Source organism: Zingiber officinale, chromosome 3B (genome assembly GCF_018446385.1).
Source record: "Zingiber officinale cultivar Zhangliang chromosome 3B, Zo_v1.1, whole genome shotgun sequence".
NCBI classification, from domain to species: domain Eukaryota; kingdom Viridiplantae; phylum Streptophyta; class Magnoliopsida; order Zingiberales; family Zingiberaceae; genus Zingiber; species Zingiber officinale.
This window is the reverse complement of record NC_055991.1, coordinates 114,708,554-114,838,245: the sequence shown is the minus strand read 5'-3', so window position 1 is coordinate 114,838,245 and position 129,692 is coordinate 114,708,554. Positions and strand designations below refer to the sequence as shown.

The 129,692-nt window shown below is 38.1% G+C and overlaps 5 protein-coding genes, 1 long non-coding RNA gene and 1 pseudogene across 8 annotated transcripts in view; 5 read left to right on the top strand and 2 right to left on the bottom strand.

Annotated features, from left to right (window-relative positions):
• Positions 1–22,577: 22,577 nt before the first annotated feature.
• LOC122055135 lies at positions 22,578–39,904 on the top strand. Its single transcript, XM_042616519.1, has 5 exons — positions 22,578–22,745; positions 37,346–37,504; positions 37,624–37,675; positions 37,863–38,589; positions 39,142–39,904. Exons 1-5 carry the CDS (start codon positions 22,578–22,580, stop codon positions 39,902–39,904), a joined length of 1,869 nt encoding a protein of 622 aa, XP_042472453.1.
• Positions 39,905–49,911: 10,007 nt separating this feature from the next.
• LOC121968535 (beta carbonic anhydrase 5, chloroplastic-like) lies at positions 49,912–54,421 on the top strand. Its single transcript, XM_042518862.1, has 9 exons — positions 49,912–50,136; positions 50,228–50,295; positions 51,584–51,727; positions 51,808–51,856; positions 52,105–52,218; positions 52,364–52,417; positions 52,520–52,602; positions 52,687–52,792; positions 53,917–54,421. The coding sequence occupies exons 1-9, from the start codon at positions 50,029–50,031 to the stop codon at positions 54,112–54,114; spliced, it is 924 nt and encodes a 307-aa protein (XP_042374796.1). The 5' UTR covers positions 49,912–50,028; the 3' UTR covers positions 54,115–54,421.
• Positions 54,422–59,254: 4,833 nt separating this feature from the next.
• Positions 59,255–75,678, top strand: LOC122055134 (annotated as a pseudogene).
• Positions 75,679–92,307: 16,629 nt separating this feature from the next.
• Positions 92,308–93,668, bottom strand: LOC121967335. The gene is made up of 2 exons (XM_042517489.1): positions 93,119–93,668; positions 92,308–92,549 (listed from the first exon to the last, which is right to left on the bottom strand). Exons 1-2 carry the CDS (start codon positions 93,651–93,653, stop codon positions 92,470–92,472), a joined length of 615 nt encoding a protein of 204 aa, XP_042373423.1. The 5' UTR covers positions 93,654–93,668; the 3' UTR covers positions 92,308–92,469.
• A 297-nt stretch (positions 93,669–93,965) lies between these two features.
• LOC121967336 (GDP-L-galactose phosphorylase 1-like) lies at positions 93,966–95,107 on the top strand. 2 transcript variants are annotated; one of them, XM_042517491.1, is made up of 3 exons: positions 93,966–94,393; positions 94,497–94,851; positions 95,090–95,107. In XM_042517491.1, exons 1-2 carry the CDS (start codon positions 94,145–94,147, stop codon positions 94,836–94,838), a joined length of 591 nt encoding a protein of 196 aa, XP_042373425.1. In that variant the 5' UTR covers positions 93,966–94,144; the 3' UTR covers positions 94,839–94,851; positions 95,090–95,107. The 2 variants fall into 2 exon arrangements, with proteins under 2 accessions (XP_042373425.1, XP_042373424.1); XM_042517490.1 differs by lacking the exon at positions 95,090–95,107 and having other exon boundaries at positions 94,497–94,855.
• A 968-nt stretch (positions 95,108–96,075) lies between these two features.
• LOC121967334 (ABSCISIC ACID-INSENSITIVE 5-like protein 5) lies at positions 96,076–100,334 on the bottom strand. Of its 2 annotated transcripts, none has more exons than XM_042517488.1 (5): positions 100,230–100,334; positions 99,013–100,130; positions 97,747–97,818; positions 97,136–97,165; positions 96,076–96,378 (listed from the first exon to the last, which is right to left on the bottom strand). In XM_042517488.1, exons 2-5 carry the CDS (start codon positions 100,060–100,062, stop codon positions 96,304–96,306), a joined length of 1,227 nt encoding a protein of 408 aa, XP_042373422.1. In that variant the 5' UTR covers positions 100,063–100,130; positions 100,230–100,334; the 3' UTR covers positions 96,076–96,303. The 2 variants fall into 2 exon arrangements, with proteins under 2 accessions (XP_042373422.1, XP_042373421.1); XM_042517487.1 differs by having other exon boundaries at positions 100,207–100,328.
• Positions 100,335–128,696: 28,362 nt separating this feature from the next.
• Positions 128,697–129,692, top strand: part of LOC121967333 — a 2,173-nt gene continuing 1,177 nt past the window's right edge. The window contains exon 1 of the long non-coding RNA XR_006107712.1: positions 128,697–129,692. This exon is cut by the window's right edge and continues 516 nt beyond it. This is a non-coding gene — a long non-coding RNA (uncharacterized LOC121967333).

The following is a 129,692-nucleotide window of genomic DNA, read 5'->3' as shown; positions in this document are numbered from 1 at the left end:
CAATCAAAGGATGCTGAATTTTTAGACTGGTCGCTGTGTGTTTTTCGATTTATCCCAATAATGAATAGAAAATTTCTATAAGACTGAATAGATTACCTTTAAAAATAATGAATGGAATTAACTTGAGATTATTATGAGAAAGGTTAAATTTCTCTTTATTTTATTTGTGTCTAAATCTAAAATGAATTTATGATGAATATTAAAATATAATATTTTAAAAAGAATAATTGCACATAGATACAGTTTATTAATATGTACAAGTTTTAGTAGCACTTAGAACCATAAACGCAATCCCAAATTATCAATATTTTAACTGGATACTTTTAATCTACTTTTGAATTGAAGCATGCAGACTTTTCTTCATTGAATATTCAAGTTGATTGCATAAACACAACCACTACATTTTATACATTTGACTAATTGACTTGTTACTTAAAGATTCATGTCCGAATCAAGTTTTAAATTCGTGTACGGATATACGGGTAGAAAAAAGCATTCTTCACGTAATTCTATTTGGTGACACTTTATATGACTTGATGAAAATTTCATTTTTACTTCGAAAATATTTATTATAACAGTTACAATTAATTACTATAATATATAAAATTAACAAATAACTATTATAATAGTATTATATTAAGTAAGAGCCTCTACAATAGGATATTTAGAGAAGATATTTTTTTAAATATTACTAATCTTAAATATTTTTTATTGGAAGGATATATTAGGGAGGAGATTTGAAATGGTGCCATAGAGTTATGTCCGATGATTTCACTCTTTATTTTTTTTAATAAAAAAAATTAAAAATATATTTAATAGTAGAATTTAGAATATCTAATAGTAGGATATTTAATAGGTGGATCTTATAAATATTTAGTTTATGGAATATTTAATTATGAGATTTAGGATATTTAAAAAGTAAGATATTTAATTAATGATATGAATAGGGACCATAAATATCTTAAAGGAATATTATATAAATGCTCTTAGACTAACAACTATAGCTTTATATATATATATATATATATATATATATATATATATATATATATATATATATATATATATATATATATATAATATTCTAATTAGACAAGGACACCATGTGTTAGTTCAATAAAATAATATTATATCAATTCTTCTAGCATTTTTACACCATTGACTCACTTTACTAGAAAATAAACTATTTCAAGTTGAAATACAAATTCATAAAACCACTAAAGTTACTGAGTAGAGAGAAAATATAAACTTTAACAAAGGATTTGAGGAAATTATCTATAGGAAATTTTATCCTTAGAAGACAACCCAAAACTTATTCCTTCTTAACTTATACCAAACAACACAATGAATCTACCTGAACACAGACTAAGCCATTCACAAGCCTCTCACAAACAATAAGAAGACAAACGAAGTCAAATATGACCTCTTGGTTTGACAATATCATAACCAAACGACGTAGTATTTCCACTTACCTACTAGAAGACCTGATAGATGTAGAAAGAAACTTAACAACTTTCTCAAATGAATAGTTTAATTCTCTAAATTCTAGGAGATTATACAATCAAGGAATATTATCCTTTACTACATCACTCTATTGTCATCATAGTACACAACCGCTTCATCTTCTAGATGGAAGAGAAGAAAGGCTGAATCTTATGACTGAAGAATCGACGAGAGCACTTCTACAATAAAGACATAATTATATACATTCAAGATTAATAGTATTTGGCCTTAGAAGCTTAACAAGAAAGAGCATAGGAGCCAAAGTCTTTCTAATACTATATGACACTAGATTATTAGATGATGAAAAAGCAGTCATAGGACTTATTAAAGTAGACATGAACAACAACTTAGGTATCACCTATTTCTGCCCAAACATCAATATGACCATTCTAGATTTTATTAAGCATATTAAAATCTTAGTCCAAGCCAAAGGCTACGGAAGCTTCCAAAGACACAATGTCCAAATTGACATTATTTTCTTGGGAAAAACTATGACTCAACTAAATAATAGTTTTAAGATACAAATTAATAACATCATTAAATCTCTTACAACCAAAGGAATTTATTTTCTAAAACCAAGAGATTTCTCGTCTGGAGCCCTAGCAGGACTAGACTGAAATATCAATCTTATAAATCAAGCACAAACACTTCAACCTACAGATTCAATTATCTATAAAGATAGGCATGACACCCCAATGGTTAGGTTTAATGACTATAAACTATCAACTTTACAAAATGAAGAAAATGAAATTTTTAGCTTAATGTGTATAGAAAAAACAGAGGATGAAACTTTCCTAGAAATTGAACAAACTAGACAAATGTTGCAACAACTAGGAAAGAAACACTTACAATTAGCTAACCACTCTTATATTCAAACAATGATATGAATTGCATGTTTCAACTGAAGGATCAAAAAGATACTATAGAGAGGAGGGGTGAATATCGTTCATTTTAAAAACCTTTTATTTTATCAAAGTAAGCAGTGGAATAGAAAAATAAAAATAATGTAAATGACTTGTTTCGTTACTTGGTTCGGAGCCTATATCGGTTCTTACTCCAAGACCCGTGATCCTTGATCGCACGGTTAGACAATTCACTATAATTCTTCTTCCCAAAATCTTCAGAAAGAATCAATTCGTACAATGAAAAGGAAGATAATAACACACTACTATCTTCTTGCAAATAATGTAAGCTTAAATAAAAATATACCGACAAAGAAATATATGTTGAAGCTAGTCGACACTTCTCGGTGTAACAGCTTGCATGTGAAGTTGAGGCACATAATGACAGAAGCACGAGCAAAGTAGAGCAGAGGATTTACACAGAAGAAGTTATTGTCATCGGCTCAGATCTTGAGGCTCTTATATAAGCTAGGTTCGGTCGATCGAAAAGTTGTTCGATCGAATGATCCTTTCGGTCGACCGAGCCCTTTATCGGTTGACGAAACATGTTTCCTTCTTTCTATTGATGTAATTTGCACTGATGATCTAACTTAGGTTTTGATAAATGACAAGGGGATTAAAGTTAAAGTGTTTTGTAGTCTAATTGCTTTACCAAGTGTGTAAGAGTTGATGGGTCTAGAGGACCTCACACCAGAATGAAATCCAGCTAGGTCTGTGGGACCTGATAGCTGGTGTGAAATCCAGATAGGTTCGCGGGGCCCAATATCTAGTGGAAAGTCCGGTTGGATCCGTGGGACCTAACAACGTAACTAGCGAAAATCCAATTGGGACTGCGGACTTGACAACTGACGAGAAGACTTGGTGGGTCAAAGGCAAGTCAAGCGACTGCAGTTGGTAAGTAGAGGTAAACAACTGGAAGAGAGATCCAATGAGGACATATTCCCGATTGAGGAAAACTGTAAGTGTCGATCCAGCTTAAATCCATTTGGGAAACCTAAGCTGAGACATTGACTAGATCCTGGTCTCAAGGAGACAGGATCAAATTACTACTCCTATTTTATTAATGTTGTGCTAACTCTTTTTTGTAAGATAAATATATTTTTATTTGTCTGAACTAACTCTTTCTTACAGGAATTCAAAGGCTGAAAAAAGGGAGTTCAGGCACCCGGAGTCCGAGCGCTCGGATCGGCTTCGATCAGCGAGTGCTTGGGCAGGCACCCAGGTGGTCTAGGCGTCAGGAATTGGTCCAGGCACTCGGACCAGAAAATTTATCCTGAAACTGAGTTGGAGCGTGTCAACTGGCCGGCCCCATGTCAATGATCTAGGCGTCCGGAGGGGGTGCGGGCGCCCGAAAATAGATAAACTTCGTAGATGAAGTTTTGACGAAAGATCGCCATGTCAGTAGTGGTCCAGGCTCCCGGAGGAATTCCAAGCGTCCGAAATGAGCCTATATAAGGGCCTTCGACTAGAAGCTTCATAATGTCATCTGCTATGACTTTCATTCCTACGCGATGCTCCAGAAAAGATCGTACGACGTTGTAAAGCTCCTTCGACAACCGAGGATCAAGATCTATTTTTTTTTTTGTTGTCGATAACATTTTCTTATAGTTCTTGTACTTAAATTTTGTAATCGTTCGAACTATTAGTGGATTTCCCAATGAAAATATTCGACGAGTGCGGGCCTTGAAGTATGAGTCATTGAAGTCTCTGAACCAAGTAAAAAATTACTTATATTAGCACCTGGTTTTTCTTTCTCCGTTTTCTTTATTCCGCTGCGTAACTTATTTTTAATCGAGATTTTTTTTATCGCTATTCATCCCCCCTCTAGCGACTTTACAATCCTACACCTTCTTTGCCGAGACTGAATCTTTGTGCAATTAATAATCATTTAATGATTGGTTGACTAATCAGCTTAATCGATCGACCGATCCATGTATTCCCTTTGTTGTAGAGATCATGATTTGACATTGTGCTTGCCATAATAGGTTTGGTTGACTGATAGATGGGTTCCATTAACTAATCCTCATGTATACCAAACTTGTTCTGCTCGACATAAACTCTGTGCTTAGTCAGCTATGTTTGGTCGACCGATCCTTGGGTTTGATCGATCGATCCTTCTGATTTTTGCAAAACAAAGTTAGCTACACAAGTATAAAAATACTCATGCAAAACAAAGTTAGCATAGTATAATAATGCATGAATAGAAATAGACAGTAAAACTTGTCTTAATCTCAACTTGGAAACCTCCCAGTTTTTTCAGTTGGATCAACGACCTAGGGTTTGTTCCTTCCTAGAACATGTCCTCCCCGTTGCTCCACTCCAATTGCTTACCTTAACCTACCTGCCAAACATCGGGTCCTCCAGACCTATTTAGACTTCAACTTAGCATCGAATTGGTTTACCAGGGCTTCCTCTCGATATCAGGTCCTCCAGACCTATCGACTCCAACTATCAGGTATCATGTCCTCGACCCACCTAGACTTTCTGCCTGACTTCCATTATCTACTAAGATTTTCCTGCCTAGTTGCGACTAGAACTTTCTCAATTGAGTAAATAGCTTTCATACTTAGTCAATTTGTTAGATCACAATAAGACTTAACTAGAACCTTTGACAACAACAAAACTCAAGTTTGATTCTGGTGCTCTCCTTTTTGATATTTAGCAACCAAGGTTCATAGTTAAGTTTAAAAAATATGCAAAAATAAGTAAATAAGCATTTTAATTCTCCCCTTGAGTTTAATAACTCTTCTTGAATTTACCATCTCTCCCTTTTTAACACACATAAAAAATAGGAGAAATATAAACAACAAGTTTAAAGCATTCATGGATTTAATTTTTGGAGTTAAATCACCTAGAAAAATTATGAAACCAAAGATTTCGAAGCATAAAATTTGAAAAACTCAAAGAAAATTGTGCCAAAAGATTTAGTTTGAAATTTTTTTCTCAAAATTTCTAATGAATAAGTTTTTGAAATAATAACTTTTGAAAAAATTTCTAAGGATAAATTATAATATTTGAAAATAGCTTGAAAGATATTTTGAAGAAAGCTAAGAATTTATAAAATAAGAATCGTTAACCAAAAACCAAGTTATGAAATAAGTCTAACAAAAAACATTTTTGAAAGATTTTTAAGAAGAAACTTTGAGTGATATAATTTTAACTTTTCAAAAATTCTTCCAAAAATTTAACAAAGGTTTCAAACATATGTTAGATTTTAAAAATTTTAAGTTTGAAGTAAGATAAATCTGAAAATGATAATTATATAAGAAAATAAATATTTGAAGTAAATAGAAGAAATTTTAAAACAACTTTTGAACATTTGAAAAACCATAAATTTTTAAAAGTTGTTAAAGAGGAAATATTTTGAACCAATAAGAAAATATGATTTTTTGAATTTTTCTAAGAAAAAGAGACTTAGACTTGAAATGGATTAAAAAATGATGTTTATGCTTCCCCTTAAATTGAAATTTTCCTATAAGTCCAATCATGTATGAAATGCATAAATTTTTGAAAACATCTAGGAAATAATCATTAAAGAAATGTCCAACCTTTGCACTTAGCTGACTACCACAAGATAGCAGCTGCTCACTCAGGTTAGTCAATTTAAGTGTTTGTCTCCAACTATTTTGTTACTAGCTAAATTACTCAAATTGATCAATGTATGTGCTTAAAGCTCAGATTTATGACGATGCACTGATATAAGTATCTGAAATCTTAGGCTAAGTCCTAAGCATCTCACACTAGTCTATGTATTATAATACTCAAGCAAGGTATCTTACTATACTTGTGAGATTCTGGCTGCTAAAACTATAAGAGCATGTAACTCTACGGTAAGTCCTAAACTACTCCATAAAGATAAAATATTTTTAAAACAATTTGAAAATAAATTTTTAAAAGGGCAATTTTGAAGACAAATTTTAAAAACTAATAAGTAATAATTTTACTAAAAAGTACATATTAAAAACTAGTTTATAAGACACATTCCTAATTATCTTCTTAAATTACTAAATTCATATTCAGGTAATGGTTTGGTGAATATGTCAGCTAAGTTAGATTTAGATTTAATCTAGCTAAGTTTAATTTTCCTTTTGTGACATGGTCTCTATCAAAGTGGTATTTGACTTCTATATTTTTAATTCTAGAGTGATGAACTAGATTTTTAATTAGATTTATAGAGCTTATGTTATCAACAAAAGTTTTAACATTTTTATATTCTAGATTAAAGTCTTTAAGGTATGAGACATCCATAACAATTGAGTCATACATTTGCTCATTGTTATGTATTCTGCTTCAGTATTAGATAAGGTAATATAATATTACTTTCTACTAAACCAGCTAACTAAAGATGGTCCTAGCAATTAATATCCTTCACTTGTACTCTTTCTATCCTTCACTTGTACTCTTTTTTTTTGCCAAAATACCCCTAAAATTATTTATAACAAAAATTCCATTTTAAATTATAAAAATTAAATAAAAAGATAAAATATGTGATATTTTATTTAAAAAATAAAATTGTAAAAAAACGTAAAAAATTAAACAACTTAAATTAATTTTAAAAATTTTAAAAACGTAAAAAAAAAACTCTATGCAATTGCAGATGAAATATAATGAAATTATAAAGAAATTTTATAAAGAAATTATAAAAAAAACTCTTGCATTAAATTAAGTATAAAGAAAATTGCTTCTTTATGGCTAACGTGTTTCACCAAATGCAGATCAAAAAACTCTATGCAATTGCAGATGAACAAGTGAGCATATGCAAATGCTATGGGGATGTATTTCATAATATTTGAGAAATCAAAAACCTAATGTGAAAATATTAAAGTACTTTAAAACATCACAAATCTGGTTTCATTTCAGAAATTAGAAACCAGATTCAGAATTTAGATTTGGCACATAACCTCACTACTGCACGTTGCCAAATGCCAATTATTAGGAAGGCATCCCACTAATTTCTGAAATGCATTATCTAATAAACTCACTAATTAGACAATGTGCTATGTTCTGAAACTGAATCATGGCTTCATCAGCACTTCATTAGAGTTCTTGTTATATTAACTCCTAGCTTGGCTAGCTGTAAACTCATAGTATCTTGAACTGCCACTAGAAACCTTTGTGAATCAAGTCCCTACATGTGCAGAATTAGTGGAAATGTACTAATCTCTTCTAATGGGTCTTAATGCAGTTAGTTGGATGACAAAAGTTTAGTGGGATGCATTAGCAGAATTATGTGCCAAATGCAGTTTCAGAAAAGGAATGCAGTTTCAGAAATCAAATATTTGTCAACAGGAATCAGATTATGTGCCAAATGCAGATATGCAGGAATTTTTCAGGCTTGAGTCAGATTATGTTCTGTTGCTGAATTTGTTTCTTAAGTTCAGATATGCAGGAATTTTTCAGGCTTGAGTCTGAATCTGCACTCTGTTTGAAGAAATGAATTGGTCAATGATATGGTCAATGAATGTATCCACAAGAACTAGCTGCTGGATTGCGCTACGAATTCTGTTTGCAGATTTTTAATTAGTAGATGTAAACTTAGCTGAAATCCTTATTTCCTTATTATCATCTGGTGTTCTGTTAAAAAAAGTGAAGGAAAAAGAATCATAGAATCTGTTGCTGAATTATGTGATCAAGGATGTTGTTGAAACCCTTCATGACTTAAACTGATATTTCCTTGAATTATCAGAATTCAAGTTCCAATTCTTTTTCTAACACAGATTCAGAAATCTTTGACTGAATTCATAGTTTACTGTTAGTTAATATATTTGTCAACTCTCTTAATTGACAGCACATGTATTCATTTAGATTTGTTTATGAACAATTACTTGTAACTAGCACATGGCACACAACCAAAGAGAGCTAACACATGAAGTGAAGATTCTTGTTCTTTTTTTAAGTAACAATTCCTGTTGATAGAGCTTTAGAATTCTAAAGATAGTTTCAACATAATGAACGACAATACAAAAATCAACTAAAGCTTTCATTATCTGTTTCATTGTTCACAACTGGAAGAACATCAACTATTGAGCCCTCTACATCAGTTCTAATTAATTCAACATCTACTCTATTTACATCACCTAAAATCGATTCCATATTAGAAAAATTATTATGAATAGAATGCATCATATCCATATCATCTTCATTGCCCATGTTGTATGTATCTCTTGGTGTGTGACGAATGGCACAATACCAATCCTCCTCCTTTGGATCACGAACATAATAAACCATTTGAGCTTGCGTAGCCAAAATAAAAGGTTCATGTTCCTCACATTTTCCTGTATGTATCAAGTGTGAAAAATTTAGCATTGAAAATCCAAATGGATCAATTTTGAAACCTGTAGCAATGTTAACCCAATCGCATTGAAAAAGAACAATTCGTCCACGACCACCATAATCAATTGAGATGATATCAGTTAGTCGACCATAATAGATTGACTCATGATCATCATTATCATGCATCGCCTGCACCATAACTCCGCTATTCTGTGCCTTTTTGTTTTTTTTTCAGATTCCACCGTGCGAAATGCAAACCCATTTATGTTGAACCCATAATAACTAAATGCTACTGGATTTGGACCACGCGAAAGCACCCTAAGATCTAAGTCATCGATTCGTTCATTTACTCGATCAACTTGTAAGGTACACATATAATTTTTTACAGTAAAAAAATTAACAAGTATATTTATTAAAAATTTATAATATCAAATAAATCACATATATTACTTACTCGTCTTGCAAACCATTCTGGAAATTGCATTCTAACCATGTCATCCAACTGAGAATTACTTGGGCGTTGGTCATATCTATGTCTTCTCTTCAGTTCATTTTTTATTTCACTGTTCAATATCAACATTAATATATAATTAGAAAAAATGATTGATCATAAAATAATAAAACATTATGCAAAAAAAATAAAAAATAGTAATACTTACTCATGATATGGTTGCAACACTGTACAATTAGAGAGAATATATCTATGAGCTTGAGTTAGAGTTTTGTCATCCAAGGTAACTACTTGAAGCCCTTTTGTTGGTCGCCCTATATGTGGAAACATCGGTAGTGTGGGAAACTCATCATTTGGTCTCTCTTTATGTCGTGTTCCAGGATTGTTTAATGAGATGTTACCATCTACATAACGAGAACAGAACACAACGCATTCATCTACTAAATATGCCTCTGCAATGTTGGCCTATGGTCGTGCTTTATTTCTAACAAAATTTTTAAGTTTCCCTAGATATCTTTCTATTGGGTACATCCATCGATAATGTACAGGCCCAGCAATTCTTGCTTCATACGCTAAATGTACCACCAAATGAACCATTATTATGAAAAAAGATGGTGGAAATATTCTCTCTAATTGACATAAAACCAAAATAACTCCTTCTTCAGCCTTCTGTAATTCTTCTTCTTGTAGGATCTTTGCACACACTGTTCTAAAATATTCACACAAAATAATAAGTGGAGCAGTTACCTTTTTTGACAACACGCGACGAAGAGCAATTGGAAGGAATTGTTCCATCATAATATGACAATCATGGCTTTTCAAGCCCATAATCCTACAATGTCCAACATCCACACACTTTGAGATATCAGATGACATACCATCAGGAACACGAATATCTTTTAATACAGAACAAAATATCTTTTTTTCATCTTTAGACATAGCGTAACATGCAGGTGGCAAATACTCTCTACCATCTGATTGTGCCCGAGGCCATAATTGTTTCATAATACCCTAATTCTTTAAATCTCTACGTGCTGCGTAATTATCTTTGCTCTTGTTGGCATCATCTAAAAGTGTTCCAACAATGTTGTCGCAAACATTTTTTTCAATATGCATAGGGTCCAAATTATGTCGGATCAAATTAAATTCCCAATATGGAAGGCTAAAAAATATACTTTGTTTTCTCCACATTTGTTCAATTGATCCTGTTTTTATTCTCACATTTGGTTTTGATGCATTACTCTTACCAAAAATCACATTCTTGTTTAAGGTCATTCGTAGAACATTAGATCCCGACAGTGGTGCCAAATCTAACTCACGTAGCTCTGGTTTGCCATAACTTGGCATTGTTCGCATTTCTGAATTTGGTGGTAGAAAACGACGATGCCCTCTGAATGACCACTTTTTGCCATGTTTTAGGTACACTGCATCTGTATTATCAGCACAAGTTGGGCATGCATTCTTGGCATATGTATTCCATCCAGACAAACAACCCAAACAAGGAAAATCACTAACTGTCCAAAGTAATGCAGCCCGCAGTTGAAACATTTTTTTGTCACAAGCATCAAATGTGGCAATTCCATTTTCCCATAAATCTTTCAATTCAGCCAATAGGGGGCGCAAATATACATCAATATCATTGCCAGGTGCTTTTGGACTTGGAATAAGGGTGGATAAAATAATAGAATAAGGCTTTATGCATTCCCAAGGCGGCAAATTATAAGGCATCAGGACAATAGGCCAAGTACTATGTGAAGTGCTTTGATTTTTAAATGGATTAAACCCATCAGCGGCGAGTCCCAAGCGTACGTTTCTAGGATCAGACGCAAATTCATAATGACGTTCATCAAATTCCTTCCATGCTCGAGAATCAGCTGGATGCCTTAGATTTCCATTTGAAACACGTTTTTTGAAATGCCACTGCATATTTTCAGACGTCTTAGATGACATGAATAACCGTTGCAATCTTGATTTCAATGGAAAATACCAAAAGACTTTGGCTGGAATTTTAACCTCGAGACGTTTTTTTCCACCTTTATACGATCTCCTTGATGATTTCTACAAATTTTTCCATCTTGGAAGGTTGCACACTTTCCAAGCCTGTTCATTCTCATTTCCCCCCCCAATAAATCATGCAATCATTTGGACAAGCATGTATTTTTTCATAATGAAGGCCTAAACTAGAAATTAATTTCTTTGCTTCATAAAACGACTTAGGCATTTGAGCTTCAGATGGAAGTACTCGACGAAGGAAGTCCAACAATGCTGTAAATGACTTATCACTCCATTTTCCATTCACTTTCAGTTGAAATAACTCAACAAGGAATGATAGTTTAGAAAACTCTGTGCATCCGGTATATAGCTGCTGTTTCCCTTCCTCAATTAGTCGATAGAAATCTTTAACATTAGACTCCATCGGTGTATGACTTGTTGATGCTCCAATGTAATTTTCATTACTTGTAGATCCTTTATGAATTCCAAATGCATCATGCAGCATTTCTTGTACCATCGGTTCATGGCTAGTTACTTCAGAAACTTGTTGCACTGAATAATGAAGTTCTTTGTTATCATGATCTTGTACAATTAATTTTTCTCTATGAAAATTCTAGATGCGATAATCTTGTAAGATACCATTTATCATCAGATGTTCGTGTACTGTCTCACGATCATGACTCAATGAATTTATGCATTTGCAACAAGGACATGGTCTCGTGACATATGGAGCCGCATCACCAAATGCATAACGTAAAAAATATAGGATTCCCACCCGATACTCAAGACTGCCATGTGGCGCAGCCATCCATTGCTTCTGCATAATTTGATGTTGTTCAATAATTTATAAAAGTTAAAACATTGAAGCAAGATTTATCAAAATTAAAGAAACTTCGTAGATAAAATTTCCAAGAATTCAACAAACATATATATATATATATATATATATATATATATATATATATATATATATATATACAATTCCTAAATATAAAAATGAAGTTTAGCATCATAGACACGTTGTAAGCAAACTACAATAATAAACTTGAAAAATAATACGGATAACTTGTAGAAAAAGACAAATCAAATTAAGGGGTTCGTTGGAAAAATTTACAAATCTACCGGCCAACACAAATTAAACGCTAATCGATTATAATTTTTATCACCATTAACATATAAAAACATTGTCACCATACGAAAACTAAACCAAGAAATTACCTCGAGAAACAAAATCAAAGGCGATTTATGATGTGGATGTCGAAGGATGATGCTAGGGTGCAATTAATCTGATGTGTCGCTATAATAGAGAGGATCGCTGGAACATAGATGGTCGATAGAAAAGAGAAGGTCGCTGGAACAAAGAGGCTCGCCGAAATAAAAAGGTTTGCCGGAATTGTGAAAATAATATGAGATGCGAGCATATTTTTTTATTAATCTCGTATCTACCCTTTAGGTGCGGTCATATGTAACCTTTAGAAGCGGTTCTAAACCGCTTCTAAAAGGAACCTATAGGGGTGGTTCTAATAACCGGTGATCCTGTCCGAACGCTGAATCGATGGACGCTGGGCACGTGGCGCTCTCCGAATCGATGTCGTGGATCTCTGACCAGCCGTATGGAGCTCCGGCGAACCTGCAAAGAAGTCGGGCCGGGAAGGGGTTTCCTGCGACGACCCTCCGACGCTCAAGTCAGGCAAGAGGAAACTATGAAGTGGTTTCTAATATCAGAGATCGCGTACCTCCGGCGAAGTATGAGGACCCTTATATAGAGCTGTGAGAAGGCTTATGCACACATACCGAGGCATATACGTGTCCTCTTACCATACCTCAGTATGAGCTTGCCTGACACCATACTGCTACAGTCCGAGCACTTTTCTGATGGGACAGTAGAACCTTCTGTCCTAGGACTCTATGCATGGCTTGGTCTTCGAACATGCTTGTTGTTAGAAGATGTTCCTTTGTCCTTTTGTCTTTTCTCTCCCCACGCCGAGCGCCCAGCCACTCGGCAGTCCCATCATGTCCTACTGGATGCAGGTACTGGTCCGCTCGGGATATTCCCGGTCATGTGCTCGGCTGAGACTGTTCCTTCACAGCATTGCTGCTTTTGGCCTCGGCCGAGAGGGCCACCCGCTCGGCCCGGCGACCTTGTTCACCAGGAGCGTCAGAAACCCGACTCCCCGCCGGGTTGTCTTTGATTCTGTTTTGACCCGTTCGGCCGGTTGACCCGATCCTTACCCGATCGGCCGAACCTCATATTGCCCTTGACTTTTGACCTCTACGTGTCATTGACTCCCCTCAAAGGGGTCCCCCGTCCTTACCGCCGGATCACTTGCCCCCCCCCCTTCAAGTCTAGTCGAGGGAGGTGATTAGTCCAACTGACTGGACTGTGGGTAACTCCGAGCGACACATCTATGAAATCATCTTCCGCTCGGCCCCAGTGGGGGTAGCCATGGCATCAGTCGACATTATTCCTCGGATCTTCTCAGAATTTGCGCCAAATCCCCTCCATTAAGGTCGCGCACGCGCGCTGCGCGCAATAAGGGCGCTCGTTAAATGCGACCTATGTCGCGGCGCCATGTAGCACCCCCGATGCCGTCAGCGTACGGCGGCGGCGTTACCTTCGATGGGACCGCCTTAGTTTAAAATTGACGGCCAGATGCGGGCTTCGGTTCCCGTGACCTGCAATCGACGGCTGAGGTCGCTCGGGCTTAACCCTATAAAGCCTTCGTCTTCTTCCACCACCACACCTTTGCTCTCGCATGCTCCGCAATTCTTCTCTAGTTTCCAGCACTCCGGCGACCCTGCTTTTCTATCTGCCAGCGATCTCCAGCGTCGTTCTTTCGATCCTCCATCTCTTTGTAAGGTTCTCCTTCCTTTCCTCTCCATTAACCTTGTGTTTTTTTGTCAAGTTCGGGTTCTTTGGTCGCTGTTTTGTCAGTCTTCCTCTTCAGTTCGTCGTTTGCCTTTTGTCTTTTGCCTGTTCCTCCGCTCGGAAAATGCCCAGTTCCTCTCAGCCCCAGGACCTAGCCCTCGGCCCTTGGTATACTACCCTGGAGTCGCGCTTCGATCGGCGCAACGCCGATATTCTGATGGAAAATTTTTATATCCCCTCTGATTTTGAAATCATCTTACCCTCCCCATCCGCTCGGCCACAAAAACCGCCGCGCGGAGCTTTCTGTGTTTTCCGCGACCAGTTCATAGCCGGTCTGCGCTTTCCAGTCCATCCCTTCATCGTAGAAGTTTGTAATTTTTTCGGCATTCCGCTCGGAAGCCTAGTCCCTAACACTTTCCGCCTCCTATGCGGCGTCGTTGTCTTGTTCAAAATCCACAGCATTCCCCTCCGACCGGAGGTCTTCTATTATTTTTATTACCCTAAGCAGTCCGAGCTGGGTACCTACATGTTCCAGGCTCGGCCCGGTTTAGTTTTCTTTAATAAATTGCCCTCTTCCAATAAACAGGCTTTTTCCGGACCCCGTTTTTATCCCCGTTAACTCGTCCATACGAGCTCCGAAAAATTTCCGAAAAATGTCCAAAAATTCCAGAAAATTTCCTTATTCATAATCGCCTATTTTCGGTATTTTACATTCTCCCCCACTAATAAAAATTTGGTCCCCAAATTTCGTTATCTACCATCAGCAAGTACTAACAACAGATATAGAGTATAATTGCTGAACGGTAAACTAAATCACATACCTCATGTGAAAAGGTGGGGATATCGAGCTCGGATCGTATCTTCGAGCTCCCAAGTAGCCTCCTCGTCTGAATGATGCTGCCATCCGACTTTAAACAGCCGGATAGTCTTGTTCCGCAACTGACGCTCTTTCCGGTCTAGAATCCATACCGGAACCTCCTCATAGGTGACGTCAGGCTGAAAGGAGAACTGAGATTATCTATCAACACATGTATCAGATCAGGTACGTATCTCCTCAGCGTAGATACGTGAAATACGACGTGAACGCCTGCCAAGGACGGCAATAGTGCCAACCGATAAGCTACTGCTCCAATCCTTTCCGAGATCTGGAAAGGTCCAATGTATCGCGGAGCTAGCTTACCTCTGAGGCCAATCTCTTCACCCCTTTCGTGGGTGAAACTCGTAGAAATACCTGGTCGCAAATGGAGAACTCTAAGGGTCTCCGACTCCGGTCAGCATAACACTTCTGGCAGTCTTATGCCTCTGACATCTTCTGTCTGATAATATGGACCACTTTGCCTCACGTTGAGCTCTATGAGGTCTCAACAACTGGGTCTCTCGGATTCTCGTCCTGATCGACGACTGAGCAACTATGGTAACAAGAATACCCTGCTCTGCTCCTCAATGTCTAACTCAGAGAAATCCTGAATCAAATCTGTGACCACAACTCGGTGGCAAGCTAAAATCCCTCTGGACCTCTAGCTAAGTGCATCGGTAACCACATTAGCTTTTCCCAGGTGATAGCTAATGGTACAATCATAATCCTTCAGTAACTCCATCTATCTCCTCGGTCGAAGATTAAGTTCCTTCTGAGTGAACAGATATTTGAGACTCCGATGGTCAGTGAGAATCTCAATGTAATATCATACAGGTACTGCCGCCAAATCTTCAGGGTAAAAATAATAACAGCCAACTCCAGATCAAGAACTGAGTGTTTTCTTCTCAGGCTCCCTCAACTATCGAGAAGCATATAAGAATACTCAACCGTGCTGCATCAGAACAGCACTCATACCCTGTAGAAACGCGTCGGTGTAGAGGACAAATCCGTCCTCTCCAAAAAGTAAAAACAAAAAATCGAAGCCGACACTAGTCTCCGCTTCAGCTCCTAGAAGCTGATCTTGAAATCCTCAGTCTAAATAAACTTCTCGCCTTTCATGGTCAGGCGTGTAAGTGACATAGCAATCCGTGAGAAACCCTCAACGTATCTCCGGAAATATCGGCCAAACAAAGGAGGTTGCGAGCTTCCTGTACAGATTCTGTCTAATCCCAACGGTAACAACCTCTATCTCCTGTGGAACCACGGTATACTCCTACTGGTGACCGTGTGTCTCAAACATCTCATAGGAGACAACTAAATCAGCACTACTGATAATCACATATAGATGTTCTCGTCGAATCATCTCTAGATCTATGCAAAGTAGTGTACGTGACTCACCTCGGATCCGTAATAGATCACAACATCGTCCACAAAGATAATGGACACCTATCCAAACATCCTCGACATACCAGGACCATCGAGTCCCTGAAAACATCTAAGGCACTGTAAGCCTATATGGCAAAAACCAATACACATAATGTCCGTATCACAGACATTCCTATTCATAAGATCTCCAATAATAAATCGAAAAATCTGATCATCAATAACATAAATCACCAAAGAATAAATCCTCCAGGGTGAGAGCAACGCTCCATCACAGGAAACACCACATATGTGGGAGCAACGCTCTACCACAAGAAATCCTCAATATGTGGGAGCAACACTCCACCACAAATAATCTGAAATATGTATCTGCAATAAATATAGGAGCAATGCTCCGCTACCAGCAATCCGTGATATGTGGGAGCAACGCTCCACCACAAAATAATATATAAGTACCCCAAGGCACCTAACTATCCAGCTAGAGGCTGTACAAGATCTCTCTACCACAATTCACTGTGGTTAGCCTAGGCTATAACAACCTAGTAACTAATCAAATCCATCATCAACTCTATCAGCATCCTAGTGGGTCATTCACTGATAGGAAAATTAATTGATGGGTTAATCCAACAAATGACATAATGCAGTCACTCCACATTCTGCATTCAGTATAAGTAGAATCATCATACAGCTACCAATGTATACACCTAGCACACATGCCCACACAACATATGTATGATCAACAAAATCCTCCAATTATTATACACCAAACATACTCACAACTCAGGTATATTCAGTATGATACCTCCAACAATACATACCGAACACGTGTGCAAAATCAATGTAGGTAAAATCAACAATACACCTCAAACAACCCTCACATGACATATCTTCACCTATGCCAAGAGTATAACCAACATATACTTCCAATAAAGCATACTAAACCCAGGTGCACTCACATATCAAACATAATCCAAAAAGATACCTCAGATACCACATCAAACACATATGTACATATCACAACTCAGATTAAATCGACAAAATGCCTCCATCAAAACACCACCGATGTACTTATACTACATCTCGGATTTAATCAACAAGCTATCTTCAATAATACCTCCGGATACATACTCCGAACTACATATCTATAATCCACAAGGAGCCTTCAAACCACATCAGAACATGGATACATATACTACTTGCAAATGGACAGTCTACCACAGGACTCCTACAACCCAAAACAATCATGATATACATGCAACATAGACATGCAAAATCAGCATACCAGCTCAATCAAAGAGACCAACCTTATGTTACCAACACTCATGGGTTACGGTATATCTAAACAAAATTCATGCATATGTATCAAGCATGAATACATCAATCAAAAGCAACCCAAAATAAAGCAGCCTAATCATCCAGTAACAACCCTGCTCTAGGTTCAAAGGAACTGGTATCGGACAAGAACGATATACACACCGTGGTATAACATTACCAGTCAATGTCATACACTACCAAGACTATATCCAATGGGAAAAATTTTATCATCATAAATTCAAATGTACTCTCCCAGTATACACTAGTAACGATTGTATCCCATAAGTGTTAAGCAATTAGCTCTACACTTCCTTACACCAGCGGGGTCACATATCCCAATGCACCCTCTAAGTTATCCCACCAGGTATATACAGTCCACGGTCAAAGTCTTCATAGAATATGATACATCGATCCTCTATAACCTATCCAAGCCGACAATGATATACGGCTGAATCCGTCCTTTCCACGTCAGTACAAAGCATGTACTCAAATGTGCTCTAGATACATAACTAAGCACAAACAACCTAAAGGTTCAAACCTCTAAGAATAGAGTATGACAATCCTCTACTGATCAACCAACAAAACCAAATCATTCATCTACTAACTAATCAAGAATACCTTAATCCTCCACAAGCAACTAAGGTATATTAAACCACGATCAAATAGTATACTACATTATCAAATAACTAAATCAGTTCATGGATCAATTCAACACTAATACATCATCTCAAACTAGAGAATGTCAATCCACATAATATCACATGAATAAATGTGTACGACCCAAAAGAAAAAGCTAGAATTCAATATCATCAAGACACCCTCATTTTTTTTTATCCTCAAAAATATCAGCCCACTAATATCAGATGAATAAGTCTCTACTCTCCATGAGGGTAAGTTAGCATTCAAAACATCAAATCATTATTTATCCACATAGTTCAATATCAGATGAAACAAATATCAATTTTATCATCCTGTTAACTATCCATAACCAACCAGATTTATTAAAATCTCATAGGCACATTTAACCCTAAACTCTCCAGAACTCAATTTTTAATCTGATCACCAACCATAATCATCAAACCTGTGAATATCATAAATGACACTCACTATGTCACCATCAATGACAACTCAAATATAAATCATCAAAATAGTTATCCACTAATAGATCATCAAAACAAATAACTAGTAATTGATCATCAAACAACCACATAACATTTACTCTCATAAATCATTAGAAATCAACATATCATAATATCTGATCTCACAATATCCCTCAACCTCAAACCATTCTCAACAATGATCAAACATGGTAACTCCCCAAATGAACAATTTTTCATCATATCGGGTACCCTAATATCCAAAAGATATGAGTATAAAACCTCCACTGGCTAAAACAACATAAATATGTAGGTATCATCCACTACCCAGCTAACAATAGCAGAGGCTGGTACGTGCCTCCTCCCACGAGTAGTAACAGAAACTAACACTACTGATGGTATGATAAGAAAATCACTAGAGATAATAATCCTTGATATCTATTAAGGTCAATCATGCTCAATGGATAACCCATCACATATAATATGTGCTACAACATCCAGACAAGTACTAAAGATAAAGTGCTAATACATGTCATAACTATCAAATTAAACATCATACCTATATGCCGTCTGGAGATGTTCCATCATGTCCATTCCCCAAAATTGACCTCGAATTCCGTACGAGAAAAACAAACACCGGAAATCCATATAAATCCAAAACGAAGTCCATAACATAATCGAAACGGACAAATCCGTGCAACCGAAAATAACGGCACTAATCTGTCTCACAACTAGGGCTAGTATAAAATGTCCAAAATACCAAGCGGTATCACACCTGCTCGATACCAATGAATTGGTATCGGATAAATCGAAAATCCAACACACGAAATCAAATAAATATCGCCAAACTTTGGCGCGATAAATAAACCGATATCGATTATTCAAAGTATCCATAATAAAACAAAGATCGTAAAATTAACACATAACAAGTATCGTATAACTTGGCTCTGATACCACTAAATTGTCACGCCCCAGAGGAGTCTCTGTCCGAAGAAATTTCGGCAGCATCTCCCCTGTACGGCGGACAATATGAAACTTTCTACATAACACATATACATCAGCCACAGGCGGCTGGAATGATAACAAAAATAAAAACAGACACCACGCAGTTTACAAAGATATTCAGCCTCTGGCTGTCACAACCACGCAGTTAAAAAAATAGTAATCAATAACAATAGGACTCTGACTCGAAATCCACCCTACTCCACTAATCTCGTAAAACTCAAATCCAACGAAACTCACCTCTTCTGCCGTCCAGGCAGGCACATAGTAGAATAAAAACCAAACCATCCAAAAGTCCATCAAACGGTAACAATCCGTACAATATCCATAAATGAAATCCAAAACAAGACTAAAACATAGTCTGATGGAAGGAAAACCAAAATAAAGCAAATAATCAACCTAGTAGAGAACTAGCTCTACGTGCAGATGGGGGGCCAGCGACTGGAACTGCTCCGGACAGCCTCAACATATCAACAATGGAGGCGGGGTGAGTCCAACACTCAGCAGTACAACTGATATGCATAATAAAACAAATAACAGACAACACTAATCATGCGTACAGTCTCCGAATATGAGGAGGATAAATGCAATGAAATGAAATCGAAGATAACTGTACTGACCGGATCAAAGTATAAAGGTAGCAGTCGTCGGGAGTGAGTCATAATCACGTATGCATGTCAATCAATGCATCCAAACAAATGCGACATATAAGTGCGGCAATCACAAGCAAATAAAATGCAATAAATGCATATATCAACCCCATACTCACAAATCAATGCTCTATGCAATGTGAGTAAGCGGGATCTTGTCGAGTACTCTGTCCTGTGACCCCAAATCATAAATGGGGAGCTCAATGCTCTCATCTCCGGTACACGATGACGGGAGGATATCTCTGGCTACCACTGAGTCTCGACCAGCGAGCCAAACAAAGTCCACCATCTGCCGGCTACCACCCTAAATGCCAACATGAGCAGACCAACGGAGCCAAACAGCAGAACCGCCACACACCAGCCATATATACAAATCCATGGGTGATGTGCGGTACATGTAACTGGCGATGAGCTCAACCAAAGTAGAGCCGACAATCGCACAGCATGCAATCATGATGCATGATACTAAACATGGCAATCTCATGAATAACATGGCATGATCCATATAAATAGATACAAAGTGTGTACCACAAGAAGACGTATCAAATAGAAGGTACACAAATCGAAGAGGGTATCAAATAAACCCTAGATCCAGAATATAACAGAGCATGTGGTTAGGTCACTACCTAAGGCATATGTGATCAGGTAGATAATATGCAGTGCAGAATAAATAAACAAACAACATGTACTAATCATGTAGTGACCAACCGAAATAAACAGGTAACACAATTACTGTTATATGTTAAACATATTATCATGCATATCAAAAGACATAAGTCAAAGTACCCGCCTCCAATAAAGTGATCCAAATCTGACTCCGTGATACTCGTCTCGCGTCAAAGTCCTGTGTTAAATCGCACAGTTTAGCTAATTTAATTATAAACAAATAGCTAAACTAATTTCTAATCCACTGACCAGTTAGGGTTAGTTTCATTAACCCCAACTACACCGTTATACAACTTATAAACCTAAATCAATAATTATTGCTAACACAACTAGCAATAATCTAACCCAAAGATCAAAACCATAATCCTTACCTCAAATCAACCGCTGCTGGAAGTCATAAAGTTGTTGCCCAATTAGGATTGTTTACAGCCAGCACAGATAAATTGCTGCTGGAACAAAACGAACAAACCAAAACAGTAATTAATCCATATTCTTAAACATATAGAATTTTCCAACCAAGCTACAACAAGGACAATCCATTTTCCTACATCTTACCTAGGTTGACACCCGTTGCAGAAGCCAGTAGATACCGAAGGAGTGGCTGTCCAACCACAGCACAACCCCACAGCAAGTTCTAATGCACCTCACGATCACAATTGCATCCTTGACTGCAAACCCATAGCATAAAACTTCACTTCACGGTTGAGATCACTGCTGGATATCAAAATGCGACAGGAAGGGTTGCTGCCAGAAATTAGAAACACCCCTCAAAGCACAAAAACCCCACCAATCCGTGACCTAGAGTGGCAGCAAGGAGAGGGTCGGCGTCGGCAGTGGTGGCGGCGCGAGGTGGCTAGGGCAGAGGCGATCGGCCAGTGCTCGGTATCTCCACGGCTAGGGCGACAGGGGGTCGGTGGTGGCTCTCGTCACCGGCAGCAAAGGCAAGGAAGTGGCGTCGCTGGAGTCGGGTGTCCCGGGCTGAGGCTAGGGCACTGGCTATCGGCGCTGCTCCATACGTCGCCGGCGGCTAGGGCACGGTTTGCGGCGGTGCTACTCGGGTCGGCGGCGCTGGAAAGGGGCAGAGGGAAAAAGGCTTCGGCCTCGGAGAAGAGGAGGAGGCGGCTGGTATCGGCGCAGAGGAGGTTAGGGCAAGGAAAGGCGCGAGCGGTTTCGGGGAGAAGAAGCAGAGGAAACGGCGTCGGGGGAGTTGGGGAAGAACTCGGGTGCGCGAGGGAGAAAGAAAACGGGACGGCGAAAAACAATAAAAAGAAAAAGGAAAAAGGAAAAAGAAATTAAAACTTTTCCTTATTAAAACAGGGTAGCCTAAACAGGCTTTTTCCGGACCCCGTTTTTATCCCCGTTAACTCGTCCATACGAGCTCCGAAAAATTTCCGAAAAATGTCCAAAAATTCCGGAAAATTTCCTTATTCATAATCGCCTATTTTCGGTATTTTACAGCGTTGATCCCTCTCGGCAATCTGGCCAACATCCATATGCAACAGGCTACTGGGGTAAGCGTGTTTTCTCAAGTCCTTTATGCGCTCTTTCCGATCGGCTACTAATGATTTTGTTAATTGCAGAGATGGGTAGAGGAGATCGCTGTCTCCAATCGTCTGGCGATGGTGGACGAGGAGCTAAAAAGATTAAGGAGTTCCGGCGGCTCACCTTCCCAGGGTCCATCATATGCTGAGCTGCAGAAAGAGCTCAAGAAGGCCGAAGACTTGTTGGCAGCTGAGCAGAAGAAGACGGCCGATCAGGCCCACACTTTGGCCGAGCTCAATCGACAGGTCAAGACGCTCGACCAAAAAATAAGCCTAGCCACCACTCGGAAAAACACTGCTATCTCCGATCTGGAGAAAAAGAACGTCGAGGCTCGGGGCCTGGAGCAAAAGGTTAAAGAGCTGATGGACCAGCTGGCCGACGAGAAGGTGGCCCATTCGGATGAGGTGACGAAACTAGAGACTGCTTTACAAGAACACCAGGCAACTGCCGATGCTTCCCGAGCGGCCCTCAAAGAATATCAGGAGGCCGAGCCAGGCCGGGTTGCCGCCTTGAGGCAGAATTACATCCGTTCGGCCGAATTTTCGGAGAAAGTTTATGAACGGATGTACACTGCCTTTGAACTTGCCATGGCTGCCACGACAAACTACCTGAAGTCCAAAGGGCAACTTTCCGATTCCGCCACCATCCCAGCTCAAGACCAGGCGACGCTCCTCAGCACCATCCCGAAGGATCTTTACGATTATCTAGAATAGAAGTTTATATGTAATTCGGCCACTCGGCCAAAAACTATCCCTTTTTGTAATTCGGCCGCTCGGCCTTAATTCCTTTGTTTTCCATGAAAAATTTATCTGCGTTGTGCGTCTTCGTTTTTACTTTACTTTGCATGCTTGTGGGTGATTGATCGGAGCCTATGACACACAACTTGGCCAACAAGGCCTCCCGAGCGGGCGTAGGTGACATTCGCCTTCACTACTTTCCCTCGCCGCGTATCTTCAAACGTCTTTCGATCCGGCCGGAGGGTTTATAGTCGCCGGCGCGACTCTCGATTTTTAACGTCGGAGCTCGACGGACTTCCGGCCGGAGGGTTTATAGTCACCGGCGCGACTCTCAATTTTTAACGTCGGAGCTCGACGGTCTTCCGGCCGGAGGGTTTATAGTCGCCGACGCGACTCTCGATTTTTAACGTCGGAGCTCGACGGTCTTCCGGCCGGAGGGTTTATAGTCGCCGGCGCGACTCTCGATTTTTAACGTCGGAGCTTGACGGTCTTCCGGCCGGAGGGTTTATAGCCGCTGGCACGACTCTCGATTTTTAACGTCGGAGCTCGACGGTCTTCCGATTCGGCTGACGATGCCTTATACTTGCGCTAATTTTCTGATTTTTTACTCCTGCATTTCAAGTATACAGCCGAACGAAAAGTATACAGAATACATTACATTGGCGTACCTTTCACCCCGCCCAATAAGGTTGGAGGTGGTTCGTGCTCCATGGTCGATCCAGTTGCCGTCCGTCTTCATCCTCCAGATAATAGGCACCCGAGCGGAGCTTTTCGATGACTTTGAAGGGGCCCGCCCAAGGAGCCTCCAGCTTGCCAACGTCCCCGACCGGCTTTACTTTCTTCCACACTAGGTCGCTGACCTGGAACGCTCTAGGGATCACTCGCCGGTTGTAGTTCTGCTTCATTCTCTGCCGGTACGTCATCAGTCGGACAGACGCCTTGGCTCGCTCTTCGTCGATCAAGTCCAGCTCCATGTTCCTCCGCTCGGCGTTGTCATCATCATAGTTCTGGATCCGGACGGACTCTATACCGACTTCAACTGGGATAACTGCTTCACCGCCGTACACCAAATGGAATGGCGTGACGCCCGTTCCCTCCTTTGGGGCCGTGCGGATAGCCCATAGAACACCCGGCAGCTCGTCCACCCAGCTTCCTCCCATATGGTCGAGTCGAGTCCGAAGAATGCGAAGAATCTCCCAGTTGGCTACTTCAGCTTGACCATTGCTCTGGGGATACGCCACGGAAGTAAAATGTTGTTCGATGCCATAACTTTTGCACCATTCTTTGAACTGCTTCCCGGCGAACTGTCATCCGTTATCAGATATGAGCCGGCGAGGAATGCCGAACCGACAGATTATATGCTGCAAGATAAACCTTTTGACCATCTGCTCGGTGATCTTGGCCAGTGGCTCGGCTTCCACCCATTTGGAAAAGTAGTCGACCGCCACTAGAAGAAACTTCCGCTGACCGGTCGCCATAGGGAACGGACCCACGATATCCATTCCCCACTGATCGAACGGGCAAGAGACAGTAGATGCTTTCATCTCCTCCATCGGTCGGTGGGAGACGTTGTGGTACTTCTGGCAGGAGAGGCACGATGCGATGGTCCGAGCGGCGTCAACTTGCAGTGTTGGCCAGAAATATCCGGCCAGCAGGATCTTCCTGGCCAGCGATCGTCTGCCCGGATGCCCTCCGCACGATCCTTGGTGCACTTCCTGGAGGATGTACTCCGCGTCTTCCGAGCTCAAACACTTTAAAAGTGGGCGGGAGAAAGCCTTCTTGAAAGTTGGTCTCCAACGAGTGTGAACCGACCGGCTCTCCTCCTCAATAGCCGGGCTTCCTTCCGATCGGAAGGTGTAGCACCCGAGCGAAGAAACTCCATGATGGCTATCCTCCAATCGCTCGGGAATGCGAGGCTTTCCATCCGGTCGATGTGCGCCACCAAGGATACTTGTTCAATTGGCTGCTGGATAACGACTGGTGATATTGAACTTGCGAGCTTGGCTAACTCATCTGCCGCCTGGTTCTCTGCTCGGGGTATTTTCTGGATAATAACTTCTCTGAAGTGGGTCTTGAGCTTTTTGAAGGCCTCAGCGTAGAGCTTGAGCCGAGCGTTGTTAATCTCAAAAGTGTCTGAGAGCTGTTGAGCGGCCAGCTGAGAGTCTGAATGGATTGTTACCCGACCGGCTCCCACATGCCGAGCTGCTTGCTAGCCGGCTATGAGGGCCTCATACTCCGCTTCATTATTGGTGGCTTTGTAGTCTAGCCGAACGGATAGGTGCATCCGTTCTTCTTGGGGAGAAAGTAATAGCACACCAATCCCGCTCTCGAGCCGAGTAGACGATCCATCCACAAATATTTTCCACAGAGCTTCGGGCTCGGGATTTTGCACTTCGGTAACAAAATCTGCTAAGGACTACGCCTTTATCGCCGATCGGGGTTGATACTGAATGTCAAATTCGCTTAATTTCGTTGTCCATTTGATGAGCCGTCCGGGCGCTTCTGGGTTCAGCAGCACTCTTCCCATTGGGCTATTTGTCCGGACGATGATTGTATGTGCTAGGAAATAAGGACGAAGTCTCCGAGCAGCGAGGACCAAAGCAAAAGCCAGCTTCTCGAGTCCAGTGTAGCGAGATTCAGCGTCTTTTAGAATATGGATCAAGAAGTACACGGGTTGTTCTTCACCGCTCGTCCTCACTAATGCCGAGCCCACTGCCCGCTCGGTTGAAGATAAATAAATACAAAGCGGCTCACCTGCAGCTGACTTAGCTAGCACGGGCAAGGAATTCAGGTAGGTCTTCAGCTCCTCAAACGCCCGGTCACATTCCTCGTCCCAATGAAACTTAGTAGCTTTGCGCAGGATCTTGAAAAAAGGGAGGCTCCGGTTGGCAGTCTTGGAGATGAATCTTGACAACGCAGTTATCCGATCGGTTAGGCGTTGTACTTCCCTTAGATTTCTCGGAGGCAGCATATCTTGCAATGCTTTTACTTTGCTGGGATTTTCCTCTATGCCCCGCTCGGTCACTATATGGCCCAAGAAACGCCCGCCTTTTGCTCCGAACAGACATTTCTGAGGATTCAGCTTGACTCCATACTTCCTCAGCGTTCGGAAGGTCTCCTCCATGTCCGCAAAAATATCAGTCGCTCGGACGGACTTGATGAGAATATCATCCACGTACACTTCTAAATTGCGTCTGATCTTCTCTTTGAATACTTTGTTCATCAAGCGCTGGTAAGTTGCTCCTGCGTTCTTCAATCCGAACGGCATTATATTGTAGCAGTAAGTGCCGTCGGCTGTGACGAAACTAACCTTTTCTTGATCTTCTCGGGCAAGCAGCACCTGGTGGTAGCCCTGATAGGCGTCTAGCATGCATATTAACTCGCACCCGGTTGTGGAGTCCACCAGTTGATCAATCCGGGGTAGAGGGTAGAAATCCTTCGGGCATGCTTTGTTGAGATCCCTGAAATTGATGCAAACCCTCCACTTGTTGCCCGGCTTGGAGACGAGCACCACATTTGCGAGCCAGCTCGGGAACTGAACCTCCCTTATATGGTCGGCCTCCAGGAGTTTCTCAACCTCCAATCGGATGATGACATTTTATTCGGCGCTGAAGTCCCTCTTCCTTTGCTTCACCGGCCGAGCGTCCGGTCGGACGTGAAGCTCGTGCTGTGCTATACTCGGCGAAATTCCCGGCAACTCATGCGTCGACCAAACGAAGACGTTGCAATTTCTCTGGAGACATTTGATCACCTCCTTTTTCTGACTTGCCTCCAGATCGGCCGCAATGAATGTGGTAGCCTCCGATCGGGTCGGGTGGATCTGCACCTCCTCTTTTTCTTCATAGACTAAAGAGGGTGGTTTTTCGGTTATGGCGTTCACCTCGATCCGTGGCGTCTTCCGCGCGGAATTAGCTTCAGCTCGGACCATTTTGATGTAGCATCGTCGAGCCGCCAGCTGGTCTCCTCGCACTTCTCCAACTTTATCTTCAACCGGGAACTTGATTTTCTGGTAGAAGGTGGAGACGACCGCTCGGAACTCACTGAGCGTTGGTCGCCCCAGGATAACATTGTATGTTGAGGGAGAGTCGACCACGATGAAGTTGGCGGTCCGCGTCCTTCTGAGCGGCTCTTCTCCCATTGAAATAGCCAGTCGGACTTGCCCGACCAGTAGAACTTCATTGCCCGTAAACCCGTAGAATGGGGTTGTCATGGGCAACAACTCGGCTCGATCGATTTGCAGTTGGTCGAAAGCCTTTTTGAATATGATGTTGACCGAACTGCCCGTATCAATGAAAATACGGTGAATAGTATAATTAGCTATTACCGCTTTGATAATGAGGGCGTCGTCATGTGGAACTTCGACTCCCTCAAGGTCCCTGGGCCCGAAGCTGATTTCGGGCCCGCTCGCCCGTTCTTGACTGCAGCCGACCGCATGGATCTGGAGCTGCCTTACACTCGCCTTCCTTGCTCTATTGGAGTCACCTCCGGTCGGCCTGCCAGCGATGATGTTGATTTCGCCGCGGGACGTGTTGCTTCTATTTTCTTCCTCCCGGGCGAACGACCTAGGCCGCTCCTTAGACATCCGGGGATTGTCCTCGTGCCTCTGAGGATGATGCCGCTCGGGAGACTATCGTTGTCGCCTGTCGCCGATCCGCCGATCGGCTTCAGAGTGTCACTGTCGCCTGTCGGATGATGGCGATCGATGATGGCTACTCCGAGGAGCGGGGTGGGCGATCAGGGGAAGGCTTCGGCAATCTCGTGTGTTATGCGTGTCGGTTCGGTGGAACGAACAAAACATAGAGGTCCATACCTTCTTCTTTGGTTTGGGCCGCTTGGCAGCTACCTCTTGGACGGTATGGGACCTCGCGTGGTGAGAGCGGATTGCCTCGGCACGCGGTCCTCTGGGCGGTTCCTGGCGAGTGACAAGCTTCCACTCGGCAGGGGCTAGCCACTCAGAAGAAACTTCTTTTCTTCGGGCCGCCTGGCCTTCCTCTACATTAATGTACTCATTGGCCCGGTGCAACATATGATCATAGTCTCGGAGCGGCTTTCGAATAAGTGAACGGAAGAAATCACCATCCACGAGGCCTTGCGTGAATGCATTCATCATTGTTTCTGAGGTGGCTGTTGGAATATTCATGTCCACCTGGTTGAATCGCTGGATGTAAGCTCGAAGTGACTCCCTAGGCTCTTGTTTGATGGCGAATAGACTAACACTAGTCTTCTGGTAACGCCGACTGCTTGCGAAATGGTGGAGAAAGGTGACGCGGAACTCTTTAAAGCTGGTGATAGATCCGTCCGGCAGCCTCCAGAACCATCGTTGCGTCGATCCCGAGAGGGTGGTAAGAAACACCCGGCATTTCACTCCATCTGTGTATTGATGTAGTGTAGCTGTATTGTCGAACTTACCTAGATGATCGTCCGGGTCGGTGGTTCCGTTGTATTCACCGATCGCCGGGGGCACATAGTGCTTTGGCAGAGGGTCCCGTAGGATGGCCTTTGAAAACTGCCGGTTAATCCGCTCGGGGGAGGCGTCCGTTCGGGGAGCCTTGCCTTTTCTGTTGTCTCGCTTGGGCGCCTCGTCGGATGAAGATCCTCGATCCCGGTTAACTGTTGTAACTTCAGGAGGCGTACGGAATAGGGCCTGGTGAAACGGAACCGTGGCAGGCGGTGCTTCCGCTCGGCCTCCTGATGCTGACGTCGCTTGTTGCTCCGGTCGCTCGGCTTGCGCTTTCTGCTTCTGTTGCTCCACGAGATTAGCTGCTCTTGTCTCGATTAGAGCGTCGAGTTCCTCCTGGGAGAGCATCACGGTGTGCGGTCATCCAGCTTCATCCATCTATTCCGTCCGGATGCAGGTAGATTCCCACAGACGGCGCCAATTGATCCTGTCCGAACGCTGAATCGATGGACGCTGGGCACGTGGCGCTCTCCGAATCGATGTCGTGGATCTCTGACCAGCCGTATGGAGCTCCGGTGAACCTGCAAAGAAGTCGGGCCGGGAAGGGGTTCCCGGCGACGACCCTCCGACGCTCAAGTCAGGCAAGAGGAAACTATTAAGTGGTTTCTAATATCAGAGATCGCGTACCTCCGGCGAAGTATGAGGCCCCTTATATAGAGCTGTGAGGAGGCTTATGCACACATACCGAGGCATATACGTGTCCTCTTACCATACCTCAGTATGGGCTTGCCAGAGGAGCTTGCCTGACACCATACTGCTACAGTCCGAGCACTTCTCTGATGGGATAGTAGAACCTTCTGTCATAGGACTCTGTGCATGGCTTGGTCTTCGAACATGCTTGTTGTCAGAAGATGTTCATTTATCCTTTTGTCTTTTCTCTCCCCACGCCGAGCGCCCAGCCGCTCGACAGTCCCATCACGTCCGACCGGACGCAGGTACTGGTCCGCTCGGGATATTCCCTGTCGTGTGCTCGGCTGAGACTGTTCCTTCATAGCATTGCTGCTTTTGGCCTCAGCCGAGAGGGCCACTCGCTCGGCCCGACGACCTTGTTCACCAGGAGCGTCGGAAACCAGACTCCCCGCCGGGTTGTCTTTGATTCTCTTCTGACCCGTTCGGCCGGTTGACCCGATCCTTACCCGATCGGCCGAACCTCATATTGCCCTTGACTTTTGACCTCTACGTGTTATTGACTCCCCTTAAAGGGGTCCCCCGTCCTTACCGCCGGATCAACCAGTTCTATATGTGTCCAATAGCAACGGTTTACCAACCGCATCAAAAAAAACTCAATTGAAGCGATTTTAAGAGCGATTAAACTTGACCGATTCTATTGGATATGCTTTTACAACCGCTTCATCAACCGCTGCTAATATTGCGGTCCTAATGTCCAATTTTTTTGTAGTGTTACAGCCAGCATAATATGAATCAAAATAGCCAACTAACTTAAAGTTTGATATTCTTAGGTACCACATTCCTACACTTACAACTACTTTTAGATATCTAAATATTCTTTTAACATTTGATAAGTGAGATTCTTTAGCGCATGTTCGATATCTAGTGCACATACTTACTACAAATAATATATCAAGTCTGCTTGTAGTTAAGTAAAGTAAGCTTCCTATCATGCTTCTATAATGCTTTAAGTCAACTAAATTACCATTTGGGTCACTATCTATGTTTATGGTACTTGCCATAGGTGTTTTTAGTTTTTTAGAGCTTTTCATACCAAATTTCCTAATTAGTTCTTTTGTATGTTTGTCTTAGTGAACATAGTTTCTTTCTTTAGTTTGTTTAGTTTATAGTCCTAAAAAGTAGTTTATGTTGGGGATCTTGTGGCTGGCTAGAAGAGGGGTTGAATAGTTGTTGTCCCCAATTGATCGCCTCCTACGTATTTGTTAGTTGCGCAGTGAAAATCTAATACTAAGTACAAATACGAAAGCTAAAGACTAAAGGAAAGGAATGCAAATCACTACACGTCGATTTACGTGGTTCAGAGATAAAGCTCCTACTCCACAGTTGTCCGTAAGATGGACGATCCCTATCTGTCGGTGGATTAGCCCCCGAAAACTCTAGCTAGCACAATCCTCCTTGTCGGTGGAGAAACCTCACCACAACTCGATCAAGAACACCTTTTTTGCAACGAGAGCTTAGAGACTCTAATTAAATTTTAATCAAGTCTAATTTCGTCAACCAAAGCCAGCCACCCCAAACTCCACTATATAGAGCTTGGGAAAACTGCCTTGCTGTTTTACCGTTACCAGTCGACTGGTGTTTTAGGAATATACTTTGGTGACAATTTTCTAATTTGGCCCTGATGATATCTAAAATATCAATTTAATCTATTATAAATTTGAACTTGTTGAACATGTGAGCATGCAAGATTTTTTATTTCTATTTTTAATTTATAATTTATAATTTTTATCTTGTCCAAATCCTCTAATCGATAAGACGTTGCTAAAGTTCCTTTTAACTTATTATTTTCTTTTAATAATTTTTTATTTTCTATTTCTAATTTGCAAGAACTTTTTGACAATATTTTTATAAATTTAAATAATTTATCTGGATGTAGAGATCGTACCTGACTTACCTTGTCGATCTCAGAATCTGATGCTCCCCCTATAGAGTTGATTTCTTCTGATGTTTCTCCCCCTTCATTGATGCTCTTGATGCTCGTCTATGATGAACTTTCATTGTCTTCAGGTTTCGGCTATAAGAAATATTCCGGTAATTTCCTCAGTCTCAAATTCTTCTGATGATGACTTAGTGTCCGTCGAGAAGTTGGATTCGATTTCTTTTGGTTCTTCGTAGAGTTTCAAGAACTTTTACCAAAGTTCTTTTGCACTCTTGTATTTGCCGATTCTATTGAGATCCTGGGTAGGCAGAATACTCAGAAGGTAGAACTCAGCCTTACCATTTGCCATAAAAGTGTTGTGCTGCTTCTCAGTCCATCGATGCTCCTCAAGTTCTTTTCCTTCTCCACTTTTAGGCATATCAAAATCATACTTAATCATTAGTAAAATATTGAAATTAGTTTTATAATATACCTCTATTTGATGTCTCTAAAACGTGAACTCCCTCTCGAATACTGATGGGTAGATGCTAGCTTTGGTCATTTCTTGAGCTTCGGTCAACGGTTAGTTCTTCTGAAGTGATTTGGCTCTAATATCAATTGTTGGTCCTTTGTAGCCAGCGAGAGAAGAGTGAATAGCTTTAAATAAAAAACAAATACCTTTCTTATATTTTACAACTTTATTAGAACAGACACTTGTATAGAAAAGAAACTAATTAAAAAGAAATGGCCACTAAAATGCACTTGTATAGACAAATACCTTTCTTGTATAGAGATTTTACTTGGTTTACAATCAGAAGATTGTTAATCCAAGACGTTAAAAAAGTCCACTAAAGTCTCCTTTAGGTGGAGAAGCATCTTATAGCAGTTAACACACTTAATTACAAAGCTAAACTGAAAATATATCATTTATAAATGTTCTGTTTAGCTTCTGGGATCAGGGCTATATTTATAGTCCTGATCGGGGTGCTTGGAAGAGTTCCAGGCATTTGGACGTGAATAGAATTTTATCCACATCGTACTGGATCACGATAGCACATATTTTGATAAGTTTCTGGTCTGGGCGCCCAAACAGGGCTGAACCGGCCTACGACCACGGGCTCACACCCGGGGTGCCTTCGCTGCCTCGAGTGATCCGGGCGCCCGGACCAGGGCAACTCGAAGTTGACTTCATATCCGGGTCTTCCGCTCCAGCTTTGCTTTGGGTGATTTCGGTCATCCGGAATAGGGCTCACTCGAACCCCTTTTCCGGCCTTCTCGAGTAGTCTTCCGCTCCGACTTCTCATCCATTGGAATCGCCATGCATTTCCTTCTCGTCCGTTAGTGTACTCTTTTGTATCATTTCGTCCCTCGGACGCACTGAGCCCGTCGATTCTCTCCCGTGCCGTCCTTCTCGCTAGCTACGTATTTCGCTCGGCTTCTTGTGCTTCTAACTTCCTACACACTTTGACATAGGGTATCAAAACATAACAGAACCTAGCTTGACTTGGCTGATTACATCAGAACTACCACAGGGTACTTACAATAACTCCTAAGATGAGACACTCATCTCTAATTAGAGCCCTACAATAAGATGTACATTGTAGCTATATCTCATCATGTACTAACTACCTAAACTAAATCCTAAATCCAATTAGGAAATTCCTAATTGATATGATCTACACTTATACATAGGATATCAAAACATAATAGAATCTAACTTGACATGATTAATCACATCAAAACTATCACAGGGTACTTATAATAACTCCTAAGTTGAGACGCTCATCTTTAATTAGAGCCCTACAATAAGATGTACATTGTAGCTAAATCTCATCATGTACTAATTAGCTAAACTAAATACTAAATCCAATTAGGAAATCCCTAATTGATATGATCATTAACCCTAACCATTAATTAACTTCAATTAATCTAATCATTGATCAAATTAGGGTTAACCCTATTAACCCTAACCATTCCACAACCTAATTAGATTAGGTTTATATATGAACCATCTCCCAAAACTCACTAAATTCATCCATTAATCAATCCAACACAAATTAATCAAATTTTATAATCAATTAACCCATCATTAAATCTATTGTATCAACTACTAAACATGATGAATCAATAGGATGATAATCTATTGTGCACGGACATTGGTGATCAGCTAGAGGCGGCAATAACCACTACATCGGGCTACGACAGTGGTTGCTAGACTCGATACAGTGGGGTCAAACTGGCCGATGACAGCACTCAACGTAGTGAGGTCAGCGACGTCGGGCGAGATCAGGCGACACAGACGCAAGAAGAAGATGATGAGTCTCGACGGTGACCATGACTTCATGGATCTGGCCTCATGCGAAGGGAGGTGGCCAACAATGGGGGAGAGACTTGAGAATTAGGGCACAAGTGAGGGGTGGCGTAGCGGCGGCCCGTGCTCGCAACAAGGAGCAAGTCCGCACAGGCACGCATCATAGATGTGTGGGGGAAGGGAGACAACTTTGCAATGGCTGGTGGCATTTCGCGACAACGATGACAAATAAATAGACTTTCTCTAAACCTGATAGAGAACACTTATTATTCAAAATGTCATACGAACTCTGTTTAAATCTCAAAAAAATTATAAAAATTCTTAAAAAATCTAATAAAGTTATTTTTCAAATAACATTTATTATTTAATTGTCGTATCTTACACTATTACCACATCTGCTACGTCTAGGCCACCAATAATCCAGTATCCAAAAAGTTCTATGAGAACTACGAATTATGGACATGGCCACCCACCAAGAATAGAAAGAACTCCATATACAAATAATAATCCCTTACTTCGAACTATAGGGAAAAGAATACTACCAAAAATTACTTATTTCAGGAAAAAATTAGTACTTCTAAATATAGCTGAGTGTGATGACCTTTAGATGTATGATACCTATCTAGAACAGTGGATTGTTTTTGTTAGGAGAGATTACCAAGCTAGACATGAACTTCATATAGAAACTGGAGAAGTCATGATGCGTATAGGAGAAAATTACTGAGGTCATGTAGCTAGAGCTGTATGGGAAGCTTACAAGGTAAAATTTCCAGAAGAAATAGTTCATATAGTAGCTCAAGGAAATAACATCTTAAACTTTTGTTATAACATCCATAGATTTTTAATAACAAGAGATGCTAATACAGGATTAGATATACAACAAAGGGAAGCAAGGAGAGGACTTAGAACATCTTCAACTATTTAGCTAGAACCGGATTAAACCTTTTTGTAATAATTTCCTAGCACTTACTGTAGTATTAAAAAATTATTGTAATCCGAAATTAGGCAAAAGGCTTTTTAGTAAATTACCAGGAGAGTTAGGTAAAGAAATTTACAAAGTCTGGATAGACTTAAAAATAACACCCCGATATGATAAAATGGGAGTTTAAATCCAACATATCATTTCCATACTTAAGGAAAAATGTACTTATATACAAATACAAAAATAACTTTAAAAACAACAATATAGTTTCTGTAGTTAAATATATACTCTGTAACTATATGGATTGAACGAACATAGGTACAAATAGAGAAAAAGCCCGACCAGACCAACCATTCAACCTAAACCCAAATTCAAGCCTACAAAGGGCTACTATTTAAAAAAAGAAAGGGAAAAAAGCCTTATTTAAACAAAGATAAACATGTTAGGAGGTTTAAACCAAAGAAAATATATGTCGATACTATAACTTATTTTGCTTGTAATGAACCAGGACATCTCTCTTTTGCATATCCGAATAGAAAAAACTTATATACAAGAGAGACTAAATTAGTCTCTTATACTAATTTGGACATAATAGAAATTCAAGATGATGTGTCTGAAACCTCCTCTATTTACTATATTATTTCTGTAGAGGATATAGAAGAAATAACTACTTCCTCTGATTATTAACTCGTCAACTCATTCCTAGACACCCCATATACACTGGCAGAAAAATACGAAATCCCTAGTGAGACATTCTAGCCAAAAATTGAGGACTTAACAAAACAATGGGAGGACTTGGACCTAGATAACATGAACCTTATGTTTACACAGTCCATACCACATATTACTTTACTAAAATTACCAGAATGTTCTCATGATTGGACCCTAAAAACAGGAATAAATAATATTCCTTGTTTCTTATGCAGGTTTTATCCAGTCATAGACAAAAGAGGAACCTGTAAGCTCTGCAGGAGACAAATTTGTAATATATGCTTACAACAAACGTTTAACATCCTTATACCTACTGCTCAATAAGTATGAGAGAGTACAAGAAATGTGCTTTTTGAAACAAGAGTCTCAATTTTAGAAACTTGACTCAATCTACTAGAAGCCTTGCTAGCTAATCTCTACCCCTATAGTTAACAATCGAGGCAAAGGAATTGTGATAAATGAACCAACATCGGATACTGAATTAGTTTTCATAAAAACTCCAGTATCTGCAACACTAGACGAACTACTAATATCAGAGTTATTTGTCTAGTCAATATACACTGATATAAATTTACACTACATGCTTTTCTTGACAGTGGAACAACTAATTGAATAAATGATGAAACCACTATATTCTCAATCATACCTTTAGAACTCATTAAAACAGTCGCTAACCCACTGGTTAATACCCAGTTTGATCGTTAACAATTATCCTGTCATAAGTTTGTTATCAATACTCACTTAAGGTTTTATACAAACTGTGGTAAATTTGCCCCCTCCCCCCTCTCACTACCCAAACTTTGGATTCAACCCCTTCTATAACCTAATCTCCACTTAATTTTGGGACTTAGTTTTTTCATTGCTTAGGATCAAGCATTGTTCCTTACAAAAGACTATGTTATTTTTCTCTCTACGTACACCTATCGTCTCTCCAATTATTTTTGACTACCCTTCTACCATCCGAAAGTATGGTGATACCCTTACAACCTAGAAGTCCACACCTATTTCCACCATCACTAATAAGGATATATCTTCAACATCTACCTCTATTACTAACAATGATACATGCCACTGTATAGATTAGACTTCTTGTAAAGGTTGTAAAGGTTCCTATTTATTAACACAGGAACTATCATGTGCATTAGCATTCAACGAACTACAGGAAAACTAACAGTACTTAGTTATACAAGCCTTTATAAAATGGAAACTTTTATAGAAGATCCTAGTAATTCAGACTTAGACCTTTCAGAAGATTTACTTTCTCCCATATATTTACTGCACTTAATAAAGACACAACCAGACCTAGATTCTTTGATATCTTGATTAGAAAAATTAGAAATCATAGGCGAGAATCCTACCAAATATTAGGAACGAGATAAGATTTATTGTAAATTAGTAATAATAAACCTAGACTTTACCATAAAAGCCCAAGACTTAAGATACACGAATTGGGAAGTAGAAGAATGCACAATGCACATCAAATAATTACTAACTCTGGGAGTAATCCAAAGATCTACTTATTGGCATAGAAGTCCAGCTTTCATAGTAAATAAAGGATTTGAACAAAAACACGGACAATCTAGAATGATTTTAAACTATAAAAGACTTAATGATAACTGTCAGAAACACGGATATAAGATATCTGACAAAAAATCAACTTCTAAACAAAATACAAAACACAAGATGGTACTAAAAAATTGATATGAAATCATGATTTTGACAAGTTAAGATGCATCATGATGTTGGTGCGGGAAGCATCCGACAATCGAATCCAAGTTTTGATAATGGCAAAGGATTCAAAGTTAAGTCTTGTTGTGATCTAACGTGCTTGATTGAGTGTTTCAGGAAAGTCCTAACTGTGGTTAGGCAGGTGAAAATCCTAAGGGGTGGTAACCTTAGGTCCTAGGGGGCGGTAACCCTAGGTGGAGGAAAACCCTAGGGGGTTGTAACTCTAGGTCATAGGGGGTGGTAACCCTATGCGGAAAGTCTTGACGGGTCGAGAGTTTCAGGCAAAAGTCCTAGGGGGTAACCCCAGAGAAAACTTAACCCACTGATGCTTGATGTAGTAAAGAAAGAGGTGACTAGACTTCTACGGGCAGGTATCATTTACCCTATTTCTGATAGTAAGTGGGTAAGTCCTATTCATGTGGTACCAAAGAAATCTGGAGTGACAGTTGTGGCTAATGAAGAGAATGAGTTGGTGCCTATCAGGGTGAAGAATTCATGGAGAGTTTGTATAGACTACAGGAAGCTGAACCAGGCAAGAAGGAAGGACCATTACCCTTTGCCTTTTATTGATCAGATGTTGGAGAGATTGGTGGGTAAGTCACATTATTGCTTCCTTGACGGTTACACAGGATATTTTCAGATTTGCATCGCACCAGAGGATCAGGAGAAGACTACTTTCACTTGTCCTTTCGGTACATTCGCTTATAGACGTATGCCATTTGGACTCTGCAACGCTCCAGGAACCTTTCAACGGTGCATGGTGAGTATTTTTGGAGATTTATTAGCGCATTGCATGGAGGTTTTTATGGATGATTTTTCTGTATAGGGTTCATCTTTTGATGCATGTCTAGGAAATTTGTCTAGGGTTTTAGATAGATGTATCGAGACAGACTTGGTACTTAATTTTGAAAAATGTCACTTTATGGTTGAGCATGGTATTGTTTTAGGACATATAGTCTCTAGGAGAGGAATTGAGGTAGATCCTGCTAAAATTAGTGCTATATCTTCTTTATCTTACCCCGCATGCGTGCGGGATGTTCGAGCTTTTCTTGGTCATGCAGGATTTTACAGGAGATTTATTAGAGACTTCAGCAAGATTGCTCTTCCACTGTCACAGCTTCTTCAGAAAGATGTGGAGTTTCAATTTGATCAGAGGTGCAAGGAAGCTTTTAAGAGATTGAAGGAGGCTTTGATTTCTGCACCTATCATCAGGCCACCGGATTGGACATTACCATTTGAGCTTATGTGTGATGCTTCGAATTTTGTCATTGGGGCAGTTTTGGCACAGAGAGTAGAAGGAGCACCACATGTGATCTGCTATGCATCGAAGACTTTGGATTCAGCTCAAGCCAATTACACCATGACAGAAAAGGAGCTTCTTTCTATTGTTTTTTCTTTGGATAAATTTCGTTCATATTTGCTTTGTTCTCACGTGGTTGTATTTTCTGATCATGCAGCTTTGAAGTTTCTCCTCAAGAAGCCTGATGCTAAGCCCAGATTGATTAGATGGATGCTTCTACTCCAGGAGTTTGATTTGGAGATTCGTGATAGGAGTGGGAAGGAGAACTTGGTTGCAGATCATTTGAGCAGAATTGAAGGGGAACTAGATCACACAGCTATTGATGATGATTTTAGAGATGAGCAGCTTTTTAGGGTGCATGGTGAGTCTCCATGGTATGCAGATTTGGTTAACTTCTTAGTAGGTAAAGTTTTTCCTGTACAATTTTCAAAAGCTCAAAAAGATAAATTGAAAAGTGATTCCAAATATTATGTATGGGATGATCCTTATTTGTGGAAATTTTGTGGTGATCAAATCATTAGAAGATGCATACCTAATTTGGAGTTTCAGTCTGTATTATCATTCTGTCATTCATCTGAGTTTGGTGGCCATTTTGGACCACAACGGACAGCTAGGAAAGTGTTAGAGTGTGGTTTTTATTGGCCTACCATATTTCGTGATGCCTATGTTTTTTGTAAATCATGTGATAGGTGTCAACGAACTGGGAACATAGGACCTAGGAATGAAATGTCTCAAAATTATATGTTATTTTGTGAGATTTTTGATGTATGGGGTATTGATTTCATGGGTCCATTTCCTGTCTCTTTTGGATTTTCATATATTTTATTGGCAGTTGATTATGTTTCCAAATGGGTGGAGGTTATTCCCATCAGGACTGACGATTCTTCAGTTGTTGTGAGTTTTGTCAGGTCATATATTTTCTGCAGGTTTGGAGTGCCTAGAGCAATCATCAGTGATAAAGGGACACATTTTTGCAACAGTCAGATGAAGGCTATGCTGAGTAGATATGGGGTTTCACATAGAATTTCTACTTCCTATCATCCTCAAACAAATGGACAAGCTGAGGTATCAAATAGAGAAGTGAAGGCAATTCTTGAGAAAACTGCGAGGCCTGATAGGAAAGATTGGAGCAAGAGATTGGAGGATGCTCTTTGGGCCTATAGGACTGCTTTTAAGACTCCTATAGGAATGTCTCCTTTCAGAATGGTTTATGGTAAAGCTTGTCATCTTCCAGTGGAGATTGAACATAAGGCATTTTGGGCCGTGAAAGCTTGCAATTTTGAGGTTGGCCTAGCAAGAGAAGAAAGGAAGTTACAACTTCAAGAACTTGAAGAAATTAGGTTGGAAGCTTATGAGAACGCACGGATCTATAAAGAGAAGACCAAAAACTTTCATGATAAGCACATTGTGGGTAAGGAATTTCATATTGGTGACAAGGTGCTTTTATATAGGTCACGGCTCAAATTTATTAAAGGTACATTGAGATCTCGTTGGGAAGGTCCATTTGTTGTTACTAATGTTTTCTCTTATGGAGTTATTGAGATTAAGGAGGAGTCTTCGGGCCGGATTTTCAAGGTGAATGGGCATCGACTTAAAGTTTTTTATGAAACCAATAACCAAATGGAAATGGAGATAGTGAAACACGTTGATGCCATCTACCCAGTTAAAGGGGAGTTTGTTCCAACTTAGCTTTTATTTTTTGCTTTCACACAATAATATTCTTTTGCTTTCACAACTTAGCTTTTAGTTCGTTCCTTATGGCATGTTTAGTTTCTTAATAAATTCTTTGGTTTACAAATAATAGTTTAGTGTAAGAAAATAAACTCTCTACTGTGAATAAAAATGGTACCCCCTTAGCAATTTTTCTATAACATATTAGAAGTAGAGAATGTGAGACAGATTTGAATATCTATTTTTGGGGCTTAATGTCAATTATGGATTTCTAATTTTCTCAAGGTTGCAACTTAAGAATGGACATTTGATTGGTAATTGAATTGATACTTTTTCATACCTAGTGAGGATGAACCTTAATTGAGTGATGCACTTGTGTTATTACACTCTAGCGCTTGCTTTGATTCTTTCAAAACCACAATCCAATAGATTAAATCATGTTTTTGGAGGTAAATCTATTTGTTTCTTTGTTCCACACAAATTCTTGCTATTCTTTCTTGTTATCATCATGTCAATTTATGCCTTTTCATTTGTGAATCTTTTAAATATGGATACATGGTTTGTCATATGATGAATATTTTGGCCAAGGAGGATTTAGTTAAAGTGTGGGGGAAGGAATTTTTGGATGATATTTGTGGATTATATTTTGTTTGCATGAAGAACATTGGAGTGGTTCAAGAATGGGAAGTGAAAGTGCTAAGTGATTGATTCTTTTGAAGGATTTCTTTTGGTTGGTAATAACATTATGTTCTGGTGTTCTGAAATGAATTGCATTTTTTTGAAATGAGAGAACTGTGCAGATTGAACATTGTATTGTGCAGGATATGAGAATGAAAAGCTTAGTATCAATGTTGTGCCGGAAATTGAAGTGACCTTTAAATAAAGGATAAGCTTAAAAGGAAATGCTACAAAATGCAGTAACAAATGGTATCTTAGATTTCTATTAATACGGAAATTGAAGATTGAACAAGCTTTGATAAGCTGTTCAGAAGTTGCAGAATTAGGAAAAGAAACAAATTCAGAATTGAAGATATTTGAAATAGTTCATTGGTTGTAGTAATTTCTGGAGATGCTGTACAAATTCAAGAAGCACTTGAAACTGTTTAAACGTTGAAGGCTACAATCTGTGAATGTAGTTTTGGAACTGGATGCAGCAGAGAGTGGATATTAGAATCTGCTGAAACAGTGTAGATCCAGATATAATGAAAATGATGTTTAAGTATCCAATGCGTATCAAAAGTTGGAAGTAGTATCAAACATCTGATAAAGTTCAAGGGGAACCTGGCAACATGAATAGACAAATGGTATTAAAGGATCAATGGCTGCAGAATGTAGAAATTTCATAACCTGGAAGTGCCCAGAATTTCAGAACCTAGAGTTGAGATTTGCAGCTGTATCTGTTTAGGTTATAAATTGAATAAATATGGTGGCCTTTTCAATCCGAGACGGAATGAAGTTTAAGTGTGGGGGAGAGCTTGAGCTTTAATTGAATTCGAGCAGTGGATTTGAATTATGGAATTGAGTAATGCTGGAAATGAAACAATCTGAAAATGGAATGTTCACTGTTTAGAAGCTCTGAAACAACAATGAGCTTGCTTAATCTGATCAAAATAGATTAAAATTCGAAAATAATTTGTAGAAAACCATTCCATCTCATGTATCTAGAAACCTCTTGCAGATTCTTGGGTTGACATTTCTTTAATTCAGAAAGCTCTGAAATCTGAAGAGAAGATGGAAAGGCAGAATCCAAGAAATGCAGAAATGTTAAGATTGAATTCAGGAAAAGGAAATTAAGTATCAGTTTTGTGCAAAGATTGTGTTGCAAATTCTGACCAGTAGTTATTAGGTTCAGAAGAAAGATTCAGAGAAGGGAAGTTGAGTTGCTCACTGTGCAGAATTGGCTAAGTTTCAAAGTTTGTTCTGAAATTCTTAGAACATTAGAGAAGTGGTACTTTAAACAGTAAAAACTGAAATTCAGATTTGATATTGCTGCGAACCTAAAAAAGCTTAAGTGAGCAATGAACATTTGACTCAGGAACTATGTAGGAATGATTAGGAATGAAAATGCATAAAAGCTGAGAATTGAATTGAAATGAAGCTGGTGTACTTTAACAGAGAATTGATGACATGGTTCTTGCTTACATTGAACTCCAACAGAATTGGTACAATTTTAGTCCAGGAAGAAAGGGAAGAGAAATAAAGAAGAATGGTCGGTATTCATTAGATAACATTCTTTGTATCCATGTCTTCCACTAGAACTTAAATCAAAACATTCTTTTTCATCTTTCCTTTTTCATACTTTTGCATTCTCTTTTCAATGATTAACCTTTATAAATGTGATTGTTTTCTATGATCATGGTAGAGAGTAGAAGATAAGCAAGCATATGGCAAGGTAAGAAGCACAAGTAGCATGAGCGCCCTCCACTATTGTGATTACATGTGAGATAGAATGAGGGCCACAAAAATTTTATCTTGTGAGATTTTTAGTGTGAAATCAATTTCAATTTACTCATGATAGATGGAAGTTATTATGTTGTTAACTAAGAGTAAAGTTGGAGTCCATGAATGCTTGAGATTTTGGAATGTGATAATCTTAGATGATTTACCTTCTTTATTTTCTAATCATGTTAAGGAATTCGCTTAGGGGGTGCCATTTAAGTAGGATTTTTTTAGTTTTCTTGATTTTCAAGGGACGTTCAAGAGTAAGTATGGGGGAATTTGATAACCATGATTTTACTATACTAATCTCATTCATATAATAGTGGTTTGATGTAGTTTTCAAATATAGAACCCATATTTACATCATATTTTATTCATTGTATCGAATTTGGACTTAATTGCAAATTATTTTATTATGGGTTAATTTGATGCTAATATTTGTTTATTATCTTGTAGGCATCAAAGGATCTTGGATTGGGATGAATCTGAACCAAACTTGGGCTCAAATCTTGGGTTTAAAGGAGCGATCAAGCTCTGGATTGATTTGGACCGTCCATTGAAGATTAGTTAGATCTGAGCCATCCATCAAGCATCTGGTTCATCCAACCTAAGGAGGGGTAGATCTGGACCATTGATGAAGATCCAGAGATTTTTATCTAGATCTAAGCTCATCCAACCGTTGATCAAGCCCGTATTTTTCTGGACCGTTGGATCAGATGAGGTGAGGTTTAAAAACATTGAGAAGCTACAGTAGCTCCTGGGCTCGATTTCGCGACGCAATCACTATTCCATCTCCTTCTCCGCGCGACGCCGCAGCTCCCATTTTCTTCTTCAGATCTAGACCTTGATTCCAACTACAACAGCGAACTCAGGACTCTACGGCAATTAGCAAGTGTTGAGCAACATCACAATCCAAGGGCGTTCTCTAGATTGCAATCATTCGCGTTCTGCATCACCCTCGGATCCAAGGGCGTTCTCAAGATCTGAGGTTTTCTGGTGTTCAAGGAGCTTTACTAGAGTTCTCCAGTAGTTCCTTCAATCGTTATTCTTTCATTTTCATTCGGAGTTCTTTAAATCGGATTGATCAGTCGATTCTAGCTCCGAGCACCACTTCCATACTCTGTTCTTCACGCGAAAGGATCTCCAGCCACAAGGGCGTTCTCTGCGGCTTGGAGGTTTTTAGCCACTAGCTGAAGATTTCAAAGGAAGCTGTTGCGAGCCACAAGGGCGTTCTCTGCGGCTTCTTCGCAAATCAACGACGAGAAGGAATTTTGGTCTTTGATATGGAGTTGAGAATGTTTTACAGTGTTTTCTTTCCCTAGATCTTAGATTCAGTTGTAGAATTTTATTGTTTCTGTTTGTTTCATTGAACACAACCCATTTCTAAATGTTGCAGTTCTAAGTTAGTTTAGAATTAAACTCTGTTTTTAGTTCTCTGTTAGAGTTTCGGTTGAAGTATCAATCTCCAGGATTAGATCTTAGATTTGAATTTAAGAATGGTTTCTTTCACTTAGATCTGAGTTTGTCCGAAATCTCAATTTACTTACAGTTCTTCTCACCGAACCACATTCAGATTTGAATATTATTTCATAGAATAACTGAGACTAACATGTTTGCTTCCAATTTTGCATTAGAATTTTTAGTTTGCCTAGTTTCATTAATAATTCAGGAGCTCCATTAGCTAGCTATGTTCTCATTGCAAACTAATTAATTATCACAAGTTCATTTCTTAATCTTTGACAGCAAAATCAATTATTAATTTGAATTCTGAATTTCATTTGGCAAGATCAGTTGCAATCAGTTTATTGAACTGATGAGGAGTAGTTTCGGTGAAATTAGGTCAAGGAAGTAATTCTAGGTGAAGCAATTTGAATTAGAACTAGAGTTGAGGATTGATTTGCTAAGATTAAATGTTTAATCTCTTAATATGATTTCTGATCCTGGAATTCAGTAGCAGTTAAAGTGAATGTTGTTGATCAAATTGAGACTAAGTGTTGTTGCCTTTTCATTTTCTTATTTGATGCTGTGAGGTTAAGAATACTTAGAGGGAGGTTGTGAAGAGAGTTTTGGATCGGTTTGAGTTAGTCTTTAGTTTCTTCTCATTTGTTAGAAGTTCAATTATTAAATCCGTTTCAATCTTCTTAGGACTGTTGAAGAGGTTTCCTTGCGTTAATTCTATTTTACATGGTTATTGATTGAATACACACTCATTAGTTGATCCTTGGAAAAATACGACTTGGGACTCCATACTATAGCGTTTGTCTTTATGTTTAATGAGTTCCACTCTTTATTAATTTGATGTGCCACGTGACATGCAAGAAGGCCATTATCAAGGTACCAAAAACACAAAGTACACCTCGGATGAACAGTGTCCGAGGCGCCTCCATGGGGCTTGGAGGCGCCTCGGGTGCAAAGCTGAAGCTGGCTGCGAAGCAAGCTTGGAGGCGCCTTGGAGGAATCTCAAGGCGCCTTGGACTGGTGGATGAAGGCGCCTTGGAAAGCACAGAAGGCGCCCTGAAGGGATAAGTCACGACCAGTTCAGGCTTGATCCACGCGGGCGACTCGGCTAGTTTAAGGTGCCTTGGATGGGCTTTAGGGTGCCTTGAACACTGTTTAAAAGGAGGTTTCGAGCAGTGACCTAAGCATCAATTGAGAAAAGCTTTCTTCTTCTGTGCTCTGCTCAAAAATTGTTCCTGAAGCGCTGCAGCGACCTTCCGACGACCCGGAGCTTCTGTTTACATTCTATTGTTGTCGGTATTATTGTTTCTCAATCTTGCACTTATTGTAATACTTGTAAAACCTTATCGAGCTTATAGTTGTTGCCCACGGAAAGCGATCAAGGATCGCGGGCCTTCGAGTAGGAGTCGTCACAGGCTCCGAACGAAGTAAATCTCTTGCGTGCTCTTTGTGTTTGTCTTTATTCCGCTACATTTGTTCTTAATCGTACGAAACCGTAAAACGTGAAAAAGCCACGAGCGCTATTCACCCCCCCCTCTAGCGCTTTCGATCCAACAATTGGTATCAGAGCGGGGTCGCTTCGAATAGGTGAAACCACCGTTCAAGCATTTTTTTCTTTTGGCTTTGTCGTCTGTTTAGGATAAAAATAAAACCTTACGCCTTTCATTTTTTCCCTCCAAAACTGCTTTCAAAAAATTCATTTTCATCTTTTTCACAATTGATAGGGATTAACGAAATATCGCCTTTAGCAAATTTTGAAATAATACTTTTTAATATTATTTTAATAATATTTTTTATTATTTTATTATTTGTCTTCTCAAAGTTTGTAAATTGTTATTTCTATCTTTATTCTGCATTACTAATCCAAGACTAAGTCTTGGAACAAGCTTTCTTGTTTCTTTGTGTGCAAGATTCATTTCTCAAATGGCCCATCAAGAAGGCTACAGCACTGCTCATCCCCCGCTCTTCACCGGAGAAAATTTCGGATACTGGAAGGGACGGATGGAAACTTTCCTCAAAATCCAGTTCGAGACGTGGATGATCGTCAAGACTGGATTACAACTACCAACCGACGGAGACGGCAAGCCCACACCCTGCGAAAACTGGGAACCAGCCCTAATCAAGAATGTGGAAGCCGACGCCAGAGCAACCTACACCCTCCAATGCGGCATATTGAAGGAGGAACTGAATCGCGTCGGCCCGTTCTCCAGCGCTAAGGAATTATGGGAGAAGCTGGCAGAGCTCCACGAAGGTATTTCAGATACAAGTAAGTATGATTTAGTAAATAAATTACTTGAATTAGATGAGCAGACCGATACTACTCCGGCCAAGGAAGGTATTGCATTGGGTGCAGGTACAAGCAAGGCTCTGAAGACAACCTGGGATGAATCCTCCTCAGAAGATTCCGACGACGAGCACGAGCAGACGGGTTTCCTCGCTCTACCAGTACTAGCATCTCTGGCAGAAACTGAGTCCGAGTACGAGGCAGATACTGAAAGTGAGTCGGAAGCCGAGTCCGAGCGAAGCCACGGATCCATATCCGTTTCTGAAGGGCCCGAACCCTCTGTAAGTATCCCTCGACTAAACAATCTAGTTAATTATTTGTTACGAAAATTAGCTAAATCAAATATCAAAGTAAAGTCATTTTTAAAGGAAATAACAGTCCTTAAAGAAGTGACTAATACCAAAACCTTACCTGACCCAGTTCAGACGGGAAATTCAACTCAAGTTCAAAAACTTGAGGAAGAAAATTCTAGTCTGAAAACTCAGGTTAAGGATTTGGAAAATACATTAGAACGGTTTTCTTTGAGTTCCAAGAACCTTGATCTAATCCTTGGGACACAAAGAGCCGTTTACAATAGAACTGGGCTAGGATATAAAACTAAAAAGAAATATAGATCTTATCTATCTTTAGACAGATCAAATTGTAAATCAGTCCAAGCATGAGTACCCAAGTCCAACCTGATCAATCAAGTTGGACTTGGTCAATATTAGGTCCCCAAAGATCAAATACATTACCTCGATAGTCCATATCAAGGCTATGATCCAAGGGGAGCTAGAAAAACTATCTTAATAAAAAGAACATAAATTCAAATTAAATTCAGACTAAATTCAAATTAAATCCAAATTAAATTAAATAAATTTAAATTAAATCCAAATTAAATTAAATAAATTCAAATTAAATCCAAATTAAATTAACTAAATTTAAATTAAATCCAAATTAATTTAAATAAATCCAAATTAAATCAAATAAATTCAAAATAAATTCAAACCAAATTCAAATTAAATCCAAATTAAATAAAATAAATTCAAATTAAAATAAATAAATTCAAAATAAATTTAAATAAATTCAAATTAAAACAAATAAAAATAAATTCAAATTAAATTCAAATAAACTCAAATTAAATTCAAATTAAATTATAATTCAAATTAAATTAAAGATTTAGATTAATTCAACCTTAAAAATCCAAGGGAATGCTTCAGAATAGCTGGTACCTCCAAAATTTAATTTACCCGACAAGGGTAATCAAGAATAGTCTACCTGGCAGGGTAATTAGGGTTAGAATAAAGGGATAGGTTTAACTTGACTCACGGTACTTTAAAAATTCTTTAAAAAATTCATTTCAAAAATATTTGAAAATACTTTAAAAATTCATTTTAAAAAATTCTTTAATTCATTTCAAAAATATTTGAAAATACTTTAAAAATTCATTTTAAAAAATCTTTAAAAATTCATTTAAAAAAATCTTTAAAAATTCATTTCAAAAATATTTGAAAATATTTTAAAAATTCATTTTAAAATTCTTTCTTAAAAAAAACTTACTTTAAAAATCATTTTAAAATTCTTTGAAAACTTACTTCAAAAATCATTTAAAAATTCTTTGAAAACTTACTTCAAAAATAATTTTTAAAAATGATTTCAAAATTATTTGAAAAATCATTTGAAAAATGATTTAAAAATCCTTTAGAAAATTATTTCAAAAATTATTTGTAAAATCATTTGAAAAATGATTTAAAAATCCTTTAGAAAATTATTTCAAAAATTATTTGTAAAATCATTTGAAAAATGATCATTTCAAAATCATTTGAAAAAACTCTTGAAAAATTAATTACAAAATTATTTCAAAACTACTTAAAAAATTATTTGAAATATCATAAAAAATTAATTTCAAAATCCTTTTCAAAAGTTATTAAATTCTTTGAAATTCTAAACTCAATTAATTTTTAAATCTTTAAAATAATTAAATGATCATTTATTTGAAATTCTAACTTATATTTCCAATATTTTAAATTAAAGTAAACTCCATCTCACACTCACTCATAAGTTGAACATGTTTTGTAGTCGGGGCGTAAATCTCAGGTCCCTGTGCAACTCACCCCACCTGCCACATGCTCGCTCAGGATGCTATGATTTACCTCCCTCGTGATGGCCTTAGGTCGGGTGCGGCGGGGGCGAGTGATTTCGCATTTTTACCACATAAGTTGAACATGTTTGATAACTTAAAATAGGTGAGATGGAAAATTAAGAAAATAACTATTTTTTAAGACTTACTCATGTTTGGACATTAGGGCTCTGATACCTTACTAAAATAAATTAGTTAATTTACAATCAATTTGACTCAACTCAATTATGATTCCGATCTAATCATAATCATAATCATAATCATAATCATAATTAATTATCATTAAATTAGGACTACTATCTAATTATAATTATATTATGAATTATTTCATGATCCACGTACAGGGGATCAGAGGATCCTCTCCTACTAGGGACAGATGTCCACGTGGAATACATAAAAGAGGGGTTGTTTGTTTATTAACAAACTGTTTATTTTCTAAAAAAATTAATTATGGTATATTTTGAAAATATCTTATGATACCATATTTGGACCGCATACTTTTCGCCCTCGATCATAACGAAAAGCATTCTATCCCATCAATTCCGATAATCTCGGTGTCATGACTCATGAGTTAAACCGCAAATCATTAAAAAATAATAATAATAATCAACGTGGCCACCGTATATAAACATATAAGCGGATGGTTAATCTACTGTTTGCTTAGTTCCATAAGATACATCTTGGCCGTTTATATTAAATAAACGATCTGGATTAAAACAATCGCACCGCGTGGGAGGGAGATTTGCCGGTAGCATAGTTTAACTCTATGGGTGCGTTTGGTTCAGAGTTATTCTTGATAACCTTGGTTATCCATCCAAGGTTATCAACAAAAACCTTGTTTGGTTTAGGTATTCGATGATTCCCGAGTAATGTTCCATGCCCGACACGTCAGCAAAAGGGTCATGCAGCCCGGAATCGCAAAACCTTAGAAAACGAAGGTTTTTCTTGATTCCGGGGTTAACGAATTTTTTTTACCAAAAATACCCTCCGATAAGAAAAAACATGAAAAAAAGAGAAAAAATATAAAAAAATGTAAAAAAATTAAAAAACGTTTAAAAAATTTTAAAATTTATTATTTTTTTTAAAATAAATAATTTAAAAAAATAAAAAAAATTAAAAATATAAATTTTAAAATTTTAAAAAATTTAAATATTTTTTAAATAAAAAATTTATAAAAATTTAAAAAATTTATAAAAATTTAAAAAATTTATAAAAATTTAAAAAATTTTAAAAAATTTAAAAAATTTAAAACATAAAAAAATTTAAAAATAAAATAAATAAAAAAAATTAAAATAAAAAATATAAATATAAATAATATAAAAAATATAAAAACATTAAAAAATAAAAAAAATACATAAAAAAGTAAAAAAAATATACAGAAAAAAGAAAAGTAAAAAAATATAAAATAAATAAATAAATAATAATAATAATAATATTATGTATAGTTGGTTTTGTAACTGAGGGTAATACAGTAAAATATTAAACTAAGGTATTTATTAAAATCTTCAAACAAACAAGTTTTTGTTGTATTACCTAGGTTGAACCAAACAACATCTAGTTATGTTTTATTCCCCATAACCTTGGTTATGTGATTACCTGGTAATCACATAACCAAGATTATACATGATAACTTGAACCAAACGCACCCTATGAGTTGAGCCGCACGAGTTTGAAATAAAGACATTGTCGGCGCCGATTGTTTCAAAAGCTACACTTTGAGTTCGTCTCTCGATTTCTTCGCCACCTTGGCGACGGTGCTTCTTCTGCCTTCTCTTTAAATTTGTTTTCTTCCGCCTCCTTGGCCGATTGCGATCGCCTCTGAACCCTAGGGCCGATCCTATCATGGTTTCGTTGATTCGCGCTTCCTTCGACTTTTCGGCCTTGGATCCTTTGTCTTGCGAGGCTTCCTTTCGGTTATCTGAATCCAGGAAGGGATCCCGGGCAGTAAAGGTGAGCCCTTTTGGCTCTTTTACTTGGTAATTCTTATGTTTGGTAGTTCATTTGTTGTTTTGTTTTGAAATTTGTGTGGATTTCTATTTAGATCAGTGGCTCGCACCTAACTTTGGGTCGACGGAGCAATGCACGCCTCAGAATTGTGGGTTCTGTCGAGTAAGTTCCCTTATTGTTCGACTATTTCAGGGATTTGAATAATGCGAGATAAATTTGGAGGGTTTTATTGAGGAATCAGGCTTTGGGTGATTACTTGGATTAAGTTTCAAATAGGCACTTGTCCCTTGTGTGGAAGTGTCGCTTTTTAGCAGATTTAGTCGTTTGTTTTTTTTATTTTTGCTTTTACCTATCTTTTTAGCGCACCTTAACCTTATGACTGAATCTTAGCGAGATTTTTTGTTAGGTCCTCTATGTTGCTTACGAAATCTGGTTCTTTTGGGGTTATAGATGATGGACATTTCTTAATTAGATCTCTACTGCAGAACTGGACACGAAAGTTTCCTTTCATCCAGCTCCTCATGGAAAAAATAATCTAATAAGACATTTATTAATATTGAATTTATTATATAGGAAGATGTATGTACGGGATACACAGATGGAATGCTTTTATTATGCATCTGAATCTAAATAGTAGAGGTGGTAATTAGATTGATGCCTGTTCTTGTTATGTTTTTTTGTGTAGATACCTTACACATTTTGATTATATGCCTTTTGAACTCAAAACACGTTGATTAAACTGGCTATCTTCTCTTGGACTTATTTTGTATTTCTGTTTATCTTGTCTATTAATTATTCAGTCTACATGTGTTCTTTGTTTGAATGTGTTCTATTTACTATGACCTGTTTATTCTTTGTTCTCTTTCATTGCAGATCATTTTAGACAATTTTTTTTTGAATTACACACTGAATCTGACTATGAGCACATGTGATTACATATTTTCTCCAAACATTTTTTTTTAAAACTATGATGGGCCATTTAAGGGTACATGGACTATAAGTACAATACTATTATCTATGTTTCCTGACTTTGAATATTGGATGCAATATCATGAAGTTGAACTATATATATGTTTTGAAAAAAAAGAAGATAGTCGATGATAAAAAATAAGATAATTTTAGGATGAAGTTTCAAACTCTGAAAAATACTGTAATCACCTAGGGAAAATTACAGTTGATAACTAATAGATAAGTGCTTAAATATTTATGTTTTCTATCACCATGCATGATCCACATATATATATATATATATAAGAGAGAGAGAGAGAGAAAAATTGGTCATGAGCGAGATGCATCTTCCACTCCTCAAGCACAAATACCTATACAGTAAAGCTACTTAACTATCGTTCACCTAGTTTGTTTTGTTAGTTGAATATATATGTGTTGCCTGATGCTTGCTCATTCATTTATTTTAATGAATCATTTGACATGTGCTCTCATCTTATTTCAGGGAAAAGCACACTTCCATTAGAAAAGCTTCTAAAGAATCTCTCAGATTTATTAGAGAACATAAGGGCAGTGAAAAACTTATTGGATCAGATCCATTTGAAGAATTGGAATTTAGATTCAAGAGTTTCAAACAGAAAAATTACACGTAATTGGAATTTTACTTGGACCTAGTTTTTCAAACTAATTATTTGGTTTGCACATCTAACAATATTATACAATGAACAGGGAGAACCTCATTCATTATCAAAAACTCTCTGAGCTGCAATCACCCAAGGTGCTCTGACAACCACGATTATCCTTAAATAACATTTTCGCTTCAGTTGAAGCATTTCACTTTATTTTGTTTTTACTTTCATCCTAGTTCCCACATGCATAGTTGGTGGAAATTTTCCTCTAGTATATGCTGCTTTGATCTTAGACCATCTTTCACAAACCATGGATTTTATTCATTGGACTCTTGTAATTCCTCTAGCAACTTCTAAAATTTTTTAGCGTAAGTTATCAACTTAGTTACCTGTGCAGTTCATGGTAATTGCTTGTGCGGACTCGAGAGTTTGCCCTTCAAACATATTGGGATTTCAACCTGGTGAAGCATTTACAGTCAGAAACGTGGCAAACTTAGTTCCTCCGTTTCAGGTGAATAATTCATATGATCTTCCATGTACATAAATTGTCTCTAGCTATATTTCAAATAGCTTTATCAACGATTTTGGGAATTCCTTAATCCATCATATTTTCCTAATCCATCATATTTTCCTAATCCATCATATTTTTCTTGCAGCATGGGGTTTCAGAAACTAGTGCAGCACTTGAGTTTGCTGTCAACTCTCTCAAGGCAAGTCAATTGATAAAGCAGGCTCACATTTCAAGTGAACTATATAGCATATTTGCACTGCTAGTGATTCATTTTGAGCTGAAAAATGTTTTGGTCCAGTAGGTTGCTAATATATTGGTCGTAGGCCACAGTCGTTGTGGAGGCATTCAGGCTCTTATGAAAATGAAAGAAGATGTCAATTCAAGGTAGTCATAATTTTAGGTACTCTTTGTTTTTGTATTATATTTCCTATTACAAATGAGACTCATTTTCCTATTCAATTTGTACAGAAGCTTTATCAATGAGTGGGTGTCCATTGGAAAAAGTGCAAGGCTAAGCACAAAAGCTGCTGCAGGAAATATGAGCTTTGAAGTCCAGTGCAGACATTGTGAGAAGGTTGTTATCCTACCCTCATCGATTATGGTTCACTTTGATCTATATATGGCTTTCTTAGCATGCAACTTTTATGATTTTATCTTCCTCTCCGTTAAGATTCACGATTCAAATAGGAAAAGAACACATTCTGATACCAAAAACTATTGGGATTTGTTACATTCTTTGGCTTCCCTATACGTACACTGTCATTCTTTCGTTGGGAGTACAAGTGTCTCTCATTCCATTCAATGAAGTTAAAGACAGTTCTAATATCATTTGGTCAAATCTACTGCCTCAAATTTCCATTGGTGCCATTTTATCTTAACACTTCCAGAATTGAATGTGTGCAGCATTGTGCTAGATCCATTTCAAAAAGGTCCCTGTCAGTCTATTTTCAATTACAGTTGAAATGAAAGTCGCTCCATAACTCAACCTTGCTCAATTTTGTTTTGGGCCAAACAATCTGCCTATTGATCAAGTTGAATTCAACATAAAAATAAGAACCAATGTCAGAGGGATTTCTTTGCCTCGGATTAAGACAAGATTCCTGGATTGGATAGGAAGTTTAATTGATGATCATTTTTATTTGGCCTTTGTGATTGAAATCTCCATTTAGATTTAAATCTAGCGATGATAGATATGGATTAATCTCCACTAGAAGTTTATGTGGTAGAATCTTCATCTAAATGGTAGATTAACATAAACACAGAAGACAAGCAATTTCACATAGTTTGGAATATGCCTTCTATAGACAAAATCCAAATCTGTATGATATATCAAAAATATACTAAAAATCAAACAAATTGTTATCCACAAGACCTCCCAATTTTCTTTAGATTCCTCTCCTAAAACCTTACTTCCCTAAGAAAACTTTCTTCTTTACAAGCCTTTTGGTTTCATAAAGCATCCAAATGCACTCCAGGGTATCTCCTATCATGCAAAGTTATTGGAATCATTAGAAAAAAAAAGAAGCCTATTGGCCAAAATATATGTTCGATTTAACTTGTACAAACATACATTTCTATATTTGAAAAACTGCATTTCTCTAGACTGCATTTTCTTGATATAAACACATGCAGTACAGGGTGTCATGTCTTAAAGCCAAGCTTTTAACTCAACTAACTTGTTCGATTTCTTAATTTCAGGAATCCATCAGTGGATCCCTGCTCAACTTGCTGACCTACCCATGGATCGAGCAGAGAGTTAGTGAAGGGATCCTCTCTCTTCATGGTGGCTACTATGACTTCAGCAACTGCACCTTTGAGAAATGGACTCTCGTGTACCGAGAAGGATTGGAGGGTGGCAGCAAATATGCCATAAAAAATCCCTCTTTCTGGTCCTAAACATAAATTGCAAGGTGAGGAATGAAGCTTTGGAGCCTCCTTAATATTGTCGATTATAGCTCCCTTTAGTTATACAAAGCCATAATGTATAGATAATAAAGCTATGTGGCTTCATCCACTGATACGTTTTAAAGTTTTTACAACTTAGGAAAAGTGCATTGCGTTGGTGAGGTTTGATATGCTTGGTGAGATGTTAATAAAGATGTGTCTATATAATAATATGACTGTAAATTTTGAAAAGTCTTGTTTGGTTTAGACTCTCTTTGTATATACAAATTAAATATTGCAATAATTCATGTGATTAAAATATGCTCATTCTTTCTCTCCTCCGGTGGAGTCGTTGGACACAATGCCAACGAACACTTCGAGGCGTTGCTTGCTTTCTTCCTCCACTGGCAGATCAAATGATTGTGTTTCGATCAGCTGTAGCACTTTCACTTATTGTCAAAGAAGACCCCAAATGCAAATGAAAAGGATGATCAAGCAACGGCAAAAGGGCCATTGTATAGGTGGTCATTGTTTCTGTTTTTTTTGTTTTTGATAATTTATATATTCAGTTTTTCGATCGATTAGTCGGGTATGACCGATTTAGTAGAAAGTTTTTATAGTCAGAATAAATTCGGAAAGCAACAAGTGTCTTGATACTCGCATCGTTGTGCCACATGCTTTGATTGCTTGCCGGATTTAGAGCCTCATTGTTGATCAATGCCACTTTCATCTTTTTACCCTTATTTTTTTCAACTCATTTCCTTTATTCATATCATTAGTAACCAATTTAATTAGTCTTTGGATGAAGCACATTGATATTGTCCAAGCTCAAAGTTATTTGTTTGATGTGATGATAAATGAACGGATGAGTTTTCTAAATAATGAGAGTTTGATTTTTATGTCGCACAAATAAATGCCTACTGTGCTCTCGAGTGACTCATGGTGGTTGACTGCTCCCATAGTCCATTTGCGTTTCTTGTATTTATCTGGTAGCCGATGAAAATTTTCCATAGGAGGGGTTGGTCACTTTCAGATGAATGAAGGGTAACAATACCTTAACACCAGCGCTCTTTATCAATTGATCAATGGGAAATTTTATAGGAATAGATTGATCATTTTTAGATAAATGAGGGATAAAAAATACTTGGACACACGAACTCTCTCTTTAGTAGCAATGAAAGTTTTCATTAGCAAAAAATTTAAGAAAATAGACAAGTCGATCAAAATTTGAATCGCAATAATAAGCATGAATATAATTACATAGGTCAGTCTTTTTAAAATGGGTATAAATTGTAGTTGGTATCTATCCTCAAAATTAGTTGGTAAAATTAAAACATGAATTATTTTAAAAAATAATATAATCTTCTTACTCTTATTGTAAATAGAGAATAGGGACACCTTGTCCGACCAAGAAGATTATTAAAAGGTCCTTAGGACTATGGTGCAGTAGAAAGATGTTAAGTTGTCATCTAAATATTCACGGTTCGATTCCTAGTTACGATGTATTTATAAGAATTTTTTCTCCAAATGACACTCACAAGTCGCAACCAAGGGATGCTGGCAGTGGCGTAGCTAGAATTTGCAATCAGGGAGGCGAATTCAAGCTGACCATGGCACGTTGCTGAGGTTGCGCCCAACATCGCCACCTCGGTGCAAGACCACGGCCATGGCAAGACCTCACTACAAGCCCGCTGCCAAAGTGAGACCTCACTGTTAGGCCGCCATCAAGCCGTCGCTAAGAGAGAAGAGGAAAGGGGAGAAGATCAATCAAACCGACAAGATGCATGTCGTGTTGGAGATCGAAGGGGAGTGGAGAGGAGCGTCCCAAAGATTATAGAGGAGGTCGATCAGATAGGAAGATTTTAGGATGCTGGGAAAAAAATTAAGAATAAAAACCTTAATTAGAAAGTCAATTGGTGATAGAAACTTAATTTAGTCGCTAAAATAGCGACAGAAACTTATTTTGTTGTTAAAATAGTGACAGAATTAAGTTTTCGTAGTTAATTAAAGTATAGAGATAAAATTGACAATGAAATTTAATTTAATTTTTTGTCGCTAAATTAGCAACTATAATTCATTTTGGTCTCTAATTAGTGACGGAAATTAAATTTAGTTGCTAATTGCGAGTTCTTTTAGTGAATTATATATTGAGTTGCAATTAATGATATGATTTAACTGGTCAAATTTTCAAACGTACGAAACTTAGTCGTATACCACTTCTACAAAATGGCTCGTAATGCTGCGTCTCTTCCAAGTCCAGGACCCTTTATCATGACTTCTACTCGTTGCATACCCTGATCAACTACAGTACGAATAGCATTTACTGTTGCTGCTTGAGCAGCATAGGGTGTCCCTCTTCTTAGGCCTTTGAATCTAGAAGTACCAGCGGAGGCCCAAGAAATCACTCGACCTTGTAGATCTGTAATAGTTACAATAGTATTATTCAAACTTGCTTGAACATGAATAATTCCTTAATAATCAATAAAATTGATCATCTTCATATAACAAATCAAACATTAAATATATGGAATATCTCAATACATATAAAAATATTTAACATACTTGACTAACAAATAAAAATATAAGTATATGAAAAATTAACACTATATGTTTTTCCAACACTTGAATTCGTAATCAAAAGAAATAAAATAAGAAAACTTTACCTCAATCTAAAAGTGTTTATTGTGGAGCATTGGCTAATGACGACAGTGTTGGCAACAAATGACAGCGGTGCTGGCGATAGCAGTGTGCGGCGATAGTAATGTGGATGGCAGCACCATCAATGTGCGATGGAGGATTTTGAAGATAAAATTAGAGTTAGGGGAAAAATGATAAGGAGGTTATAAGAGGAAGATGACCACTAGAGAGAAAAAAAAGGAGAAAATTAGGAGGAAGAAGAAAACACAAGTAGGGGAGAGAAAAAAATTAAGTAGGACAAATGGGAGAGAGAAAAAAAGGTTGGCAAAGATAGAGAAAAAAAGGGTTGGGTTCTTATTTTAATTTAACATTTTGTGAAAAAATCATAAAATTTTTAGAATTTATAATTAAATTATTTTTTAAAAAATTTACTGTATTAATTTTTTTCCTCTGGAATCGATCGCACCTTCTCGACCCCACATATCTATGTCCCTGGATGTTAGATTTATGGGCCGTCGTAAGTATTTTTGAATTTATCCCCATAACTAAATAGGTTATCTAAGATTTAACGTTATTAGATCTAATTAATTAAAAGGAACTATTTAAAAAAAAATTGTACATCAATCTCACATCATCGAGACAAGTGTCAACAACAGTGCCTGTCATTTTCTATTATAATTAATTAATTAGTAATTAATCAGTGACCCTTGAATGTGTGCAAAAGGCAATGAATTCTTCCATTATAATATATTTTTTTCAATCAAATAGTTCAGAAATTAAAACAAAAATAATAATAATAAAAGGCATCTCAAATTTATATATAATGATTTTATAAATTTTAAGACACTTTAAGTTTTTCCTCGAAATTTAAGAGAATTTACAAAAAAAAAAATCTCCCCTAATTTTTATATTTTACCGAAACACAGTGTTGTTTTATTTTAATACCTTTTTTTTTTCAAAGTACATCTCAACAACTTTTTCAGTTAATTGTGCTTTGCAACATAAAATCAAACCTCAAATATTTCATTCTGAAATGATTTTTTTATAAAATTTGAATATCTTCATGATAAATATCTCAAGTGAAGGGGCAAATTAACCTTTTAAAATATTAAATAGCATAATTATTATTATCAATTTTACTATACATTTAAATATATATGCTATTAATTAATATTCGAATGGCATATTATATCTTGAAATTAATATTAATTAAATTAAACTTAGATTAATGATATTTAATGCAACTTACAGGTCAATATTTTCAATATAATGTCAGTTATCTAATTACATTTAATTGTTGCTTTAGTTCAAATGTGATTCTAAAATATACAAGAAAAATGATAGATAGAGAGAAAAAATTTCAGGTAAAAATTTAAGGATAGTCATATAAAATGATGAATATCTTTATATTTTTTCTTAAGTTTTTTTTGTCTCTATATGTCATTACTTCATATATATATATATATATATATATATATATATATATATATATATATATATAAACTAGTTAAAATGCCAATAAAATAATCAAATTGAAAGGAAATATTGTTCGTTAAAAAAACATTTTGTTACTTCTTTTGAAAATACCTTAAATTGAAACTTATACAAGATTTAAAGCTTTGTCATTGCATATTTGTGAAATTGAAATTTGAAATGATAAAGATGCAAAATAAAATATTTATAGGTATATATGCACTTTTAAAAATAAAAAAAACATTCAAAGATGGTGTGCGAGAATTTTCAAAAGCTAGGTGCCCATTTGATAAACTACTGTTTTTCTATATATACATATAATTTTATTTTGGACGTCTCTTTAAATAAGAGACGTCTACAGTACATGAGAGCTACTTACCACGTCAGCAGGTGTCCATAATCACATCCAGTTTTCGCACACGCATAACACATCCGTATATATATAATCTATGTATTTCATTAATATCTCTTAGAATGAAACTAGTAGTTAACGTTTGACATAATAAAATTTTTTACCTTTTTAATGAAAATTTTTTATCGGTCACTAACTTACGTAATCGGATCGGATCGGATCGGATCGGATCGCTATTTGTTGCTACTTGCTAGTGGCGCCCCTAGGGCTAACTAGACCCGACCCCGGGCCGGGTCTGGCCCGGACCCGGCCCGGGCCCGTAACCGGGTCGAATCGGAACCGGCCCGGCAAGTTGTCGGGCCGGTTCCGTTCATTGATGTAAAACCGCGAACCGGCGGTTAACTGGCAGTTGAACCCGTGGTTCAGCCGTAATTTTTTTTTTTTAACGGCTTGAACCGCGGTTAACCGGCGGTTCATAGCCGTTGGGAGAGGGTGGGGGGTTTTTAGGTATTTTTTTCAACGGTTAGGATCATTTGACCGTTTTTTGATCAATGGCTATGATTTAGTGTCCGTTACTATCAAAACTCTATAAATAGAGAGCTTATTTCATCATTTTTCACACACATCTTCTCTACTCTTAATCTCATTTTCGTATTCTCTAATCTCTACACGCTTTCGTTTTCAATTACAATGGAAGGAGGCCGCGGAGGTGCATCATCTCGAGCTCGGAAGGGAAAGCAAATAATGAATCCGCGGGAGGAGGACCCCAACATTCAATCCACCGATGATGAGATCGAGCATCTTCCGAATCCGACACCCAACACACAAGGAAGTACCGATGCAATTACTTCTAAGGTTCGGGAACTTCCTCCTCTAAAATCTTCTATTTTTACTAAACATTTTGAGAAGGTCACTCTTCCGTCGGGAGAAATGCGTGCAAAATGTAAGCACTGCAATGCTTCCTATAAATTCCAAGCCGGCGACGGCTATGGGTCGTTGAAACGACATGTAGAAACGAAGCACCCGACGGAATATGGACTCGACCGTTCTCAAACACAATTATCAAGATTTTCTTCAACTAGCGGTAGTACCGATTCCGGTTTATTTTTATATTCGGATAATAAATTAAGAGAATCATTAGCTAAATTTGTTTCCGTAGAACATCTTTCTTTTAGTTTTGGATCTAAATGCACATTTGAAGATTTTTGTAAAGAATCTCTTAATCCATGTGCTAAACGTGTTCCTAGGAGTACACTTACTCGTACAATTAAAAAATTAGTAAAACAAGGAAAAAAGAATTTAATTGATGAATTTAGTAAATTAGATAATAAAGTTTCTTTATGTTCCGATATTTGGAGTGATCATTGGCAAACACATTCGTATATGGGTGTGACTTGCCATTGGATCGATAACTCTTGGAATCTCCAAAAAAGATTATTAGCTTATAGAGTTTTTGATGAATCACATAATGCTCATAATATCGCACAATTATTATGTTTAATTTTAGAAGAATATGGTTTAACTCATAAAATATTTTCAATATCATTAGATAATGCTAGTTCTAATACCGCTTGTATAGATGATCTAAAATTTGTTTGTCAACCTATTATTGGAGGTTTATTTTTCATATTCGTTGTGTATGCCATGTTTTAAATTTATGTGTTCAAGATGGTTTAAAATTTTAGAAAGTTATATTAAACCAATTAGAATTGCAATTTCTTATTTATGGTCTCATCCATCTATAATGAAACAATGGGGTAGGTTTTGTAAAATTAATGGAATGAGACCTAAAAATTTCCACGTGATGTACCAACACGTTGGAATTCAACATACCAATTATTACAAGATTCATTTCAATATAAAGAATTATTATGTTCATTTTTGCACAAAACACTAATGCTAATATATATTTATTTTCACAACAATGGAATATTTGTAGTAGTATTTGTGAAATTTTAAAAGTATTTAATGATGCAACCGAACAACTTTCCTGTGTTTATTATCCCGCTCAATTAGTTTTAGAAAATTTTTCTAATATAGTATTAGTTTTAAATGAACATATTAATAATGAATCTTTATCTCCTTGCATCTTAGCTATGAAAACTAAATGGGAAAATATTTTTATTAATTTCTGAAATTTATTTAATTGCATTTGCTTTAGATCCTAGATTTAAATTAGAAGTTTTACAAGAAATGTTAACTTTATATTATGATGCTTTAATTCCAATTAAAGATTCTTCTTCCCGATCCAAATAATATTATATATAATGTTAGAATTTATTTATATGATATTTATAATCAATATTATACAAAATATGGAACACAAATTAATATTTCTGAAATTCAACAAACTACTAGTAGTAATTTAAAACCTTAAAGCACAACTCTTATTAAAAGAACGGACAAAACGTCTACGGGGATCCTCAAGTTCCACATATGAAGAATTATTTTATAACTTTTTTTGATTTTGATTTTGATGAAGCAAATAGTGAAGCGGATTTTGATTTCCTAAAGTGATGGTCACAAAAAGCTCAAAGATTTCTCGTCCTCTCCATAATCGACAAAGAAATTTTTGTTTGTTCGATGTTAATAGTTGTTATGGAACAAACATTCAATGCCGGCAGTAATATATTGGATGTGACGATCGAATTTGTCTCCCAACTCATGGGAAGTCCAAGTATTATTCTACGATTGGACAGAGTCGAAAAAGAATCCAAGGAATGCAACTTTCAGATGACGAAGTTGAAGATTTTGATACTGAAGGAACAAATACGACAGGAACAGGAAATGGAAGTGAATGAAAATGTAAAAGGATAAAAATGTAAAAGAACTACGTGGGCTTTGATTCCCCTAAAGGGATACGTAGGCAACTTAAATAAGTGCAAGCCTTTTTTTTAATAAATTTTAATTTCTAATTTTTAATGTTTAATGTTTAATTTTTAATTTTTAATTTTTATTAATATATTAATCTTGAACCGTGACGAACCGTGAATCGAACCGTGAACCGGCGATTCTGAACCGTGAACCGTAACCGTCTTGGGCGGTTAAGGTTAAGGGTCGACCTGCCTGGAACCGTCGAACCGGCGGTTCCGAACCGTCGAACCGTCGGTTCCGAACCGTGGTCAGGTCTAGGGCTAACGTGCAATGAAACGTTCCCGATTTTACCCGATGGTGGGAAACTCCTTTTTTTGTCCTTCGAATCAAGAAGGCGTTCCGCGACGACGAAGCATTCCTCAATCGAGATGGTGAGAGGCGTGGAGAACTCGGCGGCGGCGCCGGAGGCGAATGCAACCCCTGCTGCTTCACAAGCATCAACATTGGCGGCGGGGTGGAGGGGAGGATCGTGGTGGAGCCCTTCGTCGATGTGGTGTCGAGGATGGCGGAAAATTTTAGGGCTCTTTGCACCGGGGAGAAGGACGTCGGTCCCGGCACCGGTGTTCCGCTCCACTTCAAGGTTTCTCCCTCTTTATCTTATCTCCTTCCCATTATTTTCATGTCCTCCGTCGTTGATTTTTTTTTTTGTCCCTGGAAATACTGCGGAATCAGGGGCGAGAAGTGTGGGCTTTTCGGAGGTATTGTTGTCGTTCCGTAGGATTTGCATTGGTCTGTCGTGGGTTTGTCAGTGTCGACTGTGAGGAGTACTGGAATATTCAGACACCAAGAAATCGTCCTCTCATTGCTGTCCTTATTTCGTTATTTCTGATGGGTTTCAGGAATCAAACTACGGATAACGGATGAGTAAAGGAGAAAAATTTCTTGGAGAATTCACTGTTGAGGGTAATATAATCGTGAACTAGTACATGTTTTATTTGTCAAGCATGCTATGATGTATACATTTATCTAATATGGTAGGATTATCTTATTAAATAATCTAAGTCGCATTTGTATGTTTTATGTTTTCTGTCTTTTATGACGTATATACGTATCCAATTTGCTAGAATTATCCAGTAAATGAGAAATTTCAATGAGATGCTTTCCTTCTTTTATACCATGGATTCCTTTTTGCAAAGTATTTATGCATTGCTGTTAGTAGTCTGCTAAAAGAACATGAAAAAGAAAGAAAAAAAAAAAGTAGCGATCCAACTACCAAAGGATCAGTATATTCTCGCATTAGTGGGCCATGGTAAGTGATGTGCTCCCTGAATGATTGATGGTTTGTCAAACAAATTGTTGAGCCCAAGGATGTCCATATATTTCCATAATAGCATGATATTGTTCACTTTGGACCTAGACCCTCATGGCTTTGTTCTTGGGCTCTACCCAAAAGGCCTCATTCCAATGGAGATATCTTGCATCCTTTTAACCCCATGATCTTTACCAAATCTTTCCAATGTGGAAATTTGATTGAACCCCAACAATCCTCCCCTCAAACGAAGGACCACAATTATTCTCATGGTCCGGGCCTCCCCGCGAGCATCTGGTCACTCTGACCTACTCTGGGCCTCCCCGCAAGCATCCGCGCCGGGTCACCTTGACCTACTTCGGGCCTACCTGCGAGCATTCGGTCACCCTGACCTACTCGCCTCACCACAAGTATCCGGTCACCCTGACCTGCTCCAGGCCCCCCCGCAAGTACTCGGTCATCCTGACCTGCTTCGGGCCTCCCCGTGAGCATCCGGTTACCCTGACCTACTTGCCCCCTGCAAGTATTCGGTCACCTTGACCTGCTCCGGGCCTACCTGCGAGCATCCGACCACCCTGACCTACTCGCCCCCCGCGAGTATCCGGTCACCCTGACCTACTCCGGACCCACCCTCAACTTCGTTCAAGGTCACCCCACATGGTATCTGGTTCGTACCATGACTCTGATACCATTTGTTGTGTCCAAAGGATGTCCACATATCTCCACAATGGCATGATATTGTCCACTTTGGGCCTAGGCCCTCATGACTTTGCTCTTGGGCTCTTCCCAAAAGGCCTCATGCCAATGGAGATATCTTGCATCCTTTTAACCCCATGATCTTTACCAAATTTTTTCAATGTGAGACTTTGATTGAACCCCAACACAAATAATTACGGAGTTGTAGATTGCATTGCATGTTACCTTGATAGATGCAGATCTGTGCGAAAAACATGAAAGTCTGGGATATGGAAGATGTTCGATTTTCACTTGTACACAGATTTAGGAAAAAACTTCTATTTTTAAGATATCTTCTAGTTGATATATGAATACATGTTTTTCATTATTCCAATGTTTTTCTCCAGTTAATATCTGTGTATATTTTTTAATTAACGTGAGATTTTAGTAAATTTGTTTTGTAGTGTTGTTCAATCTCTGATATGGTTGTATATTTAAAACTTGAATATGATGCACTTATCTTACTGGAATTTTTGCATGAAATTAAATTCCATTTGCTTTAATGAGTGATTTTTTGTCTGTGTCCGTACTAAGGTATCTTTTGGATAAAAATCAGATCAGCCTTAAAGTTGAAGGAACTAAGATTATGATTAATACTGATGCTTCTCTTGCTCTGTTCTAGCAAGTCTACTCGACATGCTCTGAGCCTACATACTTCTGTAATAAGCATATTATTTATTCATGTCCATTACTTTTGTGACAATTGTGCTTTACTATTTTCCACAAAGTGCTTTTGTGTTGCTGATGGATTGAGTTAGGTACTGTATTTGTAATGCTCCTGAAGTTCAATTTTCAATTAGAACTCACAGGTTGCCCTGACATGATTTGTCTTCTTGGTGTAAAATTGTTGTCACAAGGGTAACTTTTCTGTTTCTTATGTGAGGTTCTTGTATGAATTTCTCTCTGTTATTGTCATTTTTTAAGGAAGAAATCACAGCCAAAAGACTAGATATTTATAAATAACAATCGTTTCTTTAATTGGACTACATTGTAACTGTTTGTTGCAGGGCTCATGTTTTCACCGCGTCGTCAAAGGTTTCATGATTCAAGGGGGAGATATATCTGCTGGTGATGGAACTGGGGAGAATCCATCTATGGATTAAAATTTGAGGATGAGAATTTTCTAGTGAAACATGAAAGAAAAGGAATGCTTTCAATGGCTAATTCTGGTCCCAACTCAAATGGATCCCAGTTCTTTATCACTACTACTAGAACACCTCATCTAGATGGAAAGCATGTTGTATTTGGGAAAGTGCTTAAAGGCATGGGAGTTCTTCGTTCAATTGAGTACACTCCTGTTGGTGAGGCTGATCATCCTATGATTGATGTAGTAATTGCTGATTGTGGGGAACTTCCTGAAGGGGCTGATGATGGTGCTTCAAACTTCTTCAAGGATGGTGACTTGTATACTGAGTGGCGAAATGACTTGGACAAAAGGCCAAATGAGGTTTCTTAGTGGATGAATGCTGTGGGATCTGCCAAAACATTTGGGAATGATTACTTCAAGGTGAAATTTATTCTAGCCATGTTTTGATAGTGCTTTCATTATTTCATTTTTTTTTCTCCATGATCATGTATGCAACTTCATAATATAATACGTGGGTCTTGTCACATCTGCGCATCCCTCTTATATTATACATGCTTTTTTTTCTAAAATCTAGCTGCTTGTCATTTACATTGACTCAGATTTGTGAAACTATACTCCATGTTGGTCCCGGTGCCGCTGGCAAGAGGGGGTGAATTGCCTGAAATGACAAAAGTAATTTTATCAAAACTTTCGACTTTGATTAAGACAAATACTTTATTAAATGAAACTAAATTGTATAAAATAAGTACGAGACAAAAAAGGAATTTTTTGGCTCGCAACCAGGGAGGTTGCTAATATATGGCAAGTGAAGCTCAACTAGTTGACTCCTTCGACACAAATCGGAGGCGGAGAAACCTCGTATAGAACACTGAAGGCACAGAACTTTGAAGAACAAAATGGAAAACTCGAATACAGAAAGTGTTGTGTCTCAATGAAGAAGACCATAGTCTATCCAACAACAACAACAACCAAGCCTTTTTTTACTAGGTGGGGTCGGCTGTATGAATCTTTTTACGCCATTGAGCTCTATCTCCTATTATATCATCATCTATATTTAAATAAATTTTATCTTGTTTTATTGTTGCTAACCAAGTCTTTTTTGGTCTTCCTCTTCCTCGTTTGATATGCATGTTTATCATAGTTTCACATCGCCTAACTGGAGCATTTATTGGTCGTCTAAGTACATGTCCGTACCATCTTAAACGTGTCTCTCGGAGTTTGTCCTCAATAGATGCAACTCCGACTTTCTCTCTAATGCTCTCATTCCTTATTTTGTCCATCTTCGTATGTCCACACATTCACCTTAACATCCTCATCTCTGCAACTCTCATCTTATGCTCATGTGCTCGAGTCATAGCCCAACATTCAGCTCCATATAACATAGCAGGTCTAACAGCGGTTTTATAGAACTTACCTTTAAGTTTAAGAGGTACTTTACGGTCACATAAAACACCCGACGCTCCCCTCCATTTCACCCATCCTGCTTGTATTCTATGTAAGACGTCTCTCTCAATCCCTCCATCATTTTGTAAAAATGATCCTAAATATTTAAATCTCTCGGTTCCGGACAACTCGTCCTCTCCTATCTTAACAATTGTTTCATTACTTCTAATATTGCTAAATTTAAATTCCATATATTCTGTCTTTAATCTACTAAGCTTAAAACCTTTCCCTTCTAGTGTTTCCCTCCAAGATTCTAGCTTAGCATTTACTCCTTCACGTGTCTCATCTATCAAAATAATATCATCTGCAAACAACATGCACCACGGTACTGTGTCTTGAATGTGCGCAGTGAGTTCATCCATAATTAGTGTAAAAAGATAGGGACTTAGGGCTGATCCTTGATGTAACCCTATCTTTATTGAAAATGTTTCAGTTATTCCGCCTGAAGTCTTTACTCTGGTCGTTACATCCTCATACATATTCTTAATTAGTTCAATATATGTTACGCTAACACCTCTCTTTTCTAAAATTCTCCATATAATTTCTCTTGAGACTCTATCATAAGCTTTTTCTAAGTCAATGAATACCATGTGTAGATCTTGTTTTTGCTCCTGATATTTTTCAATTAATTGTCTAAGGAGATGTATAGCTTTTATTGTCGACCTTCCAAACATGAACCCAAATTGATTTTCTATCACTGTGGTCTCCTTCCTTAATCTTTTTTCTATTACTTTTTCCCAAAGTTTTATAGTATGACTCATTAGTTTAATACCCCTATAGTTTGCACAATTTTGTATGTCTCCCTTGTTCTTATATAAGGGAACTAAATTACTTATCCTCCATTGATCAGACATTCTTTTCGTTTTCAATATCATGTTAAATAATTTTGTAAACCATTCAATACCTTGTTTCCCTAAGCACTTCCATACCTCTATCGGAATATCATCTGGTCCAACGGCTTTTCCATTGTGCATCTCATTTAAAGTTTTGTTTTACTTCTGAAGTTTGAATTCTACGATAAAAATTAAAATTTCTATGCTCATTTGACCTAATTAAATTACCTAAGTTAAGTTGGTCATCTAAACATTCATTAAAAAGTTGATGAAAATACCTCTTCCACCGCTCTTTTATTTCTTCATCATTTACTAATACCCTATTACATTCATCTTTAATACATTTTATTTGGTTAAGATCTCTTGTTTTCCTTTCTCTCACTTTAGCTATTCTATAAATATCTCTTTCCCTTTTTTTTGTATCCAATTTTTGATATATCCCATAGTCTATCCACTGGTCGAAAATAGTCGTTTGCTGATGTAGCGACTCCGGGTGCCTGGACTCACTCCGGGTGCCCCCAGCTATTTGCTTGCAACGACTAAGTAATAGTGCGATGATAAAGTTTTATCACGGTCTGGGCACCTGGACCGAGTTCGGGCGCTCGGAGTGTTGCTGGCGTAGACCCAACAATGATTCGTAGCAACGGTCTGCGTCGGGCGCCTGTTCGGCACTAAACTGGTTCGGGGGTCGGGACTCCGGGCCCCTAGACTTGGTCTAGGCGCCCGAACAAGGTTAACTCAACGTTGATTTTGTCCGGTCTTCCGCTCCGATCGCTTGGATGATTTTCCGACCATCCAGAGTTGAGCTCACCAGAACCCAACTCCGGCCTTCTTCTCGAGCAGTCTTCTGCTCTGGCTTCTCATCCCTCGAAAACGCACTTCCTTCTCATATACCAGCGTACTCTTCTATAGCACCTCGTCTCTCAAACGCACGAGCCCGTCGACTCCCTTCCCGTGCCATCTTTCTCACTAGCTGCGTCTTCCGCTCGACTTCTTGTGTTCCTAAGCTCTTGCATACTTAGACACAAGATTAAAAACAACATGACGTAACTTAACCTGGTTGACCACATCAAAACTAACCCGGGATACTTATAATCTCTCCCTTTTTTTATGTGCATCAACCCAAGTTAAGTTAGGGTTAAACCAAAATAGAAAAGTAAATAAATTTGCAAATTAAAGCATTTAATATGCAAATTGAAACAGTTAATATAAAAAATTGTACCTCCCCCTAGACTTAATGTTTTCTCTCCTCCTATGATCACATTAAAAATAGGGGTGAACATCAGGAAAAAAAAAAATTCTAAGGGTTATCTAAACAGTGACTAAGACTTGAAAAAGTTGTGGAAATTATTTTTTGAAAATCTGAATTTTTACAATTTAAAAACTAGTTTTTTTTTAAAAAAAAATTAAAATTATAATTCTGAAAATTTTTGTCACGGTTAAACACAATAGTCCAGAATTGTGATAAAATTTTCACGAATAAACAAATTTAATATAAGTTGATCCGGTGGTAAGGACGGGAGACCCTCGCTGGCGGAAGGTCAACGACACGTGGGGATCAAAGGTTAAGAGATTTAACCCCGAGACCCGACCGACCGGACTGAAAGGGCCGACCGGACTGAGAGAGCCGACCGACTACCCAACCGACCGGACTGAGATGGTCGACCGGTCGGGAATCCCCCGAGCCGAATGAAAGACAACCCGACTAGGGGTCGGATTTCCGATGCTCAAGGTAAAAGGGTTTCAGGGCTGAGCGGGCTGTCCGTTCGGCCGGTGCACAAGGCAACAAAGATAGGCAGGAGCAGTCTCATCCGAGCATACGACCGAGGCAGAAGTGATATGCCCGCCGAGCGGCCGAACCGCTCGGCCCTGGAACCGACAGGAAGCGCAAGAGGACAAAGGAGACAAGGGATAACATCATCCTCGAGACGTCTGCCGCTGACAGGCAGCAGGGTTGGCGGCCGAGCCGTACACAGGATCATACGGTGGAAGCTTCCACCGTCACATCCGGGATATGCTCGGACGATTGCGGAATGACGGCAGAGGTACTTTTCTGACAGGGGCTCGTTAAGGTATGTTTGGGGAAGCGTGCACGCATAGAGAAGCGTGCCCGCGCCTCCCCGGGGTCCTATATAAGGACCCCCAGACGTCGACGAAGGTATGCGCTATCTCACTGTAGCCACAGTTACGCTGCCTCTCTCATTCCTCGTTGCCTGACTTGAGCGTTGGAGGGCCGCCGCCGGGAAACCCCTCCCGGCTCGGCTTCTTTGCAGGTTCGCCGGAGATCTACACCGATAGTCGGAGACAGCGGAGCGTGCCACGTCTCCAGCGTCCGTCAACTCAGCGCTCGGACAGGATCATAAGCTATAATTAATTATTTTATACAGAGGCATATTTTCTTTAAAGAAATGTTTAATAATAGATTTTGAGCTCGAAAAATTTTTCTAGAATTTTTGAGTATGTAAAATAGAAAGTATATCTGCAGAAAAAATAGATTTTCGAAGTTTGACTTTTTGAGAATTTTTAATATTAAAAATTGATATTTCGGTAAAAAAATTCGTAGAAAATTCATTAACGGTAAAATTTTTTTAAAATTTTTCCAACTGATAAGTAATAAAATTCTTTTTCATGTAAAAATTAAGATCCAATTAATTTCGAAAAAAAAGGATATAAAATAATTTATTTGAAAAAGTTAGACAATTTTAAGCATGCAACAAATTTATTAAAGCAAATTAAAATTAAAACATGCATAAAGATTTAACTTAAACATGCTTTTAGAACTTAATATAGGTTCTTACCTATTGGTTAATCAGAAATTTTCTTGGAACATATTTTCTTGTCACTTTTCTGATTTGACTCTTATGGAATTTATAATACCAATTTAGCCCTTGACAATTTCTTAAATTTAAGGTAGCAAAATTTGAACATGCAGAATTTTTCAAATTATCTATTTGTTCTTTTAATTTTGTATTTTCAGTTTTAACTTTATCAAATTCTTCTAGTGGACATGTTTTAGCTAAAATTGTTTTCAAATTCATATTTTCCTTTTTCAAATTTATATTCTTAGTTTTAAGCTTACGTAAAGATTTGGACACTTTATTCCTAAATATAGTTGATCAGGAGGTAAGAGACATACCTCACTTACCATGTCGGATCTGAAAGTGGTTCTCCCTGCATTGCTGCATTCATCTGATGTGGCTCCCCCTTCATCGATGCTAGCTTCCGAGTTGCTTGGTTCTTAACTAGCCATTAGTGCGAGTCTAGCATAGGTGTCTATCTCGGATTTGGATGAAGAACTTTCATCCTAAGTGGCCGTGAGATTATTGTGCTTGGTTCACCTTGGCCTTTTGCCTTTCTCCTTCTTTAGCTCTGGGCAATCATCTTTTATGTGTCATTCTTTTTGACAATTGTAGCATTAAACCTTTCTTTTGCTTCTTGGATTTTTATTGGTTTGCATCTCTTTAAAGTTGTTAGTTTTAAAAAACTTTTTAAACTTCCTTTTACCATATACGCTTCTTGGTCTTCATCAAGATCTGAGGATTTGTTCTTCTTGTTGGCTCTCAGTGCCAAGTTTTGGCTTGACTCTTTTCTTGCACCTACACATCTAGATTCGTATAATTCTAATGTTGAAAAGAGACCTAGTGTACTTACCTCTAGGTCTTTTGATATATAGTAGGCGTCTATGATCGAGGACCACTCTGAAGTTCTGGGAAAGACGTTGAGCGTGTAGCGGACTAAGTCCCGGTTGGTCGCCGTTTCACCGAGATTGATCAATCCGGTGATCAACTCCTTGTTCTTCGCGTGTAGTTGAGCTCCCTTCTCACCTTTTTCTAGACGGAGGTTTGTTAGTTGATTCCGAAGAATGTCTCGTCATGTAAGCTTTGCTTCGGATGTGCCTTCATGGAGCTCTAGGAATTTTTCCCAGAGTTCTTTGGCCGAGGAGTAACTTTCGATGCAGTTGACTTCCTGAGGCAGTAATACGCTTAGCAAGTGGTATTTCGCTCAGTTGTTGGCTATGAAGTTGTTTTGTTCCTTCTTCATCCATAGGGATTCTTCTTTCTCCTCTCCTTTTTGATCCTTGGGAACTATAAAACCCTATTGGCCTTGGAATTGGTTGGCGGGGGCGCTGGGGGCAAGCGTAGTCGCTTTTTGCCACTATTGGGAACTACAAAATCGTACTGGATTATTAAAAGCATTTCGAAGTCGGTTTTTAGGAATACCTCCATTCGGCATTTCCAGTGTGTGCACTCTAACTTGAACTTTGGTCGATTAATGCTTGGTCCGGCCATCGATTTCTTTATTTCGGTCCGCAGTTAGTCCTTCTAAAGCGTCCTCGCTCTGATACCAATTGTTGGTTCCAGTGCAGCCGATAAAAGGGGGGTGAATTGCCTAAAATGACAAAAATACCCTTTCCTAAACTTTCGACTTTGATTTAGGCAAATACTTTAATAAACGAAATTAAATTGCATAAAATAAGTATGAGACAAAAAAAAGGTTTACTTTGTTCGCAACCAGGAGGTTGCTAATCCAAAGCAAGTGAAGCTCAACTAGTCGACTCCTTCGACACAAGTCGGAGGCGGAGAAGTTTTGTACAGAACGCTAAACACATAGAACTTTGAAGAACAGAATGGAAAACTCAAATACAAAATGTATTGTCTCAATGAAGAAGATCAGAGCTCTATTTATAGCTCACTGGTCGAAAATAGCTGTTTGCAGACGTGGCGACTCCGAGCCCCTAGACCAGCTCTGGGCGCCCCTTGCTGTGTGCCTTATCTGCTCGCAACGGCTACGTAACGGTGTGATGATAAAGTTTTATCATGGTCCGAGCGCCTAGACCTAGTCCGGGCGCTCTGAGTGCTGCTGACATGGACCCAACGATGATTCGCAGCAACGGTCTGCATCGGGGACCGTTCAACACCAAACCTGTCTGATCGCCCGGACCAACTCCGAGTGCCCGGACCAGCTCCGAGCGCCCGGACCAGCTCCGGGCGCTCGGACTTGGTCCAGGCGCCCGGACAAGTTCAACTTAACGTAGACTTTGTTCGGTCTTTCGCTCCAATCGCTTGGGTGATTTTCCGGCCATCTAGAGTTGAGCTCACCCGAATGCAACTCCGGCCTTCTCCTCTAGCAGCCTTCCGCTTCGGCTTCTCGTCCCTCAGAAACACGCTGCGTGCTTCCTTCTTATCTTCCAACGTACTCTTCCACAATATCTCGTCCTTCGAACGCACTGAGCCCGTCGGCTCATTTCCCGTGTCATCCTTCTTGCTATCTGCATCTTCTGCTTGACTTTTTGTGTTCCTAAACTCCTGAACACTTAGACACAAGGATTAAACATAATAAGACCTAACTTAACCTGGTTGACCATATCAAAACTAACATGAGGTACTTACACTCCATGCAGAAACAAGACTACAAAATGGCTCTTAGAAAGTATAGAAAATCTTTGCGCTACTTGGATATATGCTGGAAAAAAGAGGGGATTGATGAGGCATGCAACTTCTATCTGGGTTCTTTTTGTGCCACTGAACTTGGCATCTCTCTTTTGCATTTAAATATTTTTGACATTCTGTTTTGCAGCAAAAAGCTTGTTGTTGCGCGAGACAAAGTCCATTATACTAACAAATAGTTCCGTAAGTTTTTCAGTTGTGTCCATCTCCTAATTATTCAATGAAATACTTTGAATGCACAAATTATGCTTAAATATTTCCCTTTGCATCATTGAATTATCAACGATTTTTAATTTGTCCAAGATTTATAAGGACTAATTTGTCATTTTGTTCTGTTTGGAGAACTGGTAACACTACTAGTTATTGGTGGGTGTACTTAAATTTATGATCATTGTTTAAATTAATATATTTATGATCATTGTTTACTTTAATATTGAGACATTCTGATTGTTTGAGGTAATTTTTGGTTTCAGTAATCTCTTCACTATGCAAACAAAATGTAGAATTGTATTCTCATCGGTTGACTTTGCTTTGGTGATATTCAACTATGATTTTCACCATCCAAAATCATTATCCATGGTTTGAAATGTCATACCGTACCAAGCAAAACGGTCTAAACGTATCGCTCCGGTAAATCACCAAACTCGATACCACTCGGCATCAAGGTTCAAAACTCGAACTATGCCATAGTTACCGACTCTCCGATGCATCGTGTCGGTGACAAAGTGGAGATTGAAAGAGAAAGGAGATGAAGCGAAGGAAGGAGACAGTATCTATGCTAAGTTGTACTAAGTTTCAATAATTTACTGGAATGATATGTTTCAACTATTTCACTTGGCATGGTAAAAAAAAAGGAAATCCGGTGCACGAAACTCCCGCCATGCGGAGTCCTAGGGAAGGATCCATTGTACACAGCCTTACCTTGCTTTTTGTAAGAGACTGTTTTCAGGATTCGAACTCGTGACCTTTTTGGTCACAAGCAACAACTTTATCATTGCGCCAATGCTCTCCTTCACCATTGCACCAAGGCTCCCCTTCCCAAGGCTCTCCTTCACCCGGCATGGTACAAGATTTAAAATCATGCTCAGCATAGACAATATTTCCTTCCTTCTTCAACTCTAATCCATTACTAGTTCCATGCATTAGAACATTGGCACACTACCGAAATAGTATTTTTCTGGAAACTTCAGCACAACTTGAGATTTTGAACCTTACTACTACTCTGATTTCCGTAGTCCAAAACCATTCCCACCTGAATATAATAGTTAGCTTCGAGGACTAAATTATTTGAATATGTTAAACTCCTAATACTAGCCTAGATTTTGACTAACAACTTTTATTTGCAAATTAGAATAGACTTATTACATGTAGTGATCACAATTTTTTTACTTAATTAAATTGCTTTCCTGATCTTGTAATGATAAATGGTCTCTCTATAACGTTTCTCTTGAATTAGATAGAATACAAATATAAATAAACGCTAATTTTATAACTCCTCTAAATTCATCAGTTATACTTTTGCAGCTTCATGCTCAATGATCTTATTTATTAGTCTTGCAAGCTAAAGCTAGGAGACCTGGAAGGTGCTTTGTTAGATGCTGAGTTTGCAATACGAGAAAGGGAGGGAAATGCGAAAGCTTATTTCCGGCAAGGTCAGGTTAGTCTTATTCATGTCAATGATTCAAATGGTGTGGATTATTGATTTCATTTTCCCAATTTTTCTAGATATGATTCTTTGGAAAGACAATGAGGCAGACCGCCCTATCAAACTCTGTTATCAATGTTATTCAACTAAAATAACATCTAGGCGAAATTGATTTTCAGTTTTAATGTTTGTGATCCTGTTGCAACCGGAGGAGATGACGCGCTGGGCAGGTGGCGATGCTATTGGTTGAGAGAAGACTTTGCACGGGAGAAAAAAATGATTAGCTGAAGCAGAAAAGGGCTTTGAGTGCTTCCCTCCTCTCTATGCATACGGAAAAGCAAGCCCACAGAACGTTAGAGCAAGAACCAGGAAAGAGGTTTTGACGTAGGTACTCCGACGTTCAAATCAGTATAGTAGCCGAGCGGAAAGAAGGAGAATAATTGTAGATGCGTGCAGTATGTAAAATATATTGTCTCACGTACCTAGCCAACGGAGAGGATTCCTTTATATACCATCTCTCATAATCTTCATAATCATGAGGTGGCAGAGAATGTCGGGTGTCAATATTTATCGAGTGAAGGAAGACATTAAGTAAAGGAAGACTATACATGTGCACCTCTTTTGTAACTTAACGTCATTAATTAGGCGGTTAAGAGAATAATCACCTTCGAAGAAGGTTCCATCAAATGCATCTGTTATAATAAACGAATATTCTTTGACAAATAGTTGTTACTCTTTGACAGGTTGTTGTGATTCTCTGACAATGTTGTCCTTTGAAAATATCTTGGCTGAATATTTAGCCAACTAGTTGAATATTGGCAGAGTACTACATAAGCAGAGTACCTAGTATAGTAGGGTTGTCCAGCCTATCGGTGGCACGACTATATATTGTGCAATTCTTGGAGCTTTGATATTGAAACAATATGGAGCTAAGTTTCTTAGGTCCGGTCGGTTTTATGATCGACCTGCCATATGCTAGGATACTTGCCTCTGAGGAATGTGAGGAATGGGGAGTCGAGTCCCAAGAGATCCGATCGGTACTTTTAGCCGATCGTCCATATGTTGGGAGGCTCGTCCCTAAGATGATAACATGAGATCCGGAAGTCCGACCGAGTCTATAATGAGAATTGTCTTGAACATTTATCTTTTGTAAATATAGGAGACGAGCGTGCTGAACTGTGTAAACCTGACCAACTTTATTATCCACCGGTTTTATAGTAGGTCGGTCATCCCTTAAACTTGATCGGCTATTGGCTGATCAAATATATAATAGGTGTCTTAGCACAAAAATAGAACACTAGGCCGCTTGGGTTCAACCGGCCTTTGGGCCAGTCGTCCTCGTAGTAAAGGCCTCAGTGCTGGATGGGAAGCAAAGTCCTGCTGAAAGTCACCTTCCCTTAATTTTGATCGTCATCTTAAATTGACTTTGACTGTGATATCATATCTGGATCCACTCATAACATTTTGTATTAGTTTGTGTGCACGTGTGTATATATATATATCGTTATTAGTTTATGACCGCTCCTATTAAACTCTGTCAGGCTCACCGTGCACTTAACAACGTGGATTCTGCAGTGGAGAGCTTCAAGAAAGCACTTGAATTAGAGCCTAGTGATGGTACTCGACATTCTTGGTTCTGCCAGCATTCACCTGTTGATTTAGAGGATTTTGACAATCTTTTTGTTTCATATTGTTAGGAGCTATTAAGAAAGAGCTAGCTGCTGCAAAGAAGGCAAGTAAATATCAATCCTTAGAACTTTTTGTAGGATTGAAAAGTATTAGAGGGGAGGGAGGTGAATAGCGTTCGTAGTTAATTCGTTCGTTTCGTAAGTACGCAGCCGAATAATTAAACTCAAACGTAAATATCAAGATTTACTTAGTTCGAAGCTTGTGACGACTCCTACGCCAAAGCCTGCACGTAAGAGTACTTTCGATGAACAATCACTATAACTTCAAAAATATTACAAAAGAATACAATAATTAAAGCACTAAATATTATATCGACAATAAGGAAACCTGAAATGGAAAGTTTCTGATTGTCGGAGTAGAGTTAGGGCTTCGCCGGATCGATTTGTTAGCAGCACACAGAAGAAGAATTGTAAGTTCTTATTGTGCTTTGGCTGCTACTCGAACCGGTCTTAAATAGCCCGTGGAGGGCGCCCCCAACCTTCATAGGAGGCGCCTCCAACCAAGGGTTTTCTCCTCCGCGTCGGTGCTGATAAGCTCCGCTTCCTGCGTTGCTTATCCGCCTGAAGGCGCCTTCAAGTTCCATGGAAGGCGCCTTCCATCAGCTGTCCAAGGTGCCTTCAAGCCCCTTCGAAGGCGCCTTCAACCTTGCTTCCTGCGCAGCTATAGCCAAGGCGCCCGAGGCGCCTCCAACAGCCCGGAGACCCTCGGACACTGTTCATCCGAGAGTTCTCTTGTGTAACTTCATTCCTACAAAACATATTAGTCTACAAACAAGATATACCCTACAAATCAATTTAGCACAATAATATAAGATAAATATAAGTACTTGATAGTCATCGGACTGTTCGGTTATGACTTTGAATTTTCCTGAAACCCTACGTTGAATCGACGCCTACTGTTCCTTCACCGGGGAACGTCTCATCACTTACTCCTTTCAGAAGAGTTTACCTGTTGCCAGATCGGTCCTCCAGATCGACTGGACTTTCTACCTAAGGTTACCACCCCCTAAGACCTAGGGTTACCACCTCCTAGGACCTAGTGTTACCACCCCTTAGGGTTTTCCACCTGCCTAACCGCAGCTAGAACTTTCCACCACTTAGGGTTACCGCCCCCTAGAACCTAGGGTTACCACCTCCTAGAGTTTTCCACCTGCCTAGAATCCACTAGGACTTTTGCCTAAGACAACTTAGGACTTTCCTGCAAGCTCAATGAACCTTGTTAGATAATAATACAACTTAACTTTGGACCCTTTGACATAATCAAAACACATGTTTGATCGTCGGATGTTTCCTGCACCAACAATCTCTCTTTTTTTTTATTATGACAACACAGTTCAAAGTTAAGTAAAACATAAGATAATAAAGGAATTTAAGTAAGAGCATAAATAAAATAATTCCTAAAAAAATATCCTTATGCTCTCCCTTTCATAAAAATTATGTTTAAATTATTAACTTTTTCTTAACTTTGATTTTTTTTCCCTTTTGACATAAATCAAAAATAATAAACAGAGAGAATGTTGTTTTACATGTAAAAAAAATATTTATTCTATTTAACTTTAAGCTTCACCGGAAGAGTAGCACTTAAAAACTTAACTAATTTTTAAGTATTTGAAAGTGAGTTAGCCTTTTTTTTAAAAAAAAAACTTAGCTAAACTTAGCTTTTGAAAATAAGTGCTTTGAAACACATTTAGCTAATTTAGAAGTACTTTGAAAATTCTTAGTTTTTTTTTAAAAAAAATAACTTAACTAAATTGTAACTTTGAAAATAATTATTTTGTGAAATACTTAGCTTTTAAAAGAAGTTGATAAGAACTTAGCTTTAATACTTAGCTTTATAAAGGTTTTAAAAAAGAATTAGTTAAAAGTATTCCGTTTAAAAAAGATTTTGATTAAAGCTTAGTTTAAAATTTTGATAAAAAATTAAGTTTAAGTACTTAGCTTTTAAAAAACTTTTGATAAAAATATTTTTAGTTTTAAAAATATTATGATAAAAACTTCCGCTTTTAAAAATATTTTTATAACAACTTAGCTTAAAAAGAAAACTTTAGCTTTAAATATATTTTGATTAAAATACTTAGCTAAGTAAAAGAACTCTTTTGAAAAATACTTAAAAATATTTTATCCAAAACTTAATTTCTGTCTTTTCAAAAATAATTTATTTTCATTTTCAAAAATAGTTTTAAAATTAAACTTCCTCTTTCACTCCTCCTTAATTAATGTCAAAAAAATTTCTAGAGTCCAAGTATGTAAATATAAAAATTATTTTTTATTTTTCTGATTTTTCATCTCACTCATTCTATGTTATCAAACATATTCAGCTTATGAGACAGAGTGAGACAAAGTTAAAGTGATTTTATCTTTAACTTTAAAAAATATTTATAATATTGAAGTATATTTTAAAAATAATTTAAATTAAATTTGGATTTTAAATGTAAAGTATAAGTTTGAATTTAAAAACATATACGTTTGAGTAATTTAAATTTTTTAAAACTTTTTAAATAATATTTAAAAATAATTATGATTACGATTTTGAAAATTAAATCATTTGAAATAATTTCCTTTGATTAATTAATTAAAATTAATTATGATCTGAAACTAATTAACTTTTTGAAATTAATTATGATTTGAAAATAATTATGAAATTATGTAAGATTTTGAAATAATTATGATTTTGAAATTAATTATGAAATTAAATAAGATTTTGAAATAATTGAAATTAATTATGAAATTAAGTAAGGTTTTGAAATAATTATGACTTTGAAATTAATTTTGCGAAATTAATTAAATAAACTTAATTGAATTAATTTGAATTTGGTTAACTATTTTAAATCTACGTTCATCTCACCGTTTTCTAGATTTTCAATCAGGGAACCTTAATAGTTTTGTGAGATAATTAATTTAATTTTTAATTTAAATTCCAATCTAAGAATTGATTTATAATTGAGTTAGACTAAAATTTTACAGTTAGTTAATTAAATATTTATTATAACTGACTTCTATGCTGTGGTGAGCCACTAGACCTTCTTGGGTATGAGATCATCCATCACTTCTAGACAAAGTCTTTCAATGAAATTGGATATTTAATTTTCTTTCTGAAACTCCTCGGTCTAACTAGTCAAGTGTGAATCAAGCCTAGGTTCTTATCTATCCTAGTTTAAGCATGAATAATAAAAAACATTAAATCAAACATTAGACAATTCTATTTTATAAAAATGGTCTTTTTATTGGCTCCTCCTGGATCATAGCCTCGATAAGGTCTATCAAGGTAATGAATTTGATTGTTGGGGATCCAATATTGACCAAGTCTAACTTGATTAATCAAGTTCGACTTGGGGACCCATGTTTGGACTAAGTTTCTATTTGAGCGTTTTACTAGAGACAAATAATATCTAAATTTATATTTAGCCTTAAATTCAAGTCCAGTTCGATTGTATATAGGGTTGTAAACGAGCCGAACCGAGCCGAGCTTTGAGGTGTTCAAGCTTGTTTGATAAAATAACCAAGTCGAGCTTAAAATGAACCAAGCTTTTGAAATGAGTGTTCAAGCTTGGCTTGGTTTATTTTTTATGAGTTTGAGTTTGTTTGAAGCTTGGCTTGAGTTTGGTTCGTTTAAATGTTATCAAGCTCTCAATTCAAGCTAGGCTTGAGCTTGGTTCGAGCTTGGCTTGAGTTTAGTTCGAGCTTGGTTCGTTTAGATGTTATCAAGCTCTCAATTCAAGTTTGTTTGATTGTTTGAAACTTTTAGTTGTTTGATTGATTATTGAGTTTGATAATTTAAATTTATTTATTTATTTTATTTTATTGTTTATTTAGCCTATTAAAAGGAATTTTATTAATGAATATGATTTGTGAACATTGTTCATGAATATTGTTCACGAACGTTAACGAGCTGAACACATACGTGTTCAAGCTTGTTTATTTAGCTTAACGAGCTGCTCAAGCTTGTTTGTTTAATTAATCTTATGTATATTGAACGAACATAAACAAACTCTTACCAAGTCGAATACCAAGTTTGTTCACAAACGCTTGGTTCATTTACAGCTCTACTTGTATACGATCCTTTGTTTTCCAAGAATTAGGTCAAGGTTCTTGGAACCCAAAGTGAATTGTTCTAATGAGTCCTTGAGTTCTTTGACTTGAGTTTTTAAATTGAAATTTTCTTCCTTAACTTTCTCAGTCAAAGAACTCGAGTTAGTCACTTCTTTAAGGGTTGTTACCTCCTTTTGAAGTGACTTAACTCGGACATTGGATTTGGCTAACTTTCTTAATAAATACGAAACTAAATTTTGTAATTCATCAATTTTTTACAAGAAATTAGGGAACTTACAACATTGTTTGACCCTTCGGAAATGGATACATATCCGTGATTTTTTTCGGACTGGGTTTCCGATTCAGCTTCGATTTCTGATTTGGATTCCGTTTCACCAACATATACTTGTACTGGTAGAGCAAGGAAGCTTGCTTGCTCGTGTTCTTTGTTGGAATCTTAAAAGGGTTCGGACCACATTGCTTTCAAGGCCTTCCTTCTTCTTTGCTTCTGGTTCGAACACTCCGGCTTGTAGTGTCCGCTCTGGTTACAGCCGTAGCATGTAACTCCATACTTAACCTTCATTTTCCGCACCAGTTTTACGAGCTCGGCGGTAATTTTGTCGTCTTCTGAGTCTGATTCATCTTCGGACTCGGGTTCGGTTCGACGCTTGATTTTTCATTCTCTCGTTCTGCTTGTATCTGCAATCAAAGTAATACCTTTCTCTCCCGGCAATGCATTAGTCTGCTCATGTAATTCAAACTATGAGAATAATTCATCTAATTTAATTGAAGAAAGATCCTTAGAGACCTTGTAAGCATCTACCATTGATGCCCACAAGGTGTTCTTAGGAAATGCATTTAATGCATACCTGATGACGTCGTAATTTTCCACCTTTTGTCCGATTGCGTGGAGGTCGTTCAGTAGATCTTGTATGCGAGCATGAAGTTGGCTTGCTGTCTCACCTTCCTGCATTTTTATATTATATAATTTATTCAAAATTAAATCACGTTTACTTACTTTCGTATCGGAAGTTTCCTCGTGGAGCTCGATCAGCTTCTCTCATAGTTCTTTCATGCTTGAGAATGGGCCGACTCGGTTCAATTCTTCTTTGGTTAAGCCGCATTGAAGAGTTTATATTGCTTTTGCATTGGTTTCAATTTTCTTACGAGTTGGTGCGTCCCATTTGTCGCAGGGGACAAGTGTTCCGGTGCTGTCGACTGGTAGGGAGAAGCACATTTGAATGATGATCCACATCTCTATCTCTGTCTTTAGGGCTGTAAATGAACCAAACGTTTGTGAACAAGCTTGGTGTTCGGCTTGGTAAGAGTTTGTTTATATTCGTTCAATATACATAAGATTAATTAAACAAACAAGCTTGAACAGCTCGTTAACCTAAATAAACAAGCTTGAACACGTATGTGTTCAGCTCGTTAACGTTCGTGAACAATGTTCGTGAACAACGTTCGTGAACAATGTTCATGAACAATGTTCATGAACAATGTTCACAAACCATATTCATTAATAAAACTCCTTTTAATATGCTAAATAAATAATAAAATAAAATAAATAAATAAATTTAAATTATCAAGCTCAATAATCAATCAAACAACTAAAAGTTTCAAACAATCAAACAAACTTGAATTGAAAGCTTGATAACATCTAAACGAACCAAACTCAAGCCAAGTTTCAAACAAGCTCAAACTCATAAAAAATAAACCAAGCCAAGCTTGAACACTCATTTCAAAAGCTTGGTTCATTTTAAGCTCGACTTGGCTCGGCTTGGTTACCTTATCAAACAAGCTTGAACACCCCAAAGCTCAGCTCGGTTTGGCTCGTTTACAACCCCATTTGTCTTCAGGTAGTACTTCATTCTGCCCTTTCAGTAGCCAAAATCCTTGCCGAAGAAGAGGGGTGGACGTGTTGTGTTGTAACTTTCTTGGTAGGCTATTGATTAAGAACCTCGCACACAAACAATAGAATAACAAATGTTCCAAGACTTAGTCTTAGATTAATAGTGCGGAAGAAAAATAAAAATAGCAATTTACTAATTTCAATAATAATAATAATAATAATAATAAAATATTAATAAAAATATTATTACAAGTTTTTGAAAATGTGATATTTCGCTAATACCGGCCAATGGTGAAAAGATGAAAATGAATTTTTCAAAAACAGTTTTAGATGGAAAAAACGAAAGGCGTAAGATTTTATTTTTAACAAACACGAGCGAAAAAGCGACGAATAAGAATGCTCAAATGGTAATTGTACCGATTTAGAGCGACTCCGTTCTAATACCAATTGTAGGATCAAAAAACGCTAGAGGGGGGAGGGGGTGAATAGCGCTCGTGGCTAATTTCTTCATTTCGTAAGTACGCAGCGGAATAATTAAACTCAAACGCAAACACCAAGATTTACTTGGTTTGGAGCCTATGACGACTTCTACTCCAAGGCCTGCACGTAAGAGTGCTTTCGATGGGCAACCACTATAACTTTGAAAATATAACAAAAGAATACAACAATTAAAGCACTAAATATTATACCGACAATAAGGAAATCTGAAATGGAAAGCTTCTGGTTGTCGGAGTAGAGTTAGGGCTTCGCTGGATCGATTTGTTAGCAGCACACGGAAGAAGGATTGCAAGTTCTTGTTGTGCTTTGGCTGCTACTCGAACCAGGCTTAAATAGCTCGTGGAAGGCGCCTCCAACCTCTATAGGAGGCGCCTCCAACCTCCATAGGAGGCGCCTCTAACCAAGGGTTATCTCCTCCGTGTCGGTGCTGATAAGCTCCGCTTCCTGCATTGCTTATCCGTCCGAAGGTGCCTTCAAGCTCCATGGAAGGCGCCTTCCATCAGCTGTCCAAGGCGCCTTCAAGCCCCTTCGAAGGTGCCTTCAGCCTTGCTTCCTGCGCAACCATAGCCAAGGCGCCCGAGGCACCTCCAACAGCTCGGAGGCGCCTCGAACACTGTTCATCCGAGAGTTCTCTTGTGTAACTTCATTCCTGCAAAGCATATTAGTCTACAAACAAGGTATTGTTGGTGCAATATCCCTCAGGTCAAGGGTGACCTGGTTAACCAAGCTAAGTCTTGGTTAGGGTTTAGATGTTTGACAATAAGATATTGATCGAAGAAGAGTCAAGTAGGTCAAGGTTGACCGGATACTTGACTGGGAAGTCCTAACTGGCATGTTAGGCAGAAGGAAGTCCTAGTGAGTGAAGCTAGGCAGAAGGAAATCCTGGTGAGTGAAGGCAGGTGAAAGTCCTAGTGAGTGAAGCTAGGCAGAAGGAAATCCTGGTGAGTGAAGCCAGGTGAAAGTCCTAGTGAGTGAAGCTAGGCAGAAGGAAATCCTGGTGAGTGAAGGCAGGTGAAAGTCCTAGTGAGTGAAGCTAGGCAGAAGGAAATCCTGGTGAGTGAAGCCAGGTGAAAGTCCTAGTGAGTGAAGCTAGGCAGAAGGAAATCCTGGTGAGTGAAGCCAGGTGAAAGTCCTAGTGAGTGAAGCTAGGCAGATGGAAAACCCTAGTGAGTGAAGCTAGGTGAAAGTCCTGGTGAGTGAAGCCAGGCAAGGAAGGAAATCCAGATGGATCAAGGATGATCGGACATCTGGTGTTGGGAAGTCCAAGTAGGTCAAAGGGATTGACTGGATACTTGGCAAGGAAGGAAGTCCAGATGGGTCAAGGTTGACCAGACATCTGGGGGAAGTAGGTCAATGGAGTGACCGGATACTTGGCACGACGAGTAAAAGTCCAAGTGGGTCAAAGGGATTGACCGGACACTTGGTGGGGAGTCCTGGCAGGTCAAGGGAGTGACCTGATGCGAGGCATGATGTACCAACAGGTCAAGGTTGACCGGATGTTGGTTAGGGAGGTTTGGGACTTGGTTTTGGGTAAAAACCAAGTGCTGGATCGATCCGTGGATCGATCCAGGATGTGGATCGATCAGTGGATCGATCCATTCTTTCCAAATCAGAAGCTCGGATCGATCCGTGGATCGATCGAGGTCCCGATCGATCGGCCGATCGATCGGGACGATGCTTCGCGCGATAAGCGCCGGATCGATCCGTGGATCGATCCAGCGCTTTCGAGCAAGAGGTCGGATCGATCCGTGGATCGATCCAGCCTCCCGATCGATTCGAACATTCGAATCGATCGGGATCCGACCGTCGGCGTTAAAGCCGCAGGCGAGCGTGGTCTTCGGCATCTCTTCACGAGCTCTTCTCAGATTCATTCCAGCTCCTTCACAGCTCTCTACAAGCACGTGATCGCCAGTTCTTGAAGGTTCTTGGAAGCTTTCCAAGTCAAGAGGCGGATCTATTGCAAGAGGAAGAAGTTAGGGTTAGGGTTTTTACTGCACATCTTGTAAGCTTTTGCTTAACTTGTATTTCCCTTTCTTCTTCTTGTACTGAGAGTCTTGTAGGGCTTCTCCGCCCTCGGTAGTTACCGAAAAGGAGTGTTTCATAGTGGAGGGTGCGTGCGTGGTGTGGATCCTTGGATTAGTCACCTCCTTTGGAGGTGGATACCAAGTAAAATCCTAGTGTTAGCGTGGTTGTATTTGTTTCTGTATTTTCCGCTGCACATCCAAGAAGAAACAAGCAACGCCAAGCAACGAAGCGCACCGAGCGAACGCGACGAGCTATTCACCCCCCCCCTCTAGCTACTTTTGGTCCTAACAAGTGGTATCAGAGCGAGGTTGCTCTTCACCGGAATCATCACCGGAAGGGTCAAGCATATCAAGAAAAGCTAGAGGGTGAAGAAGTTGGAGCAAATTCTTCAAGTTCAAGACTTCATCAAGCTCAACTTCAAGATGCAATTCCAAGATGGACTTGGATTTGACACAAGGGTGGCTCCACCTTACACTTCCACAAGTTTTGATTCTTGGAGATCAAGAATCGAAAACTTTCTTATGATGGAGATAGAGCAATGGTTTGCTCTAATGGAAGGCTTCAAAGCTCCAACGAACTCCAAGGGCAAGCTTCTAAAGAAAAGCAGATGGAGCTCGGAGCAAATTCAAAGGGGCGAGGCAAATGACAAAGTGACCAAGCTTTTGGTCAACTTATTGCCTAGCCACATCTTGGCTCAAGTTGGAGAATTCGAAGATGCCAAGGAGCTTTGGAGCAAATTGGCCAAGCTTCATGAAGAGATCCTCCACTGTCGAGATCAAGAAAAATCCAGAGAGGGTGACTCTTTGGAGCAAGACCAAGAGGAGGATTCCGAGGTTGAGAGATGCTCAACCTCCGAAGAAGAGGAAATCCAAGAAGCTTCATCCTCAAGGGAATGCAACGAAGGGAACAAGGAGGGAGCATACTCCTTGTTTCATATTCAAGATGATGAAGCCTCCACCTCTAGGATTGAGGGGGAGCAATCCTTGGTGACACCGGATCAAGAAGAAGGAGAAGCTTCTACATCCGGGTCAAGAGAAGAAGAGGAGGAAGAAGCTTCTACCTCCACAAGTCAAGAAAAATCAAATGGAGGAGAATCAAGGTCCGATCGAGAGGAAGCTTCTACCTCCGGATCCAAAGAAAAAGATGCCACCCCTACAAGCAAAGGTATAAATATTTCAATTAATAATAAAAATCATATTATATGCTTTGAATGTAGGGAACATGGGCACTACAAGAGCAAGTGCCCTAAATTAGCCAAGAAGAAGGGCCAAGTGGCACAAAAGGGCAAGGTGAAGCCCAAGGAGACCATCCCCAACACAAAGAAGAGCAAGGAGCATATTATATGCTTCTCTTGCAATCAAAAGGGGCATTATCGTAGTCAATGCCCCAAGGGGAAGAAGAAGGTCAAGGCTCAAGGAGGCACTAGTCAAGGGGGAGCCTCCAAGGTAAAAAGGAAGGTAACTTTCATTGAGCCTATTCCTTTGCAAAATGGTAAAAAGCATGATAGTTCTAATTTTTATCATTTTAATGCAATTTACCATAAGAATAGAAAGCATGAGGGCTTCAAGGAAAAGCATGTGGCCCTACATGCTAAGACTATCACTCCTAGGGTTAGGAATGTAGGTAAAAGTCTAGGCAATAACTCTAAGGATTTTAGATACAAGCCTAGAAACCAAAATGCTCATGGACTTAATGAAAAACCAAATTCTAAGGATTTAATGATAGAAAATCAAGTCTTGAGATCAAGACTTGATAAAATGGAAAAGACCCTAAAAGGATGGAAAATATCCTAAAAGGGCAAAATGAGCAAAACCTAGGGCTAGGAAAGTCAAAGCCATCAAATAGCCATAGAGGTTTGGGATACAAACCAAAGGCTAAGAAGGATGTGCCTAGTTATCATAGGGTTCCATATAGTTATGGAACAAACCCTAGGTTTAGTGGTCAAGTCAAGAATACTAGGAAGTCATCCCTAAGAGTATTTTTGCAACCAAAGTGACTAAGACTTCTAAGAAGTCTAAGAAAGTCACTAACAAGGTCACAAGGAGGCTATCCCTAGGGTTGACCTAGAAAATGTGACCAAGGCTTCTAAGAAGCCCAACAAGGTCACTAGGAAGGTATCTAGGGAAGTTATCCCTAGTGAGTACCTAGAGCATCCAAGGAGCACCAATAGGTGTTGGGTTCCTAGGAGCATCTTCTCTACCCCATAAATGGGTTAGAGAGTGTCAACTCCAATTAGAAGGGTAGTTAACCCAACTTTGAGGAAATTGACACTCAAGGAGCATTTTCAAGGTTTTTGTTAACCTTTGAAAATGAAATGGAACTATTATTTACTCCTTGAAAGAGTAAAATGTGCCTAGTGGTGAAAATTTGATTTTAATCTTAAAAGGCACATATTGGGAAATTCATAAGAGCTACCAAGTTGGGATTTTGGTATGTTCTTAGGAAATTTAAGGCAATCCAGGCCTTAACTTTAAAGTGCTACTCTTGTGGACAAATGAAATATGCCAACATTTGAGGAATATGCTTAATTTCAATGGGCATAAATTAATCAAGGGAATTAGAAATGCCAATTTAGGTTGTGGCGTTTTCTTGACGCACTTAAGGGCAATCTAGGTTTAAGTTGTAAGTTTAGCTAAGGTTTTAAGGATACTTAGATAGTTAATCTAGGTATATTTTATTTATGCTAAATCTTGCCATGATTGTTTGCCCATCATATGCCATGACATCATGTCTACTTTTGCATTCATGACTTATTATGAAAAATACAAAAATACCATGTCATGACATTCATACATCATGCAGTTATAGGATATTTTCTTTTGAAAATTATTTCCTTTTGATGTATGCCATAACATTATCATGCATTAGTTCAATTCCTTGTAATTAAGGACAAAAGGCATTTAACAACAATTATTAACAAGTGACATCCTTGGTGGATGTCTAGTATATATCTAAAATGCCTAGATAGATATGCATGATCCCTAGAATAGGGCAAAACCAAAATCTTACATCTCACAAGGACTATAAGATGACTTGTATGTGTTTTAGTGCACATTAGATACAAGTGAGATGTTAGGAAGATGAACAAAACTCAAAATGTTGATTTAGTGCATTCTTTTGAGTTTTAGGTTCATCAAAACACATAGTTATGTGTTTTCCCATCATTGGGAAAGCTAATGTACAAGTCATGTGCATTATGCCCAAGGAACATGATGGGATATTGGTTTTGAAAATGTTTTTAAAATGTTTTTGGAAAACCTTGGTGAAGGCTATCTTTTGATAGTAATCACCATTGAATAGTTAGACACAAACTTGAAGAAAACACTAAAGTTTTTGCAAGTTTTCAAGTTTGTGTCAATCTTTGAAAATATGATGTATTTTCATAGAAAACTATTTTTCCTTGATAATATATGCCCTAAACAATGTCTACACGAAATTTCATAATTTTGGATTTTGTAAAATTTTCTAGGGGTTTCGTTGACCGAAATGGAATTTCAGCAACTATCGAGACTCGATCGATCCATGGATCGATTGAGTGCTGAATCGATCCATGGATCGATTCAGAAGGCAAATCTCACGAGCAGAAGCTCGGATCGATCAGCCGATCGATCAGTAGTCTGAATCGATCGGTGGATCGATTCGAGAAGGTTCAATCGATTGGAACCCAACTCAATCGATCCAATGCTTGATTTTGGCTGGGAAAGCTGATTTCAGCACTTTAAACCTATTTTAGTCTAGGTAACCATTCCAAACCCTTAAAATACATTTGTATACATAAAAAGGGTGTTTTCGTGTTGAAAACAAGGATGGAATGGTAAAGGAAGACTTCATTGAAGTTTAGGTTGAGGTTTGTTTCAAATTTTGAACATTTGAACCTCAAAACTTCTAAATCTGGGTTTCCTAAAGGTTTAGGGATTCCAAGTCATTGTTGGTGCAATGATAGAAGTTACCACCATGTCTTTAGGGGGAGGGACTCTTTAAAGACATGAAAATTATTTTTCATGAACCTTGGAAGGTGGTTAACCTTCTGTTGTGAACTTGCTCAAGGTTGAGCATTTAAACTTGAAATGGGGATAAATGGGGAGTGGATATCCTCATCATTTCAAGTGGCAACTCAAGTGGTTGAAAATGCTCAAGGTTGGGTATTTGTCAACATTGAGGGAGAAGTTAAAGATAATGAAGGGTATGGGACCTTCAATATTGAGTTGATCAAATGAGTGAAATTGTGATCACGATGAGCAACTCTTCAGGGGGAGAGTCTTCAACAAATGGAGTTGTTGAAGTGTGCCCAAAATTGGAGCATAGGTTGATGTGTGTCCAAAGACGGGTTGATGCGTTTTTTGTGGGTTGATGTGTGCCAATAGGGGGAGAATGAAAGGAAGTAAGTTAGGTTTTCATTACCTAGAGGGAGTTTGCCCTCTTAGGGGGAGAATGAAAAGCTTAATTTATGGGTTCATTACCTAGTGGCATGAAGAAGGAGACTATAGGATTAGCCTAACTTACATGTGGGATTGTAAGTGTTATTGTGGTATTGTCAAACATCAAAAAGGGGGAGATTGTTGGTGCAATATCCCTCAGGTCAAGGGTGACCTGGTTAACCAAGCTGAGTCTTGGTTAGGGTTTAGATGTTTGACAATAAGATATTGATCGAAGAAGAGTCAAGTAGGTCAAGGTTGACCGGATACTTGACTGGGAAGTCCTAACTGGCATGTTAGGCAGAAGGAAGTCCTAGTGAGTGAAGCTAGGCAGAAGGAAATCCTGGTGAGTGAAGCCAGGTGAAAGTCCTAGTGAGTGAAGCTAGGTAGAAGGAAATCCTGGTGAGTGAAGCCAGGTGAAAGTCCTAGTGAGTGAAGCTAGGCAGATGGAAAACCCTAGTGAGTGAAGCTAGGTGAAAGTCCTGGTGAGTGAAGCCAGGCAAGAAAGGAAATCCAGATGGATCAAGGATGATCGGACATCTGGTGTTGGGAAGTCCAAGTAGGTCAAAGGGATTGACTGGATACTTGGCAAGGAAGGAAGTCCAGATGGGTCAAGGTTGACCAGACATCTGGGGGAAGTAGGTCAATGGAGTGACCGGATACTTGGCACGACGAGTAAAAGTCCAAGTGGGTCAAAGGGATTGACCGGACACTTGGTGGGGAGTCCTGGCAGGTCAAGGGAGTGACCGATGCGAGGCATGATGTACCAACAGTCAAGGTTGACCGGATGTTGGTTAGGGAGGTTTGGGACTTGGTTTTGGGCAAAACCGGATCGATCCGTGGATCAATTCAGATGTGGATCGATCGGTGGATCGATCCGATTCTTCCAATGACAGAAGCTCGGATCGATCCGTGGATCGATCGAGGTCCCGATCGATCAGATCGATCGGGGCGATCTGCTCGCGCGATAAGCGCCGGATCGATCCGTGGATCGATCCGCCGTTCGAATCAGGCGCTCGGATCGATCCGTGGATCGATCCAAGCCTCCCGATCGATTCGGAACATTCGAATCGATCGGGATCCGACCGCTGGCGTCGTTAAAGGCGAGCGTGGTCTTCGGCATCTCTTCACGAGCTCTTCTCAGATTCATTCCAGCTCCTTCACAGCTCTCTACAAGCACGTGATCGCCAGTTCTTGAAGGTTCTTGGAAGCTTTCCAAGTCAAGAGGCGGATCTATTGCAAGAGGAAGAAGTTAGGGTTAGGGTTTTTACTGCACATCTTGTAAGCTTTTGCTTAACTTGTATTTCCCTTTCTTCTTCTTGTACTGAGAGTCTTGTAGGGCTTCTCCGCCCTCGGTAGTTACCGAAAAGGAGTGTTTCATAGTGGAGGGTGCGTGCGTGGTGTGGATCCTTGGATTAGTCACCTCCTTTGGAGGTGGATACCAAGTAAAATCCTAGTGTTAGCGTGGTTGTATTTGTTTCTGTATTTTCCGCTGCACATCCAAGAAGAAACAAGCAACGCCAAGCAACGAAGCGCACCGAGCGAACGCGACGAGCTATTCACCCCCCCCCCCCCTCTAGCTACTTTTGGTCCTAACAGGTATATCCTACAAAACTAAGTTAGCACAATAATATAAGATAAATATAAGTACTTGACAGTCATCGGATTGTCCGATTTTGATTTCGGATTTCCCTGAAACCTTAGGTCGAACCGACGCCTACTGTTCCCTCATCGCGAAACGCGTCCTCACCTACTCCTCTTAGAAGAGTTTAGCTGTTACTAGATCGGTCATCCAGACCGACTGAATTTTCTGCCTAGGGTTACCACCCCCTAGGGTTATCCTCAGCCTAGGGTTACCACCTCCTAGGACCTAGGGTTACCATCCCCTAGGGTTTTCCTCAGCTTAGGGTTACCACATCTTAAGACCTAGGATTACCACCTTCTAGGATTTTCCACCTGCCTAACCGCAACTAGGACTTTCCACCACTTAGGGTTATCGCCTCCTAGGACCTAGGGTTACCACCCGCTAGAGTTTTTCACCTGTCTAGAATCTACTAGGACTTTTGCCTTAGACAATTTAGGACTTTACTGTAAGCTCAATGAATTTTGTTAGATAACAAGACAACGTTACTTTGGACCCTTTGACATAATCAAAATATATATTTAATCGTTGGATGTTTTCCGCACCCAAACAAAATTTCATAATATCATCTCCATCTTGGTCCCTCAAATATGTGCAAATTGCTATATATATATATATATATATATATATATATATATATATATATACTAATGAAGCTAATTATTGGATTTAGGTTCAAGAATGAGAAATTTTGATGAAACCATTTATTCTCCTTTGCAAGATTAGAGTTGCAACTGAACGTTCAGTTTTTGGGCAAGGATGTGAGGTATTTTTACTGAAAAGCTAAAACGTTTTGTTGGATTCTACAGATAAACTGTTTCCCAGAATTTTAAATACTTTGGATGATTTCTTCTGAGCTTCTTTGTTTTTTTTTTATTTAGTTGACATTAATTCTTTAGTTATCTTATTGCCTTGTATAAAATGGTATGACATGATAAATCTATCACGTACTATATAAAATTATCATAAATCTATTACCCATTGAGTTTTTATTAAAAAATCACACACTTATGGGAATTCTCAAAATGATGCATTTAATTTTCAGTTTTTTTAAAAAAATATATTTATTTTTCATTTTATCTTTCTCGTCAACAATATGGTGGTCAACTCAAGGAACAACATTACTAATACACTGTATTTTAAAAATCAACATCACTCTTATGACATAAATTTTAAAATCAGTACCATAATAGTCTGTTTTTTGAAATACAGGATCGAAATGTTATTCATTGAAATTTAATATTATAGTGATATTGTTATTTAAATATAACATCATATAAAGTAATAGAATGAATAAAACAAGAAACAAATGTGTCTAAAGTGTTTGAGAATACCACACATTTAATTAGAAAATTACCGAAAATTCATCAACGTAAGGTCCATTTCGTACGGAATTCATACTATTCACAGCATCCGTCACTTCAACATTAATTATATTATGACTTAGAAGCTTAGGCCTGATGTCAGTTGATTATATGGATAACTAATCGAGGCAATCAATTGGTGCAATGATCCGGCAAGATATTTTCAATTGTAACACACGTAACTTTGACGATACGAAAGGTGTCCCCCTCGATCTTTTGTTTACATTCTTATCAATATGTTATTTATATTTTAGTTTACTAAATATGTAAAATTTAAAATTTTACACGTATTGCATAAGATAAATTAGAAGAAAATCCAAAATACTAACAATTATGACGCTATAATTTTTATCCGAAAAAATGGTCAGAGAGAATTGAATTCTCTTCCTGTGGATTTCATCCGTGTAACATGAAGGAGAGCTGTTCAAAATTATTCTCCTCTCTATTCTAGAATCTGCATGGGTGAACACCCTAAAGTGGTGAATCTCGTGTTATAAATATTTACAATGCATTGTCATTACAAATATTTTTCTTTTAAAACAAAATGTTACATTGAAAATTGAGTCATGATTTATAAAGAAAAATTGGGCCTTTAAATCACTCATTATTTGTTAAATAACATAACCTTAAACCAAACAAGTCCACTGTTTAACCCTTTAAACTAATTATAATTCTTAAAAATCAATTTATGTATCATTTTGAATCAGTTATTTCCTAACCAAACTAGCCATCCCAAGTATAATGTAGATCGATCGCTTGTAAGGCATATTAGAATTCATAAATATATACAAACTTAAGATAGATAGATATATTATGTGCAGGATAAGGACTTAAGAATCAACAAATGAGTAAAGATAATTAAGACACGATAAGAACAACATGAAGATGCGACCTGTTCAAAAGAAAAATGCTCAAAATTAAACAATAAAAGAAAATTGTTTCCACTAATCATTAAGTACGTTTTAGCACTCATCAAATGAAAGGTAGAGGAAGAAGGATCATTCTGTTATAATCATAACATCAAAATTTCATAAGGTTTCATCATTTGAATTATATGATCAATGTGACTTCACTTGAGTTCAGCGACGCTGGCGCACGGTGCAAGCAACCACTTGGGCCCACTGCTTCAGCCTCCCTTTCCTCTCCTCTGCCGTCTCACCTTCACATAATTAATTAAATTATTAATTAATTAATTAATATTATTATATATTTAAAGGAATATAAAAAGGAAATTCAAAATTGTTGGGAGGTTTGCCAAGGGGCTAAAAACTTTGAAGTTTTCATGAATTTATTGTGAATTGTATACTTTATCAAATTGCGTTATCAGCAAGTTTAGATAATGCTATTAAATGTTGACATGGTTACAATTTTCATCAAAAATGGACTAATAATTATTTATTTATATCAATTAAATTTGTAATAAATTCTTTAGAACAGAACGAAGTTGATCAAATTAAATAATTCTAATAAAAAAATCAATTATTTCATGCAAATTGTAATTTAATTATTGCCATAAGTCCACCGACGAAGTCACGCTACGACTCGGCCAGTGGTCCAGATGGACGGCCGTTCAAGCCATACCCCTTTCAATCTGACGTAACAGGATGCTCCGCATATAATTCCTATGCGGAAAGCCACGGATACCTGTCTTGCGGCGCACGTTAGCATCCGCCGCCGGCGAAGCGAATTGTTAGTGGGAATCGAGATGGTGGCCACCGGAATCGATACCTGGGGAGAATAAGGAGAAGGGCACGGGGACGCTGCCGTCGACGTCTGGCGAGGCGGAGGACGATTCCGTGTAGGCGGATGCCGGAGAGGCCGCGGCGGAGGAGGAGCCGCGGAGGACGGCGTAGTAGAGGTCGAGCGCCGGGAGCGTCTCCGAGAGCTTCCTTGCCGGGGCGGGGTCAGCGGCGGAGACACAGTCGAAGCCGAAGCCCAGGTCGATGCATCCGCGCAGCTCGTCGAGGTCCTCGTCGGTGACGCTCCGCAGGCGGCCCCTGCGGCTGCGGTGGATCGCCTGGCGGCGAAGCCACGCTTCCTCGCGGTCGGAGTCCGGCGACCACGAACGCATCTTGAGGAGCCCCATGGGGGAAAGATCGCCAAAGATCGGCGTCGGATCCGCCGCCTCCTCCTCTCTCTCTTCCCCCCGCGAGGGAGAAGGTCGGAGATGTGCGCTGGCGGCGGCGGCGGTGGTGGCTGCGTTTACAGATGAGAAGAGGTCGGGCGACTTCCATTTTATATTATCGACGTGGTAAAACAGCATCGCGTTGTCTTCAATTACTCAACCAAGACCCACTGTTCTTATTGGCTGGCCCGTGCAGGCCCACCACTTGGTGGTCATGTCCCCGTCAAGTATAATAGAAATAACACAAGCTGGAATTTGGTTCCTTTTACGCGTCTCGTTGACACAGAATATCTACCTGCATCTTAATTGGTTGGGCAAGTTATGTCGTGCGGGACCCGCACGCCTCACAGTGGAGTCCAGATCCTCTGCGCCCGCCTCCCGTGCGCCCTCTGCGCCTGTCGCTACGCGACAAAAAACTCACGCGCTAAGCACGTGCGTTTCTCCGCTCCAGTAATAAAACCCAACTCCAACGCACACATATCGTTTCCTGCTGATCGGTCTATTGACCGATCAGCAAGAATTCTGATCGGTCAGCAGACCGATCAGAAGGAATGCTGATCGGTCTTGCTGACCGATCAGCATTCCAGCAGGATTTGCTTTATTAACTTTTTTTTTTTTCTTTTTTGTCCATGCCTTTTCCTGTGGAGAGAGCTCCTACTCAAAGAGTTCCAATTGCTAAAGGTCTGCTGTGCCATGGTGGAGTGAAGATCTCACTATTGCTGAACTATCCAGTGAGGGGCCTTGTTTACGAGGGAGGAACTAGTTTGAAAGACTTATCTGATGTAGTTTCCAAGTCTTGCAAGTGTCTTCAAGAGAACAATATCCCATTTAATGTTCTTATTTCTGATTCAGGCTGGAGGATCTTTCTCTTTCCCCAGGTAAACTTCTATTGATCACATGAACTTACTAGTCATATTCAAAATATAGCTCTTAGATTTATCAGTCAATAAAGAGGTATTATTTATCGTATCATTCTGGCAGTGTTATGCCGAAAAACAAGCCTTGGGCGAAGTGAGTGAGGAGATCCTAGAGACTCAAGTGAACCCTGCTGTGTGGGAGATCAGTGGGCATATGGTGCTGAAGCGCAAGAAAGACTTCGAAGAGGCAACAGAGCAATATGCTTGGAGGCTATTAGCTGAGGTCTCTCTTTCGGAGGCAAGGTTCAAAGAAGTGGAAGACTACATCTTTGGGGCCCTTGGACTAGAGGAGTCTACGAAGGAAAAGATCAAGCTGGAAGAGAAAAAGGAAACCTCATTTCAGTCATTAGCCCCTATCGATCGAGCTACTTGTAACCTTGCAGAAGGTTGCCTAGTCTTGCAGTGAGAAAGATAACATTGTAAGTTGCGTATGAAAATCCTGCTGGAATGCTGATCGGTCAGCAAGACCGATCAGCATTCCTGCTGATCGGTCAGACCGATCAGCATTCCTGCTGATCGGTCTTCTGACCGATCAGCATTCTTGCTGATCGGTCAACAGACCGATCAGCAGGAAGCGATATATGTGCGTTGGAGTTGAGTTTTATTATTGGAGCGGAGAAACGCACGTGCTTAGCGCGTGGATTTTTTGTCGCGTAGCGACGGGCGCAGAGGGCGCACGGGAGGCGGGCGCAGAGGATCTGGACTCCTCACAGTGGGCCATGTGGTTTAGCGAAGGTGAGGTGGTTAGGTTGGCCCACGTCATGATGCTCTCGGAGCATATTCTCCAATGTAAAAGGTATTTTTATTTATTCGATTAATTATCAATTGAATTGGAGTAAAATAACTCAAAGCCCCCTATCTTAGTGAAAATTAAAAAAAAACAATCAACAATGGAAATTGTGAACAAATACATGTCTTTAGTAAAACAAATCGATTTCCAAATAAACAGTAAATTGATTTATGAAATCGGCTTATTCAAAAGAGTTAATTATAAATATTTAAAATTCCCAAGGCACTTATTCTATTTATTTTTTTCACAAGCATATTCCTTTGATATTTTAAATGTTTTTGAGAGTGCAAATTAAATAATGTATGGACTTTTGGTGCAAAATACATAAATTTGATCCCCCAAGGCTTGGTTGCTTGCCGTGTGTTGCACGATTTAAGGTGCAACATAAAACCATGGAAGCTGCCTAATTAATGGCTTGCTTGGAGGTTTCCGGCTATTGAATTAAGCTTCCAAGGCGAGACTTGGAAGAAGAAAATTCTGCCCTTTGGGCTTGGTGTAATAGTAGGAGGCCGAGTGCATTTTCTAAACGGTCAAGATTCAATTTCCACACAGACATATCTACGAAGGATTAAACTATTGATAAACCTAGACACCACATCAGAAGTCACTGTGCTTCTTAAATTCACTTGATGGATCAAATATAACGCCAAACCATCTATCCTAATCTAGATACTTGGTAAAAAAAAATCTAAATTAAAACTAATATTATTAATTATTCAATACCAGGGCATATTGCTAAACTCACCATGAACCTTTTAATGTTACAATAAACCTAGTAAATTTGCATCTCAATGAACATAAATATTATCAGATTAACGCATTATATATGTTAAAAACGTTAACAGTTGCTAGATTTAGTGGTAAAAAAGTCTGCAATCTGCAAGAATGAAATCTATACAATAGAGGTTTGATACAGTTTCCTAAAGCTAAGTCAATTAAAACACTCAAAAGTAAGATGCTCAGAACAAGAGAATTTGGAACCTCTAGAAAATAGCAATATAATTCTTTGATTTACAATAGAGGCAGGGCCTTTGTAGAAGCTAACTTTGATATATCATGTTATCACTGTCCATTCAAAACTTTACCAAGGGCCTGTTTGTGTTCTTCGCAGGCATGGCTTCTTCGGTCCTCGCTGCTCATTAATCATTTGCAGGATCTGTAATATCAGGTAGAACAGGTTAGGTACGCACATAAGTATGACTTTGTATGCATGAAAATGCTGAGGAGGTAATGCTTCTCTTAACAAGTAATCTACCAACAAAGTAATTGAAGGTAGTGTCATTTAGCAAGTAGCATTTTTGTAGTTGTTATGCATCAAATCTATAGATTGGTTCATTCCTTAAAGTTTGAGGTCCTACATTAAAATCTTACTAATGTGAGTAATGTATAATAATGTAGTAATGTACAATAATGTATCTGGAGGCATCCATGTGTCGTGGGTTGGGTTAGCCCAGTTCATGTGAGGGAAAGTGTTTACTGATTCATCGCTTTCGCAGTAAATTGACAGCTGCTGAGCTTTAAACATTGAACTTCATGTAAGACAAATGGAACTAACACCTTAAGATTGTGTCATATTAGACAACTGAGCCAGAGTTAAAATGACTAGAACAAATCTGCTATCCACTTGTTGAACATCTAAATACCGTGCTAAAATTTGAGAAAACATGGCATGAAGAACCCAATTGCTTATTCAAAAAGAAGATCAAGCTACACCCTAGCATTTCAATTCTGGTAGATTCCCAAGAATATATTTTCCTAACTTTCCCTTTCAAGTTATAGAATATAGAAGAAAAGAAAACTGAGAGTTTAAATGAAGATGAATGAATGTGGTAGGATAAACACGAAAATTAAAGAATTGATGAAGGATTAAAAAAAATATTAGATAAATTGATGTCCTTGGTCATGTGGTTCACCTGTTTTTGCTGCATCTCCATTTTTTCTGCCTGAAAATTTGTGAAAAAAATTGTTTAGAAAAGGATATTTAGCTACAAAATTGCTAGCGTGAAGAGAAAATATTTTGTTTAGAAATTTAAACTCATGAAGTAAAAAATGCTTAGTCTCAAGATTTATGATCTACATTAAATTGCTAATGCATTTTTCAATTATAGCCTGATCCAAGTGACAAATAGTTATCACACAAACTGCATATATTACATATAAACCACGGCTAGGGGAAAAAAAGACAGAAGAAGCATAAATAACTTGTTTAATAATTGGGTGATATTTGTTCATACTTCTATGTTCCCCCCAAAAGTGGAATATTAAGGTTAAAAAATGAAAGACAGTAACAACACTTAACAAAAACGTATTCTTATAGATCTAATCAATTTTGAAATGAGATCTGACATCCGATATCAGTATTGCCATTATTGTTATGGGCTTATTGTAATTGAAATAAGAAAACAATAAGAACTTAGGATACTCAGTAGTCTGATATTCATAATTCATATGAATATGAAATGAAGGATTATTCAATTCTCTCATCATGTATTTGTCAGAAGATTGATTCTTGTGAGAGTTTTACCTGTTTCTTCTGCAATTCTTGGTTTACTTCTTTTAGGTTTGCCACTTCTAGTTCCAACTCCATGGTATATGCCTGATGGAATATCATGTCAATATATGTGATAAAAAAGACCAAATCTCAACCTATAAATCACAAGTTGTCGATTACAGAAACAGTGGCCCAAAAACCACTTTGTTGTTTTCCATTAACAAAAGAAATAAAGCAAAGGCATAAAACTCTATCAATCAGCTAGCCAATCATAGTATTGAAGAGCATGATGTCTATTTGAGTCTGCCTAGCTTGATGACTTATCCTGAAACAAAATTATTCAAGTTTTAAAAAGATAAGAGGTTATTATCGTGTCATTAAAGTGTAACTGATTTTGCTTTTGTCAAACATTTTCCTGTGGGTTTTCTTCTGTTTGATCAATTATTCATTTTAGTACTAAAATTTCATATAATGATGCCCAATCAGCCAAATATTTAAACATCTATATGAAGTGACAGGTTTATATAAATTGTCCACTCAGGTTAGAGTCTATCAGTTAGATAGATCTTCTGTGGCACTTTAGTTGAAGAATCCCAGTAAAATCATAAATCAGAATTTCCTAGGTGGCTGGTTGACACTAACTTATCATCTTCTTCTTTGAAGACTATTATTATAACTCATCTCCCTATATGGAAAATGCAAATAATGTAGTTACTCTATACTGTGAGGCATATTTAGCCCTACAACATTTATTATGTCAGCACACTGTTTGTTTTGTAACCTCGTAACTAAATAGAATTGTGAAAACTGGTGACCATTCTTCATAGAAGAGAACTCTTAAACTGAAGTAAAATTGTGCCTTGCAGAAAAGGTTCATCCAATCAAGTATCAAGAACATGTAAAAGTACATCTATCAAAGGAATTAAGGAAAACATGGTCAATTTATTTAGCACCCAAAAAGGCCTACAAAGAGTTTAGATTTTGAATCAGCCACAACTTTAAAAAAAGGTCTGCAAAGAGTTTATACCACAAGACGTTCAAGAATATGATTAACAGAAAGAATAAACTACGTAATCCTGTTGCTACAAAAGAAAGGCAAGCAATATATGTGATAACTATTGAGTATACTTTAAGTAAATCAAAACTCAGTTTCAATCAATGGCGGTTATAATTCCACCAGTCAATGAATAGCCTAAGGCACTGTGAAATTTTCTAGAGAGAAATACCATGCTGTCGCCTAGCTGCCATATAGCAATGTTTGCATAATATCAAGCTCAACAAGTGCAAAAGAAAGCCGACCTGCTTCCTGGCACGTGATCTAGCAGCTGACTCCCTGTTCTTGATCATCCTCCTCTGCCTCCTCTCATACACCTTCTCCCCAGCACCGGACTTCCTTCCTCTCAGACCTCCACTGAAAACGTATGGAACTGATAAGATAGCAGATTGATCTCCACCACTCTTGGGAAGTGAATCTGAAGGTAGATGGTTCACTGGAGATGCAGCGGTAACGATACCTGCTCTTGCACCCAAACCAACAGCTCCAGACATCAAGCCATTGTTCAACCCAACTTCTCCAAACCCCATGAGGCCTGCCCCTCGAATTCCCCGGGGACTAGCTAAATTAACATCACCCCGTGGCGCTGCCAATGGAATTCCGTCATTGGCGACCATCATCGCCAAAGCAGCTGCAGCACTATTAGAAGTCGGGTTGCTAACAACCGCATCTCTACTGCTTCGATCTTGTGGGAGAAACCCTAGCGAAACACCGGATGCATTGTTTGCAACTTGTAGATCACCGAAGAGCGCATTCCTGATAGATCTGTTATGGCCACTGCTATCGCCAGCATCAGCAATCGATCTGGATGTAGCTGGTTCCTCTCTGACTACACCAGCTCTGACTAAGAACTCCTCTAGGGTAATCTCGCCCAGTGTCTGTTGCTGGTGCTGGTGCTGGTGCTGGTACGAGGCACCGGCAGTAGCCGGGGGGGCCTGGACCGGATAGACAAGGTCCCTCCAGACCTCCTCCACACTCTTTTGGCTTAGAGTTCGGGGAAAGGTGAAGGATCCCTGCTTCTGGAGGCAAGCTTCTTCGATGCGAGATCCAACGGCGCTCGCCAAGGTCTGGCTCTCCTCCGCGGTCCAGATGTTCTTGATGAGCTCGTCCATGTTCATGGATCCGAAGTCCTTCCCAACTCCCCCCAGAGAACTCTGGAACTCGTCAAACGTCAGCGAGTAGACGGACGACTGCCGCGCCAGTCCAATGCTCCGGCTGCCGCCGTTCGCCTCTGCTCCCAACCCATCTCCCCCTGCTGCTGCTCCCCCCATAATAGCATGCTTGTTAAAGTTCATTCTTCGCGAGAGCGAGATCAAATCCGCCTCAATTTCGAAACCAAATCGATCTCGTTTCCCCCAAATCACTTCAGAAAGGAATCAGCTTCGAATCAGCAAGACGCAAAAACCGAATCCAGTACAACCAAGCACAGAAGCACAAACCTGCTCGGAGTAAAAAGTTCAACCTTTCACATTGAATCCCGAAGGCAAAAATCTCGTTTGGATCGATCAGAGTTTGTCCATGGCGGAAGAGGAGCCGTCGTTTCCTGCGTCTTAGGACGTGCGCGGTTGAAGAGCTCGCTGTGGACTTCCCTAATTTATCGCAAAGAAGTTGCACTTTCGCCCCCAAAGTTTACGAAATTGCCACTTCATTCTTATAATTATAAAATCACCATTTTACTATTAAAATCTGAGAAAAGTTTTCTATCTCCTTTTATTTTGTAATAAAATACAAAATAAAAAATACATAGTACCTTTCCATCCCTTTAAAAATTTGTTTTTTTATATACTTATATCCGAGAAGCTACGTGGGAAAGTTTCAGGCCGTAATTTAACGTTTTCTAAATTATAAAAGAGCGAAATGTAAAACCTTAAAATTTTAGGATCAAGATGAAAAATCTCTCTTAATTTGACTTTCTCCAGCCGGCAAAGCTGGTGGTGAACGCCAGGTGTCGCTAGAAAAAGCGCACCAGCTGCCGAAATGCACCCGACCGAACTCATCACGAAACTCATAATTATTACCTTGGCATTTAATGGAGGACAGGTGGATCCCGATGATTACTCCAATCAAAATGTCGGTGCATGATTGGGTGACGTCAAAGTGGACTTGGAACTCCCGTGAGACGTTAGAAATATGCGTGTAGGTGATTAGTGCTACGTGGCGCGGAATGGAGATCGCGAGCAACGTCTGATGGAGACCGTTGATCCAATGGGAATGCGAAACATGGGAGGATCCCGGCCGTTGATGTCTCACCCCGACAAAATCTCTATCCGAGGATTAGTTTTTTTTTAAAAAAAAAAATTATTTATCTATTTGTTTATTTAATTACGTGTAATGGTGATAAGGATTCACATTAAAGTGTAAAAATATGTTTAAAAAAATGCTACTTTTAAATAATTTAGCTTATCGAATAAAGGAATTGCACGTTGAGGAGGAATCCCTATCGAGGGGTTTAATAAGGATGATAATGCTATGAATATATTGTTAGTTATGTAGTTGATTGGTTTCACTTTAACTATGTAGGTAGGTAGGAAGGTGGTGAGAAAGTTTTTCTTAGAAAAAAAAATCGTCAATTGATCCAGGAACACTTAATTAATTAAAGTTATAATTCTTAAAAAGACTAATTTTATAATTTCCTAAATGTTTTCCATTTTACTCTTTCCACCTACCTATTGAATTTCAAAAAATACCACCAGTACTGATTTAAAAAAAAACATTATTATTATACGGATTTTTTAAAATGAATACTACTTTAATGTTGCATGAGTCCTCAAGTTTCGCTCCATTAATGATCTCTTAGTATCAGTCCCATGAATATTGAAGAAGGTACATACAAATACATAAATGTCAGACGCATGATGGGATAAACTCGAAGTCCTCAATTATAGAGAATCAACTCTTGACCATTACGTCATAGATATCATGCACTAATCATTTATGCTACGCCCTGAGGACTGCAGGGGGCGCGGCATTGGCGGTCGCCCCTTTTTGTCGGAGGTGCAATCAATAGTATTAAGAGATTTCACTATTGAAAATGGAGGATAGCGCCCCTTATTCCGTATAAAAATTGACTCCGCTCAGTTAAGATCGTGATTGCCTCTTCATATTTAAATGTTATATTTTAAAATTCAACACTAAAGTGATATTCATTTTACTCTTTCTGCCATAATTTTTAAAAAATAATACTATTATGATACTGATTTTTAAAAAATCAGTATCACTTTAATGTTACATAGGCTCTAAAAACTGCACCATTATGGTGTTATATTTTAAAAATTAACATCACATTATGTTATTTTTAAAATGTAACATCACATTGATATTATTCTTTGAAATTTAACCCCTTGTTTTTTTAATATAGCACAGTAGGGATTAGAAAAATGGATAAAATAAAAATAAATAAATATGTTCTTTGATAAATTTAAAGCTAGGTGTGGCGTTTTAAAAATTTCTAAATTTAGGTATCATTTGCTTGAAAAAAAAATGTTTCAATGATAAACATATAATATATAAAAAAATTTCTAAATTTAGGTATCATTTGCTTGAAAAAAAAATGTTTTCAATGATAAACATATAATATATAAACTTTAATTTGTATAATATATAAAATTTAAACACAAATTAGTGTCATTGTCAAGCTTATTTTAGTAAATTATTATAAAGCATTGTCAAACTTATATTAATGATAAAATTTGCATGGATTTGAGAGTGCCATTTTAATGTGATTCATATGCAAATTTAAAAATCCTCCTTTTTAGAAAAGAAAATTGAGAATTCATAGATATCAATTTTATATTATACTAATTTGTGTTTAAATGATATAATTATGTACTAATTTGTGTTGTCGGTAGTGTTGTATAATCTATAACACTAATATTTGATATTACTTATAACATAAATTGACACTTTATAACACAGATTAGTACCATCTTTAATATAAATTGATACAGTCTAATGAATTAGTAAATTTTCTAATACTATTATTTATTATCATCTATTACATAAATTGATATCACTTGTAATGTAGATCTACGTATAAATGGTCGATTTTATTTAAAAAATACTTTAAATTTATGCATAAATCAGACAAAGATTTGTACCTAAAAGAGTAGCAGAGGCCTTCATGCAATCATGCATAAATAAACTAATTTAATTTTTTTAATACAAAATTATTATACCTTTAACTCATTAATTGATTGATCCCATCTAACTTTATTAACAAGTTGATTATTAATAAATTTATTAGTCTCTATGGGATATGATGCACTGGAAGGATATTTAATTATCACTCAGGCACTTATAATTTAAAGATATTTTTTTAAATAAGACTCGTAATCCAGGAATGCTGGATTTCTGAATCGCTCATTCGAGTACTTCTCGATTTATCCTGATGAAAAATTTTCATGAGACAAAGTCGATCATCCCAGATTTAATGTTACCTAACTTAGTTAATTGTTTTTTTATTAATAAATTTATTAAAGAATATAATTTATCAATAATAAAATTATACGTAGAAGACTATTATCAATATACAAAATTAATTAAAAGATATAATTTATATAATATATCTCTCATCGTATTAAAATATAATAATATTAATATTAAATAAAAAACTATTAGTATAAAAAAACAGAGATGATATATATGTCCAATGAAACTAATGATTGGATAAGAGTTATAAAAAGAATAAAATAAATATAATGTTTAGATGACGAAATAGATGATTTTAATATTGAAGGAACTAAGATAGTACTTGACTTTAATTATCTTAAGTGGATAGACAGATAACTTAATTACGCTCACATCTTATAAATTTTTATTTTTTTAAAAAAAATATATAAATAATCATCTTAAACTACCATGAACTATGAATTGAACCATATTTGACGATTCTAAACCAATCGTAATGATCTTGAAAGTTAAGATTAATGATAAATTTTTTTAAAAATCAATAGTTTTGAACTATCTAAATGCCAACTCTGAACTGTATTTGTGTCTACATACATATAGGCACCTACACATCATCTTTAATCACTACGATTAAATTGAAAATTGAATGATATCTAGTTGGATATTTTCAATTCTTAAGTAGAATCTTAAAAAAAAAAAAATGTCATCGGGGCTATGGTGTCGCGGTAGGATATCCAGATTGTTTCTCAGACACCCGTGATTCGAATCTTAGCTACGACGTATTTGTAGAAATTTTTCCTCCAAATGGGAGGCGTAATCAAAAGATGCTGGACTTCTAGGCTGACCGTCGCGTGCGCTTCCCGATTTATCCCGGTGGTCGGTGGGAAACTTCCGTGGGACCGGACCGGTCACCCCAGAGATAGTTAATGAAACTAACTGGGATTATCATTTTTTTTTAAAAAAAAAAAAGAAGACCATTCTGAAAGATTCCACCAACCAATGCTAAATAAATTATATTTGAACACTAGTGGAAAACAAAAATATTTTTTCTTGATCATTTGCAACTATTTCACTCAAATAGCTAGTAATCCTTCTCGCTCACCATATTTTGGTAGTACTTGATTTGTCATTTGCAATAATTATAATATTTTAATATTTAACTAATGTGCTTAAGTTAGAAATTATAATTTAACAATTTTGATCTTAAATGTGCAAATAAGACAATTCATAGGTTTTATTGTGCACATGATGAAATTGAAAAGTTGGATATTGACTTGGAGTTAAGGTGAAGCCAATTAGAGTGTATTCTTCAATATAACAAAGGCGTTGGTGAGGTTTCTAAGCTCCCTTGTGTTTATTACTTTTATCTTCTTCGGAAATTTAAGTCATAGGGTTTTAGGTGTGGAATTGAGTGAAAAGGTCCAACACGCCAGCCCAAGAGGATAGGGTGAATCGATAAAACTCGAAATTATTATTATTACAAAATATAAAGACAAATCAAGGAATACAATCTTGTTCAAGGGTTCTTGTTTGTGTGCGGTTGTCATGATAAGTTTAGAGACGTAATGGAGATCATAAAAAATATATATATACAACACACTAACGCATATAATTAGGTCGTCTCAACTATTTTAGAGTTCCTAAGCAAACTAATAATAATAATAATAATAATAAATAAAATAATAAAATAAAAATCTTTAATATATTATTTAAAAATAATATTAATTTTAAAAATAAAATTTTATATATAATTTAATTAATTTTCTAACTCTTGAGATGAAAAAAAAATACTAATTAAAATTTTATATTCAAGGTTAGATAATAAATCCTTTTTCACTTGATAAAATTATTAAATTATTTAATCGATTTTATTAATTTTAATTTAAAAACTTATAATAAGTATGGTTAGTAATATTCTTGCCTTGGAAAAATAATTTATTTTTATTTTAATGTTTAGTATCTCTTGATTTTAATTATGAGTTTCGGTCAAAATTTATTGATAGACCTAAAGAGTATTGGTGACCAGATTAGCTAAACACGAATTAATTTGAGCTTGAGTTTTGATATTTGATAATATAAGAAAGAAGTTAATTAGGTCAAGAAAGATCGGATACTTGATTTAGAAACTTCTAACTGAGATTAGACAACTGAAAGTCTTAATTGAAGGTTAGGTAATGAAAAGTCCTAATGGGAGGTTAGGCAACAAGAAGTCCTAACTATAGGTTAGGCAATGAAAAGTTCTAACTGAAAATTAGGGAAGGGAAAGTCCTAACTAATGTTAGACAACGGAAAGTCTTAGATGGAGGTTAGATAAGAGAAAGTCCTAACTGGAGGTTAAGCAACGGAAAGTCCTAATTGAAGGTTAGGAAAAGAAAAGTCCTAATTGAGGTTAGACAAGTGAGAAGTCTATCGAATGACTAGTCCTAAATGGAGGTTAGGTAAGGAAAAATCCTAATTGGAGGTTAGGTAAAGGAAAGTCCTAACTGAAGGCAAGGGAAAGTCTTAAATGAGGTTAGGCAGGTGAGAAGTCTACCAAGTGACTAGTCCTAATTAAAAGTTTGGGAAGAGGAAGTCCAAGGGAAGGTTGGCAAGATGAAAGTATAGGATTGTAAGCACGTGAGAGGAGGTGAATCACATGTTTTTTTAAAAAATTATTTCTTTCTGACTTTTTAAAACAAAGTGCATGTGCACAGCAGAATAAAGCAGATTAAGTAAGAAAAGTGGAAACGGAAAATCAAAAACAATGATACGATGAGTTTACTTGATTCGGAACCTTCGACGACTCTTACTTCAAGACCTAGATTCGTTAGACTTTTCTGATGAGTAATTTACTAAAAATGATCGATTACAAAGAGAAGAATAATGAAGTGTAACAACCTACATTTCCTTTAAGCAGTAATGTAAATAACTTTAAAATAAACATTACCAACACAATATGTTGAAGTGGAATCGTTTGTGTGTTGGTGTCGGTCTGCCGGTAGCGATTGGGCATAGTTGAGTAGTAGTAGGGTCCCAACACAGCAATAGGATGATGTCGAAGCAGCCAGATAGTCACGAATTAGTGTAGAGAAGTGATTAATAAAACCTCTGCTGCTTAAAGCCTCCTTTTAAACAGTGTTAGAGACACCTCCAATAACCCAAGGCGCCTTAGACAATGCTTATTCAATCTAAAGTCCTCAGTTTTGATCTATACGAGGGCGCCTCCAACTCGCTCCGAGGCACCTCTAATGCGCTCCAAAGCACCTCCAATGCGCTTCAAGGTGCCTCTAATTGGCTCTATGGTGCCTCCAATGAGCTCTAAGGTGCCTCCCTATAGTGAAACGTTATCCTCAATTCTTATTTGCGCAAGGGCACCTCCACCCTGTCCAGGGTGCCTTCATCTCACTCCGAAGCGCTTGGATCACTATTCATCCGAAGTGAACTTTTACCAACTAACTCCTACAAGACACATTATGTTAGTGCAATTTGCACTAATGATCTAACTTATGTTTTGATGAATGACAAGCGGATTAAAGTTAAAATGTTTTATGATCTAATTGCTTTACCAAATGTGTAGAAGTTGACAGGTCTGAAGGACTTGACACCAAGTTGAAATCTAGCTAGGTTCGCAGGACCCGATAGCTGGTGGAAAGTCTAGATAGGTCTGTAGAGCCGGATATCTGCAAGAAGTCCGATTGGGTCTGCGAGACCTGACAACCAGCTAAAGTCCAATTGTGTATGCAGATCTGACAATTGGCAGAAAGACCTGGTGGGTTAAAGGCAAGTCAAGCGACTGCAGTTGGTAAGTGTAGGTAAACAACTAGAGGGGAGATCCAGTGAGGACGTGTTCCCCGTTGAGGGAACTGTACGCATTAGTCCAGCTTAGGTCTATTTGGGAAACCTAAGCTGAGACCTTGACTCGATCCTGGTCTCAGGAAGATAGGATCCAATTGTTGGGACCTTGACGTCCGCTAGAGGGGGGGGGGGTGAATAACGTCTCACCCAAAACGTCGCTTCCTACAATGATTAGTGTGCACAGTGAAAATACAAGACAAACACTAACAAAAGAAGGCAAACCTAACACATTGTTTAACGTGGTTCGGAGATGAATCTCCTACTCCATGGATGTCCGTAAGGTGGATGATTTCGATCCATCGGTGGATGACTCCCCGAAAAACCTCCGGCTAGCTCGAGTAGCTCCTTTTGGGTGGAGAAATCTCGTCACAAACTCGCAAAGTACTCTATCCACCCCGGACGTACGAAAAATGTATAAGGATATGCAACTATTGTACTGGTGGTCGGGCATGAAGAGAGACATAAGCAAAGTAGTTCACGAGTGCCTTACTTGCTAGCAAGTGAAGACTGAATATCAAAGGCCAGCAGGATTACTAGAACCGCTTCCGATTCCCACTTAGAAGTGGGAAGATGTGGCTATAGGCTTTGTGGTGAGATTGTTAGAGTGTATACTAAAAGCCTAGCTTTTGTAAACATTTATTTTTGAAATAAAAGAATCACATTGGTCAAATGTCTACATTTTATTTGTTAAGTGTAGTTGTTCAATTAATTTATATTGTAGATAACATGGTGTGTGGTGTCACACACAGAAGATCATGTTATCAGTTCTTTATAAATTATAAACAGTTGCTCATGACTAAGATGGAAAGGAATAAACCATTGGAATAGTCGTAGTGTAATTAGGTATTAGTTTATCTTGACTAATAAATTACACTAGTACACTCTAAGTGTATTGAGTAGGACCATTTTAGGTAGGTTTTTTTTATACTGACTTAATAAAAGAACTAGACCTTAGTTATTATGGAAGTGTGTACTCTTAATCCTAATATAATAACAAGCACATATATTTAATATTTATTTCTTTAACTTATCAAAGGGTGAGATTTAACTCGATAAATCAATAGGCCCGATAAGTTAGGAAATGATATTACTTATAGTGTGTGTTGTTGATTATAGAAGGAAACTGTGTCCTAGTTATCTAGGTTGAGAATGTCTCCAAGAGGAGCTCATAAGGATTGTCATGTTAAACCCTGCAGGTGGACTTAGTCCGACATGACAATGAAGTTGAGTGGTACTACTCTTGGAGCTAGATATTAATTAAGTGAGTTGTCAATAACTTACTTAATTAGTGGGCATTTGTTATCTTAAACATAGGGAGACTAACACACTCATGATAAGAAGGAGCCCATAATATAATTTGGAATTGGTGCGGTAGTGCAATAATAACTCTCTAGTGGAATGAGTTATTATTAATGAACTTGAGTTGTGTGTTCGGGGCGAACATGGGATACTCAAGCTCATCGGAAGGTCAAAACTAATTTCTCCTCTAGGTCCCTGTCGTAGCCTTATTAATGCCTCAAATCCATCCAAATAAAAGCCCATCTTAGTATCCAAGAAAGGGGCCGGCCCAAGGCTTGGTGACCAAGCCAAGAGTCGGCCACCATCTCCTCAAGAAGGGTCGACCCTATGCTTGGTGCCCAAGCAAGTAGAGGCCGACCATAATAAATTCAAATAGGAGGGGTGTTTTAAATTTTTAAAATCTTCTCTTTGTAGAAAACTACAAGTTTTAAAAGAGAGTTTTTAAAATATAAAACTTTCCTTATTTGAATTAGGCCACATGGTTTAAAAGAAAATTTAAAAGTTTTAAAACTTTCCTTTTTTAACCATCCTCATGGTTTTAAGAAAAAAGGAAAAGAAGTTTTAAATTCAAAATTTTCTAACCATGTTAAAAAATAAAATTTTAAAAGAGAAGTTTTAAATTTTTAAAACATGGTTTTAATTTTTAAAACTTTCATTTTTTAACATTCACTTTAGGAAGTTGAAAGAGAGCTTGTAAAATTTTATAAGAGTTTTTTCTTTGCTTATAAAATTTTTACAAAGGTTATTTCTTTCCTTTTATTGTGGTCGGCCATCCTTGCTTGGTGCCCAAGCAAGGGGCTGACCAATCAAGTTAATCAATCCATGTTTGATGATTGAATCAATCAAAAGGAAAGAAAAGGAAAAATAAAAGGGGAAAAGGAAAAACAAGAGAAAGATTTTATTTTTTATAAAAAGTCTTTCCTTATTTGCCTTGGGCAAGTAATATAAAAGAAGGGGAGAGGAGGCATCAATAATTATTCAATTCTTATTCTCTTGTTGGTGCTCCTCTTGTGGCCGATCCTCTCCCCTCTTCCTTTCCCTTTGTTCTCTTGTTCCCTTAAGGTGGTGGTGGCCGAAACATAGAGAAGGAGAAAAAGGTTATTGGGTGGTGTTCATCTTGGAGGATCATCGTCCACACGACGTCCAAGGCGAGGCGAGGAATACGATAGAAGATATCAGGTCATTAGCATACAAAGAGAAGGTATAACTAGTAATTTTCTTCCGCATCATGCTAGTTATTTTTCTTTGTATGAATTCCAAACACAAGAGGCATTAGATTCTAGTTTTTCGAATTTGTTTCGAAGTTGTGTTTTTTTTTTGTTTTTTGAATTTGTGATTCGATTGTTCTTTTTGGTTAAACCTAGAGTTATATAAGGAAATTAAATATTAGCTTTCCTTAAAAGGCTTTGTTTAGGAAGTGGTGGTTGCTCCCATATCCAAGAAGGCCTAGTACCTCGTCATGTTTAACCTGGAAGCCAATTTTGGAAATTAATATTTAATTAAATTTATAACATAGGTGGATTTGGATCAATAGTGTTAAGTTCCGCTTGCGATCCAAGTCTAAACCATTAAGAACAGATAAGTTAAATTTGGAGTCAATAATGTTAAGTTCCGTTTGCAATTCCTAATTTAACTTCTAAAGAACACAATAGGTTATTTAGGAAATGTTCGACACTTGTACAAAATTTTTGTACAGTGGAACCGGTACGATCTTCCTAGGACTAACCAAAAATTGGTATCAGAGCTAGGGTTTACCTCTGTGTGTTTTGGTTTTCAAATTAATTATGCACATGTCATACATAATTTAGGCAGGATAATAGTAGGATGTTCTAACTTTGTGGTTGCAGGCTCCAACTATTATGACATTTAGATATTGTGTGTGATTGGACCCTTGGATATGTCAAGGGAATTATTTTGTGTGTGCATGATTGTATGTATTAAATACAGTAGGAGCTGTATTAGTTTTAGAATTTTACTTTTTTGTTCGATCTAGAATACATGTATAATCCTTTATGGAATATAGGATCGATATATGTAAAATTTTATTTTTATCGCGGATCGTATCTTTGTGAGACGTGGTGTTATTGGAGGACCAGAGGCGCAGCGGAATAAGAAGCAAGATGATGCGACAACTCGACCTGATGGCGATGACTAAAGATGACAGCAGTTAGGGTTGGAGCATACTGAAGACAGTGATGGAAAAGGTCATAATAATTAAAAAATTAATTTCTAAATTTATTGCTTTTATTTACTGTGATGTATATGTGCATGTGATGTATGCTAGCATAGGTTAAAATTCCTCACATTAAATAACTAAGTGGGAGAGGGATTTTAAATAAATTCCACGGTCTCCATTACTGGTTTGTAAGTGATACAACAAGTTTGCGTGTTGGCTCTGAGTGCCTCCCTCCACAACTGATGGGTTTGTTGCGGATCACTAGATCAAACTTCCTTTATGAATGGTTATAGGAAATTATTTAGGAGCATGTGATCTTCTCCAACTGAAGGGGCACAATCCTATTTAATGGACTAAGTATCAAGTAATGGTATACACTTAGACGCATTCAATAGTATCCTCCTCAACGGAGTCACTGCTATTATTTTGTGTGACCAAAGGAAAACTAACTATTAATTTTATTTGTCATAAAGTTAGGATGATAAGATAATAAAATTAATGGGTTACACCCTCCTCTTAAAAATGTTGAATTTGTATACGTCCACACTAATGTGGCATGCAATATTCACGGTGTTTTGAGGTGTTGGTAAATTTAAATAGTATTGTTTGAGGAATCAATATTATTCTAAATTTAGAGTCCTGACCAAAATTTATTTTGTGATTCTTAGGATAATTTTCAACTCACTGACCATTATATTGAAAGAGAATAGACTTACTGGGCCCAACTATATAGATTGGAAAAGAAACCTGGATATTGTCTTAACTGCTGAAAGCTATAAGTTTGTACTGTCAGAGGTATGCCCAGATACACCTAACAATGATTCTACCCCAGAGGAGATTGAGTATCATAAGAAATGGGTAAAAGTAGATGAGATGACGCGGTGTTATATTTTGACTTCAATGTCAAATGTATTGCAACATCAGCATCAAGATTTACCAATTGCTTATGATATAATGAACAATCTCAAAGAACTCTTTAGGAACCAGAGTCAGTGACAACCACCATGTCTGAGGGGACACTTGTAAGAGATCATATCCTCAAAATGATGACTTATTTGAACAAAATACAAGTCCTTGGAGGAGAAATCGATGGGGAAACCTAGGTCGATATAATTCTCCAAACGCTACTCAGAAGTTTTGAGCAGTTCCGCCTGAACTATAATATGAATAAAAGGGAGTATACGTTGGCGAAACTTCTGACAGAACTACAGGCAGTAGAAGGTATATTTCGTCACAGTTCTCAAATTCACTATGCTAAAAATGGTTCTACTTCTAAGTTGAAAGGCAAGAAGAAGAAGAAACAGGTCTTTTAAGCAAAGAAGGTGAATAAACCTCAGGGTACAGGACAGAAAGCTAGAATGAAGAAGCCGAAGGGCAAGTGCTTCATCTGCAAGTAGTCAGGACATTGGAAGGCGGACTGTCCTCATAGGAATCAGAACAATAAAGATATATCTCATACTCTAGTAGTTGAAATATGTTTAGCGGTGTTATCTACCAGTACCTGGTGTGTAGATACAGGAGCCACTGATCATGTCTGCAACTCTTGCAGGAGTTCCAGGAAACCCGATGACTATTTGAAGGAGAGATAACTGTCTACATGGGCAATGCTACTAAGGTGGCGGCTGTTGCAGTGGGAGACGTCTACTTATCTTTTGATAGGAATAGAAGTTTGGTTTTAAGAAATTGTCTTTATGTACCCAGTTTTAGAAAGAATTTAATTTTAATTTCTAAATTGTATTTGGATGGATATTCTGTTTCTTTTAGTAACAATGTGGTTATAAAGAGAAATAAGGTTATTATCTGTTCTGGTGCATTGATTGACAATTTATATACTTTAAATCTAATTTCTCCCACAATGCAAAATATGAAAATTAATAACACATCTTCTAACTCTAATAAGAGAAAAGAACCTTCGGTAATGAACCAAACATATCTTTGGCATCTAAGGCTTGGTCATATTAACTTAAGTAGGATTTAAAGGCTTGTAGCCGATGGACTCTTGGGTTCATTAGAGTTGGAAAACTTTTCAACCTGTGAATCTTGCTTGGAAGGTAAAATGACCAAGAGACCTTTTAAGGCTAAGGGGTATAGAGCCAAAGATGTGTTAGAACTGGTTCATTCTGATTTGTGTGGTCCTATGTCTATCCAGGCAAGAGGTGGTTATGAATATTTCGTCTCCTTTATAGACGATTATTCAAGATACGGATACATTTACTTGATGTGCCACAAGTCTAAATGCTTCGATAAGTTCAAGGAATATAGGGCTGATGTGGAGAAACGTCTTTGTAAAAGTATCAAGACACTGTGGTCTGACCGTGGTGGTGAATACCTCTTTGGAGAGTTTAGGAATTACTTATCAGAAGCCGAGATTCAATCCCAATTGTCTGCACCTGGTACACCCCAACAGAATGGTGTGGCAGAACGAAGGAATATGACTCTTATGGAAATGGTTAGATCGATGATGAGTTATTCAGAATTACCAAATTCATTTTGGGGATATGCTTTAGAAACAACAGTGTACATTCTGAATATGGTACCTTCTAAAATAGTTCCTTCTACTCTCATGGAATTATGGAATGAGCGTAAGCCTAGTCTGAATCATATCCGGATATGGGGTAGTCCAGCACATGTGCTGAAGGGAGATACTGACAAGTTGAAATCACGTACAGAAGTTTGTCTGTTTGTGGGATATCCTAAGGGAACGAAAAGTGGTTTATTTTATAATCCTAAAAATCAGAAGATCATTGTTAGCACCAATGCTCGATTTTTAGAAGATGATTATGTAATGAACCATAAGCCCATGAGTAAAATTGTTCTAGAAGAAATAAGAGAGGACACGTCTACTTTAGTACCAACAGTACAAGATGAAGTACCACAAGAGACTGCAACACGTGTCACACATGATACACAACCAGAGGCAGTGTCTCGTCGTAGTGGGAGGGTTGTGAGACAACCTGAAAGATTCATGTTTTTTGGAGAGTCTTCGGACTTGATCGCGGGTAAATATGAACCTGATCCCCGGACATATGACGAAACACTCCAAGATATAGATGTAGTATCTTGGCAAAAGACAATGAATTCTGAAATAGAGTCTATGTATTCTAATAAGGTCTGGGAGCTTGTAGAACCACCAGATGGTGTAAAAGTCGTTGGATGCAAGTGGATCTACAAAAGGAAAAGAGGGATAGACGGGAAGGTAGAAACCTTCAAAGCAAGACTTGTTGCGAAAGGGTATACTCAGAAAGAGGGAATCGATTATGAGGAGACTTTTTCACCGGTAGCTATGCTTAAGTTTATCCGGATACTCTTATCCATTGCTGCTCATATGGATTATGAGATTTGGCAAATGGATGTCAAGACAGCTTTCCTTAATGGAAGTCTTGAAGAAAACATTCATATGAAGCAACCAGAGGGATTCATTGAAAAAGGCAAACAACATCTAGTGTGCAAGCTCAATCGGTCCATTTATGGACTGAAGCAAGCTTCAAGATCTTGGAACATCCGGTTTAATGAAGTAATCCAGTCATATGGATTTATTCAGTGTCCGGATGAGTCTTGTGTATACAAGAAGTATAATAGAAACGTGGTGATATTTCTTGTACTATACGTAGATGATATTTTGTTAATTGACAACAATGTCAAAGCTGTCTAGTGGAATAATAACTCTCTAGTGGAATGAGTTATTATTAATGAACTTGAGTTGTGTGTTCGGGGCGAACATGGGATACTCAAGCTCATCGGAAGGTCAAAACCAATTTCTCCTCTAGGTCCATGTCGTAGCCTCATTAATGCCTCAAGTCCATCCAAATAAAAACCCATCTTGGTGTCCAAGAAAGGGGCCGACCGAAGGCTTGGTGACCAAGCCAAGGGCCGACCACCATCTCCTCAAGAAGGGTCGGCCCTATGCTTGGTGCCCAAGCAAGTAGAGGCCGACCATAATAAATTCAAATAGGAGGGGTGTTTTAAATTTTTAAAATATTCTCTTTGTAGAAAACTACAAGTTTTAAAAGAGAGTTTTTAAAATATAAAACTTTCCTTATTTGAATTAGGCCACATGGTTTAAAAGAAAATTTAAAAGTTTTAAAACTTTCCTTTTTTAACCATCCTTATGGTTTTAAGAAAAAAGGAAAAGCTGTTTTAAATTTGAAATTTTCTAACCATGTTAAAAAAGAAAATTTTAAAAGAGAAGTTTTAAATTTTTAAAAGATGATTTTAATTTTTAAAACTTTCATTTTTTAACATTCAATTTAGGAAGTTGAAAGAGAGCTTGTAAAATTTTATAAGAGTTTTTTCTTTGCTTATAAAATTTTTACAAAGGTTATTTCTTTCCTTTTATTGTGACCGACCATCCTTGCTTGGTGCCCAAGCAAGGGGCCGACCAATCAAGTTAATCAATCCATGTTTGATGATTGAATCAATCAAAAGGAAAGAAAATGAAAAATAAAGGGGAAAAGGAAAAACAAGAGAAAGATTTTATTTTTTTATAAAAAGTCTTTCCTTATTTGCCTTGGGCAAGTAATATAAAAGAAGGGGAGAGGAGGCCTCAATAATTATTCAATTCTTATTCTCTTGTTGGTGCTCCTCTTGTGGCCGATCCTCTCCCCTCTTCCTTTCCCTTTGCTCTCTTGTTCCCTTAAGGTGGTGGTGGCTGAAACATAGAGAAGGAGAAGAAGGTTATTGGGTGGTGTTCTTCTTGGAGGATCATCGCCCACACGATGTCCAAGGCGAGACGAGGAATACGACAGAAGATCTCGAGGTCATTAGCATACAAAGAGAAGGTATAACTAGTAATTTTCTTTCGCATCATGCTAGTTATTTTTCTTTGTATGAATTCCAAACACAAGAGGCATTAGATTCTAGTTTTTCGGATTTGTTTCGAAGTTGTGTTTTTTTTTTGTTTTTCGAATTTGTGATTCGATTATTCTTTTTGGTTAAACCTAGAGTTATATAAGAAAATTAAATATTAGCTTTCCTTAAAAGGCTTTGTTTAGGAAGTGGTGGATGCTCCCATATCCAAGAAGGCCTAGTACCTCGCCATGTTTAACCTGGAAGCCAATTTTGAAAATTAATATTTAATTGAATTTATAACATAGGTGGATTTGGATCAATAGTGTTAAGTTCCGCTTACGATCCAAGTCTAAACCATTAAGAACAGATAAGTTAAATTTGGAATCAATAATGTTAAGTTCTGTTTGCAATTCCTAATTTAACTTCTAAATAACACAATAGGTTATTTAGGAAAGGTTCGACACTTGTACAAAATTTTTGTACAGTGGAACCGGTACGATCTTCTTAGGACTAACCAACAGGGATTACTAACCTCACTTAGGGGATCAAATGTTATATGGGTTATTGTGGATTGAGTGACAAAGTCGGCACATTTTCTGCTAGTAAAAACCACCTTCACTATAACGCAATATGCAAGACTATATATACGAGAGATAATACGGTTACATGGAATTTCTACTCAGATCGTGTTAGATAGAGATCCAAAATTCACATCCGGATTTAAGAAAAGTTTGCGTCGTGGGTTAGGTACAAATCTCACCTTTAGTACAGTTTTTCACCCACAAACTAATAGTCAATCCAAGCGGGTGATTCAAATTTTGGAGGATATGCTACGAGCTTGTATAATTGACTTCAAGGGAGGTTGGGAGTCAAAGTTACCCCTTGTGGAGTTTACCTACAATAACAGTTATCAAGCCACCATAGGTATGCCCCCATACGAAGCGTTGTATAGAAGAAGATGTCGAACACCATTGCATTGGGATGAGGTAGGAGAGAGGGCACCTCTGGGTCCAGACATTGTGTCTCACACAGTGAATCTAGTGGCTAAGATTTAAGACAGGATGCAAACAACTCAAAGTCGCCAGAAGAATTATGTCGATCAACGATGAAGGGATTTGGAGTTTGCAGTGGGGGGCCATGTATTCCTAAAGGTGTCACCGTTGAAGGGGGTACTTGATGGTTGCTACTCGAAAAACCTAGAGGTTCCATTGTACAAAGGTCCGAACCTTTTCCTAGCTACCATGTGTTCTTTTAAATTAAATTTTGGATCGCCTGCGGAACTTAACACGTTTGATCCAAAACTTAATCTATTTATTCTTTTAGGTTTTGACTTGGATCTCCTACGGAACTTAACACGTTCGACCCAAGTCACCTTAAGTTATTAATTCCATTAAATATTAATTTCCATAATTGGTTTCCAGTACTGACGTGGTGAGGCACATGACCTTCTTGGATATGGGAGCAACCACCACCGACTAGACAAAACCTTTTATAGAAAGCTAATATTTAATTTCCTAAAATAACTTTAAGTTAACCGAAAAGAACAATCAAATCACAAGGAAAAGAAAAAACAAAAGAACACAACATCGAAAAATATATTCGAAATTCTAGAATCGTAAGCCTCTTGTATTTGGTATTATTTCCAAAAATAACTAGTATGATGCGGAAAGAAATATTACTAGTTATACCTTGTAGAAAAACCTCTTGATCTTCTACCGTATTCCTCTTCTAACCTCGGACGTTGTGTGGGCAACGATCTTCCGAGATGAGAAACCACCAAGCACCTTCTTCTCCTCCTAACTAGGTTCGGCCAAAACAAGAAAGCTTCACCAAGGAAGAAGAAAAACACCAACCAAGCTCCAAGAGATGCAAGCTTTCTCTCCTTCTTCTTCTTCTTCTCCAAGTAGTATCCGGCCTCCACAAGAGCTCCAAGCAATAGAGAGTTTCGGCCACCACAAAGAGGAAGAGGAGAAGAGATGATGGCCGGCCACAACACCAAGGAAAAGAGGGAGAGAAATAATAGAGGTTGTGTCTCATGAAGGCACCCTCACCCCTTCTTTTATATTCCTTGGCCTAGGCAAATTAGGAAATTTAATTACAATAAAATTTTCTTAATTTCCTTGACATGATTTAATTGAGAAAAATAAAATAAAATTTCCCAATTTAATCTATATTGGCCGGCCACATCAAGGGGAAACAAATTTAGACAAGTTTTAATCAACAAATTAAAACTTCCTAATTTGTTTCCGGAAATTTTAAAAAATAAAATTTCTCTTCAAAAATCTCTTCATGGTTGATAAAAGAAAATTTCTATAATTTTAATTTTACAACATATGAATAATTAATAAAATATCTCACCAATCTACAAATAAGGAAAGAGATCTAATCTCTTTCTTTAATCTTTTGTAGATCTTTTATAAGAGAGATATTTTAATTTTAATTCTCTTTAATAAATTATTTCTTCCACATAATAAAAATTAAAATTAAAATTAAAATTCCTTTTTAATTTAATTTGGCCGACCCCTACTAGCTTGGATTCAAGCTAGGGCCGGCCACCCCAATTTATGCCTAGGCCGGCCCTAGCTTGGTTCCCAAGCTAGCTTGGCCGACCCCCTTTGAGTGGGTATAGAAGGTGGGTATAGGTGGGTATAGTACTCTATAAATAAGAGGCTACGATAGGGACCGAGAGGAGGAATTGATTTTGGTCTCCCGATAAAATTAAGCATCCCGTGTTCGCCCCGAACACACAACTTAATTTTATCAATAATAATTCATTCCACTAGAGAACTATTATTGAACTACCGCACCAATCCCAAATTATATTTTTGGGCTCCTTCTTATTATGAGTGTGTTAGTCTCCCTGTGTTTAAGATATCGAATGTCCACTAATTAAGTGAGTTACTGACAACTCATTTAATTAATATCTAAATCCAAGAGTAGTACCACTCAACCTTATTGTCATGTTGGACTAGGTCCACCTGCAGGGTTTAACATGACAATCCTTATGAGCTCCTCTTGAGGACATTATCAACCTAGTATCTCTAGGACACAGTTTCCTTCTATAATCAACAACACACACTATAAGTGATACCATTTCCCAACTTATCGGGCTTATTGATTCATCGAACTAAATCTCACTCATTGATAAATTAAAGAAATAAATATCAAATATATATGCTTGTTATTATATTAGGATTAAGAATACACACTTCCATAATAACCAAGGTCTTTGTTCCTTTATAAAGTCAGTATAAAAGAAACGACCTCAAATGGTCCTACTCAATACACTCTGAGTGTACTAGTGTAATTATATAGTCAAGATAAACTAATACTTAATTACACTACGACCTTCTAATGGTTTGTTCCTTTCCATTTTGGTCGTGAGCTACTGTTTATAATTTATAAGGTACTGATAACATCATCTTCTGCATGTGACACCACATACTATGTTATCTACAATATAAATTAAATGAACAACTACAAACAAATGTAGACAATTTGACCAAATGTGATTCTTTATACATAATGAATGTTTACAAAGCTTAGGCTTTCAGTATACACTCCAACAATCTCCCACTTATACTAATGACTAAGCTGCCATATCTTCTACCATACATCTGATTCCTATTCTCTCCACATGCCGATCGAAAGCTTTCGCCGGAAGGGCCTTAGTGAAAGGATCCGCCAGTTATCCCGATGCAATCTTGGCGATGACAACTTCTCCTCGCTCACGATATCTCGTATCTGGTACTTGCGCTCTATATGTTTACTTGCCTTATGAGCTCGTGGTTCCTTCGAGTTTGCAATGCACCACTATTATCACAATAAATTGTGATAATTTTGGGCAAACCAGAATCACATCTAAGTCCATTTGAAAGCTCCCGAGCCATACTGCTGCTGCCTCAGAGGTCGCTACATACTCAGCTTCCATGGTTGAGTCCAATACGTATTTCTACTTAACACCTCCATGAAATGACTCCACCTCCCAAAGTAAACACATAGCCCGATGTAGACTTACTATTATCCCTATCCGATTGAAAATCAAAATCCATGTAACCCATCGTCCGCTTGGTAAACTAGCATATAATCTCTAGTCCTTCTCAGGTACTTTAATATATGCTTTACCGCAGTCCAATGTCCTTGTCCAGGGTTACTCTGATATCTGCTGACTATGCCCACGGCAAAACAAATATCAGGTCTCGTACATAGCATTGCATACATAAGGCTTCCTACAACCGAGGCATAAGGAACTGCTTTCATGTCTTCTATCTCCTTTGAAGTCTTAGGAGACATCTCTTTAGATAGAGCTATTCCATGCCTGAAAGGTAAGAAACCTTTCTTGGAATCTTGCATGCTAAAACGAGCAAGGATTGTATCTATATATGAAGCTTGGGACAGACACAACATTCTTTTCTTGCGATCCCTTATCACTTTGATCCCAAGTATGTGTGCACACTCTCCTAAGTCCTTCATATCAAATTGTTTGGACAACCATACCCTTACGTCTGACAATACCTTGACATTGTTGCCAATTAACAAAATATCATCTACGTATAGTACAAGAAATACCACCACGTTTCCGTTACACTTCTTATATACACAAGACTCATCCGGACTTTGAATAAATTCATATGACTGGATTACTTCATTAAACCGGATGTTCCAAGATCTTGAAGCTTGTTTCAGTCCATAAATGAACCGATTGAGCTTACACACTAGATGCTCTTTGCCTTTTTCAATGAACCCTTCTGGTTGCTTCATATGGATGTTCTCTTCAAGACTTCTATTAAGGAAAGCTGTCTTGACATCCATTTGCCAAATCTCATAATCCATATGAGCAGCAATGGATAAGAGTATCCGGATGGACTTAAGCATGGCTACCGGTGAAAAGGTTTCCTCATAATCGATTCCCTCTTTCTGAGTGTACCCTTTTGCAACAAGCCTAGCTTTGAAGGTTTCTACCTTCCCGTCTGTCCCTCTTTTCCTTTTGTAGATCCACTTGCATCCAACGGCTTTTACACCATCAGGTGGTTCTACAAGCTCCCAAACCTTATTAGAGTACATAGACTCTATTTCAGAATTCATCGCCTTTTGCCAAGATGCTGCATCTATATCTTGGAGTGCTTCATATGTCCAGGGATCGGGTTCATGTTTACCCGAGATCAAACCAAGACTCTCCCAAAACATGAATCTCTCAGGTTGCCTTTACAACCCTCCCACTACGACGAGGCATGGTTGTGTATCATGTGTGACACGTGTTGCAGTTTCTTGTGGTACTTCATCTTGTACTGTTGGTACTAAAGTAGACGTGTCCTCTCTTAGTTCTTCTAAAACAACTTTACTACTGGGCTTGTGATCCATTATATAGTCTTCTTCTAAAAACTGGGCATTGGTGCTAACAATGACCTTCTGGTCTTTAGGACTATAAAATAAACCTCCTTTCGTTCCTTTGGGATATCCCACAAACACTCGAACTTCTGTACGAGATTCTAACTTATCAGCATCTGGTTTCAGCACATGTGCTGGACTACCCTAAATCCGAATATGTCTTAGACTGAGTTTTCGCCCATTCCACAATTCTATGGGAGTAGAAGAAACTGATTTAGAAGGTACTAAGTTCAGAACATACACTGCTGTTTCCAGAGCATATCCCCAAAACGAATTTGGTAATTCTGAATAACTCATCATCGATCTAACCATTTCCATAAGAGTCCTATTCCTTCGTTCTGCCACACCATTCTGTTGAGGTGTACCAGGTGCGGACAGTTGGGATTGAATCTCAGCCTCTGATAAGTAATTCCTAAACTCTCCTAAGAGGTATTCGCCACCACGATTTGACCGTAGTGTCTTGATACTTTTACCTAGTCGTTTCTCCACATCAGCCTTGTACTCTTTGAACTTATCAAAGCACTCGGACTTGCGGCGCATTAGGTAAATGTATCCATATCTTGAATAATCATCTATGAAAGAGACAAAATATTCAAAACCTCCTCTTGCTTGGACAGACATAGGACCACACAAATCAGAGTGAACCAACTCTAACACTTCTTTGGCTCTATACCCCTTGGCCTTGAACGGCCTCTTGGTCATTTTACCTTCTAAGCAGGATTCACAAGTTGGAAAATTTTCCAACTCTAATGAACCCAAAAGTCCATCGGCTATAAGCCTCTGAATCCTACTTAAGTTAATATGACCAAGCCTTAGATGCCAAAGATATGCTTGGTTCATTTCCGAAGGTTCTTTTCTCTTATTAGAATTAGAAGATGAGTTATAAATTTCCATGTTTTGCTTTGTGGAAGAAATTGGATTTAAAGTATACAAATTGCCAACCAATGCACCAGAACAGATAATCACATTATTTCTTTTAATAACTACATCATTCGAAAGAAATGAATATCCATCTAAAAACAATTTAGAAACTGAAATTAAATTCTTTCTAAAACTGGGTACATAAAGATAATTTCTTAAAACCAAATTTCTATTTCTACTAAAAGATAAGTAAACGTCTCCCACTGCAACAGCTGTCACCTTAGTAGCATTGCCCATGTAGACGGTAATTTCTCCTTCAGATAGTCGTCGGGTTTCCTGGAACCCCTGCAAGGAATTGCAGACATGATCAGTGGCTCCCGTATCTACACACCAGGTGCTGGTAGATAACACCGCTAAACATGTTTCAACAACTAGAGCATGAGATATACCTTTGTTTTGGTTCCTACGAGGACAGTCCGCCTTCCAATGTCCTGCCTGCTTGCAGATGAAGCACTTGTCATTCGGCTTCTTCACACCAGCTTTAAATCCCGTACTCTGAGATTTATTCACTTTCTTTGCTGAACCAGCTTGTTTCTTCTTCTTCTTTCCTCTCGGTTTAGAATTAGAACCATTTTCAGCATAGTGAATTTGAGCATTGTGACGAAATAATCCTTCTGCTGCTTGAAGTTCTGTCAGTAGTTCCGCTAATGAATAAATCCTCTTATTCATATTATAGTTCAGGCGGAACTGCTCAAAACTTCTAGGTAGCGTTTGGAGGATCATATCGATCTGGGTTTCCCCATCAATTTCTCCTCCAAGGATCTGTATCTCGTTCAGATAAGCCATCATCTTTAGGATATGATCCCTCATAGGAGTATCCTCTTGCATGGTGGCTGTCATTATCTTTCTCATGGCTTCTTGCCTAGAAGCCCTATCCTGATGACCAAAGAGTTCCTTGAGATTGTTCATAATATCATAGGCTGTTGGTAAATCTTGATGCTGATGTTGCAATACATTTGACATTGAAGCCAAAATGTAACACCGCGCCATCTCATCTGCTTTTACCCATTTTCTATGATATTCAATCTCCTCTTGGGTAGATTCACCAGTAGGTGCTTCAGGGCACTGCTCAGTTAGTACAAATTTATAGCTTTCAATAGTAAGGACAATGTTCAGGTTTCTTTTCCAATCTATGTAATTAGGTCCAGTAAGTCTATTCTGTTGAAGTATGATGGACAGTGGGTTGAAAGTCATCCTAAGAATCACAAATAACTTTTGGCCAGAACTCTAAATTTAGAATAATATTGATTCCTCAAACAATACTATTTTAAATTAACCAACACCTCAAAACACCGTGAATTTTGTATGCCACGTTAGTGTGGACGTATACTAATTCAACATTTGTAAAAGGAGAGTTTTAACCCATTAATTTTATTACCTTGTCAACCTAACTTTTTGACAAATAAAATTAATAGTTGGTATCATTTGGTCACACAAATAATAGCAGTGACTCCGATGGGGAGGATACTATTAGATACAAGCTCATCCGTTATGGAGGAAGGCACTCAGAGCCAACGCGCAAGCTTGTTTGCATCACCTACAAACCAGTAATGGAGACCATGAGATTTACTTAAAAATTCCTCTCCCACTTAGTTATTTATAAATGAGGAATTTTAACTATGCTAGCCTACTAAACTTGTAAACTAACATGCACACACAACACAATATAAAAGCAATAAATAGAAAATCTAATTTTCAACTATTATGGCTTTTGTCTCTAGTTGTCCTCCGTGTGTTGTCATCCCAAGCTGCTGCCATATTTGGCCACCGCCACCGGGTCTAGCTGTCGCATCCATCTTGCTCCTAGTTCCGCTGTGCCTCTGGTCCTTAGAAGGTTCCACGCGTTGCAAGATTCGATCCGCGACATAAATAGTATTTTACATTTTGATCCTATATTCCATAAAAGGAATGTACATGTATCTAGATCAAAAATAAAATCCTAATAAAACTAAATACAACTCCTGCTGTATTTAAATACAATCATGCACACACATATAAATGCCCTTGACATGTCCAAGGGTCCAATCACACACATAATAACTAAAAGCCATAATAGTTGGATCCTGCATCCACAAAGTTAGCACATCCTACTATTAACCTGCCTAAATTATGTATGACATGTGCATAATTAACCTAATACCAAATACACAGAGGCAAAACCCTAGCTTTGATACCAATTGTTGGTTGCTACTCGGAAAACCTAGAGGTTGCACTGTACAAAACTTTTGTACAAAGGTCCGAACCTTTTCCTAGCTACCATGTGTTCTTTTAAATTAAATTTTGGATCGCCTGCGGAACTTAACACGTTTGATCCAAAACTTAATCTATTTATTCTTTTAGGTTTTGACTTGGATCTCCTGCGGAACTTAACACGTTCGACCCAAGTCACCTTAAGTTATTAATTCCATAATTGGTTCCCAGTACTGACGTGGCGAGGCACATGGCCTTCTTAGATATGGGAGCAACCACCACCGACTAGACAAAACCTTTTATAGAAAGCTAATATTTAATTTCCTAAAATAACTTTAAGTTAACCGAAAAGAACAATCAAATCACAAGGAAAAGAAAAAACAAAAGAACACAATATTGAAAAACATATTCAAAATTCTAGAATCGTAAGCCTCTTGTATTTGGTATTATTTCCAAAAATAACTAGTATGATGCGGAAAGAAATATTACTAGTTATACCTTGTAGAAAAACCTCTTGATCTTCTACCGTATTCCTCTTCTAACCTCGGACGTTGTGTGGGCAACGATCTTCAGAGATGAGAAACCACCAAGCACCTTCTTCTCCTCCTAACTAGGTTCAGCCAAAACAAGAAAGCTTCACCAAGGAAGAAGAAAAACACCAACCAAGCTCCAAGAGATGCAAGCTTTCTCTCCTTCTTCTTCTTCTCCAAGTAGTATCCGGCCTCCACAAGAGCTCCAAGCAATAGAGAGTTTCGGCCACCACAAAGAGGAAGAGGAGAAGAGATGATGGCCGGCCACAACACCAAGGAAAAGAGGGAGAGAAATAATAGAGGTTGTGTCTCATGAAGACACCCTCACCCCTTCTTTTATATTCCTTGGCCTAGGCAAATTAGGAAATTTAATTACAATAAAATTTCCTTAATTTCCTTGACATGATTTAATTGAGAAAAATAAAATAAAATTTCCCAATTTAATCTATATTGGCCGACCACATCAAGGGGAAACAAATTTAGACAAGTTTTAATCAACAAATTAAAACTTCCTAATTTGTTTCCGAAAATTTTAAAAAATAAAATTTCTCTTCAAAAATCTCTTCATGGTTGATAAAAGAAAATTTCTATAATTTTAATTTTACAACATGTGAATAATTAATAAAATATCTCACCAATCTACAAATAAGGAAAGAGATCTAATCTCTTTCTTTAATCTTTTGTAGATCTTTTATAAGAGAGATATTTTAATTTTAATTCTCTTTAATAAATTATTTCTTCCACATAATAAAAATTAAAATTAAAATTAAAATTCCTTTTTAATTTAATTTGGCCGGCCCCCACTAGCTTGGATTCAAGCTAGGGCCGACCACCCCAATTTATACCTAGGCCGGCCCTAGCTTGGTTCCCAAGCTAGCTTGGCCGGCCCCCTTTGGGTGGGTATAGAAGGTGGGTATAGGTGGGTATAGTACTCTATAAATAAGAGGCTACGATAGGGACCGAGAGGAGGAATTGATTTTGGTCTCCCGATAAAATTAAGCATCCCGTGTTCGCCCCGAACACACAACTTAATTTTATCAATAATAATTCATTCCACTAGAGAACTATTATTGAACTACCGCACCAATCCCAAATTACATTTTTGGGCTCCTTCTTATTATGAGTGTGTTAGTCTCCCTGTGTTTAAGATATCGAATGTTCACTAATTAAGTGAGTTACTGACAACTCATTTAATTAATATCTAAATCCAAGAGTAGTACCACTCAACCTTATTGTCATGTTGGACTAGGTCCACCTGCAGGGTTTAACATGACAATCCTTATGAGCTCCTCTTGAGGACATTATCAACCTAGTATCTCTAGGACACAGTTTCCTTCTATAATCAACAACACACACTATAAGTGATACCATTTCCCAACTTATCGGGCTTATTGATTCATCGAACTAAATCTCACTCATTGATAAATTAAAGAAATAAATATCAAATATATATGCTTGTTATTATATTAGGATTAAGAATACACACTTCCATAATAACCAAGGTCTTTGTTCCTTTATAAAGTCAGTATAAAAGAAACGACCTCAAATGGTCCTACTCAATACACTCTGAGTGTACTAGTGTAATTATATAGTCAAGATAAACTAATACTTAATTACACTACGACCTTCTAATGGTTTGTTCCTTTCCATTTTGGTCGTGAGCTACTGTTTATAATTTATAAGGTACTGATAACATCATCTTCTGCATGTGACACCACATACTATGTTATCTACAATATAAATTAAATGAACAACTACAAACAAATGTAGACAATTTGACCAAATGTGATTCTTTATACATAATGAATGTTTACAAAGCTTAGGCTTTCAGTAAACACTCCAACAGTACTGAGGTTTGGGAAAAAGGGGAAACTCAGTCTGAGGTATATTGTGCCTTTTGAGATTTTGGACTGGATTGGAACTCGAGCATACCAAGTTGCGTTACCACCGAACTTGTCAGGAGTCCATAACATGTTCCACATATCCATGCTTAGGAGGTACATTTCTAACCTTTCTCATATGATTGGTCATGAGTGTTGGGACCTTGATGTCCGTTAGAGGGGGGGGGGGGGGTAAATAGCGTTTAGTCGCGCTTGCTCGTTCTTGCTTCGTCTTGATGATGTGCAGCGGAATACAAAGACAAAACAAACAAAACACTCACAACGCTAACACCTAGGGTTTACTTGGTATCCACCTCAAGAAGAGGTGACTAATCCAAAGATCCACACACCGAGCACACACCTCCATTATGAAACACTCCTCGGTCGCAGCCGGAGGCGGGAGAAGCCTCGTACAACACTCACACACAACACAACACAAATACAACAAGAGGAAACAAAAATACAACGCAACACACTCCTCTTCTTGCTTACTTGTGATTGTTGTCGCCTCTTGAACCTTGGAGAAACTCCCCAAGTGTCTTCAAGAACTGGCGTGAGTAGATCGAAGAAGCTCGCTGTGAATCGCTGAAGAACGGCGCAAAAGATCGCAAGAGATCTCGCAAAGAAAAAAATGGCGAAGAAAATGCCCGCCCAGGCTATATACAGTGCTCCCAATCGATCCAAATCAACCTCAATCGATTGTCACGTCAGCACCCAGCAATCCCAGCCGTCCATCGCCTGCAACCTGGGCAACGGTCACTTCCCAATCGATCGACCGATCGATTGGGACTGCTTGAATCGATCGGTCGATCGATTCAGAACCTTTCTATGCTCTCGCGTCCGCGCGAGAGCTTCTGCTGCCCAATCGATCGACTGATCGATTGGCAGCTCCCAATCGATCGCCTGATCGATTGGGAGAACTTCTGTGCTCGCGATTTCCTGATCCCAATCGATCGGCCGATCGATTGGGCCATCACAATAATCGCAACACACTCTAATCGATCTGCTAATCGATTGGAGCCTGTTCAATCGATTGCCCGATCGATTGAACACCCTGGACTTGACTCAAACTCAAGTCCAGCTCCCCAAACCCAACTCTCGGTCAACCGTGACCTATTGGATTTGCACACCTAGTATTTGGCTACTCCCGACCAACCTCGAACTAGCCTTCTAATCTCCTCCATCAGCCTTGTGTCCCTCGGATATCTCCCCATCCTTCATGCCTTGCCTTCTGGAGCTTCCATCGGTCTCATCCTAGTTGTCGGGTTCTCCTAGCCAAATCACCCTAGGACTTGCTTTGCCAAAATTATACTTGGACTTTCCAATTGCCTGGCTCCTCACCAGGACTTTCCCTTTGCCAAGATCATACTTGGACTTTCCAGTTGCCTGGCTCCTCACCAGGACTTTCCTTTTGCCAAGATCACACTTGGACTTTCCAGTTGCCTGGCTCATCACCAGGACTTTCCCTTTGCCTAGCTATACTAGGACTTTCCAATTGTCTAATTTCACTTATCAGGACTTTCACCACCAAGTCTGGTCAACACTGACCTACTTGGATTTTCTCTCTTGCCAACCTTCCTGTTGGACTTACCTTTGCCTAATCTCCAATTAGGACTTTCCCAGTCAAGTCTCCTATCAACCTTGACCTATTTGACTTCTCTCTTGCCTAACATCCAGTTAGGACTTTCCCATTGCCTAAACTCCAGTTAGGACTTTCCCATTACCTAAACTCCAGTTAGGACTTACCCGGTCATCTCTGGTCAACACTGACCCACTTGACCTGTCTTCTCATCAACCTGGTCAATCCCTTGACCATCTCCACAATCGGACGATTGCTCCAGCAATCTCCGTATATTGTCAAACGGATGATTGCCCTAACAATCTCCATATATTGTCAAACATCAAAACTCAAATCCCGACTCAAGCTTGACTCAACTCAAGCTTAGTCAAACTGGTCAAACTTGACCTAGGGAAATTGCCCCAACAATGAGTCTGTGCAATGGATGCCGGACTTGGATCTTATGAGGAAGTGCCGAAACAAATCCTTGATCGTCAAGTCCGGAAGCTGAGGAACAAGGAGATCAAAATGGTAAACGTCTTATGGAGAAATCAGTTGATAGAGGAAGCTACCTAGGATATTAAACTAGATATGCACAATCGCTTCCCTTAATTATTTGGTAAGTCAAATTTTGAGGATGTAATATTTATGAAGGAGGGGGGGGGGGGGGATTGTAAGGTCTCACGAGCGTAATTAAAAAATTTATTTATGAAATTTTCTAAGGTCACACGAGCACTAATTAAGGGAATTAATTTATAAAATTTTCTACAAATTCTAGGAATTTTTTAGAATTTAAAATGAACTTGAATAACACATTTTCAAGGGGATAGAACTATTAATTTTGATGGACGCATATGATGCCCAATTAAATTAGGAGTTGATTGATCTTAATTAACCTAAGTTAGGGTTAATTAACCTATGTGTAAAGGTTAAATTTTCGCCGACTCCTTACCGATACACTCACTATTCCTGAAGAATCGCCGACTCCTTCTCCTGCTTAACTCCACCCTCTTCGACGGAGCCTCTCCATTGAGCTTTGAGATCCGGTCAAGTAGCACACCACGCCAGCGATTCTGTGGGGGGCACTGAGATCGGACGCCGAGACCTCCGATGACCTTACCGGCGACGCTAACATCGCGCGAGGGCTTCCAGAGGTGGCATGGGGAGGGGAAAGAAAAATACACTTCTATACGATGGTATGAGATCCGTGAGGTAGTGGATAGGGGCTTGGGAGAGTTTCATATGCATGCCGATGATGTTCGATTTGTTGAATGAGTTGCGATTTGATGTTTCTGTGCTATCCTAGTTTCATCTTGCATTTTTTCCCGATTTCTACAAAAGATGGGGATGTTTTGATGGCAATCGATGTTGTACATGCTTCCTCTTCATAGATTGAGTTTTTGAATTAGAGTTCTTGGTGGTTCTGGTTGGTTCCGATGGTGTCTGCACCTTCCTATTGTTCGGCTAGTTTCCATTGGGTTCTTGTGATTCCTGGTGCTTTAAGTTTTGATTGGTGAAGCTCTAATTTTCTTATGGTAACGAAATCGTTAGTCGGATTTGAATTGGTGCGCTGATGTTTTCTCTCCTCCATGCTTCTTACGAATGCTTTCAAGGTTTGGAAAATTATCCCCCAGTAGCATAAGCTTCAATTAGAATCAGTTGTTGGCTCTTTTGTTTTCTGAATTGCTGTGGAATTTTTAAGGATTTACTCGATGGAGTTTTGTTCCTATGTGGATTTTAGTTCGAGGATGTTCTATTTATGGAATAGCTATATGGATTTGGTGTCCTCGATTTTTCATTCCAGATAGCTGCGACTTGTGGAAGAATCTGATAGGTGGTAGTGTGAATTCGATGGGATTCTTGCTCCTTGTGTTAGTTTGAGATTCTTTTTCCTGACGAACAACTATCAAGACAGTAAGTTTGATTGTGGTGTTCTTGAGTTTCCTTTCGCATT

Bases quoted from the DNA above. Each gene is read 5' to 3' on its own strand.
- LOC121968535 (XM_042518862.1), top strand. From the start codon at position 50,029: ATGGTTTCGTTGATTCGCGCTTCCTTCGACTTTTCGGCCTTGGATCCT. The intron at 51,857-52,104 runs GTGCTCTGACAA...TTACCTGTGCAG, and splicing joins CTGAGCTGCAATCACCCAAG to TTCATGGTAATTGCTTGTGC. The intron at 52,603-52,686 runs GTAGTCATAATT...CAATTTGTACAG, and splicing joins AAAGAAGATGTCAATTCAAG to AAGCTTTATCAATGAGTGGG.
- LOC121967336 (XM_042517491.1), top strand. From the start codon at position 94,145: ATGCCTTTTCCTGTGGAGAGAGCTCCTACTCAAAGAGTTCCAATTGCT. The intron at 94,394-94,496 runs GTAAACTTCTAT...TCATTCTGGCAG, and splicing joins GGATCTTTCTCTTTCCCCAG to TGTTATGCCGAAAAACAAGC.
- LOC122055135 (XM_042616519.1), top strand. From the start codon at position 22,578: ATGGTGGACGAGGAGCTAAAAAGATTAAGGAGTTCCGGCGGCTCACCT. The intron at 37,505-37,623 runs GTGGGTAAGTCA...ATTCGCTTATAG, and splicing joins ATCAGATGTTGGAGAGATTG to ACGTATGCCATTTGGACTCT. The intron at 38,590-39,141 runs GTATGCAGATTT...TATTTTCTGCAG, and splicing joins GTGCATGGTGAGTCTCCATG to GTTTGGAGTGCCTAGAGCAA.
- LOC121967335 (XM_042517489.1), bottom strand. From the start codon at position 93,653: ATGCTGTTTTACCACGTCGATAATATAAAATGGAAGTCGCCCGACCTC. The intron at 92,550-93,118 runs GTATCGATTCCG...AATTATGTGAAG, and splicing joins CTTCTCCTTATTCTCCCCAG to GTGAGACGGCAGAGGAGAGG.
- LOC121967334 (XM_042517488.1), bottom strand. From the start codon at position 100,062: ATGAACTTTAACAAGCATGCTATTATGGGGGGAGCAGCAGCAGGGGGA. The intron at 97,819-99,012 runs GTCGGCTTTCTT...ATATTCCATCAG, and splicing joins GATCACGTGCCAGGAAGCAG to GCATATACCATGGAGTTGGA. The intron at 97,166-97,746 runs GTAAAACTCTCA...ACAAATTTTCAG, and splicing joins AAGAATTGCAGAAGAAACAG to GCAGAAAAAATGGAGATGCA.